At 32.9% G+C, this 118,834-nt stretch overlaps 10 protein-coding genes and 1 pseudogene across 18 annotated transcripts; 6 read left to right on the forward strand and 5 right to left on the reverse strand.

Annotated features, from left to right (window-relative positions):
- Positions 1–4,436: 4,436 nt before the first annotated feature.
- LOC114723220 (11-beta-hydroxysteroid dehydrogenase 1B-like) lies at positions 4,437–7,145 on the forward strand (annotated as a pseudogene).
- Positions 7,146–20,015: 12,870 nt separating this feature from the next.
- Positions 20,016–38,140, reverse strand: LOC114723213 (bidirectional sugar transporter SWEET10). 2 transcript variants are annotated; one of them, XM_028909379.1, is made up of 7 exons: positions 38,136–38,140; positions 22,176–22,251; positions 21,782–21,818; positions 21,452–21,665; positions 21,188–21,349; positions 20,969–21,088; positions 20,016–20,646 (listed from the first exon to the last, which is right to left on the reverse strand). In XM_028909379.1, the coding sequence occupies exons 2-7, from the start codon at positions 22,219–22,221 to the stop codon at positions 20,431–20,433; spliced, it is 795 nt and encodes a 264-aa protein (XP_028765212.1). In that variant the 5' UTR covers positions 22,222–22,251; positions 38,136–38,140; the 3' UTR covers positions 20,016–20,430. The 2 variants fall into 2 exon arrangements, with proteins under 2 accessions (XP_028765212.1, XP_028765211.1); XM_028909378.1 differs by lacking the exon at positions 38,136–38,140 and having other exon boundaries at positions 22,176–22,330.
- On the reverse strand, positions 28,352–48,551 carry LOC114723212 (bidirectional sugar transporter N3-like). Of its 2 annotated transcripts, XM_028909376.1 has the most exons (6): positions 48,540–48,551; positions 30,167–30,396; positions 29,852–30,062; positions 29,594–29,758; positions 29,373–29,492; positions 28,352–29,103 (listed from the first exon to the last, which is right to left on the reverse strand). In XM_028909376.1, exons 2-6 carry the CDS (start codon positions 30,244–30,246, stop codon positions 28,723–28,725), a joined length of 957 nt encoding a protein of 318 aa, XP_028765209.1. In that variant the 5' UTR covers positions 30,247–30,396; positions 48,540–48,551; the 3' UTR covers positions 28,352–28,722. The 2 variants fall into 2 exon arrangements, with proteins under 2 accessions (XP_028765209.1, XP_028765208.1); XM_028909375.1 differs by lacking the exon at positions 48,540–48,551 and having other exon boundaries at positions 30,167–30,452.
- On the forward strand, positions 46,759–51,350 carry LOC114723221 (probable protein S-acyltransferase 7). Its single transcript, XM_028909390.1, has 5 exons — positions 46,759–46,866; positions 47,952–48,134; positions 49,068–49,364; positions 50,118–50,351; positions 50,566–51,350. The coding sequence occupies exons 1-5, from the start codon at positions 46,759–46,761 to the stop codon at positions 51,064–51,066; spliced, it is 1,323 nt and encodes a 440-aa protein (XP_028765223.1). The 3' UTR covers positions 51,067–51,350.
- On the forward strand, positions 48,862–69,216 carry LOC114723214 (NAC domain-containing protein 83). 2 transcript variants are annotated; one of them, XM_028909381.1, is made up of 3 exons: positions 48,862–48,869; positions 67,595–67,766; positions 68,377–69,216. In XM_028909381.1, the coding sequence occupies exons 2-3, from the start codon at positions 67,595–67,597 to the stop codon at positions 68,886–68,888; spliced, it is 684 nt and encodes a 227-aa protein (XP_028765214.1). In that variant the 5' UTR covers positions 48,862–48,869; the 3' UTR covers positions 68,889–69,216. The 2 variants fall into 2 exon arrangements, with proteins under 2 accessions (XP_028765214.1, XP_028765213.1); XM_028909380.1 differs by lacking the exon at positions 48,862–48,869 and having other exon boundaries at positions 67,546–67,766.
- Positions 53,567–74,329, forward strand: LOC114723215 (ubiquitin-conjugating enzyme E2 27). Of its 5 annotated transcripts, none has more exons than XM_028909386.1 (6): positions 53,567–53,572; positions 72,021–72,198; positions 72,406–72,454; positions 73,440–73,599; positions 73,786–73,875; positions 74,074–74,329. In XM_028909386.1, the coding sequence occupies exons 2-6, from the start codon at positions 72,021–72,023 to the stop codon at positions 74,176–74,178; spliced, it is 582 nt and encodes a 193-aa protein (XP_028765219.1). In that variant the 5' UTR covers positions 53,567–53,572; the 3' UTR covers positions 74,179–74,329. The 5 variants fall into 5 exon arrangements, with proteins under 5 accessions (XP_028765219.1, XP_028765215.1, XP_028765216.1 ...); XM_028909382.1 differs by lacking the exon at positions 53,567–53,572 and adding an exon at positions 71,782–71,898 and having other exon boundaries at positions 72,014–72,198; XM_028909383.1 differs by lacking the exon at positions 53,567–53,572 and adding an exon at positions 71,792–71,884 and having other exon boundaries at positions 72,014–72,198.
- Positions 54,705–56,410, reverse strand: LOC114723217 (mitochondrial import inner membrane translocase subunit TIM8-like). The gene is made up of 2 exons (XM_028909387.1): positions 56,304–56,410; positions 54,705–55,171 (listed from the first exon to the last, which is right to left on the reverse strand). Exons 1-2 carry the CDS (start codon positions 56,349–56,351, stop codon positions 54,983–54,985), a joined length of 237 nt encoding a protein of 78 aa, XP_028765220.1. The 5' UTR covers positions 56,352–56,410; the 3' UTR covers positions 54,705–54,982.
- Positions 74,330–75,838: 1,509 nt separating the features above from the next.
- LOC114723231 (very-long-chain 3-oxoacyl-CoA reductase 1-like) lies at positions 75,839–78,371 on the forward strand. Its single transcript, XM_028909399.1, has 3 exons — positions 75,839–76,506; positions 77,723–77,792; positions 77,932–78,371. Exons 1-3 carry the CDS (start codon positions 75,878–75,880, stop codon positions 78,175–78,177), a joined length of 945 nt encoding a protein of 314 aa, XP_028765232.1. The 5' UTR covers positions 75,839–75,877; the 3' UTR covers positions 78,178–78,371.
- A 7,494-nt stretch (positions 78,372–85,865) lies between these two features.
- Positions 85,866–90,154, forward strand: LOC114723246 (probable serine/threonine-protein kinase At1g54610). 2 transcript variants are annotated; one of them, XM_028909417.1, is made up of 7 exons: positions 85,866–86,488; positions 86,580–86,864; positions 87,683–88,000; positions 88,654–88,881; positions 88,952–89,052; positions 89,142–89,262; positions 89,479–90,154. In XM_028909417.1, exons 1-7 carry the CDS (start codon positions 86,147–86,149, stop codon positions 89,860–89,862), a joined length of 1,779 nt encoding a protein of 592 aa, XP_028765250.1. In that variant the 5' UTR covers positions 85,866–86,146; the 3' UTR covers positions 89,863–90,154. The 2 variants fall into 2 exon arrangements, with proteins under 2 accessions (XP_028765250.1, XP_028765251.1); XM_028909418.1 differs by having other exon boundaries at positions 85,870–86,488; positions 89,539–90,154.
- A 2,606-nt stretch (positions 90,155–92,760) lies between these two features.
- LOC114723240 (protein BASIC PENTACYSTEINE4) lies at positions 92,761–95,869 on the reverse strand. The gene is made up of 3 exons (XM_028909408.1): positions 95,774–95,869; positions 94,033–94,177; positions 92,761–93,937 (listed from the first exon to the last, which is right to left on the reverse strand). Exons 2-3 carry the CDS (start codon positions 94,099–94,101, stop codon positions 93,065–93,067), a joined length of 942 nt encoding a protein of 313 aa, XP_028765241.1. The 5' UTR covers positions 94,102–94,177; positions 95,774–95,869; the 3' UTR covers positions 92,761–93,064.
- Positions 95,870–101,047: 5,178 nt separating this feature from the next.
- LOC114723239 (uncharacterized) lies at positions 101,048–103,322 on the reverse strand. The gene has a single exon (XM_028909407.1). It carries the CDS (start codon positions 103,227–103,229, stop codon positions 101,574–101,576), a length of 1,656 nt encoding a protein of 551 aa, XP_028765240.1. The 5' UTR covers positions 103,230–103,322; the 3' UTR covers positions 101,048–101,573.
- Between the last annotated feature and the right edge of the window lie 15,512 nt (positions 103,323–118,834).

The raw sequence follows: 118,834 nt of genomic DNA on the forward strand, positions 1-118,834 counted from the left end.
TACGTACTGATGATGCTCAATTATTGTTAGTAATTTGAATTGTACGAGTTTGGCTTTTGACTATGTACTTCTCAGGTTCTATTTATAAAGATTCATAAGATAGAGAAATTTTTTTTTGATTTCATTTATAGGATAGAAAGAAATGTTTCATATAAATGTTGAATTTTATTCTTCATTTATTATTATTTTGATTTTATTTTCATAAATTATAATACTCTATTCGTCCTTTATTATAAGAAATAACTATCATTTCTACCTTGTCCCTATCTATAAGGAACATTCGGAATGTTTCAAATTTTCTTGACAAATTCTTATTTTGCTTCCATTAATAATTTATTTTAATATCCAATATATTTATTATTTCATTTTCTAAAAGATCATTCATTCATTTCTTTATTCTCTCTTATACTATCTCCCCCATAAATAATAATGATATTTAAAAAAACTATAATTTTTATATATTTATTATCTTTAACTAATTTCAATTTTAACATGATGCTGAAGTTGAATCTCAATGGTTGAAATCACGACTTTATGTGCTTGTCATATGACACACTATTTTAAAATGCCTATAAATTAAAAATAACATAACCATTAGTTAACTTGATAAAAAATATAAAAAGAATTGAAGAATTACAATGTAACTTATATTTATCTCATCTAATTTCTCAGTAATTCTTGTCTCAGTCATGCCATTCATATAGCAAATGACTTACAATGAATATTTGGTTTTGATTATCTAAAAAAAATTAAAAAATAAGGGTACTTTGCGGTTAAAGAGAGTACTAAGGATTTCAACTTTGAAAAGTGGTGTGGGTTAGTTCGCCGAACGATCCTAAAAGGAAGCTGAGGTCACATCACAGTACTAATGATCCGGCCACTACTGATCATTGTTAATTACTAATAATTGCATTCCTTTCTAGTTTAGACACTTCACAAATTCTTTGAAAGGGCCATTTGCTGTGTCGCACTATATATATTATTAACCTGAACTTATGCTCTCTACGTTTATTCTTAATCAAATTAAATGAAGATAGTTACTACTCTTGGAATCTGATTTTATCTCTTTCACAAGGTCGAGATAATTAATGCTGGATGAGAATTTGATTGCGGTGAATTAATTTGCACATAAGTTCACGTACGTGCAAGAATTGGTATTAGCATTAGTACGTACGTAGAGCTGCATATATATATATATATATATATAGTTAATTAATTCAAATGAATATTATAGTACTCCTCCGGTCCTTAATATAGAACCCAATTCTTAAGTTAGTTTTGGTCCTAAATATAAGACCCATTTTTCATATTTATCAATTTTCTCTTAATTACCCTTATGAATACTCCCTCAAGTATAATCAAATAGAAGAGGGAGAGGAGGTATTATAAAAGATGTTTATGGTGTTTTAGGGAAAATGTGTCACTTTTCTTATAATTAACTAACTTACCTAATTTCCTTAATCTAATCAAATTATTTAAATGGGTCTTATATTAAGGATCGGAGGAGTATTATATAGCATAATTGTGATGCTTTTTCACGGTGGATACTTGCCCCCCTAGTATTGGGGAGTCCTCTAATTATAATTATTTCATGCCCTCAAGCTGCTTAGGTCTGAAGATTAAAACATTAATTTATTCATAAAGTATTATTAAAAAAATAAACGAGATAAGCTCACGTGCTCGGACATGAAGGGGCAAAACCCGGAAGCTCGTTACGGCCAAAAAAATGTCTGAGTTCCCAGATGATTAAACAAATCTCACACGAGGACGAAACACAATTAATGCTAATCATGGTAGATACGCAAGAATCACCTAATTATATATAAATGCCTAGGATTATAATTTTAAATCCATTTTAACATAATGATTTACACATTATTTTATACATTTACGGATCAATCAATCAGCATATATTCTTCCGATCCTTAATATAAGACTCATTTTATAGTGCAAATTACATTACAAAATGGGTCTTATATTTAGGATTGGAGTAATATATCTGAAGAAATAACGTACGATGACATGGCTCTAATAATAAAAATTATAATGTTGTAAAATACTCCTCCGGTCTTTAATATAAGACCCAATTGTTGAGTTAGTTTTTGTCCTAAATATAAGATCCATTTATCATATTTATAAATTTTCTCTAAATTACCCATATGGATACTCCATCAATCATAATCAAGTAGAAGAGGAAGATAAGGTATTAAGAAAGATGATTATAGTATTTTAGGAAAAACGTGACACGTTTCTTAAAATTAACTAACTTACCTAACTTTCTTAATATACTCAAATTAGTTAAATGGATCTTATATTAAGCACCGGAGGATTACTACGTATCATGATGTGAGGATAAAATTACGATCTGATCTTTGGTTCCTCGTCATGTATGTCTGTCTCCCTCAACCAACAACTGAGATTCCCAACTAACCAAGGCTCTAAAAAAGCCTCTCGCTTTTCCCTGTTCTCTGTATTTTCTAATCTCTGAAGGACCTATCCCCTGCACTGTCGAGCCAAACTGCTTCAAAAGTAGCACCATTTTAGGTTATACTATAATCCAAGGTTGACACGTGGCGTCGTCAACCAGGTCGACTTTGATTCGATTGTTCACGTGTGGAGGGTCCATAGATGTCTGAGATAGAACGCAATATCACATTTCTCTGACAAATTATAATATGAATCATCCCACTATAGGGCTCCATTAAAAATCACAGTGATTTGGTCTACCAGGTTATTAATTACACGTGTCAACTTTGGAGTGCGATTTAATGAACTTTGCTTTTTGTCATTAGTGGAGGGGATTTGGCCGGGGGACTTTGGCGGCTTCCGCTCTGCATCAAAATGCTCCTGAAAAAGCCATGAACACACTAACACCGTTCAAATATTTTAGGATCCCCATTCGGTGCTCAGAAGATGATGAGCACCCAATACTCATCACCTAATAAACAATCTGGACCGTCTAGATTAGATTTAAACAGTTTAGATTTAATATTATTAAATAATTATTTTTAAAAAATAAAAATAAAAACAAAAATAAATCTGGACGATCCAGATCTGATAAACACTCAATATAAATCCAATATTTTACCCTGGGCTGCTTCTAGTGCGGTGAACTTTTGGTTGGGGTCTGAGGTTATATAATTTAATCAGATATTTTCTTAGACGCAGGGGGAGAAAAATGAGTTTCATATGTTCAAATTAAATGAATATTTTTTTATCAAAATAAAAAAGAAAGCGACAAAACTTAATTAATGAAATAGGGCCAAATTTGTTATTACCTTTCCATATCCGTGTAAAAACTTAAAGTGCACTCTAATGATTTGTGGGTCTGAACAGTATATGAGTTTAAACCGAAGTACGCTGTCAGCTGAACAAATAAGGTCATAATCAATAGGCTGCGAGGCGGTCTTTAAATTTGGAATAGATATTGATGAAAGGGTAGCATTGAATTGAAATAATATATGAAAACAAAATTACTTGTCACTGTTCATGTATTTTCCATTTACAATTTATATATAGAAAGGTGTCAATGAGTAGTAGTCACCTTTTAGAGGTGGGAGCTTTCTTAAAAGCTTAAATATACACTTGTACTACTTACACCAGGGAGACTTTTCCGAGACTTTGTAAAGTAAACAACAAAAAGTTCTCTCCTTTTTTTATTTCAAAAATATATAATTTATGGTACTATTTTTTTAAATTTTTTTCCAGCTAAAATATTCTTCATAGAAGTATTTTAATTTAGTGAAAAACTTAAAAGTTGAGCGCTGTACGTATAGCTTAATAAACACAAACTTCTTGGACTGAATATAGCAACGAGATTCTAGAAAAGCACCATGCGTATAGCATGCTCTAAACATTTTGACAGTGGAGAGATGAAAATAAGAAAATGAAATCTAGAAAGGAGTGAATAAAACTAAATGGGTTAAGTGAATTGGGGGTGGGCCACGTAATAATTGTAGAACTACATTACAACAGCTTGTTTATTATGCGTCAATAATGCGGTGAGTTGGCTATTTAATATATTTTCGATTATGAGTGCATGAGTTTTGTGTACCCCATGGCCATAGCCTCCGAAAGCAGCTTCTAGGAATTCAATCATCACTTATTCATGTGGTCTCAATATTGTCCATGCAATATAACAGACACACACACGCCCATGTCGATCCCATTTCCACGCAACCCCCCCCCCCCCAAAGCTCCACTAAATATATCCCTCATCTCTCCCATGTTTTATTCAGTCCCATAGATAGCGCAGCTAGAGAGAAACACAGAGTTCTCCACAAATTGTACATCCACACAAACAGGAGAGAGAAAGGGGCACAAGAGGTCATATCCTTGAGCCTTCGCTGCAAGAGAGAGAGAGAGGGAGAGGACTCAGCTAGTATCACTTCTTTTCCACACAGAGGGAGAGACATCATCTCCAAAAACAATCTACAATGGCCCTTCACCAGCACCAATTGGCTTTCATTTTCGGCCTCCTAGGTATATACACATGTTAACTATTACACGCTTTCCCTTTTACATTTATATCTTTACGTATTATATTCTCATCGCTTCAGTTTATTAGTTTCACGTCCTCTTATATTCCTCATCATCCATCTTCTTCTCTCTTCTTGTTACTCTTCTTCTCATACAGCATATAGTTAATTGCATGGCTTTGTTATCTCAAATATAGCTTTTAAAGGGAAATAGATGTGATAGGCTTGAAGCATGCTTATTTTTGCATGTACATATTGCTGGGAAATTTTATGGCTCCAAGACTCGTCATCCTGATATGTCTAGAATGAAGTGATCGATTTCTCTTGTCTTTATCGTGCTATTATTGCAGGCATCATCTCTTTCATGGTGTTCCTTGCTCCCATGTAAGTCCCGAAACTTCATTTTGGTTTCATGTTGGATGATTTAAATTATCCAGACTAATCAGGGTTACGTAGGTTAGTTAATGATTTAATCATAATATCATAATTACACATTGCAGGCCGACCTTTTATTTGATATACAAGAAGAAATCTGCTGAAGGATTTCAGTCATACCCTCCTGTGGTTGCCCTATTCAGCTGCATGCTTCGGATATACGCTGCGCTCGTCAACGCGACCTTACTTCTCATCACCATTAACTCTTATGGAATTGTGGTCGAGATAATCTACCTTGCCATTCTCCTTTTCTATGCTCCCAAGAAGCTCAGGGTATATAAGTACATGTATTTGATTTCACCGTGAATTCTATCAGTAATCTTCTTTTATCGGTTTTATTTGACTTTTCCTTTTCTGAGAACAATTCACAGCTTGCGACGTTTAAGCTTCTTCTGTTACTGAATGTGTTTGGGGTCGGAGCCATGCTTCTGTCCACACTGTATCTTTCACATGGAAACACTCGTTATCAGATTATCGGATGGATTTGCCTCGTGGTTGACATCAGTGTCTTCGGTGCTCCTCTCTTAATCATTGTATGAAACTTGTTCTTCAAATTCTAATTTTTTAAAAATTACTTTTTTTGCATGCACTAATCGTTGTTAAGACAGAGTGTGGAATACATGCCATTCACTCTGCCCATGTTTCAGTCCGCAAAAGCTGTGATGTGGTTCTTCTATGGCCTTTTCCTCGAGGACTATTTCATTGCTGTAAGAATCATCGGGCTCTGCTCATTACCATCAGTTTCTGTTCAATTTGCAGCATTTGGCATACGAGTACGGTAAAAAAAGGTGCTCGTTTAGCGCACTCTGCTCTGAGGGAGAATGCACTGCGGGAAGTTGCGGATAGAGCTCGAGAATTTGGATCTCCGGATGTTAGGTCCTTCGTTCCTATTAAGACCCAATTGTTGAATTGGCTTTGATCCTAAATATAAGAACTATTTCTCATATTCATTAATTTTTTTTAAATTACCCCTATGAATATTCCCTCAGCCATAATTAAGTAGAAGAGGAAGAGAGGGTATTAAAAAAAATGATTATGATATTTTAAGAAAAATGTGTCATATTTTTTATAATTAACTAACTTATCTAACTTCCTTAATCTAATCAAATTAGTTAAATAGGTCTTATATTAAGGATCGGATGATTATTATAATACGCGCAGATGTTTCCCAGGTTGAGTAGTGTGCCAGAATGGTCGACGAAACTGTAAATCATTATGGAAGATGTAACACTCTCTCTCTCTCTCTCTATCTTGTTTTGATGCGAAGTTAGTAGAGAATATTAACCCCAAAATTGCACCTGTTTTCTGAGAATATTTGGTGCAGTGGATCACTTGGTTAATAATGCGGCTGTTGCCACTTCCAAGTTGTTCCAAGAAGAAACTGATATCACCAACTTGAGGCCAATTATGGTATGAGGATCTTTTACACATATTTTACTCTGTTTTCCTCTTCTCTGTTCTTCAATGTTCTGTCTTATGTATGTCCTCACAGGAGACAAACTTCTGGGGATCAGTGTACACGACTCGTTTTGCTTTACCGCATCTAAAAACCAGCCGAGCCAAAATCGTAGTAATGTCATCTGTGGATTCTTGGATGCCCGCACCCAGAAGAAACGTGGATAGTGTAAGCCATGTCACATAATGCTTTCTGCCCATACGTTCATTCTCTGCAATTTCTAATGCGTGCTATGTTCAGGCAAGCAAAGCCGCTTTAGTCTCCATGTACGAGGCATTGAGGGTGGTTGTTGGGTCTGATATAGGCATAACCATAGGAACCCCAGGCTTCATGGAGTCTGAAATAACCAAGGGGAAGTACTTGATGGGCGAAGGAAGGGTGATGGTAGATCAGGATCTAAGAGATGTAAGCAGTATTCATATATATATGACATTTCTTGATTGATTTAGGGATTAAGAAAGAAAGTCATAATACTGTTAATGGTGATGCAGGTGGAAGTGAGCGCGGTGCCGGTGGGATCAGCAAGTGGGTGTGCAGAAGCAATAGTGAAGAGCGTGGCGAGGGGAGACAGGCATTTCACGGTACCAGGATGGTTCAGGATGTCGTACGTAGTGAAGGTATTGTGCCCAGAATTGGTGGGGTGGGGATTGAGGATGATGTATACGAGTGGGGATTTGGCCAAGGAAGCATTGAGCAAGAAGATTTTGGACGCCACCGGAGCCAAGAACGTGTTGTATGAGTCTTCTATCCAAAATCCTGACGTCAAGACCGATTGAAATCCATGTATATTATGAGTTGGTCTCATAGTGTTTTTTTTCTCTCGCTAGAGCATAGGTATTCTCCTATTAGAGACAATCATATTCGAGGCACTACTGTATATTAAATGTGGACACTTCTCCTAACGGGGATTCAAACCTTGGCTCGCCACATTATGGTATTAATCGTGTTTTTTCTGAATGTGGCTATTTGAACCCTTCGCATGCTACTTTCTGGTGTTAATATTAGGAATTTATGATGCAGAACGTAGTAAAGCCAAAACCCAGACATCTGATGAAAAAGCTCAGGAAGCAATGTAATGTCGGATCCCAATTACTCTGTGTGCGCTTGGCCCCGGAGTTCAGTGATAATATTTGGCTTTACTTTTTCGCCTTCCTTCGCTTTAAAAATGCAAAAGGCTAGAATGAACATGCCTGCCCCCTCCAAAGTTATTAATAGGGATTCTTTTAAAACAAAACTAATAGAGATTTTAGTTGATGGAATATTACACGCATTCTATCGCAAAAGTACATGCTCGTCCAAGCGAATACTATTGAATGCTTGAGCATGAATGTCTAATTAAAAAAGAAGTACTTTCTAGTTTCAAGATGGTTTCAAACCATTGGGTTTTTTTTTGGGGGGGGGCAAGTGATGGTTAAACCGTTGTTGACCATAGGATAATATTCTTTTCACGCAGCATATAGTATAATATTCAAATAGAAAGCAACGTTAAATTATTGTGCTGTTTTTATTTGTGTATAATTAAATATATTTATTCATGCGTCACATAGAATTTCTCCCGTCGAGTACAACTGATACCATACATGGGCTGGGCCAGCCTCAACTTGTTTGTCCTGTTTTTTCAGTGTCTTGAAGATTCCGCCTTTTCAGGACAGGCCCATATTGAGATGTCGTAACCCTCCTACGATGGGATTTTAAAGGCGACATTTTTCTTTTAGGATAAAGTTGGTTAGGTTAAGTAGGGGCTCGCGCTCCACGGAATTGAGTCTAATAAAAAGAATTAGTTTTTCATAATATGATAAATTAATATTCAAATCTCCGCTAAAAGAAACGCTTACATTTGGTGCCTGACAGTATCTCAACAAGATTGATAGAAGGATACACGTGTTTACCCAAAAAAAAAAAAAAAGATGTTCACATTTAGTATCAGGAAATGTTTCGAATAGGATTGCTCTTAATAAAAAGATATTTGTGCTTAGGGGGGAGGAAAACCTTAAGTCAAGTTAGCTAGGTTAAGTAGGTCCAAGTAACTAATTAAATTCTACCACCTATATTTATTTTACACAAGATCACTTGTCATCACTTACTGTCTTTTTGGTATGAGGAAAATAGCAAGAAGGCGAGGGGAGAAGAAATTTTCACGAGGTCGATTTAAAAAAATTAAAAAGTGGAGTTATAAAAATTTAAATAAAGAAAAAAAATGTAAGACAAAATAATAATAAAAATTAATTAAAAGTTTTTAAACCTACTTCATCAATTTTTTAAATCGAGCTCATCAAAATTTTTTTTCTCTCCACTGTTTTTCATTTCTCTCATATCAAACTGACCCTTAACCTCCTACTAACTCCGTTAGTCTCCCATGGAAAAAAGTTCGCCTACTGCATCAACGGCACCTCTTCCACACGCCACTATTTGAAGGAGAACTTGGTGTCAATTAAGGGTGGAAACAGGTCAGGCCAGGCCTGTTTTGTAGCCTATAGGCCTGAGTCTGGCCTGTGGCTTGTTACAGGCTTATCCTTCAGCTTGAACCTGGCCTGTATAAAAGCCTCGCCTGGCCTAAAACCTGGTAAAAAGCCTGTATTTTTAAAGAATTCAAATTATAATGACTTTTTTTTAGAAAAAAGCTAAAATTAAAAAAAGCGTACATAATAATTAATTTTGTAGTCTTGTCTTTTATTTAAATTTTAGTATCATAAGTACTGTTTTAAATCTTAATTACAATTTACAAGAATATTATTGAAAACTGGTTCTAATTGTATGTTAAAATTTGAGACAAGACTACGTTTAAGTACAAAAAAAAATTAAGACAAATAAATAAAGAGAAAAAAATATTGATTTTACAATGAATAAAGAGAGTATCGTAATTTAATTAACATAATACATGAGTTAATTAATCTATCATTCTTGGAGCAAATTTTTCTTTCCTATTTTATTTATATTTTTAAGATTTAAAGATCATATTATTTATTGATATTTTTATTTTAAATTATATTTTTATCTTCACTTGTCAACTAAACTTCAAAATCTAAGGAAGAACTAAGGTATTAACTATATATTAAAATTAAAAAATAAATTAAAAGAACACATTAACAATACCATCAACTAATTTTTTTATATATTATAATTATAAATTTTTAACAGGTCCAGGCCGGCCTAACAGGTTTAACAGGCTTTGAAGAAGGCCTAAACTTAAACAAACCTTTAAATAGGTCTGAGCCTGTCTCTTTTGAAAAACAGATCAGGCCAGGTCAGAACAAATACAGGTCAGACCGTAGGCTCCTGATAGGCCATCTAGTCTATTTCCACCCCTAGTACCAATCTCACATGCCATGGAGACAGTTGCTAGACGCTCCAAGGACACACCGCCAATGAGCACTGATGAGAGTTGGGCCAAAGCTAATTTCGAATCGCTAATTGATAGTGTATTGGCATTAGAACCTCTTTGCTTTGCCCTACTTCTTGTTCTTGGTTTGGTGTTACCGCGTGCTTTCATGAATGATGATTGATTACCCTAGCTTGATTAAATGTAATTTCATTTTTGTGAACCAACTTGTGTACCTTTGTTTAATAGCTGGGCTTATAAGTTTTTTCAAGATGAAAGTTCAAATAAATATAATAAAATAATAGCCAAATAAGTATAGGAAAATTCCTCAACGTTTGTCCCAACAAATGACACCTTTTGGTTGAACTGTCGAAAAATTGTTGTTGGTGATACCTAAAGGCAATCATTAATATTTGAATTCTCTCGGACTAATCTTGCATAAAAAATTCTCCCAACAACTGGTAACTAGCACTCTAAAAATCTTCTACAAATAAAATTATATCCGATAAAAAAAACCATAAATGCTTTTTGAACCAGGTCAGAAATCAAAATATAAAAAATAGAAGAAATTTATTTTTTTGTATCATAACTATATTTTTTTGGTATAATATTATAACTATATTTAAGAGTAACTGACTGAACATGGGAAGTTTCTTCTATCTAAATTCTTATCTGCTCAAACAGCTGGATCTGAAATTTTTGTTGTTTGTACAATGCAGGGCTTAGTCCCAAGTTTCTTCCCTTTTCCTTTTGGGCCAACAATCTACCTGTTTGGATGGGCGTTTTGTGGGCCAAAATGAGATTTAAGTAGTTGATAAGCCCGATTGGTTGTGTAAAGGTGTTTGGGACAGTTTTTGGGCCATCTCACTTCAGCTCCAAATCATTGATCAGACCGTGCGTTTTAATAAGCTACAAGGGAGGAGCTTTTTAAAATTGCATCATGTTTATACTGGACCGTTGAAAAGTTATTTTCTTGTCAGATGTATTTTTATTCTAGCCTTTTCTCATTTATTTCTGCCTCTCCTTATTTATTCCTGCCTTTCCTCATTTAAAATTCATTGCAGTATATCAATTCATTTTTTTTATCATGTTTCACTTTATATTTAAAAATATTTTTTATGATTTCTCTAAATTTTTTAAGTTTATTTCGCTCATTAAATTTTACTTCTTCATTATATTATCTCAATTCATTTTTTTTCGTGTTTCACGTTATATTTACAATATTGTTTATGATTTTTATAAAGTTTTAAAATTTAATTCACTCATTCAATTTGAATATTAAATTATTTTAATTTAATTGTATTATGTAAAATTATTTTTATTATTATTAAAACTCATACCTATTTTGGTAATTTTATAACCAAAACTTAACTTTACTCAATCATAATCTAAACAACTTTTTACCAATCTCACTTTTACAAACTAACTTTTCTAAACTCCAATCCAAAATCCAATTTAACTTTTATCTAACTTTACTTTTCCAAAAGCTACTCTTTGAAATCACATTGCCGCCGTCACAAGAATAGATTGCTGTTGCTGAATTTGGTTACCATTGTTGAAATACATTGTCCTATCTGAAATAACTTGTATTCCCTAAGGTTGTTGCTGTCGAAGAGGTCACTGAAGTGACGCCAACTATGATAAACAAGTAGGAAGCTTAAATATTATTCTTCATAGAGCATTTTCAATGGGTCCCCAAAGCTTAAAATGTTATTGTCTAGCATTCCTCTTTCTAGTTCTGTCTCTGTTCTTCACATAAAACCGTTTTCAGGGAATGTGAAACTGTCTGATTTTTTAGTATTATTAAACCATTTGTCCTGAATTTTACAAAACACATATTGGGATTTACAACTTTCGTGGTGAAAGTGACCACTTTGTTAATGGGTTTTGCAACCTGTTTTCAGGAGATAAACAATTTGTTTGTAAAAACTAATAAAATTCCACCCCAAATTGGACAAAACATATAGTGGGATTTACAACTCCCGTAGTGAAAATGACCACTTATTCAATGGGTTTTGCAACCTGTTTTCAAGGGATGAGCAACTTGTTTCTAAAAACTAATAAAATTTCACGCTAAATTTGACAAAACACATAATGGGATTTATAACTTTCGTAGTGAAAATGATTACTTCTTCAATGGGTTTTGTAACATGTTTTCAAGGGATGGGCAACTTGTTTCTAAAAACCAATAAAATTCCATGCTGAATTTTACAAAACATATAGTGGGATTTACAATTTTCGTAGTGAAAATGACCACTTCTAAAATGGGTTTTGCAATCTCTTTTCAGGTGATGGGCAACTTGTTTCTAAAAATCAATAAAATTTCACGCTGAATTTCACAAAACACACAGTGAGATTTACAACTTTTATAGTGAAAATGACCACTTCTTAAATGGCTTTTGCAACCTGTTTTCAGGGGATGGGTAACTTGTTTCTAAAAACCAATAAAAGTTCATACTGAATTTTACAAAACATATATTGGGATTTACAACTTTCATAGTAAAAGTGATCGCTTTGTTAATAAGTTTTGCAACATATTTTTGGGGGATGAGTAACTTGTTTTTGACCACTAATAAAATCTCACACTAAATTTTACAAAACACATAATGGGATTTATAACTTTTATAGTGAAAGTGACAATTTTTTTAATGGGTTTTGTAAACCTGTTTTCATCGGAAGGACAACTTATAAGCATAAATAAATCATTTAGTGAACGTGCACTTGAAGTACATTATAGTAAACATTAATCTATTAACTTTCATAATTAACTACGTGTCTAATAAAATCTACCATTCACGTAATGGTATTTACCAAAAACCAGTAGGCATATGACAGCAGTTACATTATGTAATTGCTTACCACCATTTTCTGATTTCTGCTTTATCATTCATCAAATACTGAATATAAACCCTCAAATACAATAATCCTGTTCCTATTTCACCATGAAGCAGCCACAAAAATGAATAATCCAAATCCCGCCATCAACTTCTACTCACTCACGTAATCCCACAGGTTCACTCCCTCTCTTACTACAAATTCTCTTTTCCACAACCAAAACCCACAAATCAACAATGTCTACAGAACAGCGATGCGAAAGAATAAGATAATAGCATTTCCAACATTCTTCTTTCTTTCTTCCCGTGTTTCATCAACATCTTCCTCTGTTTGCTTTCTTCTCACTTTCAGCTCCTTTTTACCTCACTCATCAGGGCAGTCATTAAGCCAAAAATCAAAATTCCATATTGGTACCTGATGCCTTCTCTGTCATTTTGCTTATTTGGATGTTTTTTTTGTTATTTTAAAATTCAGACGGTATTTTGTGGTCATTTTCCTTATAAGTTTTGTCAAGATGAAAGTTCAAATAAATATAATAAAATAGTAGCCAAATAAGCATAGGAAAATTTATGAATGTTTGTCCTAACAAACAAGACCTTTTGGTTGAACTGTCGAAAAATAGTTGTTGGTGATACCTAAAGGCAATCATTAATATTTGAATTCTCTCGGACTAATCTTGCATAAAACATTCTCTCGACAACCGGTAACTAACACTTTTAAAAATCTTCTACAAATAAAATTATATCTGATAAAAAAAACTATAAATGCTTTTTGAACCAGGTCAGAAATCAAAATATAAAAAATAGAAGAAATTTATTTTTTTGTATCATGACTATATTTTTTTGGTACAATATTATAACTATATTTAAGAGGAACTGACTGAACATGGGAAGTTTCTTCTAAATTCTCATTTGCTCAAACAGCTGGATCTTAAATTTTTGTCGTTTGTGTTGGCAAAAAAAAAAAAATTTTGTCGTTTGTACAACAGAGGGCGTAACCCCAAGTTTGTTCCTTTTTCCTTTTGGGCCAACAATGCTGTGTTTGGTTTGTTTGGATTAAAAAAGGTTCTTAAAATTATGGGCCAACTCATTGAAATAGCCCAACATGATAGGGTCATGAACCGGAACCATTTCTAACCCACTTAACATTCCTTGAGTTCTTTATTGATTCCAGTTCACATAGAACCTCGTGGGTCAAGGCATGGTGACCCAAAAGGCCCCCGAGTTAGAAGCTTCAATGGTCGATCTTATAGGGCTTGTTTGGATTGACTTATAAATAGCTTTTCAAACGTGATTTACGGAATACGAGATAAGTATATGAGGAGAGTTTTGTCTCGGCTTACGTGAACTTACTTAAAAGCCCGTTTTGAACGGAGCTCCAAACAAGCCCATAATCTATGGTCCATCCTTTTAAAACAACAATTGCCAAACTTCAGAAAAATATAACAACATTAAAATACTACCTCCCATCCTTATTAATATAAAGACTAGATAATTAATTTTAAAAAATTAATTTAGTTATTTGTCACAAATGTGTTAGTTTTTCTAAAATATTCTCCTCAATCATGTACTACCTCTAGTCCTAATTATAAGACCTTGTTTGTAGACGTATATTATTGGATGATTAGAATTAACTCTTAGTGGAAACCCTTACAAGCAACAAGAATATTTCGAGAAAAAATGAAAAACAGTGAATTGAAATCTTACATTTAAAACTAAATTAAATCTTTTAACTAGCTTTTATATTAAACGTGTGTGTGTGGTGTTTCTTTTGCATTATATTGGTATTATCTAGTTGAAGTTGTGCCGCAATCTTCATAGTTACGGTCATGCCCCTGTTGTTTGGAATAAAGATATTTGTGCATGTCTTGTAAACAAACCGCACCGACCATAACGAGACAATTTGTTCGTGTTTGGAATTTGGACGTGCTTTTGTATCCAGACAAAAAAGTACGCGCGTTTTATATTATTCACTGTGTACGGTTTTTGTTGTTATTTATTTGTTTCTTGCAACAATCCATCTACGTATTGCCTTCACCCTAAGATTTCGTGGATTTAAATTATTAGTACTTTAAACCTGACACTAATTCTTACAAGGTCAAGAACATTAATTTAATGATTAAAATCCTCCCTACAAACTCAAAGCTTAAAGCTCTCTACATGGAAACTGTTCGGTATTCAAGATTTACGTTCTTCGCCTTACAAGAATGAAGTTGCTTACCGTTTTAACCAATATAACAGAAGGGAACCAAGCATTTAATTTTTAATATGACTCATCTGAATTATTTTTGGCATTTTTGGTAGAGAGGGAGACAAGTGGGGGATATGTTTTGGGTGGCTTGGAGTTTGGGTGAAAAGTGAATGGTCTAAAATCTGCCAAAAGAAGGGGTAAAACATGGAAGCCACTTATTTTCGTTTGTAATACGTATATTCTGGTTCGGTTCAACATAAAAATCTCAATGTGTTTCCATGTGAGTTTTGTTTTGTGGGGAGGGGTCAACAACAATAATACAAATGGAAGCCAAGTAGAACAAGGCATGCAATGCAATTCGATCCAGCTGTGTGGACCATCATCCATCTTCTTCAAAACCAGCTATCCCATACATATGAAAAAGAGCCGCCCAAATCTGGACCATTTTCTGCCTCTTTTCCCTTTCACTTCTCTTAAATCCCTCCTCCTTACTTCCTTCTCACGATTTGTACTTTTTTTTTTTTAAAGAAAATATTTTCAGTTACCTTTTTTCTCAGGCTCTTAGTTACTAAAAGTGTCTTCAATTAGCGTTAACTATATTAAGCAGGTGAGCAGAGTATACCAGCACTTTTATCTTAATTTCTTTTCTTACATTTTGTATATATATCTGTTTACAGTAACAAAATTTATGAGAATTTATTTTAAAATAAAATAAAAATTTCAAAAAGTTGCTTGATATTTTTTTCAAATTAAATAGATATCTAAAAATTCATAATTCTTTTGTTAAAATTAGCGAAAAGAGATTTATGTATGTAACAATTTCATAGTAATAAAAGAGTTCATGCTACCACTTAAAACGCTTTTGCAAGGTGGTACCAAGATCTGCCTGAACCTCACGACACGACACACGACCGTTGACCCCGCGTCATGTGATTTTTTTAGTTTGCTTGGTTAATAGGTCATTTGTGCCTTTCTGCAGCAGTCAAATGCAGTCCGAATAACAAAGTTCTCAAATAACGTTCGTACTTCATCTATGAATTTCTAGATGAAATAATCTAATTATTAGATTTTAATACTACTTCCGATTTTTAATATAAGAGTTAATTGACTAATTTGTGTAGATTAAAAAGACTAGTTGAATTAATTATTTGTAATAAATAGGTATTGTCTTTCCTAAATATCCTTACTAATCAAGTGTATGAGTTAGAACTATCATTATTACAAAGACTACTTTAGAAAAAAAAAAAGATAAATATGAGAAACAAAGTAAACTGAGATTTTATATTTAAGACCAAATTAAAAACCAAATAAGGTCTTATATTAATGATCCAAGATAGTATTATGGTGCTTCCTTTTTTAAAGTGAAGTCAAATATTCATATGGGACTGGCCGGCGACTCCAACAAATAAGCAAAAATTACGAAGTGATACTGACGATATGTTCTTACATTTGTCAAAATCGTATGTTACTTTCAGTCTTATATATACTCCAATATCTCCTCAAATTAGTGCAAAATTTTTTTAATCATTTTTTATAATCCCCTCAATGCTTGGAGGGGAAGTGCATAAAAAGTTTTCATATTTCAATTGGAAAATATTACAAAACTATGGAAGAACTACACTTAAAATTTAGTCGTTAAAAATTATTTTTGCAACATATTCGAGAATTGTATTTATAAGTTTGAGATAATTTGTATAATCAAAGAATATATAGCTGTTAGGTTTAAACTAAAAATGCAGTTACTTTATTTTTTTCAATGAAAAAAGCACTTGCTCCAAGTAACACCAAAACTAGAAAATAGTTTTCCCTATCATTGAAAAATAATGTTGAATCAAAAAATAATTGTACGTCCATTAATAATCCAATCCTTTTCACCTACCTCTCAAGTGATTGTACGCGCTCGGTGGTCTTTTCAGTAGTTTTTTAGCTGTGATGAAAAGAACTTTGAAGTATTTTCCAAATACGAATGAACTAGTCTCTTTCCCTCCTCGCATTTTTCTACATGTCATTAGCAAAAAATTAAAATAAAAATCCAAAATATGTAGAAACCATCCCCCTCTCCACACGATCTAGCGATGAGAAAATATTCTTTGGAAATTGCCAAGATAAGGTTCCAAAAATACTAAAACTTAATTACAATAATGGTAATAAAAAGACAAAATCATAAATGTCAGTCATCCCTAAGATAATATATTAAATTAAAGCAAAAGCATGAACTTAAACAGAACTAAGTGCAGATATATCTCTGGCAAAATTTAAATTATAGTGCATCTAATCAATCATATATCATTTTGATTTTCTTCTCTGGTAGCTTGCAGCAAAATTTGCACTGTGTGTGTGTGTGTATTTATATCATGGACGGCGTAGGGCAAACTGTGAGATCATGAAGATACACTTAACGCCAATGAAATGAAGAGTTGAATAAGGTTCATATAATATATGAACCTATCTTCTTATCCCTGATTCATTTGAGACCAAGCAAAAGGGTAAAAAACCTTTTTTTTTTTTGAAAAAAAGGAAGAAGAGTGAACGTATACAAGATCTGTGATTAATCATGCGGCGGAAAACGATAGATGGATGGGACTGTATAGAAAATTAAATAAAGAAGCACCAAAAAACCATATACAAGTAATTAATAAGATGATGACGGAAGCGTTTAAAACAAGGAAAAGGAGAAAAGACAAAATAAAAAGGAAGACAAGTGAAAGATATGATTGAAATAAAGTATATGAGGTAAGCATGGGACCCTCCATAAAAGATGGTGCACGACACATGGTATAGAGGCAGCGATTTGAAGATAAATCAATTCAAAAGAAACCCAAATTGATATGAACATAGCACCATTATGAGGCAATCATTGGCTCACTCCTCAGATTATAGCCACTAAAATGCCCCTTTTTCTCCAAAATTTAAAAAGAGTACATATAAAAAAAACACTAAAGAAACTGGAGAATCATATCTCTAATATATCCATCAATGCAATACTAATTTATCTTCTCTTTCCCTTCCGCCTATATAGGCACGTAATAAATGATGCATTATTTCTATTATAGGGTTAAGCCTAACTGTTGATGAAGGAGTAGTTACGAATCTCTAAAAGTTTTTTTTGAGGTTCAGTATCATTCCAAAAGTGTTAAAAAGGAACAATATTATTCTTTTCATTCAAAATATTAATGGTCAATGGTAGTTTTTTTTTTTTTAATAAAAAGGGTAATATTGCTTATTTTTTAAAATTTTCAGACCGATTTTGAACTAAAATAACCTTTCAAATATCCACAGCTCGTCCGCAAATAAATACGTTTAGGGAAAAATGACCCTTAACCCCATTTTATACACATGGACGTGGTAGGGATAATTACTGAATCAATATTGAGAAAAGAAAAAGAAAAGAAAAAGGAGGCAATATTGAAGAAGACATGGCTTTGGATAGCTGACAAATGTTAGTGATAATAGGGTTAGTGAGAGCTTTATTTAGTGTTAAAGGAGAAGGGCAACAAGTGGTTCATTACATCAGAGAGCCTTATCTCTCTATCTGATATGTATTATGAAGGAGTTTTGGTTGGAGTGTACCAAGGGAACCACCACGCAATATAACCATGTAATGTGCCAGTGCGATGCATGGCATGGGGACTTATATGTGCCTTTATATATCTTTATTGGACACAATCATCGATGGCTACTTTAATTTTTTAAGGGCCAGCCTTCGCTCACTCATTTGCGTAAAGCCTTCGAATGCTTATCCTCTGATTGTGAGTCATCTGTTTCTGCCATTATCTTCATCTTCCCCTCTCCTTCCCCCTTTTCTCTTTTCACGATTGGTTATTAGTGCCTTAGTGCTTTTTTTTTTATTCAAAACATATGATTAGACGGAGTTCAAATCAACTTACTATTTTGATACAACTACTCAGGTCAGGTCCCTATTAATTAACTAGTATGTGTGTATATATATAATAAACCATATCTAAAAAGAAAAGGATCAGCAGGGAAAATTATATTAATAATATATCATATTTAGAAAGACTTTTGATTTGGTTTTAAGGCTCAGGCCAAGTGGCCAACCGTTAATTCGTTTTTAATATTTTATATTGGTCATGGCAATAATTTCATATATTGGCTTATTAGTGCCCTTTTTTGGTTAGTAATTATCTCTACTAGCTCCAAAGCTCACAATATTAAGCCAAGTGGAACCAACTCCTTCATAATTTTGTTAGCTACTTTTTTATGACACCAGAGTGAAATTAACACATTTAAAAAAGGTTATATGGCTTTTAACGCAAAGGAAAGGAAAACTCAGATTTCGACTTTGTTTCCTTCTTTCTTTATTTCCCTCTCTCTATTCATACCTTGCATTAGAGGTTAGCACCAAAACGGACATCGTGGACCAATAATATATTGTCTTGGTACAAATCATTCACAAAATATCACAAACCAAAGATGAACCGTCACTATTGCGATTCCATGCATGGCCATGCATGGACCTCATTGATCAGCTTAATCTCCCAAACACTCCTCTTCGCTATTCCGAATTGTCTGCTATTCCGGAGCCAGCTTGCTAGGCCGCCTTAAAACCAAAAAGAGAAAATTAAAGGAAGAGTTAAATATTGGGGAGGGGCCTTGAACGTTATACTTTTACGTTTCATTATACTATTATATATTTAGCACTTTTCATTTTGTTTTGACCTTTTCCCCATGCACAATTATCACGGGATGATATTTTGCTCGTATCAATTAATGTTGATTTTAAATGAAGTCAATCATTTTGCAATTATAATCCAATTATTAGCATGTGAGTCTTTTTTCTTCTAATTTTTGAATGATTTTATATATGTGTCAATGCACACGATTCAATAAAGTCAACAGTTAACATACACCGCAAAGCAGAAAACTCAAAGATATTTATCTCTTAGCACCTTTTACACACATCGCACATATTAAAAATATCACTTCTTTGTTACATAACTCTTTACTTTTGGTTCTGGACTGAGACCGTAGTTATAACTCTTTATATTATAACCGTAGTTTTGCTTCTTCTTCTTTTTTTTTCATTTTTTTTGGTCACCAACTTGGAATGCTGTCGTCATGAAGATAAATTTACTTTCAAGGATGCCTTTATATCTGCCCCCTTGTCGTGCATGACATATGAAAACACCATGAATTTTTCTTTAATTTGGATACAGGAAAACTAAATGAATCACTACCAAGAAGCAATAATAATGATCATAAAGGATAATGATAATGATGAAGATTACGTGTCGTGCAAATTAATTGAAGTAATTAAGGAAAGTAACCAAAACAGATATAGTTAACAGCCAAATTCGTAGATTTCAAATTACTAAAAATAATTGAGCATCATCATCATCAGTACATATGGTTCGCGTTTATAGCAATTCAGAAAGATGAAATGGGTAACTATTTGACTCAAGGATACACAGAAATTATACTGTATCACTACATAAACAGCAACAACATATTATATGCATATATATGACAGTGATATATAAAAGGAGGCCATATAGGGTTAAATAATTTGACTGTGCCTCACAGTTACAGTTTATATCGTACAGGCACAAGTAACCACACCATTATCGCACACTACGTACTGTTTCTTCAATTGCTTTGCATGCCTCCACTCAGAAAAGTAATTAATTGCTGTTTTTAGGTTAAATTTGTTCTTCTTCTTCTTCTTCTTCTTCTAGCCTTGTTCTTGATCGATCCACTTAAACCTTTTCTTCAGAGTTGGGGTTCCTTTGTTCCTTATTATTATTTGCATCTTCCGAGACCGTATTGCCCAGCTTCAGAACGTCAATGACATGGTCAGATGATAGCTCTTGAACCTTCACTGGAACCTCTAGTACCACTGGCTTGGCGTTTCTGAACATCAAGTAAAGCACCATCTGAACGATGCCGAACAGAAACCCAAGTGTGTTTGGGAGCTGCGAATCATCAACATCCAAAAGATAATTTGATTAATTAGTGTGAAAGAACAAGACGAATTGATGATATTTTTATACATGAAGCCCATGCATTGTTTATGGAACTTGCCGTTTAATTATTATTAATTGGGTCATGACATTAATGAATTAATTAAGCGTGCCTCTATTTAATTAATTTTGTCTTGTTACGTATCCCATATATGTAAAGGAAGGGGAGAGAAAAGCTAAAGGGGCCCCATATATATAAGCAATAAAACAAAATCAGAAAAAGTTAAAAAGCTACACGTCTTTGGTAATTAATTAAAAATATTAATGAACTTACGGCAATGAAATAGTCCTTGAGGAAAAGGCCATAGAAGAACCACATCACAGCATTTGCGGTCAGAAACATGGACAAAGTGAATGGCATGTATTCCACACTCTTTGTCTTTATAACTTTCCTCTGCACGTATTATTATAATAATATCAATTAATAACGATTAGTGCATGCAAAAAAGTAATTATAAAAAAGAAATTAGAATTTGAAGAACAGTTTTCATACAATGATTAAGAGAGGAGCAGCGAAGACACTGATGTTAACCACCAGGCAAATCCATCCTATAATCTGATAACGAGTGTTTCCATGTGAAAGATACAGTGTGGACAGAAGCATGGCTCCGAACCCAAACACATTCAGCAACAGAAGAAGCTTAATCGTCGCAAGCTGTGAATTGTTTCCACATAAGGAAAAGTTAAACAAAGCCACATATATATATTAATTAAAAAAAGGTTAAAGAATTCACTATAAAATCAGATATATATATACCCTGAGCTTCTTGGGAGCATAGACGAGGAAAATGGCAAGGTAGATTATCTCGACCACAATTCCATAGGAGTTAATGGTGATGAGAAGTAAGGTCGCGTTGTTCTTGACAAGCGCGTAGTATATCCAAAGCATGCAGCTGAACAGGGCAACCACATAAGGGTATGACTGAAATCCTTCAGCAGATTTCTTCTTGTATATCAGATAAAAGGTCGGCCTGCAATGTGTAATTATGATGTTATGATTAATTAATTAATTAACCCACGTGACCGTGATTATTTTGGCTGATTTAAATCATCCAATATGAAACCAAAATGAAGTTTCGGCACTTACATTGGAGCAAGGAACACCATGAAAGAGATGATGTTGCCTGTAATAATAGCACAATAAAGACAAAAGAGAAATCGATCAGCTTCGTTCTAGACATATCCGGATAACGAGTCTGTGAGCCACAAAATTTCCCAGCAATATGCACATAACAAAAATATGCATGCTTCAAGCCTATCACCTCTGTTTTCCTTTAAAAACTATATTTGAGATGATAAAAGCCATGCAACTATATGCTGTATCATAAGAAGAAAACCAAGAAGAGAGAAGAAGATGGATGATGAGATGATGAGGAATATAAGAGGATGTGAAACTAATAAACTGAAGTGATGATGAATATAATACGTAAAGTTATAAATCTAAGAGGGAAAAACGTGCAATAGTTAATATATGTATATACCTAGGATGCCGAAAATGAAAGCCAATTGGTGCTGGTGAAGGGCCATGTTGGATTGTGTTTGGAGATGATGTCTCTCCTCTTTGTGTGGGAAAAAAAGTGATACTGAGTTCTCTCTCTCTCTTGCAGTGAAGGCTCAAGGCTATGACCTCTTGTGCCTCTCTCTCTCTAGTTTTTATCTCTCTCTATCCCACGAGTTGGAATAGGAAGAAGGAAAGGGGTATTTATAGTGATAAAAAGGTGGTGGAGCTGGGTCAAGTTGCATAACAAGAATGCGAAGCATCACTAAATAGCTTTAAATCACTTTCCAGTTGTGCCTCCCAAACACCTTTCGTTCCATCTTACCCTATTGCCGTCTATTATACATAACCTTATTTGGGTATATCTCTCTATGGGACGACCCCTTCCCAGAGGTAACTCGTGTTAACTTGCACCATTACTAGTACATACACTAAATTCCTGTGGGCCCACCAGTGTCCTTTATGATGTGTCAACCACCAAGTGGTTGTTTATAAGCCTTACAACTCATACACACATACACACACATATATTCCGATTAATATTAATAACATAATTTTCTTGTGTTGCTCTTCCTATATGGACCATATATATAATTCCTCCAATAAAATGTTGCTTGGGTTTACTCCATGCTTCCATCTTTGGCATTTCTTACTTAGTTTTAAGGCTCCGTCCTCGTCAACCCTGGTTAGCCGCAATTCAATCTGCGTCCTTTCTTTCAGTTTTTAGATGAATTACTTACAGGCTTTTTCTATATTTCGGGATATATAATATAGCTAGCTAGCTTCCACCATCTCTTTACTTATTCCTTTATTTCTTTTTAATTCTAGCTATATGTGAACTAAAATTATATTATAAAACTATAACATACATCAACGTTAATTATAAAGGTGCCATATATATATCATCTAATATGATTAAAGGTTAAACTAATTAAACATCACTATAAAGAATAATTAATGTTGAAATATAACAAAACATGCGTGCTGCTTATGGCAATGCACCAGAACATCGACTTATCCATCGATCTTTTAAAGTGGTGTTTGATATCTAGTGTTGAAGGATTATGCTTTATTACATTTTGATAATCGAATCAAAGTTTAGAAGGTAAAATGTAGGTTCTTTTTTCTTGTTATGATCATGACAGAGAAGCAAAAGTTAAACCTAAAATATCTTCCCTTATAACAAGTGATTAATCAGAATCGTCTGGTGACTTGGTTTATTACTAACTACTAATAGAAATCTATAGTACAAGTTGAAACGTCTCTCTGTCTCTCTCTCTACAATGATTTAGCCTTCTTTGTTGCCTTGGTAAGAATATAATTACGTACGATTTTTTTTTTTAATTTTAACTAAAGAGAGATGATTGTAGGTAGCTAGCGAGTATTATATTGAGAAATGATTGAGAAAGAGGGTTGATTGGAAATAATTAAGCATTATTTTTTTTAAAAAAATGCATGATTAAAAATGGCCTGGTCCCTCCAATTCCACTTTCGTTATCCATTATGAAGATGGGTTTCTGGAGAAAACGGCATGGATCAAGTAAACATGGGCCAAGTCGAGCCAAAGTTCAAATGTATATGTGTGTGTGTGTATAGCACTAGAAAAAAAAATAATAATAACAACAACAGCAACAACAATAAGAAAAATAATAGAGATCCCGATGGAGAGAATCCAAACCAAACCAAAATTGCCATGGTGCTCTCTGAAATGCACTGCATTATATAATGGATGAGATTAGCACAATTCCATAAATGAAAGATTGAGCCACTTGCCCCAAACTTTTTGAAGGATATATTCCACACACAAGTTTGGGAGATACACAGATTCTCTTCTTCATAATAATTTTCAGAACGCACTATCTTCAAATGCCTTTTTTATGTGTAATCGCATTTTGTGGCTCAGATCTTCACTCGTTTGGCATAAAGCCATGATTTCAACTGTGCAGATTCTTCGTCAGCATCACCTTCAAGAATATGCTCTTTTGCTTAAACGAGAAATTTACACATCTTTGCTTCTTTGACCCTGCACGCACACCATCCACCACCACCACCACCAAGCAAACTGGTTTAATTTAATTATATTGATTAATTTTATGAGGGTCAAATTATGGAATTTTTGTTATGTGTTTAGCATCACATGGTAATAAACTAATTAATTAATGATGTCCTTTATGCATCTTCATGTTGAACAAAAAATAATGCGAAAGAATATAACTATGTATAGGACTTACATTTCATTTTTAGACTTCTCTCTGTTTTTTGGTTTTTTTAATCTCTTTCCAAATATGTTATGTGGATTCACTTTTACTCAAATAAATTAAAAAATCCACGCTGTACTCGCATCAACTATTAATTATTTATATATTCATCATTCCAATATGAAGAAAGTGCATCTTGCCAACATATAGGTGCCTTATCCAGATTACCAATTGTATATTCTAAGAAAGTTAGAAATACCAACTTTTCTTGTTAGATTAACCCATACTAAGGTTCCCATATTATAAGAAAGAGGGGAAAAATATACAAACCACAAAAAGCATAGAAAAACAATAAATGTTTGTATAATGATATACATTTGTGTGGTGTATCCTACACACGCATACAAAATTTCGGGGCCTTTTGATCATTACTCCCAAATCATATGCTAGCAAAAGTGCATAGATAAGATAATGTGTGTGCGTGCGTGCGTGTGTGTGTGTGTGTAATATTTATACATCATGTATATCCATGTATAATATAAAGTTCATAGTAATCGATAATATTCATAAACTATAAATAGTGCTTATCTCAAATTTTATTTAAAGCGCATATCCATAATCTTATTATAATATCACAAGAACATGATAAATTATATATATGCATGGTTATGAATTAAACAGTTTTACATTCATTATTTTATTATTTTTAAACGGCGAATAGTTTTACCATTTGATTTCACGTATAAAAGAATTTTTTTAAAAAAATTATTATCCTCCCTTTTTAATGTAAAAGTATGGAATATGGAATTCACTTAAATACATGTCTTATTCCCTACACAGAAAAATAATGTGGATGTGTATGATCTTTTGCAATGCGGAAAGGACACGCGGTGTTGGGGGCTCCGGATAGACCCAGAAAAGCTTTCACAGGAAAAAGATTCACATAATGATGAATTTTTTTTCCTGATGTTCTCTCATATATTGCGCAATAAACAAATCATAATAGTCTTTAATTTTTAAAACACTGTGTCTATGACGTAAAAAGTAAAGAAAAAGAGCGTCACTTCAATTATTTCAAGTGTGTTTTTTTTGTGGAAGGAAAGGATATGATATTTTATATATGAGTGCTCAGGCATGGAATAATTTTCAATAATTTATTTGTTATATTTCTTTAAATATGACGATGTTGCTCCCTTTTCTGTTTTATACAAAGGTGCAATACAAAGCGATAAGAGTCCTTTGTCCCTCTGTTTCTGATACTAAATCATGTGAAAAGGCATATTCATGTGGAACCTACTTGCGATTTTAATGTCTCCAAACGTAGCAGGGCACGATTTTCATTAAAGAAAATTGTCGAATCTTAAAGGGATTAAAAGAAAAAGTGGAATATCAAGATCAGGTTTAACTTTAATGTATTGTATTATCGTCAATGATATGATGATGCAAGCTAATAAGGGCTGACAAGCATTAATCACTTTCTAAATAGTCCATGCGATATATAGTTTATATAATATTAGTGCAGGAAGCATTTCGTATTAATATAATAGTTTATGTAACAGTTTTTTCATGATGATCCTCATTTCCCTTAGTCAATACAATACTGTAGTTATAGGCTAGAAAGAAAAGAGATAACAATTAAAAATTAATTGATTGGCAAATGATTATTATGTGTAATGCAAGGTCAACTTTTCACATCTAAGTATTTACGCATGATTGTCTTGAGAATAATATGCTGAATTACAAGCACTAGCTAGCTTGCTAGTTTCTTCGAAATTGCAGAGGGAAGTATTCGGTTTCGACATTAATTTCTTATATTCCACGAAGCATCAAATTAATGAACATGTAATTAATTACATATGAAAGCATCTGTAGGAATGATAGTGCGATTAATAATTAAAAGCTTACTTCTTATTGTTGCAATCTTGAGAAAATAATGGCCAGCTACTTTTATTATGATACAGAAAGTACTGTAAAATATTATACGCATGATTTGTGTGTGTCAAATGTATACAATGCTTTTCTCAACCTGAAAAGAAATGGCAATAAGTTATCCATAATTTAAATTAAAAAAGCCAACCAGATAAAATTAATTTTAAAAAGTATAGCCTTCTTTCTCTGTATTTTTGTTCTCCTCTCAATATTCTTCACCTAATCAATATTTGTGCATAAAACAAGTTCAAATTAAAAGGTCAAAAATTTTTTTTCAGTATTTTCCATTCCATTTATCAATTTATGAATTGATGATGAGATTATATATGTATGTATGTATGCTTTCATAGTACTATTATTTTGCTATGATTTTGATATTTTTCCACTTGGCAAGACAGCGCTTGCTGTCGCGCGCTTCACTTCTATAATTATTGTGAATTATTGTGTTTTTTGTTATGTTATTACAAAATGGTTGTGATTTTACTAATAAAAATTAGATCCAGTGGAATGAGCTATTTTCTCACCATGTAATGTATCAAAGTTCAGATCCTATTTAAAGTGATACTCACATTTAATATACGGCTATGTCTTGAGTAATATTTGTTATAACAGAAGGATATACATGTACACAATTTTTTTTTAAAATTTTTTTTTTATTTTTTCTTTTGATGAGTTGACGAAAATACTTCATCAAGTGGAAGGACTTCAATTGCAAGTTTGCATGTCATTGGAGTTTATAATTCGCATATCTTCTGAAATAAGTGGAAATGATATCGTGATAAGTCAATTCATGAATAATTAATTTCAATAATTACTGTTCGGAGACGTAAGCTCAGCACTCAGCAGGTTATAAACCTTGATTATTTTAGGGATGTCTGTTATTTAAAGAATGATATATACTTAAGTAAGCAAAAAAAAAAAAAAAAGGATCCATTAATAATACTTAGTGAGTGGGCTTCGATCAATCTTAGTTATACAATCAACACCTCTAAAGGAGCTTGGTAGGCAGAAATTAAGGAAATAAAAAATTAAAAGGATAACTTAGTTAATTTAACAAGTAGCAGGACAATGACTATTAAGTAATAACCAGTAAATCTTGCATTGTTTTTGGTGAAACAATAAGAGTAGATTTTGTTAAGGGTTTTCATTTTTAAAAGTACATCTTGCGGTGAAAGTAAATGATACACCCTTTTCAATGAGGTTTGCTCAAGACAGATTAAAAATCAAACTCTTAACCACTCCTTAGTCGTGAATAGAAGGACAGGTTAAATAATAGAATTTGACAAAAAAAAAAGTGTAAAGAAGATCTGAAGCACCAGCATTAATTAGTTCAAGCAGTTGAGCATTTAATTTTTCTCTGAAACAAGGTCTTGAATTTCAATTTTATGTAAAAGAAAATATTATATTGTTGGAAGAATTTTTGCAATACATATGTTTTGATCAAATTAGCCAGCCGGCGGGTCTAATGTGATTCACAGAGATCAATCTGCACTAAAAAAAAAAAAAAGAGTTAAAATTTAATTCCACTTCGTGTATCAGTATGCATTGAATGGGAAAGAGAAGTGCACTATGATTAGGTGACGAAATCTTGAGATCATTAGGGTTGAAAAACAGATAAATAATAATTAGTGGTACTTTTGAAAGTAGCGTCACCACTGGCGGAAAGAAATTAGAGATACGAACAAACCTCAACCAACCACTCCTACAATCAAGGGATCTGATCAAAAACACCAAAAATCCAGCTTCATACGACTAGCTGCCAATTTTCCTTGCTTTTCCACTTACTTTTCCCAGATCTCTAACACACTCCCAATAATTTTGCTCTCTTTTGATTAGACATTTGCCGCGATTCATAGATCCATCTCCCTCCGTCCCTCGTTTTTCCACTGCCCCCTTTTATCATTTCCCTTTCACGTTTCAACTATTCCCAATTATTCTGTCCCTTCTTCCTCCCCTCCAGATATCATTGTCCATCGTCGACACTACAAAAGAAAGAAAAAAAGTATTTTTTTCCCTTTATCAAAACAACGTAAAGAAAGAAAAGGTGGAATTGTATTCAACATAAATCAGAATCATATCTCTGCCATGCAGACTCGGCGCCTGCGATGTAGGCTGCTATCAACAATATAACATGCTTTTACATATATAAGCGACTATTACGTAGTGTCATAGAAAATTAAATCCTACAAGATAAAAAGTAACAGGTGAAGATAAAAATGGAACCATATTAATTAACTACATCATCTGTGGCCTCCCCACTAATCATGAGGCTTTAACAATTTTACACGAAAATTCAAGAGCCCATGCGGTGCGGCGGTCGCAGAGAGACAATCTGAGAGTGAGAGAGAGAGGACAAGATTCCTGAAAACACGCGCGAGCGCGTATACGTGTCCTGTTCTCTCCTCAAACTTCGCAAGCCACCATCTGCTGTGGTGGTATTTCAATAAAGGAGGGTTCCACCGCTGGTCTGGCTTTGTCGTCGACGTCGTTAACCTTTGTTTGGTCTTGCTTGTTGTGAGGTTGTTCTTGTTCTATTTGTTCCTTTTCTTGTAGCTTTTCTTCTTCGTCTTTCTTCTGATGTTCTCCGATCTCGATGGTTACCATTTCGTGTTTCTCTTCCTCACCGACGTTCTTGTTCTCATTAGTTGCTTCCTGTTTGTTTTCACTCATCACTTCGCCCTTCTGTTCTGGGAGCTTCTCGTCTTTCACAGGCTTGTTCTTTCTGTACATTGCATACAGAACCATCTGTACGATCCCAAACGATAGCCCTACAACGTTGGGGAGCTGTCCACGCAATAAACCAAATTCTGATTATTATTTTATATATTTTGTGAAAACGACAAAACACAATCAAAATGAATGAGGAGGCAGGGTATGTGATTAATTTGACCCTCCAGAAATTTTTCGTTTTTTCTCGATTTTTTTGTATTATTATTATTATTATCACTATTATTATACCCACAAAATTTGGGGAAGATATCTTAATAATTAAAGAATACAAATCAAATCCTTCAACAAAAGAGAAAATAAATGCAAGAGTTCTAGAAACTTACAGTGACATAGATGTCCTTGAGGGCAAGTCCATACATGAGCCACATAACTGCGCTAATTGTTAGGAGAAGCGAAAGTGGGAAAGGCAAGAACTCTACGCTCTTTGTCCGGATGACCACCCTCTGGAAATGAAATGAACAATTCAAAATTCATAAATATCTCAAAAAATAATATATAAGGTAACAAACCATATTTCAAAGCAGGATAATTAAATAATACTCACGATAATGCTTAGAGGGGCCGCAAAAACACTGGTGGCGAAGACCACACAGATCCATCCAAGAAGCTTCACGCGAGCCGCAGGTCCTTTGGCGAGCAAATGAGTTAAGAGGACAATAACACAAAATCCCGCAAAGTTCATCAAAAGAATCAGTCTTAACGTGGACATCTGCGAGATCAGTCACATATTAATCAGAACCTCATGACGAGGGAACTGAGAAAGAGACATGAAGAGAGAGGGGAGAGAGAGAGAGAGACGGACCCTAGCTTTCTTGGGACAGTAAGTGATGTAAATGGCAAGGTAAATGGTCTCGATCACGCAACCGAACGCATTGATGGTGATAAGGAGAGTCTCTCCCGTCTTCACATACGCATAGAACAGCCATAACATTGCACTGAACAGCGCTGCTATATATGGCAACGATTGAAACCCTTCCGTCGTCTTCTTCTTATACACTCTGTAGAATGTCGGCCTGCGACATCCTCAAACGTTAATCAATCGTGTCCCAGACATTAACAACAGAGTCTTATGTACGTATCCAGCTGATCCAACCAACAGATATATAGATATACTTACACTGGTGCTAGGAAGCACAAGAAGGAGGCCATGTTGCCGAGAAGCCCGAACACCAAAACTAAGGGACCGTGATGAGCCATGGCCTTGTATATGAGGTGAGATTAATTGATTGCAATGATAAAGAACAAAAACCTTCTCTCTCTCACTGATCTGTGGTAGGAATCAATCAGAATTCCCTAGAGAAATGAAGGAAGAGAAGGAAGGCTTTTCTCAGGTGAATCTGTGGAGAACTCTGTGTTTCTCTCTAGCTACCTATGGGACTGAATAAAACATGACAGAAATGAGGGATATATATAGTGGAGCTTGGGGGGGGGGGTGCATGGAAATGGGATAGACATGGGTGTGTGTATGTGTGTGGTATTGCATGGACAATATTGAGACTAATGAATAAGTGATGATTGAATTCCTAGAAGTTGCTTTCGGAGGCTATGGGGTACACAAAACTCATGCACCCATAATCGAAAATATATTAAATAGCCAACTCATCGCATTATTGACGCATAATAAACAAGTTGTTGTAATGTAGTTCTACAATTATTACTTGGCCCACCCCAATTCACTTAACCCTACGTGTTACGTACCCAAAATGTTTTCCCCCACTCCTCCCATCCCTCACGTGTCCACTCTCCCCACCTTCTTCATTTCCTTTAATTTGCTTTCCCCTCCCTTTAAAATTCTTCTTCCAATTAGCCCCAACTTTTTGGAGGATTTTTTATTCACTTCTTTCTAGATTTCATTTTCTTATTTTCATCTCTCCACTGTTAAAATATTTAGAGCATGCTATTCGCATGGTACTTTCCTAGAATCTTGTTGCAGTTATATACATGTATATTGATGGCAAAAAAAATTATATACATGTATATCAGTCCAAGAAGTTTGTGTTTATTAAGCTATATGTACAGAGCTCCAATTTTAAGTTTTTCACTAAATTCAAATATTTATATGAAGAATATTTTAGTTGAAAAAATAAAAAAAAATTAGGACAATAAATAATGTATTTTTGAAATTTAAATAATGTATGAATTTTATTTTTTTAAAAAAAGGGAGAACTTTTTGATGTTTACTAGTACCTTATTACGTCTTGGAAAAGGCTCCCCTGGTGTAAATAGTACAAGTGTATGTTTAACCTTTCAAGAAAGCTCCCATCTCCATAAAGGTAACGACTACTCATTGACACCTTCTATATATACAGTAAATGAAAAAATAAATGAACAGTGACAAGTAATTTTGTTTTTATATATTATTTGAATACAATCATTTCATCGATATCTACTCCAAATTTAAAGGCCGCTTCACATCCCATTAATTATGACATTATTTGTTCGACTGACAGCGTAGTTCGGTTTAAACTCATATACTGTTCATGCCCACAAATCATCAGAGTCCATTTTAAGTTTTTATACGCATATAGAAAGGTAGTAACAAATTTGGAACTATTTCATTAATTAAGTTTTATTGGTTTCTTTTTTATTTTGATAAAAAAAATATTCATTTAATTTGAACATATGAAACTCATTTTTCTCCCCCAGCGTAGTGCGATTATATTTTGGGTCTAAGAAAATATCTGATTAAATTATATAATCTCAGACTCCAACCAAAAGTTCACCGCACTAGAAGAAACCACGGGTAAAATATTTGAACCGCGTTAGTGTGTTCATCACCTTTTTCAGGGGTATTTTGATGCAGAGTGGAAGCCGCCAAGATCCCCTCCACTAATGACAAAAAGCAAAGCTAATTAAATCGCACACCAAAGTTGACACGTGTAATTAATAACCTGATATTCCAAATCACTGTGATTTTTAATGGAGCCCCATAGTGGGGTGATTCATATTATAATTTGTCAGAGAAATATGATATTGCGTTCTATCTCAGACATCTTCTGACCCTCCACGCGTGAACAATGGAATCAAAGTCGACCTGGCTGACGAGACCACGTGTCAACCTTGGATTATAGTATAACCTAAAATGGTGCTACGTTTGAAGCTACTTGCCTCGACAGTACAAGGGCTAGGTATTTCAGAGATTAGAAAATACACAGAAGAGGGAAAAGTGAGAGGCTTTTTTAGAGCCTCCGGTAGGTAAAGTTGGAAATCTTAGTGGCAGGTTAGGGGAGACAGGCATATATGAGAGGCATGACGAGGAACCAAGGATAAGATCTCAATTTTATCCTCACATCATGATAGGTAGTATTTTGCAACATTATAATTTGTTATTAGAGCCATATCGTCTTACGTTATTTCTTCAGATATACATGCTCCTTAGTGCTGATTGATTGATGCATAAATGTATAAAATAATGCGTAAATCATTATGTTAAAATAGATTTAAAATTATAATCCTATGCATTATCTATAATTAGGTGATTCTTGCGTATCTAGCCCGATTAGCATTAATTGTGCTTCGTCCTCGTATGAGATTTGTTTAATCACCTGGGAACTCAGATATTTTTTGGCCGTAACGAGCTTCAGGGTTTTGCCCCTTCATGTCCGAGCACGTGTGATTATCTCCTTTATTTTTTAATAACACTTTATGAATAAACTAACGTTTTAATTTTCAGACCTACACAGCTTGAGGGCATGAAATAATTTTAAATAGCAGCAACCTTGTTACATGGTCTGCGCATGCTGCTTGACCGAAGAAGTAGGTTCATTTCCACAAAAGTAAAGGTTGTAAAACTTATTGTCAAGGTTATTCGGTCAAGGGTGTGTTCTATTTTTTTAAGTGAAACAATAAACTAATTAACGATCAGAAAAATATTGGCATGAAATTATGGGTTCAAGAGGCTTTCTGTCATTTTAAGATCATATTAATTAGAGATTCAAGATTTAAAATTCAAGATATTTTTGGATAATTTAGCTAAAAGTTAATAAATTGAATATGACATTTCCGAAAATTTACAGAGGGCAAACTTCCGACTTAATCTAACATTCATTAAATATAAATAAATAGAAACAATTTTTTTAAAAAAGACAATTAATATAGAAGCAGAGGAAGTATTGCTTATCCATATTCATGCACGATCAACTAATTAATTATTTATAAATTTTTATTAGAAAAAGAATAATGCTATATAGATTTCGTTCTCGTTCATACAGGATTTTACCAGTTTATAACAATCCAATCTATTTTATTGAAGTTTAACTCGTTTAAAGACTGCAAATTCATCGAATTAAAAATAATAAACTAATTAACCCAAATGTTTATCTGCTGAACAAATCAATCCACTTGTATATTAAATAACCAAAAGTAACAAGCCGCTATCGGAATATGATTTTTTATAATAATTCTATAATCACTCAACTTGATTGTTATCATTAGCATAACTTTAAGAAGATAATTATAATTAGAGGACTCTCCAGTACTGGGAGGCGAGAAGATAAATATAATTAGAGGACTCCCCAATACTAGGGGGGCAAGTATCCACCATGAAAAAGCATCACAATTATGCTATATAATACAATAATATTCATTTGAATTAATTAACTATATATATATATATATATATATATGCAGCTCTACGTACGTACTAATGCTAATACCAATTCTTGCACGTACGTGAACTTATGTGCAAATTAATTCGCCGCAATCAAATTCTCATCCAGCATTAATTATCTCGACCTTGTGAAAGAGATAAAATCAGATTCCAAGAGTAGTAACTATCTTCATTTAATTTGATCAAGAATAAACGTAGAGAGCATAAGTTCAGGTTAATAATATATATAGTGCGACACAGCAAATGGCCGTTTCAAAGAACTTGTGAAATGTCTAAACTAGAAAGGAATGCAATTATTAGTAATTAACAATGATCAGTAGTGGCGGGATCATTAGTACTGTAATGTGACCTCAGCTTCCTTTTAGGATCGTTCGGCGAACTAACCCGCACCACTTTTCAAAGTTGAAATCCTCACTCTCTTTAACCAAAAAGTATCCTTATTTTTTTAAAATACGATAGTTACAGCCACAACCACAATATATATCGCCGGAGAGATCAATCGCCGACATGTCTATGTTAAATGTCTCACACGCGCGCGCACATATATATGAACCCTTTGTTTTTGTTTTTGAACTCCCTTAAAACCCACGCAAACAACAATAAACATGAGACATCGATCCTAAGCTGAGAAAGTTATACTCATTTTCTTTTAGTTACTACTACCTCCGGTCCTAATTATAAGACTTTGCTTATAAATTATAAACGGGGTTTTATAATTAGGTCTGGAGGTAGTACTGTACTAATATAAACCTCCATGAGGAATATAATTAACATGCTTTAATCATTCACATTAATTTGCTATCATTTTTGTTAATGGTAAGTTTGAATCTTAATGTGAAGCTTTAATCATTTACATTAATTCGTGATGATTGAAAATAAATGCCTGCATGTGCAGAAAGAAAAGCCACGTAATTTCATTCGATTTCGATTAATTGATGATAGCATATATATCTCCATGATGAGTGCCACATGCATGAACCATAAAAAAAAAAAAAAAACCAAACAAAAGGGCAAAAAGAGAGTCGTGGGGTTTTAATTTTACAAAGTGGTACGTTGCCCGACCAAATAAAATTTGATTGCAATGATATATTTAAACGTGTGGATCAAATTGCATCAAGTTTTCGGATTAAATCTCCTTCACCCGACAGAAATGATTGATTGATTTTTTTAATAAATAAGTATAAAACCGCGTATAATCGGCTTGCATGAGTGATTTATGGGGCTTCTTTTTTTTTTTTTGTGGCTAAAAAAAATGCCTAACAACATAGAGGGACACCTGGAAATTGCTGGAATTTCCTCAAATGTCAGCCTAATATATATATATGAGTTTAGGACTTTGATTGAAAAGAAAATGAACCAATCCGATGTTGCTAGCTCATACCGGAACCCTTTGTCTTTACGCCCACCTCCCTTGCTTGCATTTGAATGCCACGTCCATTCATGAATCCAGCTTCATCAATAATTATTTAGTGATGTGGATATGAGATGAATGATGATGTAATTATAGATTTTGGTAAAAAAAATAATATATAGAAATTGGCTAATAATCAGAACTATATGAAGTAACAAATATTAATATTACCAAATAGTTTGTCATAAAGGACTCGTAGACTATTGATTACTCGTTAATAATTTATATTTTCCATATTTTTGTTGTACATCTTTTTATTCTAAATATAAAATTTAAGCGTGGGCTTCTTAAATGCCAGCATTTGATAGGCAGGTTTATGTTTGGCTAAAAAAGGATAGGCATGTTAATGGCACCATGTATTCGTGGAATTAATGATAAATCATCAATATTTAGACGAAATCATCCAAAGAATGAAATTTATTAATTTTTTTTAGAAATACTAAAATTGAGAGACTGTAAATAGAAAATCAGTTATATTTTTTTGGTGTCAAAAAGTTCACGTGAGTTGGATTTTAGAACTCATCAAAATTAAAGCATGCTTTCGAACTCATATAATACTTATAATTGTACTTACAAATCTTCTATCAATAAGATTTGATAGTAAGAATTGAATTTATAATTTTATGAGTTATATGCCAACTTTTTATTAAGTGGGAGAATTAATTTTAGCAAAATAAATCTTCTGAAAAATTAGTTGTGATGATGTACAAGCCAGAGCATGGGAACTAATCGAGACTGAAAGTCCCCTTTCACCCCAAATTGCAAAACGTCATTATGTTAAATTGAAGATGAGTTCTTTTCACCTTTTTGATTCTGAAATTTGTCCCGTACCATGTAATTACGGGGGTCAGATCCAATGTCGTATCAACGATCTCTGGGTCCTTTCACAATCACCAAAATTAACAAGGAAGCAAATAATTCAAATGCTCTGATGAATATGTAAACACCTATACCTGTATATGTTGGCACAATGTTTTTTTTTTTTTTGACCAGCAGTTGGCACAATCTTCTTGACCTGAATATTGTCATTAATGTTTGCATTAACCATGAGTGAAAGGGACTTAGTTCGTAATATTGGCTTTAAAGTACCATGGTGGAGGTACGCATGAAGACCTCACTGTCAAAAAAGTAAAAAGCAGAGCCCTCTAAGTACTTCTCAATTTGTAATATAAAAGTTAATTAAAAATTAAATTTTATCTAAAATATAAAATTTTAATTTATTTTATCTCTTATATTTATAATTTTTTTAAATTATCTCTATCTCTATTATTATAAAAGAGATACTTTTAATACACATAATTAAAAAGAGTAGTTTATAAAAGTCAATATATTTGTTATCATCTACTCACTTAACTAACTTTTATAATATCTCTAAATTAGTTATTTGTCTCTTATATTAAAGATAAAAGATAGTAGTAATTTAGAAACCAATAGCTATTATATGCATTAATATATAATACTCCATCTAATTCTGAATATAAAAACTGGTAATAAAAAGTTTTTTTTTATCTTAAACGTGAGACTTCTTACCAATTCATGTTATTTCTGATTGTATATATTAAAAGAGTTTTTCATTAATATAGTAATTTTCAATGTAAATAATTAATTTCTGGAAATTAATTATTTACTTCTTAAAAACGAAGGGAGTGGCGTCATCATTGATTGTGAACATAAAATATCAGTACTTGTATTGTGTTTTTCAGAGATGGGGACCCGGGAATGGCAGAAATCAAATGAAGGTAGTCCCAGTGACAGCCATGGAAACGTCTCATTTTATGACTTATGACCTTCTCAATTATTTGAAGCCATTTGGACCATTGAGACGCCGCCACATATCACGATTAAAACTATTTTTCCGGGACGACTTCATTTGTCATATGAAGTTGTCTGCCAGCTAAAGCTAAGCTGAGCATTTAAAAAGCACATAACTATCCTGTTCATGATAGCCACTGGATAATTCTAGAAACTTTACAATCATTGTGAAAGCTAGTACTATCACCAAAATTACTGCCAAGCGTGGTTCCTTAAGCTCTGAATAACAAGGGGTTTTAAACCTATTCTTTTTTTTTTTTTTGGCAAAAGCTTTAAACCTGTTGTTACTTCATTGCTATTTTCCCCCTCTGTTGACGTTAATCAAGTAATTAAGGGATATCACATACTATCTTTAATTCTTAATATAAAAACTGGTTTACTAATTTAAATAGATCAAAAAACAAATTAAATTAGTTATTTATAATAAATAAGTGCTGTCTTCTTTAAAATACCCTTACTAATTAAGTATTATTTGACAAAATATTTAATATGTACAACTACAATAAAAATTACTATGAAAAAAATAGATAAATATAAGAGGTAAAGTGGATTGGAGTCTTATTCATTTTTATGTTAAAGATTCTATCAAATAGTAATTCTAACTAATACATATAATTATCAAGGGTATTTTAAAAAAAAATATTTATTTATTATAAATAACTAACTTAACAAATTTTTATAATCTATTTAAATTAATTAACTAATTTTTATATTAATAATCGAAAGTTACTAAGGAGAGGAGGTAGTGCTATCAAGAACAGGATTTCAAACTTTGAAGTGAAAAAATGTGCCTGCTTAAGGTTTTGAGGAGTTTGAGGGATTGTGAAGCGACGCATCGATTGGTCACGTCAGAGTTACCACTTACCAGGGACGGTGAAGTCTCATTATGAGAATAATAAATGAAATTACCAGCAAAGGTGGTGAGTCACTCTGAGAAAGTAATAAAGTGTTTGTACATAAAGTTACTTCATTTTAATTTCTTGCTCTGTGATTTTGCAATTAGGTGGTCATTGATTAGTTACACCAACTTCGTTTCACTTTTTGAGTAAAATGCTTTGACACAACATTTTACACTCTGTCAGAGCGATGAGATGACATTTAAGTCCTAAAGCAATTACATTAATAACGGTTAGATTTTTGAAGATATTTTTGTTTGAAAAAGAGTCACAAACAATTCTAAGGGCCTATTTGGGAGACTCTCAAAACCATGATTTGGGAGGTAAAATCATGGTTTGGGGGAAATATCACCTAAACAGTATCAATTTTGATACTATAATTTGAAACTATGGTTTGGGCCAAAACCATGGTTTCAGGAGAAGTGAATCCATTCTACTTCTGGTTCAAATTGGAGAGTATTATTGTGCCTGTCAGAGTAGATCTTAACAATAATATGATTTTAACATCCCTCAATTAATTTTTTATAAACATATTAATCTTATATTTTATAAGTCTATATACACATATTAATTATTCATTAATTATGTTGGTAAAAAATATATTATTAACAATTTTATTCTTTCAAATTAAAATATATCATCAAATCTATCTTGCTATGTAATTATCATATTAACTTATGTCTTTTTTAGTAATTTGCATATATAAAAAGTGATTCTGATAACAACTATCCAAACACTCTCACTTCTCAGAATCATTTTTCACAAAATCTATTCTTCACAAAATTTATTCTCCCCAAAATTTATTTTTCAAAAGCTATTCTCCAAACTATGGTTTGGTTTTATCCAAACACCTCCCAAATATAAATCTCAGTTGTAAATCAAAGTTACATTTGAAATTTAAATGTTTTTTTTACCACTCTGGTCCTTAAATTATCAGTGAGGAAAAACTTTTGGTTCTAAATATACGTTATTTATAGGTTAGGATATTTAATGATTTTTTTAATTTTATTCTTATTTGATTTTTGCTTAAAAAAAGAAAGAGGAAAGAAATGTAAAAATGATATATAAATACAAAGAGAGAAGAATTAGGATAAAAGTATATTTGAAAATTTTTTATCAATTTATATAAGAACAAGAATATTATAATTGAGATTCCTGAATTTATGATTTTAAATTGATATTTGCAACTCCCTTTTCGGAAAAAAAAATTATCGGATTTAACTAACATTAATTTGTTCTTTCTCTTTTATATCACCATCCTACCAAACAATAGACTACATTCATACTCTTTTTCTTTTGTCCGGTGACTACATCTATGCTACTCTAATCCTATTTCAAGAGAATACTTTTATCCCAAACATAAGTTATCTGATTAAATTTATTATATAAACGTACAATTTTATTTTTAATTTATTCTTCAATAAACTGTTTTTTATTTTAATGAAATTGGTTAGAAGCAACTAATAAATAAAAATAGAAGAATGATATAGTTAATTCACAAAATCTCTATGCTCTTACCGGTTCTAACAAAATAGATAATAATTTTTTAAAAAATATTACAACAATGTAGTTATATTTTTTTAACATTTACATGTTGTTTAAATGAGCCAAAAAAAGATTGAAGGAATGAAGAATTGCACTGATGATCCAGTCTATTGAAATGTGTAAGGAAATGTTGAAAACAATTACATACTAACAAGGATCCCCATAAATTTTATGATTTATGTTGTTATATATCTATATATATATATATATATATATATATTATTCTTGCACTGGGAGTGGATCGGATAGGGACAAAAACCAGATCCCAATTAACATTTCTTTTAGGAAAAAATTAGAAAAATTTGACAAAAAATATATGTTTAAAAATGTGATTGTTCAAAAGAATTTGATGCAACTCATCTTTAATAAGTGTAATTAAGCAGTCGTCAAAATGAAGTCATTTACACATAGATGAAGATAATACTGTTGAAAATGAGCTGTATCATCTCAAATTCAGTTCATTTTAGCTAATAAAATTGTCAAACAGGCATTTTTAATCAAATAAATAAAATATATGATTCTCACGAAAAAAATCAAACATTTTCCTATTTTACAAGTGGTTAATATATAGTATGACCTTTTATCTTACATATATATTTGATTAACTTATAGCTAGTTATATGTATTACTTCTAGTTCTTAATATAAAGTCTAGTTAATAGTTCAAATTGAAAATAGTTTTTCGCTATTGTCAGCAATGCAACTCATATTCTTCAAGATCAATATGCATGTTTAGTAATATCAACTCAAGCTGATGATAATCATGCATCACCTATATATGCGGGCATTTCCTAAAGCACCCCTCTCTTTCAAGAGGAATCACGGCATATCTATTCAATAAACTCAATGTTATCGACAAATTTATCATTAAATCATCCAAATATATGATAAGCCAATTTCTCTTCATACATTATAGGAAATATGATGGATCAGTCACACACCACTTCTAAATAACGTGACCTATTTCCACAAGCCATGAAAAGAATAAATATGGATATTACTTCGTAGAATCCACAAAATGCACGAGATAAAAACATTCTAAATATTACTTCCAGTCCTAAATATAAAATTTAGTTTATAATACAATTAACACTACAAACTATATCTTATATTCAGGACCAGAGATAGTGTGTTTTAAATAAGAAGAACAAATCTAACATTTAAAATTTAAACTTTGTTGTTTGTTTACTCATCAATCATCATCTTTCCTGATGACTTTATACAACAACTAATTAACAATGTCAACTTGGGACAAATTTTATGGCGTTTTATTGGCTGTGTTAATTGATAAGTGAATAGACGATCGTATTAATGGTGGTTGTTGTTGCTGAGTCACATGAGGGTAAGGCAAGAATGAATGAAAGAGATTACTTTGGAAGAAGGTCAGGGCAATTAACTCTCACCTCAAATTCTTTCCCCTCGCAGCAATTCACATTGGAATTTAAAGCCATTAATGTCTTAATATCACCAGGCACTTTAATTTCATATCAGAATGTACGACCGTAGGGTTCTTTCTTAACCACGTCGTCACTTTCACTTGCATCGCCACATATCTTGCTCGTCTCACATACAAACAAACTTAGATCTGGTCGACTAGCCACACCCAAACAAAGCCCCACCAACTCCATTATTGATGACAAACACATACCTCCAAAGTGCATTGAATTTCCATCACCTTTGTTATACTCAATATTTCATAGAAATGGCCAAATATTATTATAGCCTGTACACATTTCAGTTATGTACTATCTTCTGACCTATATGCGACCGTGTGTTTAATATTTGATTCAAAAAGAGGGGGCTCTTCCACGACAAAAGTGGTCAGTGGTGATGGAAGAGTACAAGAATCCGAGGCAAATGTTATGATTTCTGGTGCATGCAAATGTGAATGGGTTGAGGTTAGGGTTATGACTTTGTGACTATGGTTCCAAAACTGATGTCTGGCCTCAGGGTTCCTCTTCAGACTTCGAATGATTCTGTGAAACTGGTCTATGTCCCGTGGGGTTGCTTGTGGAAGAGAATTGAACTTTGTAGTTGGTCCGTTTCATGTGAAAAATATACAGGACAAGATTGATTAGGTAGTCTGGTTCTGTTGTAAGCCCGAAGCATCTATCTGTTTGTGTCTTTTGTTGTTTTTTTGCCATAGGCCCAAAGCCAACTTGTTTCTGGATTTCCCTAGCAGCCAGAAGAAAACAAACCAAAGAGATTCTGTAGCCTGTAGCGGATCCTGAGTGGGAAGACTATAGCCAGAATGGCCGAAAACAATTCAAACAGATGAACTCTGACAAACCATGTGAAGGAAAATTTCGATCTTTCTTCCATTTCTTTATCCGAGAAAAAGGGGAAGTCGCATGAAATGGGATCCACACAGCAAATTTTTCTCTTTCGTATTCGTCATTTGCTCTTTTTTAAAGACCACTTATTGAAAAGGAATAATTTGCATTTTAAGGGAGAAATGACAGAAACGACGAAATACAGGTATTGTTTTAGTCATTTTAACATCTTGTTAATTAAATGGAGTGGAACATAAACAGACACAATGCACAATCTAAGGTTTGAAGATTTTCTGTAATGTTGGGCTGCTAACAACAAATATTTGTGAAGAAAGACATAGAATGTCCTGTAAAATTCAACATCTTTGCATGTATATAATATGAAATTTGAAGAGTAAGGTAATGATTTAGTAATTAATAAGTTCTTAGAATCGCAGAGAGTATTCCAAAAAGATGGGGAATTTGGCTAGGCGATCTAAGAAAACCTGAAGAATCACAATTGGATTAGAAACAAGATGACGACACCCACGTACAAACCCCCACCTAGCTAAAACTGCATCTTTATTAACCAAAAATATTAAAGTAATGAATCTAGAGTCATTCATTTTATATATATCTCTTATTAAGTAATTTTATTTGATATGTCACTTGTCTGCCTTCTCCCAATTCAAATAAAATTCACTCCTACTTAGCATTTGTTTGGATTAGTTTATTTAAGTACTCATAAACAAGTTTCACAAAAACAGAGATAAAATTTCTTTCATATACTTACATTATATTTTATAAAACATGATTAAAAATTTATTTACAAGTCATTCCGAAGTCCTTAATATTATTATATTTTGGAGACCAAAATTTCAAAAGCCAGAGCTATTAACGAATAATTGTTCAAATTTATAAATTGATAGTACGTATGTCGTTTTCTGTTTATCGATTCAAGAGTGCTTAATTATCCGGTAATGCTTAGAGCTTTGTGCCAAATTTCTCCTCCTCCACTATCTTATTATATTCTTCACTAAGTGAATTTCATTTCATTCGTTCACTGTCATTGATCGACTTCATTCTTATCATTTTCTTTGACATCTCACATAGAGTACTTTGTTAAGATACAAAACTTGCAAGTTGATCAGTCTAATCGGTCTTCATTAAGACATCAACCACCAACAATAAAAAATGTATGGAGAGGAAAGCATTGTGATATGAAAATGAGAGCAGAAAAGGAAATTAGTGAGAAAATAATGTGCTTGGACGGCTAACTAATTTGTATCATATATATTGTATTCCCTTTGGAATAAGGGATAAATAGTAGCAGCAGTAGTAATTTGATAATCTCCCAAATGCTGCGTCGTTTTCAAGTTAATTTAGTAATTAAAGAGCCGGCAATGGCCGCCATATTATCCAGGTTTTAGTTATTATGACCCCTGGAAATATTTATTATTCCTGAATCCAAGTGGGTACGCCTATTATTTTGTAATCAATTTAAAGAATATACTAGTAATATCTTTTCAGTTTAGTAGAATGTTCTTAAATTTTGTAGGACAGGCTTTTTTGTGGTCGTCATTTATGAACCATGACACTCCCCAAATTTTGACCAGACTTTCGCGGATAAAACAATTAAAAAAATGCAGAAAATTGTTGAAAATTTTCTCGTTATAACATTTATTGGTAATAAATGCATGAAATTCGTTTAAGGTCTCAACTGCAACTAATATTCAGTGGCTGAAACTTTTCTTCAGTTGTATGTGCAACTTATTTTTAATTATGTACAAAATGTCGTTAAAAATATATTGTCCATGGTTAAAAAAAGAGTTGCATGCGCTGGAGATGAATCATGCTCTCTCAATTCAGTTATTTTATAAAATAATTTCCAAAATAGGGTTTTTTGAGCAATAATTTCCCTAATACTCCGTGGCGGAGTCGCTCACATTGTTGAACGTAAGGAAGATATAAATAGACTTATATTTATATATTTGGAGAAATACATAATAAAATAAAAGAGTAAAATACTTTAACATCTCTTATATTTTATCCTACTTACACAGACTTTTCCTTTATTTTAAAAACATACATTTAAGCCCAAACTATTAACTTGGCTAAGAATATTCTAAAAAGATGCTTTTGTAATTAAAATTTATGTTGAACTACTTTCTATTTACTGATTTACCCTTCATAATATTAAATTCCTAAATTTTGACTAAAACTATTTTAAAAAATTTAAGAAATTTTCCTTTACCTTAATTTTATTTTTTTTTATAAATAGGTATTTATTTAATGTTTTTATCACTGGGACAGAAAATTAAGTAATTTGGTTGATACAATCATAAAAAAATTTGAATGGAAATTTGATTAATTCTTTAAATAGATATATAATTGATCAAATAAATTATAAATGTTTAAATTATAAATTTAAATGATTTATATAATACTCCAAACTCACATAATTTATATTATATGATAAAAAATATTCATTTAAAATATTTTCTAGTCATTTAAAAGAAATCTAAATAAATGAGTTTCAATATGTCATGAAGAATTAAAATTATATAATTATGTAATATAATAATCAAAATTTATAAAATTTATAACATATTAAGAAGTTTGAAAATGCATGTATTATAATTTTTTTTGTCTTATCAAAAATTATTTTTTTGACATATATAAATGTTTAAATAATGTCTATATTAAGGAGGGATGATTTGACCATAATAAAAGTTTAAAAATCAAATTTAATAGTCAACTAACGTTGGATGAATAAAAATAAAAATTTAAATATATAAGAAAAATTTGTGTAACGTACATTTTAATTTCAAGAAAGATTTGTATGCTTTTTTTTTTTAAATAGAGGGGATATTTCTGTAATTTAGGTAATGTATTTACTCTAAAATAAAAGAATACAACTGCTTATAGAATTTGCATTTTTATAATTATATATTAAAATTTTTTTCTTTTAGTTCCTCTTTATATATGCGTTTGGGCCAAAATATATTTTTTGTTAAAATTTGAATATTTTTTTTATTTTTTTGTTATTTTAAAATTATATAATAAGTTTTTGCCCAAGATTCTTTGAAGTCATATAGGTTTCTAATTGCTAAAAATATTAGAAAAAATGGATATTTGGCTGCTAATAAATTTGATTCTATTAAAATTCAATTATTAATATTTAAATTAGATTGCACCCAATTAAAATTTAAAAAATAAATTGCAAAGAGTTAAGCTTTAAGATTGAGTAAACTTTTGTAATTCAAGATGTCTCACAACAGCTTGTGCCCAACAAGGACAAGAAGGCTGTGACTAAATTTTCACATAATTTGAGATAAAAAATTTTTTTATATACTTATCTCGTATTCTATCAATCACAGTTAAAAAACTATTTTTATTAGATTCTGTTGTCATTCTAAACAAAAACTATTTTCATTAGATTCTGTTGTCATTCTAAACAAGCCTCTTAGGCTTTTGTCTTTTGGCTTATGACTTAAATTTGTTCAGTGGCTTCACAAGCACTTTTTCAAGTCTCTTAACAGGAATTTCGTTCCCATTGATGAAAAAAAAAAATTTAGAGGTCGAGTTTTGAGTAAACACTAAAAAGACTAAATAATTAAAATTTTAAAATATTATTAAAATAATTATTCTAAAATTAGATTTGGTATATTATTTATTTATATTTGTTGATATGTTAAATATATACGTAAAATTTTAAAACTTATCATATTTTCACATATGGTGCCTGAATGCATTAGTCTTATTGTTGCTTCATATATTCAAATGTATATGTACAATTTTTTTAAAAAAAACAAATGAACTAAATGCCTGCATCAAACATTCAAAGTATACATGAGTGGTGAGACTGGGAGAGAATTCAAACACTTAGTATTAAGAAGCTACTACTACCTCCAATTTTTAATATAAGAATTTATTTAATTTTTATTTTAGTCCTAAATATAAGACTTTAATCTATTTTGTTTTCTATATTAATCTATTTTTTCTCAAAATAATCCTTATAATCATGAAAAGGATTAATTAATCTGCAAGTCCTTATAGTTTCAACGAATTTTGAATTAGGTCCCTATAGTTTTTTTTTCTTTTTATCAGGTCCTTATACTTTTACCTTTTTTAATTAGGTCCTTGTATTTATTTTTCTTTTAATTAAGTCCTTATAATTTCACTAAATTTTTAATTAGGTCCATGTAGTTTTAATTTTTATTTATTAATTAAATATAATCTTAATTAAATATATTAATACTGAAATATAAAATATTAATAATTAAATTAAATTAATAATTATGTAATAAAAAAGTAATAGAATTAATTAATTCAGGAAATTTTTTTAGAACAATTAATTTTTTTGCTGAAAAAATTAAAATCATTATAATAATTCAATATCTTTATAATATTATTGTTTATAAACTAATATTAAATAATATATACTATTTTATTTTTATATAATAGTACTATTAGAATTTATAAAATAAAGAATAAAAAATTCAGGGATTTAATTAAAAATAAGGTGAACTTATAAGGACTTGATAAAAAGAAAAATAAATACAAGAACCTAATTAAAAACATGTGAAAGTATAAGGATATGATAAAAAGAAAAAAAACTATAAAGACTTGATTCAAAATTAATTGAAACTATAAGAAACTGTGGATTAATTATCCCTCATGGAAATTCCAGTCAATATACTTGATTAGTAAAAATTATTTAAGAAAAATAACTTCTATTCATTACAAATAACTAACGTATATAATTTTTTTAATTTACTCAAATAGTCAACTAACTCTTATATTATGTCATAATTTATTAGTTCCGACAAATAACCTTTTTAATTTAATCACTGTACCCGGATTTGGAATTATATATTTGTGGGTCAGCCCGAAATCAGGGATTGACCAGAACAACAGAAGGGGACTGCCACGTCAGTGGTGGGGCCTCACTCTAACAGCTTACAACCAAACATCGCTGGTCATACCCCCAAGCAGAGAAAGGTCAAACCCACCCATCCAATCCAAAAATTTAAAATTTTAAAAATTAATAGATGGGAAAGCCGCCTTTCCCTTTGACTTTCTCCTCTTGTTATTAATTTTTCCCTCTTGTTTTTTTTTATTTTAAATCATTTTGTCCTCTCTTCCCATTTTCAACTGTTCCTGCGTTCTTCACCCACAGAAAATGTCCGCGGCGCAGTCTCCGCCGGCGGCGGTTTCTTACCCGGTCGATGCCGGCGACATTCATGCTTCTTCGCTTGTCAGAACTTACCGCACCTGGAAGGGCAGTAATGTAAGATATGCATTTCATGCCTCATGATCAAGTTTTCCCCTTTTCTCCCTCTGTCTATCTCTGCTAGTCAATTTATGATATTGACCTAAGATTTTTGCTTCCTGAGTTCAATCTTGCATTGTCTCCGACACTGGTTGGTATTGCTCGCTTCCTTAGATAAGCTGATGGAGTATTTGAATGCGATACTGCAGAGGGAAGGGTGGACATTTTTGTGCCGAGTTCATGATTACTTTAGGATCTCCATTTTCCTATTGCTCATTAACTGTGTGATACTGTTTTTCTGTTGATGCGGGGGAATAAATTTTTCTTCTCCGCTTATTTAGTTTTGTTCATGGTACAAAGATTTGAATTTTTTTTTTCATTTATCTGACTATTGGCTCTGTTGAATTTAGCATTATTCGACAATAGGCAGCGTTTAGCTTGCTAACTAATGCAGCAGCTTGTAGTTTACTTTCCAGCTAGCAGTTTGCGCTGCTTCTTAATCCTGAGACCGTGATTGATCCCTTAATTTGTGATTATTATTCCAAAAACAAAATACTGTAGCAAATAAAGCATTTCGATGTTCTCCTCCACTAAAAGGGTAATGATGTTAAGGAGAAAAGTTGCAAGTATTCTGGACTGACTGAAAGTAAATTCATATAGGAGGGCAAGTATATTATATAGAATCAGCATACATGGCTCTATAAATGTAGGTAAATATATGATAAGATCATTACAATCAGACCAAATATAGGCATTTGAGATGGGAAAGAAACATAGATGGATGATATGATAATTACCACACCACAGAAAATTATATGTATTCAATCTTACTCTAACACTGTATTACAATCAACCAATGTAGTTAATTTCATCAGTTTACTGATAAATCTGCGAGATAATTTTTTTCCCCCTCATTCATTCCATTTATGCAAGATATATTGATTAATGGACATTGTATACAAATAGTGTGGCTGTAAGATAAGTGCTGTTTCAGGGTGCTCTGTTCGTTTTAATTTATTTTATGCATGCATGAAGTTGGTCTATTTCATTGGCGATCTTCCTAATTTCACTTCTGAATCCATGACTGTTTGTTTTATTTCCAGGTATTTTTACTTCAGGGAAGACTGATATTTGGACCTGATGCTAAATCTATATTTCTAACAGTATTCCTTGTTGCTGCTCCTGTTGCTGTATTCTGCACTTTCATAGCCAGAAAACTGTTAGATGATTTTTCTTATCACTTGGGAGTGTTGATAATGGTCATAGTTATTGTTCTCACAATATTTGTAAGTTATCTGTGACCTAGCCTTGCTTAGTTATGTAGCACCATAATTTGTTATAAGATGCTCAATAAATGCTGTCATCCAACAATATTACATTCTATTACAGACTTCTTACACATAAATGACTGTTGCTGTCCTTCGTGTATAGTAGTTGCATGCGTTGGGTTAGCTTTAATGTTAAAAGTAGAAAGAAGTATTTATTCCCGTGATCGTGTCAATAACTGTGTTCTTAGATACGTACACATGATATTGGAGCAGAGCCATTTTTGCAATTATTCTGTTTTGTCTTTCTTTGGTGATGAGATGAGATTGCAATTGAAGTTTTAAAACAATCATGTAAGTGAATGGCTGAAAGGCATTCCATATTTAGATTGGGAATGCGGCAATATTTCAGTAACTATCATCAACACTCAGAGTTCTGATGATTTCTGTAAATAATGTTAGAAATTATACCTTGATACTGCTAAGATTCTGAGCAGTGTCTATGAACTTTGTCAATGTTCTCTTGAAAATCATGCTCTCACCCATGTGTCAGTTGGAGAAACAGAAACCAGTGTTGACTTGGCTGAAGAGGGAATAAGAGAGTTAGGGAATTGAAGGAGAAGTCGTGTTCCCTTTGAAGTGCAAAAAAATTGGAGGGTTCTGATGTAGATTTGATCTAAGATTAAAATAATTAAATTTAAACCCGGGTTTTGAATTACGTTGAGGTGCTTTATTGTTGAAGTCATCATTTCCATTGTGTAGCTCTGGTACCTCTTTGGGAATATCAATTTTGCTGCATCATTGGTTTTTACCGTTTATAAATTCTATTCTTTGTTTTCCATATTCAAGTGAACAGAAAATGATGCTTCCTTAGATTGATTTCAACAGTTGCCCATATATGTTCATTATAGTTAATCCAGTACTGTACTCTCAAGTCTTTAACTTTGTTCCCAGGTTCTGACTGTCCTTCTGCTGACATCAGGAAGGGATCCTGGCATAATACCTCGCAATGCATATCCTCCTGAACCAGATGATTCTGATTTTAGTGACATGATCAACAATGGACAGTCTCCAAGGCGACGTTTGCCCAGGACAAAGGATGTCATTGTTAATGGTAGACCTGTGAGGACCAAATATTGTGATACCTGCCAGCTGTATAGACCTCCCCGTTGCTCGCATTGTTCAGTGTGTGATAACTGTGTGGAGCGATTTGATCATCATTGCCCTTGGGTGGGTCAGTGTATCGGATTGGTAAGCCATTTTTTTAAAATATAATCTGTCCTAAATTTCAAAGTGCTGTTATTAAGAGAATACTGCCGAGGACTGCTCCTATCGTGTTAGTTTCATTTAGAAGGTTTTGTGTCCCCCTCCCCCCTTCTTCTCTTGTCATGTATTTACTATTACTAATCCATGTCTACGGACTATTAAATAAAACACCCTTCTTGCCCCAAACTATAAAAAAGTTCAACAAGATATTCAAATTTTAAATACAAACTGTGTTCAAACGTATAGGTGCTATTAAAGGCTAAGTATATAGGCAATCTTTTGGCCAAAAAGATACATAGTCAATCTGCGTTTCTGGTTGACCATATATTGGGATGTTAAGGCAAAGTGCTTTCAAAATATTGAAGTGTTCCGACAGAAAGTCCTAAGTAGTATTTGCATAAATAATCAAATTTGCTGTGGAAGCAGGGATAGGAATGGTCTATCATAATGGCTTTAGGTTCATCTGCATACGAAAGATATAAGAATACGTTGTGCCCACTAGAAATCTTAGTATTTGTGTGCTGATAATTTTTCTGAGTACATATCTTTTTTTCTCTTGCTTCTGCTGGAAATAGAAATTCTGTACATGCATATTGGAATTTTGGCTATTTCTGATTTCACGCCATTAATTACTGTGGCATAACCACAAGGACGTGCCACTGTTAGTAAACTGTTTTGGTAATAGTAGATATGATCATGACGGTGATAAGTGAGTTTTCTTTGGCTTCTTGACTGCAGCGAAATTACCGGTTTTTCTACACGTTTGTCTTCTCTTCAACTCTTCTTTGCTTATATGTGCATGGCTTTTGCTGGGTCTACATCAAGAGGATCATGGATTCAGAGGAGAAGTCAATTTGGAGAGCGATGATCAAAACTCCTGCCTCCATTGCACTAATAATCTACACTTTCATTTGTATATGGTTTGTTGGCGGCCTCACAGTTTTCCATACATATCTCATCAGCACAAACCAGGTTTGGATGCTCATTCAACTCACAGTCCTTTCTCTTGATATCTTAAACGTGACTTTTTACTCCTAGGAGTTTAGTACATGAAGCAAATTTTCATGTAGGCACCAGGTTGTTGTATATGATGACTGACATGATGTTATTTCAACTATCACTTTTATATGTCCATTTCTAGTTCACCGACATGTGAATGATAATCCCCTTTTTGTTTTATTTGTAGACTACGTATGAGAATTTTAGATACCGGTATGATCGACAAGACAACCCATATAACAAAGGGATGCTTGGGAACTTCAAGGAAGTATTCTGCTCTAGCATTCCTCCATCCAAGAACAAGTTCAGGTCTAAGGTTCCCAAGGAGCCATCAGCTCCGTCTAAAAGAATGGGTCTTGGGTCTGTCAGCCCTATAATGAGAAAACCTTCAGGTCACTTGGACTCAGGAAGGCCGGATTACAATAATGAGGCTGGTAATGAAGAAAGTGAATACAAAGATGGCTCTAACAAATATGAAGGACTTGTCACTGATAGTGAATTATCTGATAGGTCCCAGGATTTAGGCAGGAATCTTCCTACGGAAGTGGGGAAAGGACAAGATGCTTCATATGCTGAGCACTCAACATGGGAAAGAAGAAGCAGAAGGTGGGACGTAAGTCCTGAAGTTGGGGGATCAAATGGGATCACTGGTGGCGGAGGAGTGATCTCAACAAGGGCGGCTATATAGAGTGATACAATTCCTTGATGTAAATTAAAAGAATAAAAGAGCTAAAGGGCAAAAGGAAAAGAAAAGGTGAATTAAAGATAGATTGGGTTGGGTTTGACAGGGAAGTAATATTTGTCTTTTGGTGAGATCTGAAACGTGAATGAATCCTGCTTTATTGATAATATACATGATAGTTACTTTGTGAATTTAATGTGTGGTGATCTCTTGAGTCGTTCAAAGTAGAATGTGTGTACATTAAAGGAAGAAAAGTAGAATTTGCGGAAAGTGATAGTTGGAAAGTTGTATGCACATTTTGCATTTTCTCATTTCCATTGCTTTCTCTTCTTTTTCTGTCGTATTTGCCATCATGCTTGCTTTTCTTTTCTTTTCTTTTCTTTTATTTATTTTTCTGGGGTAAGATGAAATTAGGCTGGCTTTGATTTCCTCGTGCTACCCCGTCACCCACACAATGGTATTACTTAAATGAGTGGCATCCGAAGTCAGGCTTCAAAGCCACTTGATGGTGGAAAATGGAAAGTAGTTAATTACTATAGCATGGTTGAGGTTAATTAGGTTAATTTGTTAAGAGTTTTAAGGAGTATGGGAGTTTACATTTAAATTTAAATATGGGTTAAAATACCAATATGAACCCGAATAAGTTCAGTAAATTAAATAGCTCCACCAAAAAGGCCCCACCACTTTTCCTCATGAAGTATTAAAACTAATCAGCACATATCTTTATAATAATGTGTGATTTACAATTTTACATGCACGCTCGACTTCTTTACTTTTAAGGCAAAAGCCAAATAATAAAAACTAGGATTCAAGAACTTGTTTGATTGTGGACAAGAGTGAAAGAAATAGAATGGATTGAAATAGGTTGAAATTGGTTTCGCATGGTACGAGAAAGAATATGACAGTAATAATGTTTAATTCTTGTGCATTTAATTAAATGAAAATGATAACTAAAATGCCCTTCAACCAATTTCTTCTTCCTTGGGTACCACTTGCCAACGTGAACTTAGCAAGCAAATAATTCATTCACCAAACCCAAAGCACAATTTTGTGCAATTATCTTCCTTCCCCGGAACTGACTTTCTAGTCCGATTTATGACAGCTCGGCTGGCCAGATGAACCCAGATAAGTTGGATTGTATATAATATAATTTTGATAAATATCAATTATTTTATAGGATCACTTTATATGATATGCCTCATACAATAAATTAATTTTATAACTATTATTAAGATTTTTCGTTATTCAAATATTTTAATTAATTTTATTTAAAATTTGGGAAAACTAATTTGGAGATCCTTGCAGTTTTCATCCATTTTAAATTAGGTCCTCATGCATTTTTTTTTCTTTTTATTGGGTCCTTAAACTTTTTTCCGTTAAATCCTTTGGTCCTTGCTATTAAATAATTATTAAAACTGTTAAAAATTTCGGCTATGAATAAGTGATAGGCGTCTGAAAGGTCTCCCTCACCATCCAGCCCAAGCAACAAACGACCGATCACCTCCAAGAGATTGCTAACAACACCCCCCCTCTTCAATTCATGCAACTGCAACTCGACACTTCCACTCATAGCCGAACTTAATTAGAGTATGCACACAAGAAAAGAGTGTTACTAATTTTATAAGGAAATCATAAAAAAAAAAGGTTAAGAAGCCTACATGAGCTATATATATATATAATTGCTATTAGAAAATCAAAAGCAAGCTTAGATCCATCGTTTAGTATTTTCTCACTATATGCAGATCAATAATTCAATGAAAATTACAGATTCCGCGGTCATATGATATTACATATATAGTGAAGATTCAAGGAAATATTAATTAATTCCTGAAGGTGTGGGAGATTGCAATAATATTCATATCTTTAGTGGTAGCCTCATGTTGATAGTGAGTAGTTCTATTTACTCTGTTTTTCCATTACTAAAACAGGGGAGGCTCTCCTAATTCACATATCATGCATAGATAATAACTATGTAACAATATGTCACTTTTTCATTTCACATACGTCAGAGTTAGGTCTTTTTTTTGTCCCACCATGAGTGGAAGGGTTGAGGTGTAGTCCTAAAAGAGGATGGAGGTGTTCTCAGCAAACTCTTGTGGGTGACTCACTGTGAGTCACTTGGACAAGAAATGCCTCAAGCCGTGAGAAGCTCAAGACAAGGTTAAGCTAAATGGAGAGAGAGATGTTTCAAACATCTATCACTAATTCAATTTTTTGGATACATGGAAGGCAACAACGAAAAGAAACAAAGGCAAAACAAAGACCCATTCTGTGTTAACCTCCAACATGAGCATGTCTGAGAGTTCCTTACTATCTGAAACCCATAGGAACAACTTAGATCGTATTTGGCCAAGTTATCAGTTTGAGCATTCTTGTCTCTATTGATCAGAACAATCTCTATACTCTAGTCTCATTGAAGCATGTCTTTAATCTCATACCAATGCATAGTTGATATACATAACGGTGTTAATAACTATTTAACGACAAGAACCCAGGGATTTAAGAGGAAAAAGTTGAAGGACCCAATTTAAAAAAAAAAAAACTGAAGGACCTAATTTAAAATTGATGAAAACTATAAGGACCTCCAAATTAGTTTTTTCTTAAAATTTTAAAGGATGTTATTTTTTTATCATATTATTTTTAAGAATATATTGATATTTTATCCATAAACGAAATTAATTTCTTTATTGTTCGTAATTTGCATCCACTTTTCGGGTACCAACTTGTCAACAAGTCCAGCCCAAGCTGGCTGGGCTGCAACATAGGCAGCGAAAAGAAGTCCAGGCTGGGCACCGATTCAGAGACAAACCCAACCCAGCCTACCTGCCAATCCTAGGAATGAATCCGGCCTACAATAGTGTTTTAAAGTGCGCTTCGTCCCACTTGAGAAAAAACCTGCGTCCATCACCAATTTTCCAAACATGGAGAGGTGGAGGAAGATGGGTCAATATCGAATACCTGGCACGGACTTGCGTCATTTTATCATGGCAAAATTACAATAGATCCCGACCAAAGGATTTAAATTAAAAAAAATCTTAAAATCATCAAATTATTTTTAAGTCCCAAAAGACCTCATTGTAAGATATTTTATTTGTTTAATTATCAAATTGTCTTTTTTAAAATATACATTAACAACTGAAAGACAGTCGTTAACAACTTAAGATATAACAATTAACAACTATCGTAACAGGTATTAACGACACATTTTGACAACACATCACAAAAATTTAATATATGAGTTATCAATATTTGTCGCAAGAGTTGTTATTTACTACATCTTAAATTGTTAACAGCTATATTTTCAATCGTGAACACATACTTTAAGGAGGGAAAAAAGATAAGAAAAACTTGATAATTAAACAAATAAAATCTTTTAAAACTTTAAAATAATTTGATAATTTCAAGAGACTTTTTGTATTTAATTCTAATAGACGAAATCTTATTGCAATTTCCCTTTTTATTATCGTTCCAAGGAAGGAATGCTCCTTCCTGCCATTTTTGGCAACTTGCAACCAAATATTCTTTTGGTCTGAATCCCCATTTTGTCTCCTTGAGTTGGGATCTGACTCAAAACCAAACGTGACCTAAGTAATTGTCTCGCATAAACGTGCTACGAGCAAGTTAGTTAATTCCTTTGAACAGAGTAAATTGCAGATTCATCACTAAGATATTACGGATTCAGATGCACAAAATTGGTGAATTAAAGCTAGGATGCAGCCAAGCCTGTAAGTTACCCATCATATTTAAGAAGGGTTATTTTGAAAGATACAGACATACCAGAACCGAATATCCCGAGGTAATAGTCTCAGCAAAATGGAAATTAATTCCAAAAACTGGTAAAGAGTAACATCTATGATCAAGCATAATAGGTATTTAAAAATAGACATATAGATTGAGAAAGCACGTCAGCGGCCCATGATCTTCATTGCATATTCTGAAACCGTTTCATGATAAGAATGCTCAAGTCCATGTAACGCTGTGCACAATTTGAGAGACAAGTAGATTCACTTGAACTGAACTTGCTTCCAGGGGTGCCCGTGATGCATTTATCCCAGCAAGCACTAGTCAGCTTGGCCACCATTTCATTAACCATCGCTCTTTCCTTTTCTTGCTGCATTGGAGAACAGAGTTAATGCAACAAATACATCATATTACTTTTCAATCAAGCAAGGATAAATCTTCTTCCTCATACAGAAAGACTATGCAGAAGTATCAACCATATTCACAGTAAGAAAGGAATGCCTAATACAAGGAGGCAGTGCCTATGATAAGGTGGAGCAACAAATAGTATCAATATATCAACAACAACAACAACAATGATATAACATAAAATCTCTAGTTTATCTTAATAACATCAATATATAAATATATAATAAGATTAATAAGAAACCAGTCAATTTATAAGTTATGGATAATGCGACTCACCTCAGATTTCGTGCAAAGCATGAGGATTACATTCTAGTTTATCTTAATAACAGTGAGGGATAGTTGAAACTGCAAATCGTTATTCAGGAAGATGGCTCAAAAAGTAGCAGTCTAGGTTACAATTTAGACTATCTAATTGTATTGCATCTATTTTTTTGGTTCTTTAATCAATAGAAATTACATCATCACATGTAATTTAGTTTTCACCAAGTTCAGTTCGCCTTTTCAATGGTTGAACAAATAAAACCATAAAACTTGTATGTACACGTCAGGTTGAATAACTGAACAAGCAGGCAAGATACTGGTTTTGACCCAAAGAGAGAGCCTAAATTTACAGGGCCGCCATGTTGCCTCTGTAAACAGTTCTCACCTCTGACATTGTTATACCCACGGGGCAGCCCCATTTCTACTATTCATGACTTAGAATGCAAACGACTAGGTTCCATACTTCCACGCTTGATAATCAACGATCCATAAAAATAAAAACACACAGATTCCGGGAACGAATAAGTTTCCTCATACTAGGCTCCCCAGCTCGGCATGATCTAACAATCATGGAACTACTACAACATTCATGGGGTATGCACATCAATCTGAGCAAGAGACCCGGGGGGGAAAAACAAAAAAGAGGCGCATAGGAATGGAAAAGGTTCACCGAAATCATATCTATCTACCACGAACAACAGCAACTGCAACTACCCCGGAAAACTATTCGTGTAAATCAAATTTCTCAGCATTCGCTCTACTCTTTCTTTGCTCAGAGTTTCATAGAATCACATAGCAAGGAACGGAAGAAATACGACGAATCAAAGACTTACAGCGATAAATTGTTGCAATTCAGCGGACCCAAGAGCTGAACTATCCATGAAGATTGCAGGTTGGAGTGCGGGCACTGATGTTTTCCACCAATTTTCCCGAATGACAAAACCCTAATCGCTGCGCGGGTCAAGGAAGGCTAAAACCCTGTGCTCTGTGGAGACATGTATAACCCTGACCCAACCAACAGGCCCACTAAGATATCATCACATTTTGTTGGGCTGAAGGCCCGCTAAATCATCACCTTTCAATGCTTGTAGGTCAATTTGTTCCCGGCCGCAAGGCTTTTTGTTTTTTGGTACATGACCGCAAGCCTTGTTTTGTGTGTGTGTAAGACTTTCGGTTCATGGAAAAAGAAAATGAGATGGAAAAAAAGAAGGATCAGGATATAAAAATACCCATAAATTTATACCTAAAGTGTGTCCACCGCTATAACCTTTTCTGGAATGCAAAAATACTCTTAAACTTGCAAAATCATAGCAAAAATGACATTGAAGGTAAATTTGATTAACGATTGTTACTTTTTAGAGTGGAGCCCACACTAATATTATAAAAGTATCAAAATACTCTTAACTCAGAAAAACAAAAAAAGACGAAGGTGCAAAATACCAATAAATTTATTGTCAAAGTGCACGAAATACCTTTTTTTTTTTTTTTCACATATGCGAAAGTACAAATGATCATGCAAGTAAATTAATTCTTTCAGTTTTAGCAAAGAAAAACTCTATTAAATTTTATTATATTATTATAATAATAATAATTTTATGGTTTTATATGTGTTTGGTCTGCTAAATTAACATCAAGTTTTAATCTAGCTCATAAAGTGTATTTTTAAGTCTTTTAATGTTAACACCGTTAGTTTCATTCACAGTAAAAGTTGATTTAAGAAATTTAAATGGTAACTTTGTAATTAAATATTAAGATATTAATTTTAAATTTTAAATTAAAAATATTTAATAAAACCTAATAAAGATGGGGACTGTTTTTAATATCAACAACCCATCTTTCAATACATAAAAATATTAATGGACTAAAAATAAACTTTATAATTTTAAGAGGTTAAATTAAAACTTGATACAAATGCAGAAGTTAAAAAGTATAATAGTATAATACTTTATTTTTAAAAAAAATGAAATAATCAAATTACTTGTATGTTTGTGGGTACTTTTGTAGAGTCACCGTTTAAATTTACGGAGTTAGAATTTTTTGTTCATGAAAGCAATGGTGTCAATATTTAGTGACTGAAAGTATATTTTATATATTTAAGATACTAAATTAAAACTTGATGAATTTAGAGCACCAATATATATTAACCATAAAATCATTGGTATTATAATAGTATGACAAAATTTAATAGAGTTTTTTTTTTATAAAACTGAAAGAACTAATTTATTTGCACAGTTATTGGTAATTTTACACTTATGAAAAAACATATAGTATTGGTACACTTTGGCTAAAAGTTTATAGGTATTTTTGCACCTTCGTCTTTTTGTGTCTTTTATTTTGTGACATTTTGGTACTTTCATAATATTAGTGTGGGTCCCACTATAAAAAATAACGGTAGTTAGTCAAATTTAATGGTGATGCCATTTTTGTTATGATTTTATAAGTTTATAGGTATTTTTGTACATCAAAAAAAGTTATAGCGATGGGTGCATTTTTAGTATAAGTTTATGGGTGTTTTTACATCTTGACCCAAAAAACCAAATAGGTGAAATGTGAACTGAGATTCGGGTTTTAATGTTGAAATAATAATAAAAATATATAAATGCTTTCAAATAATAATAAAAACATAATAATTTTTATATAATGTTTTTAATAACTTTTTCTTTAATTTTCTTCCTTCAAAACTGATACTGATATATATATATATATATATTTATATCTCTTTTGGAGTCTTATTAATCATAGCTGCTCCTTTTTTTTTTTAAAGGATTATGTGTGTCCCTTCCGAACAACAAGAAATTAGTTTTTGTTTTGTATCAAAAAAAATTTTTTGTTGTGATATGAAAAATAAAGAATAAACTTCCTAAAATTAGGTTTATTTCTCTAAGGACTCGTGTCTTTCTATTGAATGTAATTATGTTCAAAATACTGCTAGACACAAAATATAAGTATCTTTTCCAATAAAAAAAATATGTTTATTCGATACTGAATCAAATTCTCAATCATGTACATGAAAAATAAGAACCCCTATCACGGATATCGGCCTAAGCTGGTTGATTCTAAATGCTTTTGCATTTGAAGTTTAAAAAAAAGATCTAATATTTTCTGTAGGTAACGTTTTAGGAGGCATATATCTTATGCTTGTTCTTTTCCAAAATGATCAAACTTAATTGCATGCAAGTGAAACAGACAAAAATGACCATCCATATGGTCCAGTTTGATGCTTTAGCTAGCAAAATCAATAAGGTGCGATTGATATTTTAGCAAATTTGATCCTGCATTAAGAACGGTAAAATTATATCGGATCATATTAATATCCTTTCAACACAACATAGGTTATTGAAAGAAGTTGGAAGACTTAGCAAAGTACGAAAGCCAAGATCTTTTACAAAATGGATTCTTATTTGAAGGGCGTACAACCACACCAACCTGCCAACCTGTCCGTTTGGGATCCAAGTCAGAATTTTTCTCATAAGGAATTACGTAATATCGATTCAGAATATATAAAAGTGGCAACATCATTTAATTTGCTGGCTTTGCTCACGCTGAATTATTCCTGTATAATTACGCTACTTGTCAAGTACATGATGTTGCATTGATGTGTCGCTCCTTAATTTAAATTGGCTAATAGAATAATAATGGTAGCGACTAGCGAGGGAAATTTAGAAATACTCTAATGTGCAGGGCAAAGATTTAATTTGTACAAAATCAACAGAGAGCCTGTGTGGAATGTTCATAGAATCACTTAAAAGTAGTTTTGCAATCGTAATTTAAGAAATATGAAATAAGTATGTGAAAGAAAATTTATCTTGAATTATATGAATAAGCACTTTTATGAATCCCTTGTGATCCCAAACGTGCACACAGAGATACTGTAAAAAGGGATGAAATTTATAACTAGGGAAGATAAACAACAAACAAGTCACAGGTGGGTCAGTTCTTTAATAATTAGATTAATTCATTTAAATTTTAGTACAATCCAAGAAACTAATCCAAATTGAACCAAACTGATGGCTTCATTAATAACCAATTAAGGTTTGGTTGAATGGAAATGCCAAAATTACTACTCCCTCCTATCCCTTATTATAAGCAGCATAAGACTCTATTACGTAGAACAAAAAGTTAGTTTATAAATAGGTAAAAATTAGAAGTTTCTTCCTTCAAAATACCCTTATTTATTGGAGAAGTATAATAAAGAGAATAAAAAAATTATTATAATAAAGAGAATTATGAAAGAGAAAAAATGTGTGATGGAGAGAGATGATAGTTTGAGAAATGAGACAATAAATATATCGAATATTAAAATAAGCAATAATAAAGGCAAAATAGAAAATTTGCTACAAAAATTTAAGACCACTTGTAAATGTTGCTTATATTTAAGAATAAGAAAAGAATGGTAGTTGTTGCTTGTAAAAAAAAGACGGAGGGAGTACTTCATCCAATTCTATTCTAACTGCACGAGTTATTCTAAATGCACACGTTAGATGATTAATTTATAAATATTATAAAATTTAATTAAGTTAATTATTTTAAAAAAATATACATTGGTTTCCCTACAATATCCATTTTAATAATTTGCATCGAAATTACCTAATTGATTAAACGTCTTTTAAATATGCACACTCAATAAAAATGGTTTAGAAAAAATATAAATTTAAAAAATAAAATAAAGTAAATTCTTACATTTAAAACCAAACTAATAAATCCGCCAATCATCTCTTACACTATTATATTTTCTATTCTGGTGTAATGTCCTACACTGACCTCAGTATGAGAAAGTAACTATTCAAATAATCCATAGCTATGTATCGTTCTCTGTGTCATTGGAGATCTTCAATATTGAAGTACTTGACCATGCATGCCTTCAACTGATTGCACGACAGAGTTGGTTATCTCCATCGACGCTACATCAAAATTAATGCTATCGCATATGATCACTTGTTATTGGGCAAACATTTGTAGAAAAACCAAAAAAAAATGCTTAAATCTAACATCATCTATCTTTAATCATAATACAATATACGGAGCTATTTTCGGTCCTTAATACAAGGACTAATATCACTTTCAATTTGGTCTTAAATAGAAGACCCTAATCCACTTTGATTATCATATTTATCTATTTTTTAAGGTAATCTTATAGTAATTATAAGTGTAAATATTTCATCAAATAACACTTAATTAGTAAGAATATTTTAGAAAAAATAAAATCTATTTATTACAAATAACTAATTTAATTAATTTCTTAATTTGTTCAAATTAGTCAACTAGCTCTTATATTAAAAATCAGAAATAGTACAATGCAAAACATTATTAAAAATAATAATGGGGATTTAAAGGCAAGTTCTTTTAGTAAAAGATTTGGGGGTCAATGGCAAAGTTTCTTATTCGTTAAGCATAACTGGGCAGCCCTCCAATGTCTCTTTTAAGGGAGGGCCACAAAGATCACTTCGTCTTAAAGGATTCAACAAACTTTGAAAAGAATATATTTAATCTCAGACAACTATAGAAAGAAGATAAAACAACACATACTGTCGTTAATTACGGTGGAAATTAAATTTTTTCTTTAAAGGAGTTATTATTAATTATTGTTGTTTTGTAAAAGAGAGATTGGAAGGCCCAAGCATGTGGATAAAACTACAGAAGGGAGCCTGTTGTTTAAGCAGAAAAGATTGATTGAAGCATGCAAACGCATTATACCTTGCCTACGATATATGCTTTTTTTTTTTCCTTTTTAATTTTATCGGCACTCAGAGCATCTTTTCCTGATTAAGTCTTGGTTTTTTTTTGTTGTTGGTTGGTTAAAAAAGAGAGGAAGATGTGTAAAGCAACTCTTCCTGGCGAAGGAAAGTGTCATTCCTTTTAATTGAAGAAACAGAAACAAAACTTATGTATATACCCAAAAAAAACAAGAAGAAGAAGAACTTACAGGTAATATGTTTTACTTTTTAATACGCGGTAATGTAAAATAACTGCAGTTTTTTATGGTTTGATATGTATACATATAATTAAGCGTGACAAGTTTCACCTATACATGATTTTTTAATGATTCTTTTTCCCAGTATATAATAATAATAATAATAATAATAATAATAATAATAATAATAATAATAATAATAATAATAATAATAATAATAATCTCACTTCCTGTGAAAGAATATCAATATATATACATATATATATATATGTATATGTACAACTGTTGATCAAACAATTAGGCAACTAGGTAACTTTTCTTCTATATTTATACATTATAGAAAATCATATACTGCTTTCGTCCTATTTATAAGTTATTTTAAACATATTTCACACAGGCTAAGAAAAACATTAAGCTTTATTAACTCTTATTTAAAATTTAATAATTTAATAATTTTATCCATATTTGATATACATCATGTAAACAAAGTTAAAACAATAATAAATAAAAGATAAAATTGCACATTTATACAAAAAATTTTCTTAGTGCTTATAAATAGAATCAAAAAATATGTTCTCTCTCTGCCTTTTAAATAAGACAAAAGGAGTATATGTTGAAATATAGAGATATTAAAATAAATTTTTTCAGGTTCTTAAATCACAGCTGATAACTATTATTTTGTTTAAAAAGTATCATTAAGGTATATATATGTATGGTTTAACACTTGAACTTGCGTTTTGTATTGTAATTTTATTTAATGTAAGAGTAAATAATTGAATAGATTTAAACATATATTTCAATGTAAATCAACAGTTTTATTCTTAATACTGTACTAAATACAGTTAATTAACTGAAGAAACAGAAACGAAACTTGTTTATATACCAAAAAGAGAAGAAGAAGAACTTATAAGCATTAATGTGTTTTATTTTTTAACACCTGGTAATGTAAAATAAGTACAGTTTTTGATGGTTTGACATGCATATATAATTAAGTGTGACAAATTTCATCTGTAACTATAACCGTTAATCAAACAATTATGCAACTAGGTAATTTTTCTCCTGTATTTATACATTTTAGCAAATCATATGTTGCAATATAAAGATGCCAAAATAAATCTTTTTGAGATTCTTAAATTACAGCTGATGAGTATTATTTTGCTGAAAATATCATTTAAGGAACAAAGATATTTAATTTGAAATTAGAGTTCAGTAGTTTAACTTTGGTTTTTTGCTGTAGTTTTACTTAATTTAATAGTAAAAATAATTGAATTGATGCTAAATTTCAATGCAAAATAATCTTAATTCATGTTAAGCAAAAGACAACTATACAATATGGAAAATAATTCAAATGAATATGTTTTGCACACACATCAAGTGTTGAGAGTTTATACGATGCTTTAAGAAAGAATATAATGTATGTATAATTTAATCAACTCTCAGAAAAATTATTCTAATTTACGCTACAATTAAATGAGTTGACAGTTTTGATTGGTCAAGAGCCAACGCATAAGTATATACTGTTTTAGTTAAATCTTGTGAATTTTTACAAGAAATGAATTATTGTTTTCAAGCGGAAAACATGGCTGAATTGAAGCGAACAATAATATAATTTGACATTTTGACTTTAGTAAAAAGAAGAAGGGAAAACTAATTTGGAGGTCCTTGTAATTATACTCAGTTTTGAATCAAGTCCCTGAGTTTTTTTTTTTCTTTTTATTGGATCCTTTAAATTTCCACCGTCATATGTGTTACTCCCTAAACCTAAAACTGTCAAGTTAAAATTAACACCGTTGAAAGTTCCGTCTAAATCATCATCTTCTTCGAATTCCTTCCACCATAACCCCCAAGCTTTCTCTCTCCTTCCCCACCATTATACATCTCGCCGTTCCATCTCCAACATGTATGCCATTAGAGCTCGACTTTTTTGACTACACAGCTGCTATTATTACTTGAACAATTGTACCCATCGCAACCAAGAAGCCTTCACATATGGGCCTGGCCATGTGGGATTCCATGACCGGTGCAGCAACTCTACTTCTACAATGGAGGTAACCATGATCGATAATGAAGAGAATGACTGTTTGGAGGATTTCTGGAGACTTAGACCGGTGATCCTCCTGACGGCGATAGTGGAGGATCTCACTAGAGTCAACAGCCGCCGTGATCTTGTTATGATGATATTGGTTCGGAAAATGTAACAGCACGTAAAGTTCCCCCACCTTACCGCCAATCACGCCCGCTTCTCGTTTCACCAATGCAAGAAGAGATATAGTAATGCAGGCTCCACTCCGATGAGACATTTTGGGAAGGAGAAATGGATGAGTTATATGCATTTCTTTCTCATTTGTTGAGGATGATGTCAATAACTAAACAAAATTTGACTTGGGCTGCTATAGTGATTAAAAGTTCTTATATGGATATGATCTCAAAGTAGCACTCTACGCCGAAACATAGGAATAATTTGGTTCATGCATTGGTTTCTCAATATATCTTATTGATTCAATCAGTGTCATCCAAAATGACTTGGGTGTGAATTAGGTATATTTTCTGGGATATTTGATTAAAAGGCCTTGTGGATGATTTCTAGATAGCATCCACCAGATTTAATGGTGGGGGAAGGAGATGATATTAAGGAAGGAGAAAAGGAGAGAGAGAGCTTGGGGGTTACAGACTTACGATGAAAGGAGATTGAAGAAGAAGAAGATTTAGACTTTCAACGAAACTTTTAACAGTGTTAGTTTTCATTAACAGTTTTAGGTTTTAGGGAGTAATGGATCTAACGGTAGAAACTTAAAGGATCCAATAAAAAAGAAAGAAAGTTTAGGGACTTGATTCAAAATTGAGTATAATTATAAGGACCTACAAATTAGTTTTCCCAAAGAAGAAATTAAAGTACCTTCCATAGTGGAATGCTCTGTACTTGCCATCGATGTTACACTTGGCGAGTAAAGTTAAAGCACTTTGACTTCGCCAATTTTTTTTGTCCGGATAAAGAAAAAAGAAAAAGTTACGAAGAAGTCCCACAAAATTAATTACTAAAAAAATTTAATAACAAGATCTATTATTATTCCTTATTCTAAAACTTGTTATTGTTTACTCTTTACTTATTGATAAACTTTAGGTAATTAAATCCTATTTTTAAAATCTTATTGCAATTCTCCCATAAAAAAGCTCTACCCATATCAAATAAACTGTACTTAATTAATTAAGTAAACTATAACAATAAAAAATATTATTAAAGGCCCCTGTACAGGCCTAAAGCTGCGACCGTATGAGTCATCTATCCACTTATGTGTTCAAGAAACTGATTTTAAAAAAAGAGGGAAAAAAGTTTCAGATTACAATATAGTCACATCAACATGCTAATCCACTAAAATGGCAAATCTAGAATAAACTAAAAAAGGCAAATGAAAAGACATGAGAAGTAATGGGATAGTTGTGTGAGGAAACTTTTTAGGAAAGCCACATGATAATACTAAAGGCTGACTCGTCTCTCATGCAGTTGGACGTCACAGTATTGAATAGCTTTTGCATGCAATTATCTTAAGCGAATCTTCATCTTCTCCTTGCAGGGGAAAAAACAACTAAATATGAAAATTAAATATTGGAGCATATAAGATTAGCAAAGTCTGTTATCTGAAAATAAAAAGATCATTAGTTAAAGTTTGGTTCCGAATTTATTGTGTTGCCTTAAAAAGGTGTATCTTAAGTTTGAAGATTGTGATTAATTAGCATTTTGATAACTAGATTCAATTTTTAATTGATTAATTTTAATTTATAGTGAATTTGATGTGACTTTGGATGGATTAATGCGATATATTGATAAAAATATTCTCTTGTTATTGTCACATATATTCTCTTTGTCAAAGAAATTACTACGTCCATTTTTTAATATAAAAACTAGTTAACTAATTTAAGTATATTAAAAAATTAGTTAAGTTAGTTATTTATAATAAATAAGTGTTATTTTTTTCTAAAATATCATTGCTAATTATGTGTATTAGCCAAAATTATAAATGAAACATTTAATGTATACAGTTACTACAAAAACTACTTTAAAAAAATAAATAAATAAGAGAGATAAAGTGGATTGTAGTCTTATATTTAGAATCAAATTAAATATCAAACTAGCTTTTATATTAAATATCAGATGTGATATTTTTCAAAAGGTTAATACAAGATTTGATCCTTATAGCTAGTTTGTTCTTATTTTGATTTTGATTATTATAATTTGAAATCATAGTTTTAGTCTCTCAAGTTTTTTTTTGTCTAAATCGCTAGTTTCTATATTTTAATAATAAGTTAGAGTATTTTAAAATTTATGATTTGAAATTATAGAGGCTAAAACTAAAATAAAAGCATGATATAAGGACATAGTATTGTATTAAACCTTTTTTAATGTAAACATCGTGGTCAGTGTTTCAAGTAACAATACAAGTCACTTTACGGATTAGTTTGAATTTCATACGAAACGTTAACTACTCTTTCTACCGCGAATGATGTCAATGTAAACGTTAACTTTAATGATACGATGGATTAGTATGTAAGTTACAATGGATGTATCTTAATTTAGTACCCAAAAATAAGAAAAAAATTTGAGATGATATTTAAAAGGAAAAATTACATTAAGGTCCCACCTAAAAGGCATAAAGACAAAGCAGCTTATTGAAATCATCAAATCAATTAGCAGTCTTAAATGATCTTATTGTAAGAAGTTTCACTTGTTCCATTACTAAGTTTTCTTTCTTTCTTTTTTTAAGCACACATTGACCATTAATAACTTAAAGTGTAGCGATTAACAACTATTGTGGCAGATATTAACAACATATTTTCTTAGTGCATCAGTTGTTAATACCTACCAGGATAATTGTTAATCTTTGCATATTAAATTGTTAATTACTTCCCTCTTAGTTGTTAATGCATACTAAAAAAAAAGAGATAAGAACAACTTAGTAATTGAACAAGTGAAATTACTTGTAATGAGGTCTATTAAGACTTCAGATTAATTTGATGATTTTAAAGGATTTTTTTATATTTAATTTTCTTAGATGAGACCTTGATACAATTTTCTCTATTTAAAATCACTAAAACGTACAATAATAGAATTTGGCATTGAAATTATTAATCAGAATCAACCAAGGAAGCTTACGTTAAATATGATTAAAAAATTCTCATTGATAGGAAATACTGATTGTAATTTTATGTGGATCAAAATAGTTATATATTACTATATTTGAACTCCAAATAGTTATTTACTAGATGCATTTTGCAAAATCAGTTCGAACTCTTCAAAACAGATTTCATACACAGGCAAACCAATGTAGCTATGTTAGGCCGAACCAAAAAAAGAAAGCTTATTGGATTTAATATATAAACTTAATTATATATTTCGTCCAAGAAAACTTAATCGTATTTCCCTCTTGATTAAGCTACGGGAGACTACTGAGAAGTATCTCATAATTTTTATCTTTCTCTCTTCTCATACGCAATGACATGAATATTTCAGCTTTATTCTCTATCCAGTAGATATAATAGTTTAATTATCAGTCAGGTTTAGTATCCATTTGAAGTCAGAACATAGAGCAAATTTCGAAAGGAATGCTGGAAACTCCAAAACCTATATATATGGGCATACTTCAAACTATAGTTTGATTTAAAGTTCGAGAAATCTTTGAATATGCTTTTCTTAACTTTTGCTACCACGTGCGCTGAATTGGGGATTCTTTGAATCTAATTTATCTAGATATAACACATAAATTGCAAATTACTTCTTTTAAAAGACGCACGTTGTTGGTGCTAATGAGGTTTTGATTCATTAAATACTTGTCAGCAGGCCAATAGAATCTCAGACGATACTTCAAATGATATGAGATTATGAATAGACAATAAATTAAAATTGAGAAAGGAAACTATATAAATACAGAAATGCTGACTGTGAATCGATGATCTCCGGCATAAGACGATATATAATTAAAAGGGAAGGCACAACGAAAAGAAAAGAATTGGTTTAATTTAATTGGGCAGCATTAAAATTTAATAGCCTTTAACCATTATTGCGAAGTAAAGGCAAGGCTATCTTTTCTTTCTTTTTTTTCCCTAAAGCTTGTCTATAAATACGTGCGAGTTATCAACATTGATATGCCTCTCTCAGCCTGACGCGGTGGATCATCATATAGGGACCTTGTTTCTTTTTAAGCAATAATAATGGAAAAGATGAATTTTGTTAGAAATGGAGTGAGCAGATTGCCTCCTGGTTTTCGGTTCCAGCCGACAGATCAAGAACTTGTGTTTCAGTACTTGAAATGCAAGATCTTCTGCCTTCCCTTGCCTGCTTCCATTATTCCTGACCTCAATCTCTGCAACTTCGATCCTTGGGATTTGCCAGGTGAGACTCTTCATTTCTTCTTATTCAACTACTCAATGAACTCCTTTTTTAATCTTGAACTCAACTTCAATCCCTCCCTGGTGTTACTTGATTACTATTTTCTTATATTTCTATTTATAGGGCAGAGAAAGAGAGTATTCCTCAAAAAGTTAGCTTATATTACCTTCAGCCCTTAATATAAGAGTTAAATAGCTAATTTGAGGAGATTAAGAAAATTAGTTAAGTTAGTTATTTATAACAAATGTGTGTTGACTTCCTTAAATTATCCTTATTCTATCATATATATTGAAACTATATTTGGGTGGAAATAATTTACAATCAATAAAGATATTTTTTAGAACACATTATAAATTTAGGCAATAAAGTAAATTGAAGTCTTACATTTAGAATCATCAACTAGCTCTTATATTTAGAATCAGAAGTAGTATGATTTTAAGAGGTCAAACTTTTAGCGACGAGAGGTTTTTAAGAAATCAAAGCGAAGTGAGTGAGGTAAGCATATGATAATTTAAGTTGCATTATTATTCTTGTGCTTGTAATTAAGGGGAGGAACTATTACTAATTAATGAAAACTGATGGAGGTCAATTAATGTGGGTTTTGATGAATTAGGTAACTCTGATGAGGAAGAGAGGCACTTTTTCAGTCCAAAGGAAGCAAAATATCGAAATGGGAATCGCATGAACCGAACAACCACCTCTGGATATTGGAAGGCAACAGGATCAGACAAGAAAATAACTTCTTTAAGAAACAATGACATCGTTGGTATAAGAAAAACCCTTGTTTTTTACCAGGGTAATTCCCCAAACGGCTCTAAAACTGATTGGATCATGCACGAATATCGTCTTGTCTCTGCTTCTTCCAAGTCCGAGGAGGTCGGAGACTGGGTTCTGTGTCGAGTATCCCTCAAGAAAACAAGTGGTGGTGACACGAGGAGGACGAGGAGTCACGTTCAGAATAATAATAATAACAACGACAGGCAAGACATGGTAGGTCAGCCAACATTCTTTGATTTTATGATGCTGCAAAACCAAAACCTCCATGCTTCAGCATCGTCGTCTTGTTCAAGCTCCAACGGTTATGTATCGGAACATGAAGAAACAAGTGGATATACGGGTTTCTAGTTGAACAACACCAAATCAGTTCTGGTTACTTCTTCTTTTCTTTGTTTATTTATGTCCATGTCCCATGCATGTCTCTGTGCAACATCTATGAATGAAGGAAAATGCGTATCACTTCAGTGTTCTTCGATCTTCATCACCTCGCAAGCTCCTGCTATCTTTATTAGCCTCCAATGAAACAGCAGAATGACAAATTAACAATCCTGCTTCCTTGCCTCATGGGCTTGTCGGGCCCAAAACAGACTTGGGCTTTTAGCCCATATTAAGTTTTAAGCTTGAAATGTTGTGCTCCTCACACAAGGGGTAGTGGGCTTCAATTTCTTGAAAAAAAGAAAGAAAAAATGACCCAAAAATAATGAAAATTACAAAATTTCAAACCAGGTATTTTACAAAAACGTAATGTTATTTGTAAGTCAAGTATTATTAAAATCTCATAAAATTTGATAACAAATCCCAATTTGAGATTTAGTAATTTCTAAAGTCTTTATTTATTATCATTTGAAAAAACTATCTCACATAGTCACTTCCCGGCCTTCTACGGTGCATCGACTGCATACCAGATTTATTGATTTTCATCACTATAACTTCCCTTTTCACGTTTAAGATCACAATTATAAGTAACATATATACTCTCTTCGTCTGTTTTTATAAGCAAAAACTACTATCTTCTTCTTGTTCCTGAATATAAGCAATATTTACAAATTATCTTAAATTTTTTTAGCAAATTTTCTATTTTGCCTCCATTAATTACTTATTTTAATATACAATATATTTATTATCTCATTTTCTAAACTATCATCTCTCTCCATCCACATTTGCTTTCTTTTATAACTCTCTTTATTATGATAATTTTATTATTCTCTTTCTTATACTCTCTCTTCCTCATGAATAAGGGTATTTTGAAAAAAAAAATTAATTTCTACTTATTTATTATGTTTAGCTAACCTTTTGATTTATGTGATATAATCTAATATTACGTATAAAAAGGGACGGGTGGATTATTACTAATGGGGTGGGATACATTGGATTTTTTTTTTTTTGGGCAATTTTCTCTCACATGAACATGAAAAAAGTTCAAGCACTTTTTTTCAAAATAAGGGATGACATAATACTTGATCATGCTTTCTTACTACTGATAATATTTGTATCAGTTAATACAATTTTTGTTCCTCAAATGTATTCTCATTTCAGTTTTAGTTTCTCAAATTTCAAATAGTAAGTTTTGGTCTTTTAAATTTTTTTCATTTAAAATATTAGCTCCCTATAATTCAATTAAAACTTGGACCATTTTGTCTCTTAATGAATCAAAACATATGGTTTGAAATTTCAGAAACCAAAACTAAAATAAAGATAGACGTAAAAAACCAAAAATTATATTAATTCTATTTTTATTTTATTGGTGTGGTTATAGACCTATTCATCTAGACATCTAGTTATTGGTTCAAATTCATTTTGATTTGTGGAGAGCAAATATTACATCCGGTGTTTAATATAAAAGCTCATTGACTAATTTGTATAGATTAAGAAATCATGTTAAGTTAGTTATTTGTAATTAAATATGTGTTATTTTTTCTAAAATATCATAACTAATCAAACATATTAGCTATAACTATCATTTAATAAAATATTTAACATGTGCAATTACTGCAAGATTACTTTAATAAAATATGAGAAATAAAATTGATTGTGATATTATATTTAGAACTAAATCGAATATTAAATTAGTTCTTATATTAAGAAGTTAAGGTAATTTGATATTTTTTAATTGCTATTATAGCTTTTAATATTTGTAGTTTTGTAGCTGGTCAAAAAAACAATATTTGTAGTTTTGTACAAAGACCACGTGAATGAAATGCACTTGAATCGGCTCAATCAACATATCTTAATTCTTACTTCCCTTCCACTTCTTTTGTTTTTAATATAAGATCTATTTAATTAATTTGATTAAATTAAAAAAGTTATATAAATTAGATAATTATAAAAAAAATCACATGTTTCTTCTAAAACACTATAATTATCTTTACTAGTATCCTCCCTCCACTCCTATTCGATTATGATTAGGAGAATATCTATAGAAATAATTTAGAAAAAATCGATAAATATGATAAATAGGTATTATATTCAGGACTAAAATTAATCCAACAATTAGGTCTTATATTAAAAATTGAAAGAGTACTAAATTTAAAACTCATTTTATGATATCATTTATATTATAAAATAAGTCTTGCATTTAAAACTGAACAAGTTTATATATAAAATAGAAAAAGGTCATCCGCTCCCGTTTCAATGAGTTCATTTTAATTCATGAACCTAACAGTAGATATTTTCATAGTTTATCTGTTTGCCATATAAGTGCACAAATTTTTTTTTTTTAAAGTGCATTCATCAAAACATAAATTGTATTAATATCCATTATTCGTTAAAAAGACACAATCGCACAATCAATATTTTCCACTTTTTATATAAAAAAAAAATCATATCTGTAAAATATAATTATAATGTTTCAAAAAGTAGTACTATTACGTGTCTATATTTCTGTGCGGTGCCATCCGGAGATCATCATCATCATTATTATTATTTTGCTAACTAATCTTTCATTAGTTTAGATTATGATCCGAGCAAGGCTGCACGAATTTATCCAAAAAAAAAACCCACCAAAAAAGGAAACTTGCGCCAGTCATAAACAGTAACTAAAGATAATGAAGGATCTAAATTGAAATTAAATTTTACTTTATACGTATTGATGAATCTAGGTCACATAAGATGTATCATTTCTGAATTTAACGCCTGCCTCATAAAGATTTTTTTTTTCTTTCTAAATTTAGTGGATGACGTATATAAATAAAGAATCCGCGTTCTCCTCTTCTCACTGGCCTTTACTAATGCGGGTAATGCCAGTGGGGGTGTGACAGTATATAAAGCGCGAGAGAGTGAGAAGACAAAGGAAAGTGAAAAGGTGCAAACTTTATTCCTCTTCTTTCTGCTTCCTCTCCGTTGAAGTAAGCAGGCGGTGGTGTGTCGTGTTCTTCACATATATGTATCGTGTTCTTTTGATTTCTATCCTCGCCCCCAAGCCTATTTCTCTTTCTCACTCTCTAGGGTTTCTCTTTTTCTGATTCCTCCCTCAGATTGAAGATGATCGACTTTGTTCGCGTCCAGAAGGAGCTTGTCGAATGCGGCAAGGATATTGAGGGCTCCGGCATCAAGGTTAACGTCAAAGGCGACAACCTTGCTCGCTTGATCGGAACCATTCCTGGCCCTCTCGGAACTCCTTACGAGGGGGGCATTTTCCAAATTGACATTACCATACCCGGTATGTTCATTCTAGTTTATGAATTTCGACATGTTGTCAATTGTATATGATTGGAGGGTAGGGTTTTTAGTAGTGCCTACTGGGATTACCCTTTGGCGACGCTTGGTTAATTGGCTTATTGCTTGATCTGCTTCTCTTGGATAGCATGTGAAGGATAATAGTTTGGAAGTTTTTATTAACTTGCTATGCCCTTTTCCTTGATTGCAGATGGCTATCCCTTCGAACCTCCCAAAATGCAGTTTGCGACGAAAGTCTGGTGCGATAATTTTGATGGACCTCTGTCCTTTTTGTGCTTCGTTCATATGCGGGATATTATAAGGCGTGTGCTAGGTTTCCTTGTTTGTGTTGTTCGATATAGTCCTGTAAAATCATTGTTTTTGACATTGAAATTTATCTGGGCTTTGATGTTGGATTATGGATGTGGAAGAAGGAAAGAAGGTTTGGAATAGTTATGCGGAGAACTCTTTGCACTTAGTTGTTTGACATGCTGTTAGTTTCGTGAAAATATATCTTCAAGGACCAATGTTTTATCATTTAATCAGGGAGAACTCTTTGCGTAGTTGTTTGACATGCTGTTAGTTTCATGAAAATATATCTTCAAGGACCAATGTTTTGTCATTTAGTCATGGTTAACTTACTTAGTTGATAACAAGCCTTAAGCTAGAATTCCATCTCCCCGCGGCCCCTTCCTCTTTTTCTGTTATTGATTATTGACGTTACTGTAAATGGATCAAAAGCAGCCAGATTAGAATCATGTGCTGACCCTGTTTGAAAACTTGAATAATGTGACTGGTGAATCTTCCCCTACCCCACCCACTAATATTATGTGGTCTTCATTCCAATCTAGTCGCTATGATTGAGCATGGTTCATCACATAAGTATGGTTCTTTCACAATACACTGTGTGGTTGAACTAAATCTTCTGCCCAAAAGTTATTGCACTGAGAATAGATAAATCAAATACTGTGTGTTTTTAATGGCAATAAAGTTTTGGTGCTGGAACGTCGAGCTTTTGGAGTTTGCTTCATTAATTAAGTTACAGTGAATTAGATGTTCTGGCTTCTGAAGAGGGAGACTTGTTGTCATGATTGACTGACCACTTATTATGGAAACTTTTTCAATTTTTTAGCGCCTATAAACAGAGTAGTTAATTATGTATGGCATTTAATACCCTGCTGCTGGCGAAGCATATTCGTTCATATAATGCTTATATTCTATACTGTGTTATGTCACCTGTTGAAGGCACCCTAATATCAGCAGTCAGAGTGGAGCTATTTGTCTGGACATCTTGAAAGATCAATGGAGCCCTGCACTGACACTGAAAACAGCGCTGCTTTCTGTGCAAGCACTTCTCTCTGCTCCTCAACCTGATGATCCTCAAGATGCTGTTGTAGCACAACAGGTGTGGCTCAGGGTCTGTGTTGTTAATGACGTTTCTTATATATTGCATGATGCTCTGTCCGCGGTTGGTTAAATGCAGTAATATTTTGCATTCCATACTTAATTTTCACTGCCAAATTTATGTTTGCATATTTTTCCTTATACTCTTATGTCATTCTGAATCAGTTTATTTCCATGGACAATGCAGTATCTCAAAGACTACCAGACATTTGTTGGCACTGCACGGTACTGGACCGAAGCTTTTGCCAAGGCATCATCTCTTGGGATTGAGGAAAAGGTACTGAGCTTTTGCATTTGATCTCATGTCATTGGAGGATGGATTGACATCGTTGAGCTTGTAACAAATTACAATTGATCTCATCAATGCATCAGATTCACTCTGCATGTCATAAAGTTCCTCCCCCCCCCCCCGGGGATAAGCAAAGTTCATTTTTGTTGCTTAGACAAATGAATTTTCCATTTTACACTGGTACAGGTAAAGAAGCTCGCAGAGATGGGATTCCCTGAAGCTCAGGCGAGGAGTGCTTTGGAAGCTGTTGGTGGCGATGAAAACCTCGCTCTTGAAAGGCTTTGCTCTTAGCTAGCGTGTAAGATAGTACCTAAAGCGTTTTTGTTGTGGTAAAGTTTATGATGATACTTGGCCATAAGAGGCGAACACAATCTCAATATATATTAAAAGGATTAATTGAATATAGTTATTTAATCTATCAATGCTTCTCTTATAGTTCTAATCTATGTCTACGATGGATTTTCTTGGAGATTTTCGCACCCAACGTTTTCTTCATGTCACTTCATGTAGAAAATGAAATGCATATGGAAATGTTTCTGTCTCATAGATTTTATTATTTAACGTTCGGAATTGTGTTGGTGATGCACGAATGAGTTGTAATGCCATAATCAGAGGGTATCGTATGGGATCATTGGCAAACTAACGACTGATGAATTAAGCGCAAGGCGCAACTGTCGGCTCGTTTTAACAGGAACATGTTATTCAAGATAAGTCGAAAACATACCCTTTCTTTGTCTCTTTTTCTGGGTAAACAGATTCAAGTCGTTTAGTATAGAAGCTAATGCAAAGAAATTAAAGCTTCGAATTCATAATGGAGGCAAGATTCCCTTATAAAATAAGATGAAAAGTTTAGGCTATTTTGTAGATGTGTTTAAGCGGAGTATCATGTCAGCGTCATACTCAGTTGGAAGCAAATAGTAAGAGAAGTGCAAGAGGCATGCGTGATCTGCTCTTGCCGGATTTAAAACGGGGGAGCAATGGGAAGTTTCGCACAGAAGGAGGAATATCATATTCTCTGCCTTTGCTGTGAATGAACGAACGTGAATGAAGACCATTGCACGGGATTCAGGAGATGCATTACATGGTAATGTAATATAGTTTTTTTTTTTTCTTTTGGGGTAAGAAATAAGCCTATTTAGAAGGGAAAAATTGAGGGCAAAAATTATGTGAACAAAAAACCTTCGCTTGCGCCCATGAATCCGCCATTGGCTGTGGTGTTGGCAATTTTTAAACTCAACTTCAACTAACAGTAGTATACATTATTCTTTTTCGCTGGAATAAACAATAAAGAAAGAAAGAGAAGCCAGCTTCTTAATACTGGCTAATTGAAAAGGGACAATATATTGTGGAGCTCACTCAGAGTTGGTAAAGATCTATTTTATAGATTCAAATTTTGATGCCAACACGAGGGTCTTCTTGATAAATTATTTTCAAACACTTTTTGATAATTTATGTAAATTTTATTTTAGGTAAATATATATATATATATATATATATATATATATGGAACTTATGGCCGTGGTGAAGCGCTATATCATAGTTGTCGTTGCATTGCTTTCGCTGAATATGGAGGTATGAAACCAGTTTCGGTGTTAATAACTGCAGTAAAATCTAAACTATTCAAAATCAGTTTTAATGATCTAAATTTAAAATTTTCTAGTAATTTTTAAATAAAAAATTTACAATTAAGAAATTACGTTTATTTAGGATTATGTATCTATTAAAAGAAACATATTTTTTGGAAAAAAATATACTAAATGTTAAATATTGGCCTTCAATATTAGATTTGAATGATTAATATTTGATTATCAGCACCATGCTGATTGTTGCTATTAGCACTGAAAGTGACTTTGAATATATACTTTATTTGTCACAATAATTGAGAGGGAATAGCGAACTTTGCAATTATAGTAGCTTGCTAGTGCATGATATATTATGGAGAATCTCAAGATACAATAAACTTGCTTCTGCAGCATGCTTGCTCTGGAGAATGGCCACAAGCACGTGGGCTGATTTCATGGTGGTGGCAACATGCACCCTAGGCTTCATCTCTCTCTGCAAACTCGCGACCCATGTCCTGTGGTGGCTGTGGGTCATGTTCTTGAGGCCGCCCAAGAACCTCAAACACTACGGCTCTTGGGCCATCGTCACCGGCTGCACCGACGGAATCGGTAAAGCCCTCACTTTTGAACTCGCCTCCAGAGGACTCAATCTGGTTCTGGTCGGACGAAACCCCAGAAAACTTCATGACACATGGACGGAGATTAGAGAGAGACACCCTGACGCGGATGCCAGGGTGGTGGAGATGGATCTGGGGAGCATCGGTGGGGAGGAGATAATGAAGAGGATGGAGGAGGCGACAGAAGGTCTAGATGTCGGCGTGCTGGTTAATAACGCAGGCACGGTGGGTTCCGGTGAGCCTAGGTTCTTTCACGAGGGGGAGTTGGAGACGATGGAGCAGATGATTAAAGTGAACATGGAGGGACTGACTTGGATGACAAAGGCAGTGATCCCACAGATGCTGAAGAAGAAGAAAGGAGCCATCATCAACATCGGCTCCGGCCTCACCGTCGCCTTTCCTTCTTACCCTCTCAACGCCGTCTACGCCGCCACAAAAGAGTAAGTTCCATTTTCTCTATCTATCCACGCACGTCCTTTATCTGCTTAATCATCCTATTCCTGAGTCTCCCCTCTATATTTACTCAGTTCATGCCATGCATCGGTTCATTAAAACATAATCATACGTACCTCACAACACTAATCATGTTCCTACCATCAAACATATTCTTAATCCTGTTGCTCACAACAATTATTGACACAACTGTGAAACCTAACACTTCAATTCTCTGAGCGGAGGATAGGGTAAGGACAGGGAGGATCAGTTAGTATCCAAATTAGTGGAGCGGCAGCATGATGTGTCGGGATTTATTATTATATTTATACATAATGAGCTGCGTCAGTTGTGTCCACGGGAGAGGTTGGGATGTGATGGAATTTAATAAGAGTAATAATTTGTCACCCAGGTCTACAGCTCACTAATACAATCAAAGGCGTATTTTAGTGCTCCTTTGCTACAAAGTATTAAAAATGAGATGTAAGAATTTAAATTGAAACTGAAAAATTTATTAAAAGAGTGTTTAGTATGAGAGATTGTTTGTTACATAAGATTTGACAAATCCATGTATGTAAGATTGAGGAATACTACAAAGCATTAAAAATGAAGGATATGGACAATGATTGTAATTGAGAAAAATCATTAAAAAGATATTTATCATGAGTAACTGCTTGTTATATGAGATTAGACAAACTCGTGGAGGTGAGATCAGGAAATACCATAGGGGGAGATGCTATTCCCCAATCCTACCTTTATGGGTTTGTCTAATCCCATATAACAAACAATTACTTATCCTAAATATTTTTTTTAATGATTTTTCTCAATTACAATCTTAGTCCTTATCTTTAATTTTTAATGATTCGTACCAAACGGAACCTTAATTCTTTCTTATGTACAAAATAAAAACCACTCCGATCCTTAATATGAGTCACTTGTAATATATTTTGCCATATCAAGAAATGCATTAAATTAACAAAAATTTTCATTTTTACTCTTATTGAAGTTCTCTCTCTCTCTCTCCATATATATATACACACACACACACAAATCATTCTCAGACCTCTCCCTTCTTTTTTCTTTTCAGTCAGAATTAAATAAGAATGAAACTGAAAAACAAGACATTAAATATGCTATAAGTAACTTAAATTGAGGACCAAAGCTTCTTCTTATCAGTAACTATTCATATTCGAAAAGTTAAGGGGAATGAGGATTTATTGTCAGGTACGTAAGGATGATGTCAAGAAGCATGAGTTTGGAGTACAAAGAGAAGGGAATTGACATCCAGTGTCAGGTAACTATATTATGTGGAAGAAGGTAGTAATTAAGTTAAGGCAGTGTTATTGAGATAATTAAATTAATGTGGTTGATGGTTGTTGTTATGAATGTGTATATATATATAAATAAATATATATATATATATATATTTATAGGAGCCATTATATGTGGCAACGAAGATGATAAAGAGGGAGGCGTCATGGGCGATTCTAACAGCAGAGGAATACAGCAGAAGCAGCATGAGATGGTTTGGATACGAGAAGGAGTGTGAGCCTCATCCCTTGCATTCTCTCCAAGCCATGTTCGTTCGACTCTTCCCTGATTCCCTCATCAATTCCCTCTTGCTTCGCTTCTTCACCTCTTTGCGAAATCACTCTCTCCAATCCTCCCAACCTCATTAATTAATTAAGCCTCTTCAAGTATGCCTCTCTATTGCGCAGAGTCACTTTAAATATGCTAAATCATAATCTATTACTATCATTGTATCTTAATTATCATCTTCTAATTTACTGGACATGTATGCTTTTCTTATATTGAATAAAATTTAAGGGGAGTTAAGAGCACTCATAAAGTCCCCAGGGTGTTTATCTTTCTTTTGTTGATTGTAGCTTTGCCTGCCTTGCTGAATTCCAAATAAGTGAATTATATTGATTATGAATAAATCTACCTGGCTTGTTATTAAGCTTATTAATCAGTACTATTTCCAGTTATTAATATAAGAGCCAGTTACGAATTAAATTTTTTGTTCATAAGTATAAAATCTTAATCCAATTTATAAGCATCAAATTTGAAAAAGGATGTGGTCTATTTTATAAACTTCAATTTAAAGTTCGTCTTAACATTTATTGCATTTTTCTCACTTTTGCCCTTAATTATTTATTCTCTCTCTAATCACATTTCTCTATACATTCTCTTTCATCCTTTTTTCCATTTATTATAAGGGCATATTTAGAAACAAAATTATATTTTTAACGTATTTATTGCTTATAACTAATTTTAACTAACAGTTTGTTGTATATGAATTTAATTATTTGAAGCTTATAATAAGAACCAAATGGAATAATTTATAAACAGAATCAGAGGACTAAACCAAGTTTTTATATAATAATGTGATTTAAATTTAGGAAGGAGTATGATTTATTTTATAAGTTTTAATTTAGTGTTTGTCTTAACATTTAACGTACTTTTTCAATTTTGCCATTAATTACTTATTCTCTCTTTTGCTATAATTTTTCTTATCACATTTCTCTACGCATTCTTTTTGTATCATTTTTTATTTATTATAATGATATATTTTAAAACAAAAAATATATTTTTAACCTATTTATTATTTTTAATTAATTTTAATTTATTGTTTATTATTTGTCAACTAGTTATTTGAAATTTATAAGACTTGGGCACAATAACACGTAATACTTGGTTGAAATTTGCAATCTGCGTAATGGGTGCCACATCTGGAGTGCACCGGTGGGCAGTTAAAGGCATATATCAAGTGAAGCGGTGGCCGGTGGGCAGTTAAAGGCGTCATTAAACGTCACTCATTTATATCTTCCCCGGATTCTGCCTCAAATGTTTGACTCTGCCTGTTCTCACGAGTTGCCTGTCTTGCTCCAAGAGAAAAATAGAGTTTCACATAAGCAGATGGAAAGCGAAAGAGATCTAAAACATTTCATGTGGGTGTTCTTCAGTTCTCATATATTCGGTCTTTAATATAAAATCTTATTTCACTTTTATTTTGATCTTAAATATAAGATCCTAATCTATTTTGGTTCTCATATTTATGTATTTCTTTTCAAAATAATCCTTCTAACAATAGTAGGTCTAGATAACAAATTTGATTAGTAATGATATTTTAGGAAAAACAACACATATTCATTACAAGTAACTAATTTAATTAAGTTTATTAATCTCTTCAAATTAGTTAACTGGGTCTTATAATTAGAATTAGAGGTAGTATTTACTTTTTACAGTATAAAATTACTTAAAATGAATTCAAAAATTATCCTGTGTCAATCTTGAGTTGACTTGGGTAATAGCCCTAAGATTTCAAGGTGGACACAGGCCAGCTTTTATGGATACGCAGATTCACCGGCGGCTCTTCTCAAGACTTTACACGTGCGATTTCTTATTGTTGCTTGCTTTTACCTTTTTTTCCCCTACTAATAAAAATGGTGAAAAGCTGGCCTCGTTTTTTGGCATTTTATGGTTTTTGTTGTTTTTTTTTTGGTAAAAAAATTGAGGTGAATTGGGTGACGAAGATAAGAATATTCCTCCAGGCTTATAGATGACTTACAGAGGTATTTATAGATCACTCACCAACAAAATTCTCATATTAGCAGCGAAATTAGAACTCACAATCTTACAGTTTATAAACTGACTTTTTGTTCACTAGATCAACTCTTATTTGCTGTCTTATGTAGTTGTACCTTTGGATGATGGATTGGGATTTGGTATGACAAACCCAGGTTAATGGAGGTGGGCCACTGTACAAACCCAACGTGACCGTGCAATTGAAGTCAAAGATCCAGGACGATGCAACCCAAAAGAGCTGATGCCAAGATTTTCAAAAAAGGGAAAGCACGTTGGAAGACTGAAAGAGATGAGCATTTATGGGTGTGTTTGGAATCAATCTGAACCTTCAAACTGACTTCTCTACCGGCAAAAGGAGCTTTTTTGATTTGGGATGTGTTTGAAATCATATTTTTGCAATCTGACTTCTGTCACTGAAACGGACTTATACAATAAGCTCAAAGAAGTTGCTTTTATCCAATCTGACTTCTGTAAAAGTTAAATTGAAAAAAAAGTTACTTCTCCACCGCTAATCCAAACACACCGGGTAGGAATGAAAGAAAGTTATATTTAGCACCTGGTATATAATTATTTTTAATAAGAGATATGTGCGTACAAAAAAAATAACAGGTAGGAAGACCAGCAAAAATTGAGTACAGCAGAAGATATTAGTCTATTACAATGTGACAAATTAATGTTCAAATTCTTATTGTGAAAAGTGTTCATATTTAGTACTGGAAAGTATCTCAAACAGAATTACTTATATTTTTACTTGGGAAAAAAAAAACGTGCAGGGAGTAAGTAGATTCCCAGTATATTTATTAATTACTAAAAGAAAGCAAAATCTAGTAGGAATTATTTTTCCTTTTAACTTTTATCCTTTATCTAATAGAGTACCACACTATTTCAAAACTTAAGTACCTCCGTTCGACGACGCGCTCTATCTAACGGGAATATCATTGTAAACAAGTAATAATTATATCTTGAAATTTGGGAGAAAACACATAGTTAGAAACAAAATAGAAATCTAAATTAGGACAAGTAAATAAATAAGGAGGAAAAACTAAAGTAGCATAAAATATTATTCATGAATTATTTAATTCATACTATGACTTATTTGTCTGTGTGGAGACGAGAGAGCGAGGCAAACAATTAACCTAAATTTTACATTACCTTTGTTTCTTAATATAAAACTTTGTTTAACTTTTATTCTGGTTTTAAATATAAAACTCTAATTCACTTTCTCTTATATTTAAGCATTTTTTCCCAAGATAATTTTTCTAATAATGATAGTTCTAGCTAATACACTTAATTAGTAGTTATATTTTAAGAAATACAATATTTATTTATTACAAATAACTAACTTAATTTATTTTTTTAATCTATTCAAATTAGTCAATTAGCTTTTATATTTAAGTGTTGGAAGAAGTATTATACATAGATAAAGAGGCGTGGATAAACAGTGAAGTTGTTCAGTATGAATGGCATTCCCTGCTGGATATATTTAATTTTTTTTTTTTAAAAAAAGAGGCAATGCAACTAGTAGGAGTCTAAGAGTAATTGAATAAAGCAGACCAAGTCAAAGCGTGTTGACTTACAGAATAATGTGAGTGAAGAAAAAGTAGGAACAAATCAATCCCTCTGCTTACCAATCAGTGGGTTATGCTTTTGTTGAATTCCCCTTTGACATTTATGCTAACTCATTCTATTTCCTTTCAAATCACGCTACCTAATCAGTCTTCCTTCTACTTGTTCTTTTCAACTAATTATATTCTGCCACGCTCTTCCTCGCTTTCATATTAGTTCATTTAATCTCCTTTTATTACAGTAGTATATTATAAGAACTAGATAATTAATTTAAAAATATTAAAAAATTAATTAAATTATTTATTTGTATCAAATATGTCTTATTTTTTTAATTAGTCTTTTTAATTATGTGTATTAAAAGTAAAACCATTCATAATTGGGAGTCTCTTAATATATACAATTAATAGTGATATTTTGAATAAAAAAAATTATACTTTTACCCTTCTAAAGCGGTGTTTGATAGAATAACACTGACTCATTATTAATAGCAAATAACATCTTGGTGGTGGCTTTTTTCTTAATTAGATTGAAAATGAAGAAAGCCCTTTGTTTCTTCTCACATTAATTACGCTCGCTTTAATTTGTCTTTTCCCTTTTTCCTTATCAACAACTCAACCATCAAATGATCAATCCCTGCGTTTGTTAAGGAAGAAATGATATTATTATAACAATAAACAAAGGAGAAAAATCTACAAATATATATATATATATATATCAGTTATTTATTTCTATTTTCTTCTTTTAGCAGACCATATAATCGCAAGTGGCAGTCTTGGTAGGGAACCCCGTATAGGTAGTTACATTTGACAATTCTTTTGGCTTTGAAATATTCTCTCTTCTGCGTGGAATAGCAGGAACCAGAGAAAAATTCAACAAACTTTGAAGTCATTGGGTTTGTGAAGGATTTTAACAAATTTGCAATACAATGTCATAGAAATTCTGTCATTTTATGATCAATATGGATCAATTATTAGTTGCCAAAGTGATCATTGCAACGGGACATTCCACCAGAAGAATATTTTTGAGTGAGATGACAATTACAATTATTAGTAATTAAAGTGATAATGATCTTATGCCTAAGCTCCTTTTCAAGATAACTATTGACTAATGTCATTCTTCTGTTAATTAAAAGTAAGTAGGCCATTGAAAAATTGGATAACAAAGAGTCGCATATGGACTTTTTCACTCAGATCGGTGACATATGGACTCCACCAAGAGCCCTTTTTTATGTGTTATCCAGGCTGAAATCTAATTATTTTCACGCATGTTACCCCCTTTGATCCTCTAGATAATAATTTTATGGAGTTTTTCTTCTCAAAATCAGGTAAGAAAACACTTTTATATTGCACAAAACAGCTTTTTTTTTTTTTTTTTGTATAGTTACTTCAATAGCATAACATTACTTAAATTAATCCAAATGCTTTCATAAATACTCCCTTGGCCCTATTTATAAGCTTCAGTTTTGAGGAGGAGTGTAGTTCATTTTATAAGTTTCAATTTGGATTTGTCTTAATATTTAACTTAATTTTTTAAATTTTACCTTTAATTATTTATTCTCTCTTTTTTATTATACACTTTTTTTTATCACATTTCCTCCTCATACATTCTCTTTCATCTTCTTTTTTTTCCATTTATTATAAAGGTATATTTAGAAATAAAAATATATTTCTAACCTATTTATTACTTTTAACTAATTTTAACTAGTTATTTGTTATCTATAAATTAGTTATTTGAAACTTATAATAAGGATACGAGAGAATACTAACTACTCATTTCTACTTTATTCATTAGAAAAGTTTCCCTCATGCGCTTCATTAAATATAAAATCATTATGAATGCCATTAAACATTTGGTAAAAGGTCAAGATTAAGTGGGGCATTTTTTAAAAAAAACAAGTACACTTTGTGCGGCAAACTTATGAAGAGTAAATGCTTCCAACTGTTTTTTTTATTTTCTTATTTATGTTTTATGTATAGGATTGAAAGGGGTATGATATAAATTTACCTTTCACCTTCAATGAACGAGGGGAGTGACAGCATACGAAGTAAAAATTTAAATATTTTCCCCATGAGTGAAATGGATTCTTTGTTGGCAAAGGAAAAAAAAAAAAAGACATGGATTCTTCATAAATACTACCTCTAGTTCTTAATATAAGATATTGTTTAATTTTTATTTTAATCCTAAATATAAGACCTCAATTTACTTTATTTCTCATATTTATATATTTTTTCAAGATTATCCTTGTAATAATGGTAGTTTTAGCTAATATAGTTGATTAGTAAGGATATTTTAGAAAAGATAGCATTTATTTATTATAAATAAATAATTTAACTTATTTTTTAATCTTCTTAAATTAATTAATTAGGTTTTATGATTAGAACCGAAAATGGTACAATCTTTTGATTTAATTAAAAAGCTGATAATAAATAGAAACAGTTGTTAAGAAATTGTGAGATCTTTCGTCAATTGTCAATACCTATTTGTTCACAACTATCAAGGTAAATCGTACTTGTAATTTGGCCCTATCCTATTTAAATAAATTTACAGTTGGTGCCCTGCAGTCCCTATTCCTGTTTAGTCAATGAGTGGGAACCCATAATTCGCTATGATGGGCATAGTGGGTGAAGCATACTAATTTGTGTTTTTTACCTAAACACTTATCATTTGTATTGGATTAGTCTCATGTCTTTGTCTTAACCACTCTCTTTCTTTGAAAAAAATTAATATCATTTTTATAATTTAATCGAATTCCCCATAATTTCAAATTGTTGGTTTTTATCACTATGCTTTCATAATTTTTATCACTATAGTTTCATTGTACTTTTAGCAAGTTTTAGTTTTGAGACATATGCTTAAATTCAAATTAAGTCCTTATAAAACTATAAGAATCAAAACTAAATTTATATTCAACTGTAAAGATTAATAATAATATTAATTTAAAAAAAAAACAATCATCAAGGGCATAAAATTATAGATGAGATTTAACTCACAAATTTTCAAGTACAAACTAATTTTCATGCTATTATGTCACAAAACCATTAACGTTGTACCGCCCCATAATGCTTGGAACTTCCCCTCTTGGATTCATGATATGCTTCCTTTGTTGAGAATCATTATTGAATAACCCTGTTTCATTTAGGCCCCATTTGGCATCAAATCATGATGGCATAAAATAAAATAAAATATATACTCTCGCTTCCTTTGTTGTTTAAAGTTTTAATTGAACACGTACTTGTTATATTTTAGGTTTAATTTTAAATATTGATACTAAACTTTAGTAACGTTTAAGGCTTTAAGCTCAATAGATTGTTTATTTTTTCAAAACGTGAATATGAGAACATTGTATTATTTATTTTCTTTAAACATCAAAGAGGCTAAACTCCCATTCCTACTGCACTTCAACCCCATCTTTGTTACTTAAGCTAGCCTTAAAGTTTTTGATTTTTTCCTGTTAGAGAGGAAATTGTAGCTTAAAATTTTCTAATGAGCAAAATTTGTAGTATGATATAACTCATTATATATTATATCAAATCTAAATAAATGTAATTTATGCCATGAAAATAGATGATAAAATACGGAGGAAACTAATTTTTTAGTCTATATTTTGATAATCCTTAAATTTGACTTCAGTACAACCCAATTCTTATACATTTAAGTATTTAAAACTTTAATCCTTTAAACTTCACAAATAATTTTATTTTTTAAAATACAGAGAATGATATTTTAAATGACTAAATTATAGAAACTAAGCAATATCGAGTAAAATTTAATAACTATGTTACAATTGGATTAAAACTACAGGTTATAGGAATTAAATTGCATTAAGGGGGTGTTTGGACAGTCTCTATAAATATTTTTTAAAAGTGTTTTTATACAAACCGAGATAATTTTTATTATATGTTTACTTTATATACTATAAAATTATTTTTAAAATGATAATTTGGGTTTTATCCTGAAAGATGGATGAGAAGAGGGCATCATAAATAAACAGATTGAAGGGGTGAAAAAACAAGGAAAGAAATTTAAATTCAAAATAAGGGTATGATGAGAGGAGTACCTAGTAAGAAAGTCAACACTGAGAATTAAAAAGTGAACAGCTTCTTTTGGACGAAAGGCATTTTACTTTACTTTTTTGAGTTTTTATCATTATGTTTATGGCAGCTTCAACCCTTTCCGCTCTCCAAATCTGTTGACCTCATCACCCTCTGTCGTTTTGGACTTGGCGCTCCAGCCTCCATTTCACTGACATCCTCTAGTGGCATTTCCGTTATTTTCCCCAAAACTCCTGACCCTTTTCTTCCTTCCCCTTCTTCCTCCTCCTTCGCTGCCTTCCCCAGCACCTCCGCTCACTTCTCATACCTCCTAATTTCCGGCCACTCTCTCTCTCTCTCTCGAAATTGCCGGTCACTTCTCCTGCCTGCCTGTAATTGTAAAGCCTCTCATTTCTCGATTCCGATGTGTTTTCGTTACTCTGAGAGCACCCACTGCTGACGAATGGGTTGCGTGCTCGGAACGCGGGCGGATGGCGAAGGCCGACGGTCGGATTCCGGAACTCAGGATCACCGTCCTCGCGCTAGCCAGCGACATTCTGTCACTGACGGAGGTAATGCTGTTGTGGTTAGGAAGGAAGGGGCGGCGAGGGAGATGGAGGAGCAAGGGACTCGGCGTACCGGCGATTTCTCTGGGACTGTTCCGGCTCTGGAGAGACGGAAACTTAGACTTGATCCCTACGCTAAAACCGAACATGGTTGGCCGTTGTGGTTGATGGATGTGGCTGGCGAAGCTATACGAGATTGGTCTCCTCGTCGCGCCAACTCGTTCGAGAAGCTTGCTAAGGTGCTTAATGCTTCGAAACTTAACTCCATATTCGTTTTCTACAATTTGGATTTATTGAATCAGTGCTAGTGTGTTTGTCTTGGTTGTTCAGATTGGGCAAGGGACTTATAGTAATGTATACAAGGCTAGGGACCTTCTTACTGGAAAGATAGTGGCACTAAAGAAAGTTAGGTTTGATAATATGGAGCCAGAGAGCGTGAAGTTCATGGCAAGAGAAATTATTCTGTTGAGGCGGCTTGATCACCCCAATGTCTTAAAACTTGAAGGTTTAGTTACTTCAAGAATGTCATGCAGTCTATACTTAGTATTCCAGTATATGGAACACGATCTCGCAGGGCTTGCAGCTCGCCAAGGTGTTAAGTTTAACGAGCCTCAGGTACGGCAATTTTAAAATTGGAGTGTATTCGCTGTTAGTTTTATTCTGCAGCTGGCCAGGGCGTTAAGTTCAACGATATATATTAGCTATAATTCAGTATGCATTCTCCAGCTTTGTTGTCATTGAGATGTGTTAGAGGTTATGATTTTGTTTTGTTTCTAAATGCGTGCACAAACAACTTCCACTTTCCCTTTCAATACTATTATATATACCTGTGGTTGATCTCATCCCCCCCCCCCCCAGCGGGGGGGATCTGGAACTGAACAACACTTAACAAAGCATATTATTTTTATAGTAGTGAGATGAATATCAACAAGAATGAAAATTTTCACGTTTTGTCTCAACTTCTCTTGCCTCCGGCAAACCAACCTTATTTTGAGATTTTCGGTATCTTGCTCTATTAATAAATATATATATATATTTACTTGGGTAAATACTTGATACATCTTTTGTGCCAATGCAACGAGCACTTTGTATTTTGCTCATGCTGAGAATACCTAATAGATTATTTGGTTGCTATGCAGGAATCAATTTGTTTTATCTATCCCTAATTCAAAAGGGAAACAAAGATTGTACTTTATATACGGAGGGTGACTATACTGTGCCTGCGGTTTTTATGTAACTGCTTAAAGATTGGTAGTTCATTATTTGGTTCATGATGTCTTTATACACTTAATAATCCATTCAGGAGTTGTCTTAAAATAGTGATGCCTTTTACGCATTGATAAAACTAGAAGGAATAGTCATTCATTTAAAAATTCTGTGAGGAAATGTCTTACGGAAAGGCTGATTTGTTTCTCAGTATATTTCTATGGCAGGTGAAATGCTATGTGAAGCAATTACTCTCTGGCCTTGAGCATTGCCATAGTCGAGGTGTTTTGCACCGAGATATCAAGGGTTCCAATCTGCTCATTGATAATGAAGGAATCCTTAAAATTGCCGATTTTGGCCTCGCCGCTTTCTATGATCCTGAGAAAAAGCAGCCTATGACAAGTAGAGTTGTCACCCTTTGGTACCGGCCTCCTGAGCTTCTTCTTGGGGCTACACTCTATGGTGTCGGTGTTGACCTTTGGAGTGCTGGCTGCATCTTGGCAGAGCTGCTTGCTGGGAAGCCAATCATGCCTGGCCGAACAGAGGTATCACCGTGCTTTTTTTTTTTTTTTTTGTTCTCCTAGTGGCTATTTTCTAAACTTTGGAGCTATTAATCAGAAAAACTTTTCATTTATGCTTAAAGATACCAAGTTCAAGTCTTGTTGCAGCAATTTTAGTCGTTTTGTTCCTCGCTTACGTTCCTCGCTTACGATACTCATTGATGCCTTCGGTGCCAGCAGTGTTTTGCTTTGCAATTCTATAATCGAAGTTCTCTTATTTGCCAACCAAAATATGCAGGGCAAGCTGCTTTTGTTAGGCTGTGTCGCCTTGATTAGTTCACTTTTCATATCACTAAACAGTCATCTTGATGGATTGGAAATATCTGTTAACTGAAAGACAGAAAACCCGGTTAAAGGCAGAAAGAAAAGAATGATAAGCAACAACAGAACCCTAGTTCAATCCTTGAATGTTACATTATTTAAGTATGCTTTTATGCTGGGAGATTGTACCCACTGGTGCCATGCATTAGATAGTTGCCGTTACTAATAAACTTTTATTGATTGAGAATTGCCATTAAGTTTCGCTTGTCTGTTGTCACCTAAGAAATAATTTTATTTGCAAAAAAATAATGGATTTTGTGCCTCAAATGTACATCCCAGGATGACATTTGACTGACTTTTGATTTTTCTTGGGCTAGGTTGAGCAACTGCACAAAATATTTAAATTATGTGGGTCTCCATCTGAGGAATATTGGAAGAAGTATAGATTGCCAAATGCTACACTCTTTAAGCCACAGCAGCCTTATAAACGTTGCCTTTCAGAAACCTTCAAAGATTTCCCACCTTCTTCTTTACCTCTAATAGAAACTCTCCTTGCAATGGATCCAGATGATCGTGGCACTGCCTCAGCTGCTCTTTGTAGTGAAGTAAGCTGTCATCTTGCCATTAAAGTTATATTTGAGATGTAAACTATTCACATGTATTATCTCTCTGCAGTTCTTTGCAACTGAGCCCTATGCTTGTGAACCATCAAGTTTACCGAAGTATCCTCCCAGCAAAGAATTGGATGTAAAACTGAGAGATGAAGAAGCAAGAAGGTTCTCTCATTTCTACATTTGATACCATCCGGTCTGATTTTTATTTGGTGCTCATGGATGATGGGTAATGGATTTTATATTTTTTTCAGGCTAAAAGCTCAAAGTGGGAAAGCTAACGCTGTTGATGGTGCTCGAAAAGTCAAAACACGTGATCGTGGTCGGGCCATTCCAGCTCCAGATGCCAACGCAGAATTGCAAACAAACATAGATGTACGTGAATTACTCTTGTCATTATTATGTTTGTCTACTTCCCCCTTATTGACCTCAGATTACTAGTTAAGATGATATACAGTTTTGACTACCTGTTTCTTCAACTCCTAGTTCAAGCCATTGTATTCTTTTATGGCTGACGTCCGCCTTTCCTATTTACTTTATATGCTTGGACTACGTGAACATTTCCTTGACGCAGGGAAACTATTTAATCAGACGGTTCTTATTGGATCTGTATGCCCCATTAAGCAAGATTTCGTGTTTCTCAATTTTCAGAAGTGGAGAGCTGTGACCCATGCAAATGCAAAAAGCAAGAGTGAGAAATTTCCACCTCCACATCAGGATGGAGCTGTTGGATATCCATTAGATTCATCCCGTAAAGCGCCTGTTTCCTTTGGTGGCACTGATGCTTCCTTTGGCTCAGCAATATTTAATTTAAAAGTATCAGGACCTGTTAGAAATCATGCTGCTGCAAGACCTCACGGAGGGAGGAAAACTAGTAAAGCAGACTCCCAGATGGCGTCATCATGGAAATTTATGCGAGCCTTCAAGCCATCATCAATAGGCCCATCAGTGAACTTATTATTTCGGAGCAAATAATCAATTTCTGTAGCTTTTGGCATCCTAGAATGCGAGCCTTCAAGCGGCGGTTTGTTGATTCATTTTTCCTCCTTCTTGCTCTCATTTTTGGTGTCTTATTCTATCTGAAGTATCTGATTTATACAATGGAGATCCTTAGATTTGTATATTAAGAGGATTGAATCCCACTGCTGTATAGTTTCTGGGAGCTTTATTATCTCCATGACCTTCAAAGTGTCAGTCTAAGTTAGGGAGAACAAATAAAAAAGGATATTTGCAGGGTCATTTTATGCATATTATTTATCTGGCTTTTATGCACTCACGTATGCAAGCATATTTTCTTAGAGCATCAATAGAATTCTTCTCAGTTGAGAAAATGAAGTCACAATGAATATCGCAAGCTCAATGAAGATACCCCCAACCAAAACAAAAAACTTTGAAACTAGAAATACTGAAACAGAGGGACCGGCTACATAATGCAATACATAAACAATGGTTTCTTCAAACCATAATAGCACGTGAGATTCGTGCTTGTTCTCTTTGCCCCCATGTGCCAATGTAAATAAAGAATGATTGAGCCTTGATTGAGTTCCTTGGGGAGGTAAAAGGGTCATGACATCCACTTTAATTTTTTTCATACCTCATTTACTTTGTCTCGGATTAAGGTTACGCCGTTCATTTCAGATATGAAATTCGTCAAAAGGAAGTTTCTCAGAATTCCAAAATGTGCAATGAATCTGAAAAGTTAACGGTGATATAACACTCAACCCTTTCATTATTGCTCCCTCGGATTCTTATTATAGACTTTAAATAATTAATTTGCAAATAACAAGCAATTAGTTAAAAGAAATAGATATGTAAGAAATATATTTTTATTTTTAAATATACCCTTATAAATGAGGGGGAAAAAGGATGAAACAAAATGCATAAGAAAACATAATGAGAAAGAATGTGGTAAAGAAGTGAAAATAAATAATGAATGGCAAAATTGAAAAAAAAAATTAATTAAATATTAAGACAAATTCAAATTAAAATTTATAAAATGGACTACACCCTTCTTTAAATTTGGAGCTTATAAATAAGATTGGAGTTCGTATTTATAATAGATTGGTGCCATACATTTACAAAAAACCCAGTGAGTTGCACTAATATTAAATGGTGAATATGACTCTATGCCTTTATATTTTATACTATCAATGTAAATTTGAGTAATTACATTCTCTAGCCGGTTCGATCTTGCTAGCATTCAAACTAGTTTCACTTGCTTCTTATACTCAAAACATTTAAGCACTTGAAAATTGATTTATTTAATTTTGAAGTTGAGTATACATTTGGGAGAAAAATCACTATTATATTGCTTGAGATATATAAATATTATTTACTATATTCGAACACAAAATAAGTTTTAAAACCATTGAAAATTATATATGCATGCATATGTGTATATATATAATACCAAACATCACACTTATTTCGGCCTATTTAGAATGGTTTATAAACAGTTTTTCAATCATAATTTACAGAATATAAAATAAGTGTGTGAGATGAGTTTTTATTTCAACTTAAGTGATTTTAAACACTAATATAAACGGGGCCTAAGAATGTACGCAATACAGGATGACCTATGTTTTCGTTCTCACACTTCATCAAAACGTCTCTCTCAGTGATTATCTCTCCTTCCCCTCAGCCTTACTAATGATATCCAGCTTATATCCATTCCTATCGTAATGGGAGCCTTGTGATTATAGATGATCCAAGAAAACTCATGTTTGGACGATGATTATTTTTTAGACACATCATAATAATTTTCCCAACTTTAAAATTATATTCTCATACAACCTAGCATTGACCCTGGTCCCTTAATTATATTTTGTAAGAAAAAAAAATTACATTACTCTCTATAATTTCATCATATTTTTTATTAAATCGTTATAACATTTGGTTATTGGGTCTTTATAATTTTCTTAATTAAAATATCGTAGCTTATACTAATAATTTGTCAATTTGTAAGACAACAATGCTAACCATGTGGGTGTGGCCCGGTGACGGTGGACTGGTATAGACTACAAAATAAAAAGAAACAATGCTACAGCACACGCTGGCACAGATGGATGAGGCTTTGTGTCCCTTAACCATCGCCTCTGGGTTTGATCCCGCTAGAGGATGGGAATGAAACAAGCATGCCTGGGAGGGTTGCCCTCTTCTTGGGCTTCTGCAGTACCCAGGTGATTAGTCATTGGGGGACCGCCCCGGTGGATACACTGTAACAAAATTTTTACCAAAAAAAAGAAACAATGCTAATAGCAAATGACGTGGTTCCCACTTGATATAATTAACTGATTATGGGCATAGAGATTGATGTTTATAATTAAGAAAACTGAAACTGCAAAGATTTGATTAAAAAATCATATGAAACTAACAAAATTCACAAATTAAAATTTCCCTTTTATGAAATAAATATCGAATTCTAAATATAAGTCACTTTTAACTGATTCACATTAATAAAGAAGAATACCCTCTCTACTTCAAAATGATAAATACAAGATAAAATGGATCAATAACTTCCATTTATAACTAAAATCAATTTTTCAACTAGCTTTTATGTTTTAGCTTGAAAGAGACAACTATATTGTTACCTTGTTTTGAAAATCAAGATATCAAACCACGTTTGATTACTTTTATTTGACTTTTTAAATTAGTTGAAAACATCTTATAATTTGAAATGGAGGGGTAGTTAAATTCACTAAAGTTGTTATAAAATTAGAATAAATTTCTAATATTACTCTTATTATTTACACCAAACCCCATCAACATTCATTTCTACCCTTTTACTACCATAAATGGAGAAAAAAAATTATTTAACGCTCCAAGACTAATGAAAGGGACCAAAAATACCTTCCAAAAGGTGGCCTGTATAGGGGACTAGCGAGAGTATAGATTTCTAGAGGGGGTAGAGAATGTCTAACAAGGGATTCACATTCATACTGGACAGGTAAGACCGCAAACCAGCAGCCCTCCTTGGTCTTGACATCTTAAACTGCACATGTACAAAGATACTTCATATCTATCCCATTCATAAATTAGAACTTGGCACCAGCCTTCCATCAAAAAATCCCTTCCCTCAACAAAATTTTAGCATATCATGCTTGGACCATCACGACGCATGAGCTGACATAAAGTCCAGTCAGAGGTGGCCAACTAAAGCCACATGCGTGCATGCAAGCTACTTGATTGTGATGTAGCGATTTGTTCCATGCCTGGCCCAGTAGTCCTTGAGATCCAATGGTATAGATAAATCTTGGCCTTCTGCTGCTACCCTACTGAGCAGTCTTGTAAAGACGCTTCCACTCATTTTTCTTCCACCAATTCGAGAATGGCGCTTGTTTGGAAGCTGTGGCAATGGATACATTGACAAGGAGGTAGTACAACAGGATGACTGCCACCCGCCATTTCCCCATTTGTAGCACTGCCGTGGTACTCCAGTGCATGTGCAAACTGGGGCTGGCATGGTAGTCTCATCAAATGTAACCAAATTCAAGCCAACATCCTGTCTATCCCACTCAGATTTAATCTTAGTTCCTTCAGAAGAAGCTGACCTATTTAAATCCTCACCCATTTTCTTTCCTTTGCTCTTCAAAGCCTTAGAAGAAATTGCCTTGTCTTCCTTTTTTCTCTTTGCCTGATGAGATTTAACAGCTTCAGAATTTATTACTGTCACCGGGAAGGCCTCAGTTATGGTGGTATCCTTTGTGCTGTATGCGGCTTCTGCCATTTCAACAAGATGGTTAGAGGAATGGTGCATTCGCTTCGATCCGCGTTGAATTCCACTACCCAATTGGAAGTTGACAGCGTTGTCCCGGATTTGAAGGGCAGCAAGGGCATTATCTCGTTCCATTATGGCACTATCCCTCTGAACAAGTGCTTCATCCCTCTGCCGAAGGGCCTCATCTCGAGCAGCCAAGGCTTCATTCTTTTCAGATAAAGCTGCATTTCGTTCTCGAATAGCAGCCTCCCTTTCAGCTATGATGGACATAATTTTCTTATTCATGACTAAGGCATTTGGTTCCTTTGCTTGATGTTGAGGAGCCATATTCCACTGCACATCCCAATACGGTTAATCAGGTAAATAAAGCAGCGCTTTTTTTTTTGGGTGGGGGGGGGGGGGTTGCTAAATTTATGCATTATACTCACCGGGGAGTGTACTCCTCTATAATAGTCCACCTTATGCCTGCCATTTTCATGCTGACAGCCGTCATCCATCTTGAACCAGCAGATCCAGCGACGAATGATGAAGTTGACGTCAAAAGCTTTCAAAGTTCACTTAAACAATTTACAGCTGAAAGAGTAAATGCAGCAGTTAACTAACTACCTAACCGGCAAGACATACCAAATCTAAATATATTTTATTGAACATTTGAAACAAAAAGAAGGTCCGATTCAGCTTGCGTTGATATAGCATATTTTATTAAATCCATGCTTGGATTATTCCCCAAAAGGCTACCTTCCACCACCGAATATCCTCCAAACCCTTTCACATAGAAATAAATATGCACACCATCTTTTAATACATAACGCACTAAAGAACTTTATTTCCCTTCCAAATGTAATACACATCCTGGACCAAAAAGAGCATATTAGAGGGAAGAATTTAACAAAATATTGAGAGTTTTCCTTTTCTTTTCCTTCTGATAAAACCCACTACCAGAAGCTAAAAACATCACTCCTCTAATGACCAACTTCAAGGCAATGGAGAAGAAAAAATAAGAAGTTCCCTGCAAGACCAATCCACCATGATGAAACAGATTTATCAGCCATTCAGTCCTCATATTGATAATCACTGCTGTCCACAACAAAGGGAAATCATACAACACCACCATACTATGAGTAAATGTCTCTTGACAATCTAAAGACTGCCACCATTGATCATGACTCCAGACTTTAACCAACCAGTAGAGCAGACCACAACAGTATAGATATAAACTCCAAAAGAGACAAGAGAACCTCCCAATAACGTCATTACATACACAACTTCAGACACCAGATATTATGTAAAATAATCCTCCACAAATAAGAAAGACACAGCCAGAAGACCAGAGATGTTAAAACATTTCATTACATTTTTCTAAATGTCCTTGAATAGTTGGAAACAAAAGTCATAACTTTCTTAGGCTTTGATTCTAGTTGTTTGTATTCTTATACACATACTAATACCTTCACAAGCTGAGGGGAGCATTTCACACATAACTACACATGCTTTTGGTTGAAAGTTGAAACATCAGATTTTTTATGTCTGATCTTCAAACTGTGTCCAAAAGGCTATATAGAAAATTTAAGATCCTGAACTCTCATCAACACCATACAAAAGGGAAGCAAAGGCATAATTATATTCTACCCCTAAAAGGAAAATACACAATGGAGTATGAAGATTTATTTTATTGTGACCATCGTAAAACGTAACCAAATAGATCTTGAACTCGAGGTCACACGACGTTGATTAAAAGGTCCAATGGAAATATTGACTTCAAATTCTAAAGCAAGCCTTCCTCTAGTCGACAGTACTTCTATAAACTCCCTCAATGATCACATCATATAATGCGCTCGCTTCTAAAATTTCACTAAAAACACTTACATGATAGTTGACTAGGAAAAATATTTAAAAAGAATAGTAATGTTTATAAATTTAAGCCCAATTTTCACTAACCAAACGCCACAGTATAGTGAAATTATAACTTTGCAGTGTGGATTCGGGATTGAATGTTCTAGCAAAGAATCAAAAAGAAACCAAACCAAGTAAATAAGCACGATCGATCGAAACTTGCAGTAGAGCTACGGTTAGAAGCAGATTAGACCTAAGAAGTTAGAAGCGCGAAGAATTTAAAGCTTAGGGTAAAAAAGAGAGGACTGTTAAAACTCAATGAGACAGAAGACTTACAGGTAACGGAATAGGAAAGCGGCTCGAAGTCGAAACCCAAAAGGGTTACCATCCAATCTGATGAGAGAGAGAGAGAGAGAGAGAGAGAGAGAGAGAGAGGGGGAGGGAGAGGGGAAAAGGAGAGCCATTGGCGGATTCATTACATTCCAAGTCAGGCCACAGAGCCTAAACGACATCGTCGTTCAACTCTAACAGCGTTTCGAGGGTCCGTCACCACACAACGCAGCCCTTTTGCTTTCCGTTTAGGACAATATGAATTTCTTTTTCCTTTTTTTCGTTTTTCTTTCTTTCGGCCCACGTTTTGGGCAATCGGTTAAGTATTTACTTAAACTGCTTGTTTGGCCTAATTTGAAAAATGTGCTACTCTTCCGATCTTTAATATAAGACATATTTTACTAATTTAATTAGATTAAAGAAGTTAGTTAGTTATAAGAAATGTAATACATTTTTCCTAAAATACCACAATCATCTTTCTTAATATCACTCTTCCTCTTCTACTTAATTATGGTTGAGGGAGTATCCATAAGGTAATTTAGAAAAAAATTGATAAATATGAAAAATAAATCTTATATTTAGGACCAAAATCAACTTAATAATTAAGTCCTATATTAAGGACTAGAGGAGTACTATGTATGAAAAATAACAAATCGGAATTGTATCTTTTTATGTTAAAAAGGTAAATATTTTTAAAATAATTTTATTCTTACCTAAAATATATTTTTTTAATTTTTTGCTTTTGATTTTTATCAAATCTGTTCACTCTCTTTTTTCATAAGTATATGTATCTTTCTATTAAAAGCAATATTATTTAATTTAGGGAAAATTAATCTTTTGGTCCTTCAACTTTTAACTCACTTATAACTCAGTCCCTCAACTATGACTCAGTACGACTCAATCCCTGAACTTTTGACTCGTTTATAACTCAGTCCCTTATCTTTTAATTTTTTATATTATTATCCTTATAATTTACAGCTCAGATTAGGTCATCCTATGTGGCATAAATGGTAAAACACCTTGCCTCCAACTCAGCTCCACGTAACACAAAAAATAACAACAGGAGAAGAAGAGAAGATGGATAGGGTGTGGAGGTTTATTTAGGAACACAAAGGGAGAGTTCATATCAGCATTCATGCATCACGATCAACAAGGAGATAATGTTACAGCAGAGCTGTGAACGCTATTACTTGGGCTAAAAATGGCTCGGGAACAAGGCACACGTCAACTCATGGCGGAATCTGATGTATGAAATGGTCATACTAGTCTCGTCTGATATTGACCAGCATCATAAAGACTTCAACCTTGTTACGGAGATCAAATCCATCCTTGCTCGTGACTGGGAGTGAGGATAAAGCACATAGCTAGAACAGCGAATTGTGCAGCTGATCTCTTGGCAAAACAAGCTCTGAATGTACCTGATAAATTCCATTTCATCACTTCTCCCTCGTAGGACTTGCAGGAAATCATAGCGAAGGATAGGCAGGATATAAACTTGGACTCTGGATAGTTCCTAACCAGAGTTGGCTACTCGACTTTTATCAACAACAAAAAAGACGAGAAGACGGATGAATAGACAGAGAAAAGGCCAAAACAGGGGATAAACAGAGACAAAGCCGAGAGATATACTTGTGTAACAACCAAAGATGTGTAATATTGGGATAGGAGACATTTTAAACAAGCAAGAGATGAAGTCGAGTTTTATATCGAAATAGCAGAGCTTTTGTGCGGGTGTCAAGATGATTCAAAATGATTTTAATAAGATAAAGCTATTAAGTTGAGGAATGAAGGAGAGTCGGTAAGTAAGATTTTAAAGGAGATAATGTTTGGTTTCGAAAACGGGGAGAGAGTGTACAAAGCTTCCTCCTGATCGACCCTTGATAATTTAATAATTTTCAGAGATAAAAAAAGAAGAAGGGAGAGAGTAGGAGTGAAGGAAGTGAACCTGGGAAAAAAAAAAAAAGGCCAGGCATTTTCAAAATCAAAAGAAGATCAGTGAGGCCATAATGTTGCAGAGAGGGATGCCGGTGCCGATCACCAGTATAGCATGTGTGGGTTGCGTTGTGAAAGGCTGTGTTATCTACGCCTCTGTATTTCAGATTCATCGCTTGTCTTTTTCAGTTGTGACTTCTTGTGTTGCGTGGAGCTGAGCTGGAAGCAAGGTGTTGTATCATTTATGCCACATAGGATGACTCAATCCCAATTGGAGATTACAAGGATAATAATATAAAAAATTAAAAGATAAAGAACTGAGTCATAAACGAGTTAAAAGTTCAGGGACTGAGTCGCACCGAATTATAGTTGAGGGACTGAGTTATAAGTGAATTAAAAGTTGAAGGACTAAAAGATTAATTTTCCCTTTAATTTATTATCAATGTTAAATATGGACTTTCTTAATAAAAAATTAAATTTTCGGTTGGCCACCAATATATACTCTTTTCCAACAACTCAAAAGAAAAATTATTCCGACAACTCAAAAACAAGTTGTAATGACCCAGGCTCTGTTTTTCCTAAGTTGGGCCAAGTAACAATCTCAGACTCAGAGTTAACCCAATAGGGCTGTCCATGATGTCTGCCGCTTCTTCAGCCCATATAGTGCAATCACACATGCAAATGTAACGGTGGGCTCTGTGATTGTGAAATACTTTATGCATTTACATATTGCTAATAATCCACAGGACCGATGTCTCGCAGAGAGAAATACTCACATTCAATATCAAACAGTGTCTACCAATAGGGATTGGTTCAAGTGGTAAGCAGCTTGGTATCACTTAAACGAGATCTCGAGTTCGAGCCTCAACGTATGCAGAAATCTCCGTTGGAAGACTCACCCACCACAGTCAGATGCATGATGGGACCAAAACAATTCTCTTTCATTAGCCTTATAAGATATAAAGTAAAATGTTATTAATATTATCATTAAATTTTATTAGCATGCATGTATTCATTGTCCTGATCATTGTTTTCTTTTTGGGGGGGGGGGTTCCTAGCTTCCCTCCTATTTAAAAAGAATAAAGTAAAACTTTAAACTTTCAATCAATTCTTTTGGATCAGAACTCAAAATCAAAATATAACTTTGTTTGAAAGTATTTTTGATGGAACTAAAATAAGGGAGTTGCAATATCAAATGACCTTTCAATATTTTGAAGAAGTTTACTTTCTGTTATAGATGGAGAATACTCTTATTATGAATTAAAAGAAAATGAAAACAAGGACGAGAATAATTTAACAAGAAGGATGCTGAAATTGTGTTGCCTTTTGTTTGAAATTCAATCTGTCATCTAAAATACTTACGAAAGGAGAATAAATTTCCAGAGTTGTATTATATGAAGTTTGCCATTTTTACGCTCAAATATGCTCCAAGGCTCGATTTAGGAGAGGGGCATGTTTACTCATTAAATCACCCATTTAGAAAAGATAATTATTTTGTTACCCAACATCACTACTTTTTTTCTTTTACCGGATGCACCTCACATGTACAAACATGGAAAGACGACAAATTTTGTTGGCCCTCCCGCATAAAAATGAATGATTTATAAATATTATACCCTTTTTTTTTTGGGAAAATCCCAAAAAAGGTCCTTAGAATATGGGAAATGCCAGATTGGGTCCTTAAATTTCGAAAATGATAGAATGGGTCATTGACCCAATCTGTCATTTGTGAAATTCAGGCGAATTGACAATTTTGCCCTCATTTATTCATTCACTACAATGATTCAAGGAATCACTATAAGAGTTTAGGTCTTACCTAGATTCGTGTAGCGAATAACTACTCATTTTTTCATAGTCAGGTGTCTTGTTATTAACTACAACTAATTCTGTAATCACTAGAACAATGTAAGCATTACCTAGATTTGTGTAGAGAATAACTACTCATTTTTTCATAGTCAAGTATTTTATTATTGTCAGGTACCTTATTATTAACTACAACGAATCTTGTAATCACTAGAACAGTATAAGCGTTACCTAGATTTGTTTAGAGAATAACTACTCACTTTTACTCAGGGGCAAAAATGTCAATTCGCCTGAATTTCATAAATGACAGATTGGGTCAATGACCCATTCTTTCATTTTCGAAATTTAAGGACCTAATTTGAGATTTGGTATATTCTAAGGGCTTTTTCTGGGATTTTTCCTTTTTTTTTTGTTGCTGCAACAGGATCAAATTTTAAAAAAACAACTTGGAACGTCTTTATCGTGAGGGAACTAATTGGGCCTGAAATCAATCGCAATCCCGTGAACTAACCCCCCCCCCAAAACAAAAACAAAAACAAAAAAGGCAGAGGGCTCCATGAGAACAATTACTTGGCACCTGCCTTCCATATAATTTGAGCTGTCTATGCAGCCTGCAAAGTTTGTGAACATCTGTAAAGAGAATTCAGCATGCTTTCGCAGTTCATGGATTTCAGATTTTCTCGCCTTGTATCTGTGGTGACGGTGGAACGCAATATCTGGAAAAAGATTGCTGCAGAACTTTTGACATTACATCCTAATGTGAATGCATAGGCAACTTTGACAAACATCAGAGTTATCTTATTAAGCTAAGCCTTATGACACACAGTTGGCCGATATGAACATTAGTATTCAATGTTCATTCCAGAAATAACCATACACTATTAAGAAACGGTCCATCAAGTGTACAGACCATACTGGGTCCTCTTTCACATTCTATTAAGATTATTACAAATAAAGAAAGCAAGTTTTAGTCATCCAATCCCATTAGAAAGATGATTTCCGCGTAAACTTGTTTATGGACTGAACTCTAGCGAACCAGCGCAGAAGCCTTTATATCTAGCCAGGTATTAATGTATTTAAGGCAAGAGGTCTTTACTTGTTAAAGCAACAGAAAACAGGAGTATAATGTCGGAAAACCCAGGACCACATGCACAAGGTCAAGAAAAAACTGCACATGCTGCTGACAGCTAACTTACGTGGACCACCACCAAAAGGCATCCAGGAAATTTCCTCATTATAGTGCTATTATAATAATCTATCACATAAATAATCTAACAAACACTAGTTAGAGCTAAGCCATGGTCACAACAATTAATCAAGAAATTGAGTTCGGAATTGTAAGTCCACATTGAAAGAGGAAATCAAAATCTTGCTAAAGAAGTCATCGCGTCAAAGCCTTACAGGTATGCATGTGCTAAGAGAGGCAATGTCCAGGATTCAGATTGTTAAATCCAGAAACGAAGCTGTCACTTAGCAGCCAGGAAAACTGATAAACTCGGAAGCACAAGTTACCAGCACTGCAAGCAATTAGGCCATATGAATTAATGATTTGTACAAGTTGACCAAGTCATTCTCCCAAATATTTCTTCTTTTTCCCCCTTCTAACCATTAATGTGTTAACACAAAGTGCTTACTGGCAACTGATTACCATAGAACTATGCCAGATGGTCTGCCCCCGGGTCTTATCTGAATCTAATCAATTATCCCTCTCCTGAAATCAGTGCAACTCAGTATCCATAAACAACTTCACTACTCGGCGGACTTGCTACATTGCAGCATCAATAAAATTGAAGTGTAATATGAACAGGTAAAATAGAACTCATGAGTGCGTTTATGATGAAGTAGAGTTCGGTTAGTTCACATTGTACATCTTATCTTCAAACAGAGACCTCGCAGGAATCAATCTAACAAAACGAAACAAAACAAAACTTACCTCTACAAGACAAATAAACTTGAATTATAAACACAAAGAAAAGGGAAAAAGAAATGAGTACAACTATCATACATACATATCAATGAATCAATTCTTTTTCCTATACCATCGTTAGGAATTTGAAGAATCTGTTCATCTTTAGGGTCTTGCAAAAACTCCCCATATCTTACCACTACCAAGGCTATCCAAGAGTTTCTTGGCACCCTCAATATCCATCTCAACAAGTTTCTGCGTATATACACAAGCGCCGGCCGCCACCATATGTTTCCTACATTTCTTTGAATGCACAAGCGACGTCAGCACTGAAACAGGATATTTTTTATCCAAATTCTGTATTGAAGGATCCAACAGCTGAACAGCACTAGCTATGCCCCTCTCATCCTTCCGGAAAATTTTCCTATTGCCCGCATACAACAAGAGCACCGACAACGCTTTTGCGGCTGCTTCTTTCTCTTCTACAGCTTTGCCATCCAGCATCTTGATCAATGGGGTCATACATCCACATTCACCCATCTCCTTCCTCGATTTTGTGTTGTACGACCCCAAAGCATAAACAGCTCGAGCTGCCGCACTTCTCAACCCTAGAATTCCACAGTTCAACACGCCCACAAGGCGGAGTATAAAGCCATCAGAAACAAGAACTTCAGCAATCGGAGAACTAGAAGCCAGGTGACTCAAAAACTCAGCCGCGACTTCAAGACTCCGAACTGTCGGAGCTGAGTCCCAAAAATTCTTCAGGCACTCGATCCCTCCTTCCTTTACAAATAAAATTTTTAAACTTTCGTCTTCAGAAACTAAATTGGACAAACATCCAATTGCATTTTCTTGCGCTAATGCAGTTCCCGATGAGGCGAGCCCCAGTAGAACAATAACGGTGTTTTCCTCAATAAAATTCTCTCTAATTTCAGGAAAGACAGAGAGATTTCTTAAAACCCCTGCTGCCGAAGCTTGGGAACCAGGAGTGCCGGCTTGACAAATCTCTAACAGTGACGAGATTCCACCTCTAGACCCGATTGCTCTAGCATTCTCTTTCGAGAAACTTAGAGCCTGGAGGGCTATGCAGGATTTCTGTTTGGCAAATCCACTCCCCGAATCGAGAACTCGGACCAATTGATTCAAAAGCAACAAACCTTCAGCGATCAACACATGCTTGCTACTATCCACCATGGAGACTCTGGAGATGGCAGCAACAGTCTTCTCCTTCATCTCCGAAGAGGCAGAATCCAGTAAGCGGACAAGCACCGGAACCACACCCTGCGCCACAGCTATCATCACATTCTTATCATCCTCTTCGAGTAAACCCAACAAGGAGACCATCGCTGACTTCCTGGACTCAGCAGAACCGATTTGCAGACGAGTAATCAAGTTCCTGGATTCAGACCGTACGGCCTCTCTCTTAGACGAGCTGGAAACGGCCGCGTCCTGCAAAACCCCACTCCTGAAAAGAATCTCGCAGTCTTTAACATGGCGATCCAACTTAGCGAGGACCGAATCAATGTCGCTCTGAGTCTTAAGCTTTCCCTGGGATAAGTTGGGGGACTGGCATTCTTTGGCAAGCGAAACGGCATCCTTTAAGGTGTATGAAATGGACTGAAGTAGCTCGAGTGATAGAGAATTGGACGAGTAATTCGGAAACTCAGAGGAGAAATCAGTGAGCTGAGTCTGAAGATCGAAGAGTTTGGCTCTAATTAGAGACCATTTACCTTTAAAGTTAACAACAGTGGGAATCTCATCCAGAAGAGAAGAAAGAAGCTGAATGGAGACGTTGAGAATATCGTTCTCCGATTCTTTCATGGCGGGTCTCGCAGCTTAGCGAAATCGCAGTACAGAAAGGGGAAAAAGGTGCAAAAGAGTAGCGTACTAGGGTTTAGTCTTTCAGAGCGTCCGCAGTTCAGAGCTCAGACGACGAGAGAGGGAGAGAGAGAGGGGAGGCTGTGTGTATTGTGGCTGATTTTGGGCACAGAGGAAGAGAGGTGCGGACCGAGAAAGTCTAGGTTGGGAGTGATACGCGCCTATTTGGAGCGTGAAATCAACGTCTTTGTCAGTCAGTTTTCATTCCCGCCACGCATATTTATGGTTCGCGGAAAGTTGGCAATTAACTACAGTAATTCGGGATATAAATAATTAAATATAATATAGGGAAAAATATAATTTGGTTCGTTTTTAATTTTTACTAATTAATATTAAAAGTCGGTGCACACAAAATGAAAAATGGTACTGATATGCTACCTCCTGTACTAATTATAAGAGCCAGTTGAATAATTTGAGTAGATTAAAGAAGTAAGTTTAGTTAGTTATTTGTCCTAAATAAGTGTTGTTTTTTCTAAAATATTTTTGCCAATCAAGTGTATTTACTAGAACTATCATTGTTAAAAGGGTTACTTTGGAGAAAAATGTATAAATATGAGAGACAAAGTGGATTGGGATATTATATTTAGGACTAAAATAAAAGTCAAACAAGATCTTATATTAAGGACTGGAGGTAGTATTAACATGTCTTTCTTAATGTATTTTTAATTTTTACTAATTAATATTGCATTAAAATAATAAATAAAAATAAAAAATTCCTTCAAAGCCAATGTTAATCTCAATATGACAGTTAAAAATGCAGGAAGTACTGATTAATATTAGAGCCTCCAGTAACTTCAATTCGCAAAGAATGTTTAATATATTAAGATATTTTAAATTCTTTTTTCTAGCATAAATTCTCACGATATATCCGTAGATTCTCTAGGAGATTTTGATTTAATGCTATTCTTAATGGTGTTGACTAAAACAGAAAATTATATTAATAATGTTGATTCATTAAAATTTGCCAATATTTGAATAATTTAAAATTAGTCAGAGATTAGTTGACCGGAAAAATATCATAAATTTTTATGCAAACTAATATAACGCGGATGAGGACACATGAACAATTTAGCCTCTTCTGGTCATAAAAAAAAAATCTAGGTTTAGTATATAAAATAAAAAAATTAAAAGACCAATAAGAAATAATTTCTGAACAAAATAATTATAGTGCATTTATTCCAAAATAAAATTAAACTGATAAAATTATCAAATCATACTGAAAATGCCACATAAATATTGCATAAGTAACAAAATAAATTATTTTTAAATACATGCCAATTGAAACAACTCATCGCTTAGGGTATTTGAGTTAACTTCTCACAAGTGATTTTGCAAATTTTGACTTTTTGAAGTAGACATGTGAAAAAAAATATTGTGTCAATTTATATAAAAATATTTTTAAAGGTTTTCAAACACCCTTTAGAGTGAAGTGGATTATAAATAAAGATTGAGTTTCTTTCACCAATTACGTATCACTCAATTATACTTTCTGTAAAGAGTTTAAACTAACAAATTCCTCCACTTTAAAATGTCTTAGAAAAGATATTGGGTATCATTTAAATTCTTATCAATTCCTACCATAAAAGAAAGAAAAAATAATAAATATTTTATTAGTTAAGGCCATTGGCAACAAGTCAGGGCATATCCCGGGATAACCTAACGTCTTGGATGGCGTGTCAAAAGCAAATCTGGGAAACAAGGAAGAGTAAGATTTATAATAGCCTTATTCTTACCGAATATAAGAAACTTAAGTAATCTGATGAGCGATCTCAATCTCTCATCACTTTCTGAGTAATATATATACATATATATATATATATATATATATAAATAAACGGTCCATTGATGCACTGTATTCGTTCACAAGCAATAGCAATACATTTCTTAGAATAGAAATTAACTAACTTTTTTTTTTGGCTATAAAACTAACATATATTTGATTTGACTGTGTCTAATTTTATAAAAAAATTTCTTGAAAAATAATAAAAAGGCCTTGAGATATTAAATTGGTCCAGCGACGCTGACCATTACCCAACTCACATTGAAAGTCATGCTTTTTTTTTTTTGAGAGTTTGTTTAGTTGAGGATATTTCATTTTTAAAAAAAAGGTACAACAACTTGGTTTTTTCTTATAAAAAATTATAATTATGTAAACTAACTACTACAGTACTACTTACTAAGTACTCAACAAAGTTAAGGGATTTCAAGATATTAAAAGCAAATAAAAACAACGACCTGAGTTAGTAACCAATTTCTACGGTTAAAAAAATCAAGTTGATTTTCAACTTATGTTTAACTAAAAATAATTGTAAAACCAAATGTCACGATTATTTAAAGTTATTTCAAATAAGATGTGTTGGCAAAAAAACGCTCAAATAATAGTATGATTTAAGAATATATTATTTCTAATTAGATTAACTCTATTCATAAATATTAAAAATTTGAATCTCAATTCTAAATTAGTTGGATAATTCTTTCTTATTAGTACTGCAACAAACAAATTAAAAGGCAAAATAGTAAATAATAGACTCAAACAAGTTACTACCTCCGGTCCTAATTATAAGACCCAGTTGACTTATTTGAGGAGATTAAGGAAGTAAGTTAAGTTAGTTATTTGTAATAAATAACTGTTGTCATTCCTAAAATATCCTTGCTAATTAAGTGTATTGGCTAGAACTATCATTATTAGAAGGACTATATTAAAAAAATGCATAAATATGAGAGATAAAATGGATTGAGATCTTATAATTATGACCAAATAAAAAGTCAAACAAAGTCTTATATTAAGGACAGAAAGTAATATTATTTAAAAAAAAGAAAAAGGAAAAAAGGCAGAGAGTGAGGACCGGAGGAGGGTGCAGGGACCGTGTAACATACGGCGAATAAATGGGGTAGGTGGATGAGATGGAAATAGGGAATTGGGCCAAAAGGTACTCAGAGGCCCATCTTGCATTTTTAATAATAGGAAACTTTATGAGCGCAGTGACAGGTATGACAGCGAGAGTTCCCACGTCTCCCAACTCTAGTTTTGTCTTTTAGTAACTCCTAAGATTCCCACGCGCCCCTCCATACTCACGCGCACTCTTGCCACCGCCCGATTATCAGTGAATTAAATTACTAGTACTGTGAAAGTCAGATTTTATGTGACGGTGGGCTTGACTCGTTCACGCGGCATATGGTACCCAAAGCTGACAGCCTTAAACCCTACGGGGTCCATTCTTCTATATGTAGGTTCGTTTCCTTTCTGTTAAATTCGTACACGTGTCAGTTTCTTAGAGATCCTCTGGTCGTCGCTCCCTTCAGCGGATCAAGGCTATCATCACTTCATGGATTATTTGCTCATCTTCGCCCTAAGGTATATCAATAATAAAATAAGTAGCTGGTCACCAAAAATAAATAAATAAATAGCCTCGTCATAGTGGCTGTTTAGTCAAAGCAATGAGGACATACATGGGCAAATAATTAGAAATTCACATTTCAAATAATCTTAACTTTGGTCACTTTGGGTTTGGCTGAATATAAAATTAACATATATATATGGGCCAAACAATTTGTTAGGACAAGTTAATTATAAGGTTTGTTTGGTACGGAGAAAATAGATGAAAGAAAAAAAAATTTTAATAAGTGAACTTAAAAACTTTTAATTAATTTTAATTATTTTTTATTAAAATTTTAAAATTTTATTCTTTTAATTTTTAAAATCAATCTTTTTAAATTTTTTCTTTTCTCTCCTTCACTTCCCTCAGTTCCAATTAACGGTACTTCTTGCAATCATATCCTCTTAATTTGTTGATTGAATCGATCAATCGATTCAAGGTGGACAGTTTTTCATTGTCGAAGACAGAAAAAGAAAAAAAAGCATTGGTCTGTTTTATAATCAGTGAAATTCTGAAAAAAATTAGAATTTTTTTCTGACAGATTAATTCGGGAGTACTGTTTCGTGACAATAAAATTGAATTTTGTTGGGCCTTGAATGGCTGAGTCTTTCTTAAATTTCTTGACCAAAACAAGTTGAAATTTTATGCACTGCAACTGCATGCGTTTTGCAGAGAAATAATCTTTAATAATGTTATACTTGTTTTGGTCAAGTAAAAAAAAAAGAGGAAGTATAATTGAAAAACATAATACTCCTCCGGTCCTTAATATAGGACCTAATTGTTGAGTTAGTTTTGATCCTAAATATAAGACCCATTTATCATATTTATCAATTTTCTCTAAAGTACCCATATGGATACTCCCTCAACCATAATCAAGTAAAAGAGGGAGATGAGGTATTAAGAAAGATGATTATGGTATTTTAGGAAAAACATGTCACATTTCTTATAATTAACTAACTTACCTAACTTCCTTAATCTAATCAAATTAGTTAAATGGGTTTTATATTAAGGACCGGAGGAGTAATTTATAATGCTATAAAATATAAACAAAAATCTTCTTCAAAAATTGACTTTATTTGGGTATAATGCAGAAAGCATATAATTGACGCAACGATGAAAGAAGACCGATATATGGCAACATTAATTCCTGTGAACAATCCCACAGGTACAGACAAATAAATATTATAATTAATCCCGCAAGGCACAGAAGGGAATCTAGGGGCTGTGCAGATATAAATGTCGCAATCGATGAGCCATGAAGAATACTCTGAACAACATCACATTATGTGTTTATCACATTATATTAAAAGCTGTATATGGAACAACTCTATTAGCGGCTACCTCAATATCTTTAAAAGATATCAACCAAGAAATAAATGACATGAATATATTGAAGATGAATGTTAGTTACTTTCTCTAATTCTAAATAATTCAAAATAGTTAGAAGTTTGTTTTATTTTTAAATATAAGCTTTCAACATCTATTATTTCTTATATTTAATATAATTCCCAAACTATTTTTATTGACTGTACTTGTTAAAATGTAAATAATTATAATGATGGGTATGTTAGGGAAATGAACATGCTTTTTTTTTAATAAATAACTATTTTAATTATGTTTTAATTTGTGTGAATTAATTGTTTAGTTTTTATATCACTTGGTGTCTCTGGAAGAATACATACAACACTGCCCAGATAAGGTGATAAGCTTGAACTTTAATTGAAGACCAAGGAAAATGTAGCATCTAGCTAATTGAATATCATCGTTTTCCACCAAGAAAAGAAGGGAAAAATTGGCCTAGCTATTTTTTTCTGTTCTTTTTCACTATTGTTTGTTTTCATTTTTTTAAATATACGTTTTTAGTCCATTGATCATTCAAACAAGCCAATCATTTTTTTATTGCACAAAATACGCCAATTATTTAATATTCCATGAGATCGAAGTTTAAATGTTTTGCACTTATTATTTCAGTAGAACCAAAAGTTTTTATTTTTCTAGGAACCAAGAATTTAAAGTTTTAAATCAGTCTCCTATATTTATACAATTATATGCGAATTTCGAAGAGGGAATTATTTAAAGAGATAAGAAAACTCACTTCGCCACTATTCATTTACTTTTACTATATCTTTCAAAATGCACAATATGTAATTAATTAATTTATCATTATAAAAAACTTTGATTCTTTGATAATTTGACCATATGACTTAGCTTGAGCATACGTGTGGAGGCTTGACAAGCTTGCTAGAGGCATATCCAATATTCTTACCAGCTATGTGTCCTTGGTATATCTTCCTCTTCTTCCTAGGGAAAAAAATGGAAAAATAAAAAAGTTATATATATATATACTACATCCGGTCCTAACTATAAGAGTTAGTTGGAGATTCAAATTAGTCTTAAATATAAAACCTTAATCAATATTTGATATTATTTATTTTTTTCAAAATAGCCCCTATGGTAATTACATATATTAAAAAGTTCCTATTACAGTACACATAATTAACAAGGATATTTTAAGAAAGACAACATCCATTTATTACAAATTTTTTGATTATTTAACTCTTTATATTAGGGATCGGAGGTAGCATATTATATTAGATATATACTTCATAGATTAAAGAGATGTAAAGCTGAAAAGCACGTGAAATTCTGTATAGTGAGGAAATATACTACATATCTTAAGGAGGAAGCTTGGAATAATAATGCATGTAGCGCGTAATTATAGGCCCTTGCTTGGAAAAATAAATGTGTGGGTACGTGACCACAACTCCTAAAGTCAACCCTAGAAAACGAGCTCTAAAGCACAACCAAATCTATCTGAGCTTTATACTACCTCCGGTCCTAATTTTAAGAGTTAGTTGACTAATTTGAGGAGACTAAGAAAGTAAGTTGAGTTAGTTATTTGTCCTAAATAGGTATTGTCTTTCCTAAAATATCTTTGCTAATCAAGTATATTGACTAGAACTATCATTGTTAGAAGAACTACTTTGAAAAATATATATATAAATATGAGAGACAAAGTGGATTGAAGTTTTATATTTAGGACATAAATAAAAGTCAAACAGAGTCTTATATTAAGGAGCGGAGGTCGTATTATTTATTATATTCAACAAATATTATATTTATATCGCCACATGAAAACCCACAAAATTTTGTTAACCCAATTACTAAACCTGATTTTCCATGGTATGTAGATTTGTATCAGCACATGTAGTTGATTAATAAGTCACATATTGTTTATGTTTTGTGATGAATAGTTAGCTTATTAGAATTGTGTGTGTGTGTGTGTGTCTTTTACTAATGACATATCATCAAGTAACATGGCATGATTACTGCTAAATGAATCCGTAATCATCTGGTTGTGCAGACACTTGGGTTGAGGATTAGGTACAAAGCATGTCATGAATATGAGGAGTTTACGTGACAAAACTAAAAGGCCAGGGTAACACATTAATCACTTAGTTTTTGTATTTTTGACTCGTTGCTAGAATTTAATTCATACAACTCAATCTTAATAAATTGGTCGTCACATATTTAAAAAATTCAAGTTCTTTAGGAAGTTAGTTGTGATCGAGTCATTAAAATCAAACTTGAGGATTGAAGATGTGAGTCATAAGTCAAAAACTATAAGGACTAAAATGATATATGTTTCAACTAAAAGGGTTGGGTCTGGTAAAATGGTTAATTCCTCACAACGTGACAAACTAAGTTTTAAATTCCTATTGGAGAAATACATATATTTAGTACCTAACAACACCTCGAACAATATTGCTTTCATACTTGTGCTTAAAAAAATGTTACAAAAGCAAAAAGGTTGGCGACGCAAGTAGAAAAAGGAAAAGAAGGCGGTGAATGTCAAAACGAACCGATTCAGTGCTAGTTGGGGTGATAGACATGAAAATAAAAGCAGACTCTTCTGCATCAGTTGACTCTGCAAAATTCAGCGGTAGGGGATAGGCAAAAAGATGAGGAGCAGGACCAAAACATCAACATAATGAAGCATGTTTCTGGTCCCTTCAAGTTTATGGAACATATGCCTCAACAATCTCTATCTCTATCTCTGAAGCTGCTCGATCGCAAAAGGAATTAAACAAGACAAGGAATAATAATGGCCGATAAGAAGGTGGGTATAAATATGGGGGTAGGGTAACTGGGTGGTAGCATGGGATGGGATGGGAATTGGATTGAGAAAGAGAGAGGGTTTTGTATGTAGATGAAGAGTCATATGTCAGGGTAGCCAAGGATGGCTTGCCTTTTACATGATACAATCTCAATTCCTTTTAGGGTTTTGTCTCAGTCTTTAGACGATGATGAAGCCACAGGGGATTGGATTTATCATATATGGGCAAGTTTCCTTGGCTATTTGACTGTCTCTTCTCTTACATGCTACACCCTTCTCTCTTAATTTACTTCTTCATTATTCAAACAAATTAAACCTGCAGTCTAGCATGATCATGGACTGAACAACTCTGCGAATCTCCATGATGCCCATTCTTCATTATGGTATGTTTGTTTCATTATTCACCAATAATTCTGCTGGCTTGTTTAATTTGTATATCTCACTAACACGCTTGATTTTGAAAACTATTTTATCTTTTCAAGCTTTTTCACTTTTTCAGCAGATGACAAGATCGACCTTGTTAATCACTTGGATGAATTGGTAACTAAACAGCAGATTATTAGGAAAGAGTCCAAAATTCCCTAACCCATGCTCTTATCCTGTTTGGTATCAATATAGAAATAGATTCCATTTTTCTTAAAAAACACAAACAGAATATGTGATATTCATGAGAGTATATATTGTCTTATATATCTGCTACTCCCCCTTTTTAAACTAATTGCTTGTCGTTCGGACTTCTGGTTGGCTTTGTGTTTCCTTGGTAAAAGCTTTTTTAAAATATGCAGAAACCGTCCTTTCCTAGAAGAGATGATGAAGTGAAGAACGCCTTTTATTGTCGTTAAAAGCAAGTTATTAATTCGAACTCAGTTATGAGAGTTTTTATTTTTCAAGTTTTAGAGGCGGTGATCTGATGATGATGAAAATCAAGTCATCTCACAGAATTGTAAAACTTCATAATTAATTAGGTGACTGTGTTATAGAACCAACATGTGATGATCAAGAACAACTTGACGCGTTTGGCCGACAAAGAATGGATACTACGAGACACCATAATATATATACATAGATCCCATCACACACAAGACACCATGATTATACTGTATTACAGATATGAGAACACTAACTATGCAAACAAAGATACATATATCGAGTTCTAATTAGAACCTGCAACAAACTGAGCACAAAGAGGAGACAACAACTGGCTTCCAGATCACGCAGGAGTAAATAATCCTTAAAATATTTCAAATTAAAGGATAGTTATGCTAAATAATTGGCAGACTCCAAAAGAAGGAAACAACCAATATATGTCGTACAAATGGTTTGACTAAAATAGGAGAGGAAGTGTAATGCGTGGGGGAAAAGGAAAATACGAGCCCTTATAGTTTGGGTTAATACAGTGTTCGGTTCTTATACTTTCCTCTCATTTTAATTTTGACTTTTATAATTTTAAATCATAAGTTTTGATTTCTTAATGATAGACAAAATAATCCAGGTTTTTATTAAAATACAGGGACTAATGTTTCACACAGGAAAAAAACTTGAGAAATCAACACTAAATTGAAGTCCTAGTATTTCCTGGGTCTGTTTGAGTGCCTCTCAAAACCATGGTTTGGATGGGATGTCACCCAAACAGTATCAATTTTGGAGAAATAAGCGGAAACCATGGTTTGGGTCAAAACCATGGTTTTAGAGCAGGTGATGTGAATTTATTCTGTTTCTAACTCAAATTGAAAAGTATGATTGTATCTGTCAGAGTAGATTTTAACAATAATATGATTTTAACATCCCTTGATTATTTTTTTGTAAACATATTTAATCTTATATCTTATAAATATATATACACATATTAATTATATTATCTTATGTATTATTAATTATGTTGGTAAAAAATATATTATTAACAATTTTATACCTTCAAATTAAAATATATCATAAAATCTATCTTTTATGTAATTATCATATTAAGTTATGCATTTTTTAGTAATTTGTATATATAAAAAGTGCTTTTGATAACAACTATCCAAACACTCTCACTTCTTAGAATCATTTTTTTACAAAATCTATTCTCCTTAGAATCTATTCTCCAGAAACTATTCTCCAAATTATGATTTGGTTTCATCCAAACACCCCCTAATGGAAGTGTCATGCATGGAAAAATTAGAAGAAAAAAATTAATTAAAAAAGGCAACCTCATGTAAATGCAGGGATGTAACTGTAAATATATCATTCAATATATATAGATGCATGGATTCTCAAATTAATGAAGGCATTTGATATTTTATTATATTGATTGACATGGCCACTGATGGACATGTACAGTGAAACATTCATATCAACTGCCTCGATTGTATTGTCTGATATCATATAAGATCAGGTATTCCGACTAAATTATGATATGATCTGATTTTTTCCTTGATTAATATAGGCATTCAAATATTTAAAATTCCATAACATATATCATGGATTACCATCAGTCCATCACTATAATATATATACTCTTGACATCAAGGCATTGGAAAAATATTGATCGGTGGAATTTAGCCCACTAGGAGTAGCGAGGAAAATGTATGAAGTATTGGGATTTGATTTCCATTATGAACTTATAAGGACAATGAGGCATTATCTGAAAAGGTTTTATAGGTTGATGTATAATGATATACTATTTAGCAAGTTTTTAAAGGATGGTGATACATTTTGAATTTATTACTATTGAAATAATTTTCTTACAATATTATTAAAGCAAGTAGTTACTTTTTAATTATTTTTAAACAGAATTTTAAGTTTCAAAATATTTATTATTAATATTACGAATTGTAGATCATTAAATGTCATTTTTGGTATTTTAGATTCAAGTTAAAACACAAAAACATATAATTTTTAATTAAAATATATCAAATATATATTTTAATAAAAAAATGGCAACAGAGAGACACAGCCTATTATTCTGGGCAATAGCAAAGTGGGAGAGTGAATCATTTTGAGGCATAGATGTGGGTGTGACAGATTGCATTATACGCTTTAAGTTGGTGTAATGATTAAGACATTGTTTGGAGAAAAGAGAGATTAAAGTAAGACATTAATTGGGAGTTTGAGAGCGCTTTTTTAAATCATTTTTACAATTATAGTAATGGAATAAAACTTTTGTCACAATACAAAATCATTTAAAATAAATCCATCCAAACATACACTAATTAAGGAAGATCATTCATTCAAGTGATATAACCTACGACCAGCCCTTAGTCTACTTCAATTCTTCAAATACAAATTCATATCACCATAAGAAGACCAAATTACAAATCCCATGTGCCCTCAACCTCATCCTCAACCATCTCTGCCTATTCTTAAATATTACTCAAGTCTATCATGCAATGGACTTGTTATAACTATCTCATGTCCTAATTATAACATCCCATTTATAATCTATTAGGACCGGAGGTCGTACACTTATAGCTCAAAGGATTGGGGACGATGCTAAGCATCATGTAAGAAATAACACTAATGGGAGTAAAGCTTTTATAAATATATTCTTCTCCTGATGTACATACTTCATTTGGAGTGTTTAAATGAAATTTAAACAGTCCATGTTTTATTATTTTATTATGCAAAACCCGTAATTAAAAAAAAAAGGCCTTACCCGTAAAAAATATTTAAATCTAGTTGAATAATAAAAAATCCAAATAATCCAAATCTCATGCAAATGAATGGTCCACAAAAGCTCACCTTATACATTCCAGTTGTGGAAAAAGATGCGCAGAAATCATAATCCATATGAAACAGTTGCGAAGTCGTAGATAAATATACTTAACATACAAATAAAGTTTAGTGTGTGTGATTCAATCACAATCAGACTAAAACTGTAAATTGATAATTCCATAAATTTAGTGACTGTTTTGATTTTCAGAACATTGTGAAAAATGTTGATGATAAATAAGGGGTCAAACTTAACATCGTCTAATACAATTATACACAAATGAAAAAAGTTCAAATAATTAAAACTCAAATTCCGATTAAAGATACCGCCAACTTTTCTCCTAGCACAAGTGTAATCACTCCATTGATCACCTGCTATCCTTTAAGAGGTCTAGAACGAAAAGAAAGAGCGAGCAAACTAAAAGATTGGAGGCCTTGCCAGTAGGTGGAAGATGAGAAGCTTCACTATTTTTCAAGTGGATCGACATAAATTTTGGCAATAGATGAATGAAACAGAAAATTTCTATCAGTGCATCGGAGGTAGTATATTATATTCACAAATTGGTTATCTCTAACTCTTTATATTAAGCATTAGAGGTAGTATATTATATTAGTTATATGCTTGATGGATTAAAGAGACGTAAAGCTGAAAAGCACGTGAAATTCTGTGTGGTGAGGAAATATACTCTATATCTTAAGGAGGAAGCTTGGAATAATAATGCATGTAGTGCGCAATTATAGGCCCTTGCTTGGAAAAATAAATGTGTGGGTACGTGACCACAACTCCTCAAGTCAACGCCAGAAAACGAGTTCTAAAGCACAACCAAATCTATCTGAGCTTTATACTATTTATTATATTCAACGAATATTATATTTATCTCTCCACATGAAAACCCACAAAATGTTGTTAACACAGTTACTAAACCTGATTTTTCATGGCATGTAGATTTGTATCAGCACATGCAGTTAATTAATAAGTCACATACTGTTTATCTTTTATGATGAATGGTTAGCTTATTAGAATTTAGAGTGTATGTGTGTGTGTGTGTTACTAATGACATATCATCAAGTAACATGGCACGACTACTGCCAAATGAATCCGCAACCATCTGGTTGTGCAGACACTTAGGTTGAGGATTAGGTACAAAGCATGTCATGAATATAAGGAGTTTCCATGACAACTAAAATCCCAGGGGAACGCATCAATCACTTGGTTTTTGTATTTTTGACTCATTCCTAGAAGTTAATTCATGCAACTCAATCTTAATAAATTGGTCATCACATATTTAGAAAATATCTAGTTCTTTAGGAATTTAGTTGTGATTGAGTCATTAAAATCAAACTTGAGGAATCAAGTTGTACTAGGTTAAATTTGAAGATGTGAGTCATAACCGAGTCAAAAACTATAAGGACTGAAATAATATGTTACAGCCAATGGGTTGAGTCTGGCAAAATGGGCTAATTCCTCACAACGTGATAAATCAAGTTTCAAATTCCTATTGGAAGATATACCTATATCTAATACTCGATGGTACCTCAAACAAGATTGCTAATAAGAAATACTTGTACTTAAAAAAAATGTTACAAAAACAAAAAGGTTTGCGACGCAAGTAGAAAAGGGAAAAGAAGGCGGTGAATGTCAAAACGAACCGATTCAGTGCTAGTTGGGGTGGTAGATATGAAAATAAAAGCAGACTCTTCTGCATCAGTTGACTCTGCAGAATTCAGCGGTAGGGGATAGGCAAAAAGATGAGAAGCAGGACCAAAACATCAACATAATGAAGCATGTCTCTGGTCCCTTCAAGTTTATGGAACATATGCCTCAATTCAATCTCTATCTCTATCTCTGAAGCTTCTCGATCGCAAAAGGAATTGAACAAGACAAGGAATAATAATGGCCGATAAGAAGGTGGGTATAAATATGGGGGTAGGGTAACTGGGTGGTAGCATGGGAACTGGATTGACAAAGAGAGAGGGTTTTGTATGTAGATGAAGAGTCATATGTCTGGATAGTCAAGGATGGCTTGCCTTCTACATGATACAATCTCAATTTCTTTTAGGGTTTTGTCTCAGTCTTTAGACGAAGATGAAGCCACAGGGGATTGGATTTATCATATATGGGCAAGCTTCCTTGGCTATTTGACTGTCTCTTCTCTTACATGCTACACCCTTCTCTCTTAATTTACTTCATCATTATTCAAACAAATTAAACCTGCAGTCTAGCATGATCATGGACTGAACAAACTCTGCGAGTCTCCATGATGCCCATTCTTCATTATGGTATGTTTTTTCCTTTTTCACCAATAATTCTGCTGGCTTGTTTAATTTGTATATCTCACTAACACGCTTGATTTTGAAAACCAATTTATCTCTTCAAGCTTTTTCGCTTTTTCAGCAGATGACAAGATCGACCTTGTTAATCACTTGGATGAATTGGTAACTAAACAGCAGATTATTAGGAAAGAGTCCAAAATTCCCTAACCATGTTCTTATCCTGTTTGGTATCAATATAGAAATAGATTCTATTTTTCTTAAAAAACACAAATAGAATATGTGATATTCATGAGAGCATATATTGTCTTATATATCTGTACTCCCCCTTTTTAAACTAATTGCTTGTCGTTCGGACTTCTGGTTGGCTTTGTGTTTCCTTGGTAAAAGCTTTTTTAAAATATGCAGAAACCGTCCTTTCCTAGAAGAGATGATGAAGTGAAGAACGCGTAAAAGCGAGTTATTAATTCGAACGCAGTCATGAGAGAGTTTTTATTTTTCAAGTTTTGGAGGCGGTGATCTGATGATGATGAAAGTCAAGTCATCTCACAGAATTGTAAAAACTTTATATATAGTTAATCAGGTGACTGTGTTATAGAACCAATATGTGATGATCAAGAACAATTTGACAGGTTTGGCCGACAAAGAATGGATACTACTAGAGACCATAATATATATACATAGATCCCATCACACCCAAGACACAATGATTATACTGTATTACAGATATGAACACACTAATTATGGCAACCAACGATACACACATCGAGTTCTAATTGGAACCTGCAACAAACTTGAGTGCAAAGATGAGACAACAACTGGCTTCCAGATCATGCAGGAGCAAATAATCCTTAAAATATTTCAAATTAAAGGATAGTTATGCTAAATAATTAGCAGACTCCAAAAGAAGGAAACAACCAATATATGTCGTACAAATGGTTCGACTAAAATAGGAGAGGAAGTCTAATGCATGGGGGAAGAGGAAAATACAAGCCCTTATAGTTTCGGTTAATAAAACGTTTGGTTCCTATAGTTTGTTCTTATTTTGATTTTGAGCCTTACAGTTTCAAATCATAAATTTTGGTTTATCAATAATAGACAAAATAAACCAGGTTTTTATTGAAATATAGGGACTAATTAATGTTTTACATAGAAAAAAACTTGAGAGATCAAAATTAAATTGAGAGCAAATTATAAACACCAAACATTGTATTAGTCCTAGTATTTTCTAATGGAAGTGTCATGCATGGAAAAATTAGAAGAAAAAATGAATCATTAAAAAAGGTAACCTCATGTAAATGCAGGATGTAACTGTAAATATATCATTTAATATATATAGATGCATGGATTCTCAAATTAATGAAGGCATTTGATATTTTATTATATTGATTGACTCGGCCACTGATGGACATTCATATCAAGTGCCACGATTATATTGTCTGATATCATATAATATCAGGTATTCTGACTAAATTATGATATGATCTGATTTTTTCCTTGATTAATATACGAATTCAAATATTTAAAATTCCATAAAATATATCATGCATACCATCAACCCATCATTATGATAGATATATTCTTGACATCAAGGCATTGGAAAAACACAAATCGATGGAATTGAACCCACTAGGAATAGTGAGGAAAATGTAGGAAGTATTGGGATTTGATTTCCTTTATGAACTTATAAGAAGATTGAGGCATTATTTGAAAAAGTTTTATGGGTTAATGTATTACGATATACTCTTCCGATCCTTAATATAGGACCCAATTGTTGAGTTGGTTTTGGTCTTAAATATAAGACCCATTTCTCATATTTATCAATTTTCTCTAAATTACCTTTATGGATACTCCTTCAACCATAATCAAGTAGAAGGGAAAGATGGGGTATTAAAAATGATTATGGTATTTTAGGAAAAACATGTCACATTTCTTATAATTAACTAATTTACCTAACTTCCTTAATCTAATCAAATTAGTTAAATGGATTTTATATTAAGGACCGGAAGAGTACTATTTAGCAAGTTTTTCAAGGATGGTAATATATTTTGAATTTATTACTATTGAAATAATTTTCTTACAATACCAAAGCA

This window comes from Neltuma alba, unplaced genomic scaffold (genome assembly GCF_004799145.2).
Source record: "Neltuma alba isolate B1F8T4 unplaced genomic scaffold, ASM479914v2 tig00012126_pilon, whole genome shotgun sequence".
Classification (NCBI taxonomy): domain Eukaryota; kingdom Viridiplantae; phylum Streptophyta; class Magnoliopsida; order Fabales; family Fabaceae; genus Neltuma; species Neltuma alba.

Excerpts from the sequence above, each read along its gene's own strand:
- LOC114723246 (XM_028909417.1), top strand. The coding sequence starts at position 86,147 with ATGGGTTGCGTGCTCGGAACGCGGGCGGATGGCGAAGGCCGACGGTCG. Across the intron at positions 86,865-87,682 it reads TTAAGTTTAACGAGCCTCAG|GTGAAATGCTATGTGAAGCA; the intron begins GTACGGCAATTT and ends TTTCTATGGCAG. Across the intron at positions 88,882-88,951 it reads CAGCTGCTCTTTGTAGTGAA|TTCTTTGCAACTGAGCCCTA; the intron begins GTAAGCTGTCAT and ends ATCTCTCTGCAG.
- LOC114723214 (XM_028909380.1), top strand. The coding sequence starts at position 67,586 with ATGGAAAAGATGAATTTTGTTAGAAATGGAGTGAGCAGATTGCCTCCT. Across the intron at positions 67,767-68,376 it reads CGATCCTTGGGATTTGCCAG|GTAACTCTGATGAGGAAGAG; the intron begins GTGAGACTCTTC and ends TTGATGAATTAG.
- LOC114723213 (XM_028909379.1), bottom strand. The coding sequence starts at position 22,221 with ATGGCCCTTCACCAGCACCAATTGGCTTTCATTTTCGGCATCCTAG. Across the intron at positions 21,666-21,781 it reads ATGGTGTTCCTTGCTCCAAT|GCCGACCTTTTATCTGATAT; the intron begins GTAAGTGCCGAA and ends TACACATTGCAG. Across the intron at positions 20,647-20,968 it reads TCAAGGACTATTTCATTGCC|CTCCCAAACACACTTGGGTT; the intron begins GTAAGTTCATTA and ends GATGATTCGCAG.
- LOC114723221 (XM_028909390.1), top strand. The coding sequence starts at position 46,759 with ATGTCCGCGGCGCAGTCTCCGCCGGCGGCGGTTTCTTACCCGGTCGAT. Across the intron at positions 49,365-50,117 it reads TGGGTCAGTGTATCGGATTG|CGAAATTACCGGTTTTTCTA; the intron begins GTAAGCCATTTT and ends TCTTGACTGCAG. Across the intron at positions 50,352-50,565 it reads ATCTCATCAGCACAAACCAG|ACTACGTATGAGAATTTTAG; the intron begins GTTTGGATGCTC and ends TTTTATTTGTAG.
- LOC114723239 (XM_028909407.1), bottom strand. The coding sequence starts at position 103,229 with ATGAAAGAATCGGAGAACGATATTCTCAACGTCTCCATTCAGCTTCTT.
- LOC114723217 (XM_028909387.1), bottom strand. The coding sequence starts at position 56,351 with ATGGATAGTTCAGCTCTTGGGTCCGCTGAATTGCAACAATTTATCGCT. Across the intron at positions 55,172-56,303 it reads AATTGCAACAATTTATCGCT|CAAGAAAAGGAAAGAGCGAT; the intron begins GTAAGTCTTTGA and ends TCTCCAATGCAG.
- LOC114723212 (XM_028909376.1), bottom strand. The coding sequence starts at position 30,246 with ATGGCTCATCACGGTCCCTTAGTTTTGGTGTTCGGGCTTCTCGGCAAC. Across the intron at positions 30,063-30,166 it reads TTGTGCTTCCTAGCACCAGT|GCCGACATTCTACAGAGTGT; the intron begins GTAAGTATATCT and ends AGGATGTCGCAG. Across the intron at positions 29,493-29,593 it reads CGGCCCCTCTAAGCATTATC|AGGGTGGTCATCCGGACAAA; the intron begins GTGAGTATTATT and ends TTTCATTTCCAG.
- LOC114723240 (XM_028909408.1), bottom strand. The coding sequence starts at position 94,101 with ATGGATGACGGCTGTCAGCATGAAAATGGCAGGCATAAGGTGGACTAT. Across the intron at positions 93,938-94,032 it reads ATAGAGGAGTACACTCCCCG|TGGAATATGGCTCCTCAACA; the intron begins GTGAGTATAATG and ends TGGGATGTGCAG.
- LOC114723231 (XM_028909399.1), top strand. The coding sequence starts at position 75,878 with ATGGCCACAAGCACGTGGGCTGATTTCATGGTGGTGGCAACATGCACC. Across the intron at positions 76,507-77,722 it reads GTCTACGCCGCCACAAAAGA|GTACGTAAGGATGATGTCAA; the intron begins GTAAGTTCCATT and ends ATTTATTGTCAG. Across the intron at positions 77,793-77,931 it reads GAATTGACATCCAGTGTCAG|GAGCCATTATATGTGGCAAC; the intron begins GTAACTATATTA and ends ATATATTTATAG.
- LOC114723215 (XM_028909386.1), top strand. The coding sequence starts at position 72,021 with ATGATCGACTTTGTTCGCGTCCAGAAGGAGCTTGTCGAATGCGGCAAG. Across the intron at positions 72,199-72,405 it reads AATTGACATTACCATACCCG|ATGGCTATCCCTTCGAACCT; the intron begins GTATGTTCATTC and ends CCTTGATTGCAG. Across the intron at positions 73,600-73,785 it reads ATGCTGTTGTAGCACAACAG|TATCTCAAAGACTACCAGAC; the intron begins GTGTGGCTCAGG and ends TGGACAATGCAG.